Source organism: Anopheles coustani (assembly GCF_943734705.1).
Source record: "Anopheles coustani chromosome X unlocalized genomic scaffold, idAnoCousDA_361_x.2 X_unloc_3, whole genome shotgun sequence".
Taxonomy (NCBI): domain Eukaryota; kingdom Metazoa; phylum Arthropoda; class Insecta; order Diptera; family Culicidae; genus Anopheles; species Anopheles coustani.
Window position 1 is genome coordinate 180,084 of NW_026525137.1, and position 144,179 is coordinate 324,262.

The window sequence follows — 144,179 nt, forward strand, 5'->3', positions numbered from 1 at the left end:
AAAAGAAAGGAAATTCAATTTTAGTCAAACAAGTGAAGACAGATTAAAAATCGTACGAACGAAAAAAAAGTTATGAGCGTTCAAAGATAGGCATTTTATAGGACGAAACAACGAAAATGCTCTTGTTCTGAAAAAACTTCCAACTTTAAACGTAAATATCTCGAAAACTAGAAGAGCTAAAAATACGCCCAGGGTACCAAAAGAAAGGAAATTCAATTTTAGACAAACAAATGAAAACAGATTAAAAATCGTACGAACGAAAAAAAAGTCATGAGCGTTCAAAGATAGGCATTTTATAGGACGAAACAACGAAAATGCTCTTTTTCTGAAAAAACTTCCAACTTTAAACGTGAATATCTCGAAAACTAGAAGAGCTAAAAATACGCCCAGGAAACCAAAAGAAAGGAAATTCAATTTAAGACAAACAAGTGAAGACAGATTGAAAATCGTACAAACGAAAAAAAAGTTATGAGCGTTCAAAGATAGGCATTTTATAGGACGAAACAACGAAAATGCTCTTTTTCTGAAAAAACTTCCAACTTTAAACGTAAATATCTCGAAAACTAGAAGAGCTAAAAATACGCCCAGGGTACCAAAAGAAAGTAAATTCAATTTAAGTCAATCAAAAAAACAGATTAAAAATCGTACGAACGAAAAAAAGTTGTGAGCGTTCAAAGATAGGCATTTTATAGGACGAAACAATGAAAATGCTCTTTTTCTGAAAAAACTTCCAACTTTAAACGTGAATATCTCGAAAACTAGAACTGCTAAAAATACGCCCAGCGTACCAAAAGAAAGGAAATTCAATTTTAGTCAAACAAGTGAAGACAGATTAAAAATCGTAAGAACGAAAAAAAAGTTGTGAGCGTTTACAGATAGGCATTTTATAGGACGAAACAACGAAAATGCTCTTTTTCTGAAAAAACTTCCAACTTTAAACGTGAATATCTCCAAAACTAGAAGAGCTAAAAATACGCCCAGGGTACCAAAAGAAAGGAAATTCAATTTTACACAAACAAGTGAAGACAGATTAAAAGTCGTACGAACGAAAAAAAAGTTATGAGCGTTCAAAGATAGGCATTTTATAGGACGAAACAACGAAAATGCTCTTTTTCTGAAAAAACTTCCAACTTTAAACGTGAATATCTCGAAAACTAGAAGAGCTAAAAATACGCCCAGGGTACCAAAAGAAAGGAAATTCAATTTTACACAAACAAGTGAAGACAGATTAAAAGTCGTACGAACGAAAAAAAAGTTATGAGCGTTCAAAGATAGGCATTTTATAGGACGAAACAACGAAAATGCTCTTTTTCTGAAAAAACTTCCAACTTTAAACGTGAATATCTCGAAAACTAGAAGAGCTAAAAATACGCCCAGGGTACCAAAAGAAAGGAAATTCAATCTAAGACAAACAAATGAAGACAGATTAAAAATCGTACGAACGAAAAAAAAGTTATGAGCGTTCAAAGATAGGCATTTTATAGGACGAAACAACGAAAATGCTCTTTTTCTGAAAAAACTTCCAACTTTAAACGTGAATATCTCGAAAACTAGAAGAGCTAAAAATACGGCCAGGGTACCAAAAGAAAGGAAATTCAATTTTAGTCAATTAAATGAAGACAAATTCAAAATCGTACGAACGAAAAAAAAGTTATGAGCGTTCAAAGATAGGCATTTTATAGGACGAAACAACGAAAATGCTCTTTTTCTGAAAAAACTTCCAACTTTAACCGTGAATATCGCGAAAACTAGAAGAGCTAAAACTACGCCCAGGGTACCAAAAGAAAGGAAATTCAATTTTAGTCAAACAAGTGAAGACAGATTGAAAATCGTACGAACGACAAAAAAGTTATGAGCGTTCAAAAATAGGCATTTTATAGGACGAAACAACGAAAATGCTCTTTTTCTGAAAAAACTTCCAACTTTAAACGTGAATATCTCGAAAACTAGAAGAGCTAAAAATACGCCCAGGGTACCAAAAGAAAGGAAATTCAATTTTAGTCAAACAAGTGAAGACAGATTAAAAATCGTACGAACGAAAAAGAAGTTATGAGCGTTCCAAGATAGGCATTTTATAGGACGAAACAACGAAAATGCTCTTTTTCTGAAAAAACTTCCAACTTTAAACGTGAATATCTCGAAAACTAGAAGAGCTAAAAATACGCCCAGGGAACCAAAAGAAAAGAAATTCAATTTTAGTCAAACAAGTGAAGACAGATGAAAAATCGTAAGAACGAAAAAAAAGTTATGAGCGTTCAAAGATAGGCATTTTATAGGACGAAACAACGAAAATGCTCTTTTTCTGAAAAAACTTCCAACTTTAAACGTGAATATCTCGAAAACTAGAAGAGCTAAAAATACGCCCAGGGTACCAAAAGAAAGGAAATTCAATTTTAGTCAAACAAGTGAATACAGATTAAAAATCGTACAATCGGCAAAAAAGTTATAAGTGTTCAAAGATAGGCATTTTATAGGACGAAACAACGAAAATGTTCTTTTTCTGAAAAAACTTCCAACTTTAAACGTGAATATCTCGAAAACTAGAAAAGCTAAAAATATGCCCAGGGTACCAAAAGAAAGGAAATTCAATTTTAGACAAACAAGTGAAGAAAGATTTAAAATCGTACGAACGAAAAAAAAGTTATGAGCGTTCAAAGATAGGCATTTTATAGGACGAAACAACGAAAATGCTCTTTTTCTGAAAAAACTTCCAGCTTTAAACGTGAATATCTCGAAAACTAGAAGAGCTAAAACTACGTCCAGGGTACCAAAAGAAAGGAAATTCAATTTTAGTCAAACAAGTGAAGACAGATTAAAAATCGTACGAACGAAAACAAAGTTATGAGTGTTCAAAGATAGGCATTTTATAGGACGAAACAACGAAAATGCTCTTTTTCTGAAAAAACTTCCAACTTTAAACGTGAATATCTCGAAAACTAGAAGAGCTAAAAATACGCCCAGGGTACCAAAAGAAAGGAAATTCAATTTAAGACAAATAAATGGAGACAGATTAAAAATCGTAAGAACGAAAAAAAAGTTATGAGCGTTCAAAGATAGGCATTTTATAGGACGAAACAACGAAAATGCTCTTTTTCTGAAAAAACTTCCAACTTTAAACGTGAATATCTCGAAAACTAGAAGAGCTAAAAATACGCCCAGGGTACTAAAAAATGGAAATTCAATTTTAGTCAAACAAATGAAGACAGATTAAAAATCGTACGAACGAAAAAAAAGTTATGAGCGTTCAAAGATAGGCATTTTATAGGACGAAACAACGAAAATCCTCTTTTTCTGAAAAAACTTCCAACTTTAAACGTGAATATCTCGAAAACTAGAAGAGCTAAAAATACGCCCAGGGAACCAAAAGAAAAGAAATTCAATTTTAGTCAAACAAGTGAAGACAGATTAAAAATCGTAAGAACGAAAAAAAAGTTATGAGCGTTCAAAGATAGGCATTTTATATGACGAAACAACGCAAATGCTCTTTTTCTGAAAAAATTTCCAACTTTAAACGTGAATATCTCGAAAACTAGAAGAGCTAAAAATACGCCCAGGGAACCAAAAGAAAGGAAATTCAATTTTAGTCAAACAAGTGAATACAGATTAAAAATCGTACAATCGGCAAAAAAGTTATAAGTGTTCAAAGATAGGCATTTTATAGGACGAAACAACGAAAATGCTCTTTTTCTGAAAAAACTTCCAAATTTAAACGTAAATATCTGGAAAACTAGAAGAGCTAAAAATACGCCCAGGGTACCAAAAGAAAGGAAATTCAATTTTAGTCAAACAAGTGAAGGCAGATTAAAAATCGTACGAACGAAAAAAAAGTTATGAGCGTTCAAAGATAGGCATTTTATAGGACGAAACAACGAAAATGCTCTTTTTCTGAAAAAACTTCCAACTTTAAACGTGAATATCTCGAAAACTAGAAGAGCTAAAAATACGCCCAGGGTACCAAAAGAAAGGAAATTCAATTTTAGTCAAACAAAAAGGCGACAGATTAAAAATCGTACGAACGACAAAAAAGTCATGAGCGTTCTAAGATAGGCATTTTATAGGACGAAACAACGAAAATGCTCTTTTTCTGAAAAAACTTCCAACTTTAAACGTGAATATCTCGAAAACTAGAAGAGCTAAAAATGCGCCCAGGGTACCAAAAGAAAGGAAATTCAATTTTAGTCAAACAAAAAGGCGACAGATTAAAAATCGTACGAACGAAAAAAAAGTTATGAGCGTTCAAAGATACGCATTTTATAGGACGAAACAACGAAAATGCTCTTTTTCTGAAAAAACTTCCAACTTTAAACGTCAATATCTCGAAAACTAGAAGAGCTAAAAATACGCCAAGGGTACCAAAAGAAAGGAAATTCAATTTTAGACAAACAAGTGAAGACAGATTTTAAATCGTACGAACGAAAAACAAGTTATGAGCGTTCAAAGATAGGCATTTTATAGGACGAAACAACGAAAATGCCCTTTTTCTGAAAAAACTTCCAACTTTAAACGTAAATATCTCGAAAACTAGAAGAGCTAAAAATACGCCCAGGGTACCAAAAGAAGGGAAATTCAATTTTAGACAAACAAAAAGGCGACAGATTAAAAATCGTACGAACGACAAAAAAGTTATGAGCGTTCAAAGATAGGCATTTTATACAAAGGACGAAACAACGAAAATGCCCTTTTTCTGAAAAAACTTCCAACTTTAAACGTAAATATCTCGAAAACTAGAAGAGCTAAAAATATGCCCAGGGTACCAAAAGAAAGGAAATTCAATTTTAGTCAAACAAGTGAAGACAGATTAAAAATCGTAAGAACGAAAAAAAAGTTATGAGCGTTCTAAGATAGGCATTTTATAGGACGAAACAACGAAAATGCTCTTTTTCTGAAAAAACTTCCAACTTTAAACGTGAATATCTCGAAAACTAGAAGTGCTAAAAATACGCCCAGGGAACCAAAAGAAAGGAAATTCAATTTAAGTCAAACAAATGAAGACAGATTAAAAATCGTAAGAACGAAAAAAAAGTTATGAGCGTTCAAAGATACGCATTTTATAGGACGAAACAACGAAAATGCTCTTTTTCTGAAAAAACTTCCAACTTTAAACGTAAATATCTCGAAAACTAGAAGAGCTAAAAATACGCCCAGGGTACCAAAAGAAAGGAAATTCAATTTTAGTAAAACAAGTGAAGACAGATTTAAAATCGTACGAACGAAAAAAAAGTTATGAGCGTTCAAAGATAGGAATTTTATAGGACGAAACAACGAAAATGCTCTTTTTCTGAAAAAACTTTAAAATTTAAACGTGAACATCTCAAAAACTAGAAGAGCTAAAAATACGCCCAGGGTACCAAAAGAAAGGAAATTCAATTTTAGTCAAACAAGTGAAGACAGATTAAAAATCGTACGAACGACAAAAAAGTTATGAGCGTTCAAAGATAGGCATTTTATAGGACGAAACAACGAAAATGCTCTTTTTCTGAAAAAACTTCCAACTTTAAACGTGAATATCTCAAAAACTAGAAGAGCTTAAAATACGCCCAGGATACCAAAAGAAAGGAAATACAATTTAAGTCAAACAAGTGAAGACAGATTAAAAATCGTACGAACGAAAAAAAAGTTATGAGCGTTCAAAGATAGGCATTTTATAGGACGAAACAACGAAAATGCTCTTGTTACAAAGTAACACTGGCCGACGACTTTTAAACTAGATTGGTATCCACGCGGTAGTGGAATCGAGAAGTAAACAATAGTGACAGGCAGTGACAGGCAGGGTTTATAGAGTAAGAGAGGTCAAAGAAACACTCCTTAACTGCTTACCTTGGTTGGGCGAAATTTCGCCCGATCAAGATGCGCGCATGATGGCCCCGATGGGCATTTTGAAAATGAACCGGCCATCGCGAAACGGCCATCGCGATACGGAGAGTATAAATATAAGATACGAAGGGAAGCGGTCCCTTTTCCTGATTCGACTGTGAAGATAGCCCGAATAAACACCGCGTTTTTTAAAACGCTTGCAACACAAAGTAGCGTTGTTAATATACGGTTGGGGGCATCGTTCACATTTTTTAAAAAACGCGCGTAGTGGTTCCCGTTGAACGGGATAAGTAATAAGTGAACCCGCGAGTGTTTTCCGCCGAACGAGAGGTGATAAGTTCACGCGATTGAGTCGCGACTGCACCCAGGAACATTCGCCGTTCGAGGTAAACGCGATTGAGTCGCATAGTGACCAGAAGGATCATTCGCGGATCGAGTTACGAACCTACGTGATAAGTGATGTTCCGTCCAGTGGCCCCGCGCACCGAGGAGCTCGGTGGTACAGGGCAGGAGCAGCATCCGCCCGCCACCGAGAGGCCACCAAGCAGGAGAAGTGTGCAGCCGGCCACTTCGGACCCGTTGGCCAGCTCAACGATCATGCGGCCCGCCACGGAAAGGCCAACGTCAAGAGGGTCATCCGTGAGCGAAGTGGACGAGTTAGTGCGGAGAGCTCGGTACGCCAAGCGTGAGCTAACGGCCGTGATGAAGGAGCTTGGCGACATCGTCATTGACTCAGCGTCGTCTATCGCAGATGAGCTCGACGACGAATACAGAGCGATGGACGTTGAATGTGAAGATGCGCGCGCGCGAAGCGCGCCAGGCGAGCATGGCGGCATACTAGAGAAAGTGCGCCATCACGAACAGATCCGCCATCGCGGTTTAAGTGCTCCAGCCGCACACTCCGATGCAGTGCTGGAAGCGGAATTTAAACGGATCGACGAGCAGTACGAGCAACGAATGCTCGAAGAAAAACTGCGCGTCATTGAGGAGTGCGAAAAGCGTCGGCAGGAGGAAAAACGACGCCTACTTCACGCCTCACTCCGGCAGCCTACACGCGTCACTGCGAGGCAGCCGGAACCAGCAGTGAACGGAAGCCACTCCGAAAGCTTCGAGCTGCTGAACCAAAGCCAACTTTCGGCAAGACAGTGCACGAGCCGAGAGTTGCCAACGTTCTCCGGGGACCCGCAGGAGTGGTCGGTGTTTATCGCCAATTATAAGCACTCTACGGCCATCTGCGGGTACACCAATGAAGAGAACCTGCTTCGCCTTCAACGGTGCCTTAAAGGGAAGGCACGGGACGCCGTGGAAAGTTGCCTCTACCATCCGTCAAGCGTACCGGATGCAATCGACATCCTGACAGAGTGCTATGGCCGCCCGGAGCTCATTGTGGAGTCGTTGATGACCAAAATTCGACGGATGCCACCACCAAAGGACGACCGATTTGACACCCTGGTCGATTACGGTGTCGCGGTCAGGAACCTGTGTGCGGCGATGAAGAGCTGCGGTCTACAGGAGTATCTCAGCGGAGGATCGCTGTTGAACGAGTTGGTGGAGAAGCTGCCACCGACGGTGAGGCTGAACTGGTTTTACCAACGGAACATCAACGGGGGGGCAACACTGTTGGCCTTCAACGATTGGATGAAGGAGCTAGTCAGCGCAGCTTGCCAGGGTGTTAAGCCAATCTCCCGGGACTTACAACGCGAAGGCGGTGGTCGCTCAGGCCACCCGCGTAAGTACGCTAACGTGAACGTCCATATCTCAGGTCAGTCTGCAGAGCCCGTCACCGTGAATCATGGGGAACCCTGTTCCGTGTGTTCAGGGAAGTGTTCCAGTCTGGCAGAGTGCGGCAAATTTCTCGGCATGGACGTCAATTCGAGATGGCGGTACATCAAGACCCACGCCGTGTGCAGAACCTGTCTGAAGAAACATCCGCGTTTTTGTCGTGTGGATGTGTTGTGCGGTGTGAACGGGTGTAACCGACGGCACAACAAGCTGCTCCACGACGAGGATTTTGTACGACAACGCCAGTCAGGAAGAGCCGCCGAGAAAACGATGAGCTGCAACCTCCACGTTGGTCCGTATGATGGTGTGCTCCTCAAATACATCCCGGTGACGCTGCACGGAAAGGGCAGAACCATCAATACGCTCGCACTGTTGGATGACGGTTCGACGGCGACCTTTATGGACCACTCGTTGGTGGAAGAGCTGGGTCTTGTCGGACAACCCCGTCCGCTCTGTATCTCCTGGACGGGAAACCAAGGACGTCGAGAGGAGCAATCGGTTGAAGTGTCACTGAAAATCTCCGGAGTTGAAAGTTCCGCAATTTTCGACCTTCACTCAGTACACACCGTTGCCAGCTTAAGTCTGAGGAAGCAGTCGGTTGCGCCCTCGGTCATAAGCGAGGAGTACGAGTACCTCAAGGGACTTCCGCTGCGTGGGTACACCGCCAAGGCTCCACGAATCCTTATTGGGGTCGACAACATTTTCGTTGGACAGGCGCTGAGAACCGTGGAACGAGAGCCGAACGAACCAGCCGCTTCAAAAACTCGTCTCGGTTGGGTGTTGTATGGGCCATACAAACAGCCCGCCTCTAAAGATGTAAAGATGGCATCGGTAAATGCCCACATCTGTCCGTGCAACAAAGAAAGAGATGATATAATAAACATGGCATTGAAACACTACTTTACGCTAGAGTCACTTGGGATATATCGACCGACTACAAGTTTACGTTCGCGGGATGAGGAACGCGCGCTGATGTTGCTTGGAACCAGCGTTCACTTAAAGGATAATCGCTATGAGGCTGGTCTGCTGTGGAAGAACGAGGATGTTAAGTTGCCTGATAGCCGAGCAATGGCCCTAAAGCGACACGAGTGTCTCGAAAGAAAATTGCGAAGAGATCCCGACCTGGCTAAAGCAATGCACAACAAGATCGTGGAGTACGAGCAGAAAGGGTACGTCAGAAAGCTCACTCCCGAGGAGCAGGTTACTCGAACGCCAAACGACTGGTACCTGCCGATCTTCCCGGTGACCAATCCGAATAAGCCTGGGAAGATTCGAGTAGTGTTCGATGCGGCGGCAAAGGCGAACTGAGTAAGCCTAAACTCCATGCTACTCACCGGCCCGGACCAATTGGTGAGTCTACTCATGGTCCTGTTTAAGTTCAGAGAGTACAAGGTGGCAGTGACGGGAAATATCCGCGAGATGTTCTTCCAGGTAGACATGAACCCTCGCGACCAGCGCAGCCAAATGTTCTTATGGAACGACGGGAAACTCGGTAGCGACCCACAGCATTACGTACTAAAAGTGATGACATTCGGTGCCGCGTGTTCACCCAGCACCGCACATTACGTCAAGAACATAAATGCGGAAAGGTTCGAGGCTACACTACCCAAAGCTGTGGAGTGTATAAAGTACGAGCATTACGTGGACGACATGCTCGCGAGCGTAGAAACAGAGCAAGAAGCCATAAATCTAGCCCGTGACGTCCAGTATATACACTCCCAAGGCGGGTTTGAGATACGGAATTGGCTGTCCAATTCCACCACGGTGAAAATGTTGTTGAATGGCAACGAGAACAACGGAGTGGACATTCCTGTCGAGAGCGAAATGTCGACGGAAAAGGTCCTTGGAATGTGGTGGAACACAGCGACGGACGTGTTCACGTTTAAAATATCCCCGAGGTACGATCCACGAGTGCTGCTTGGTGAGCGAGCACCTACGAAGAGGATAGTACTAAAAACGCTTATGGCAATTTATGATCCCTTGAGGCTAATAGGAAACTTCCTCATGTATCTGAAGATACTTCTACAGGAGTTTTGGCGCGCTAAGAGCCCATGGGATGACGAGGTTATCGGACACCTCGCCGTTAAGTGGCAAATCTGGGTAACCGCGTTGCCCAATGTTCAAAGAGTCAGCGTCCCAAGGTGTTATCGGAGTAAGACGACGGCCAACGCAGAAAGAGTAGAGCTCCACATGTTCTGCGACGCCAGTGAAAATGGGGCATCAGCCGTCGCCTACCTACGATTCGAGGAAAACGGTGTGATCGAGTGCGCCCTAGTAGGCTCAAAGACGAAGGTGGCCCCTATTACGTTCGTTTCCATCCCACGACTCGAACTTCAGGCCGCAGTCATAGGTGCCCGCTTAGCAGAGACGATACAGTTATCCCACCGAATTGCTATAACTCACCGATTCCTCTGGACGGATTCGCGCACCGTTATGAGTTGGTTGCTATCCGACCATCGCCGATACAGCCAGTTCGTGGCAGTTAGGGTCAGTGAGCTACTAGATACTACAAACCCGGAAAAGTGGAACTGGCTATCTACACGGCTCAACGTAGCGGATGAAGGAACAAAATGGCAAAAGCCACCAGACCTCAGCCCCTCGAGTAGGTGGTTCCGTGGGCCTGATTTCCTATGGGAACCAAAGGATCAGTGGCCCATAGTCGAACAAAAACCCGGAGAGACAAGCGAGGAGATTCGACATAGCCTGCTACATCACACGGTCACGACGCCAAATATCGAGTTCACCAGATTCTCAAAGTGGCAACGGCTACTAAGGGCGGTAGCTTATGTATACCGCTTTTTGGGAAATTGCAGGAAGGGCATAGCCAAAGAGCATAAGCAACTTGATAGCCTGACGCATGAAGAGCTGGAGCGTGCAGAAAACGCAATTTATCGAGATGTACAAAGATCTGAGTATGCCGACGAGATACATGTACTCAGCAGTAAAGAATGTGTGAAGCATCCTTGGAAGCGACCACTGCAGAAATCGAGCCCGCTGTATAAGCTAAGCCCGATGCTGGATGTGAATGGAGTGCTACGCATCAAAGGCAGGATCGAGAAATGTGTATGGGTCGGCGAGGATACCAAGCGCCCCATAATTCTCCCCCGACGGCACTACGTCACTGAACTGCTGATTAACAGTTACCACAGCAAGTACAAGCACGCCAATCACCAAACAGTCGTCAATGAGGTCCGCCTTAAGTATCACATCCCGCAGCTCAAGGCCACGTACAACCAGGTAAGGCACCGATGCCAATACTGCAAGGTAAAGTGTGCGCTCCCTCAAAACCCCGCAATGGGAAATCTGCCGCCCCAGCGACTAGCAGCATTTCAGCGACCGTTCTCGTACACCGGAATTGACTACTTCGGTCCGATGCTAGTCGCAGTGGGGAGAAGAGCTGAAAAACGGTGGGGAGTCATATTTACGTGCCTGACAACGCGAGGGATCCACATCGAAATCGCACATAGCCTCTCCACAGATTCCTGCATATTTGCGATCCGCAACTTTATCACGAGGAAGGGAATGCCTCTCGAGTTCATCAGTGATCGAGGCACAAACTTCGTAGGAGCCTCACGTGAGCTACGGGAAGCGATGGCAGCAGTGGATCAAGAGCGCCTGATGACAGAATTCGTCCAACCTACAACGAAATGGATTTTAAATCCACCTGCTGCGCCACATTTCGGAGGATCATGGGAACGACTGGTACAATCAATTAAGAAAACGCTTACCAAACTGGCCCTTCCACATAACCCGTCCGACGAGCTGCTACGAGCTAGTTTGAGTGAAGTGGAGTTGATTGTAAACTCGCGACCGTTGACAGACGTACCAGTTGAAGATGAAGCCGAAGCCCCACTAACTCCCAATCACTTCATTTTAGGGAGTTCCAACGGTAGTAAACCAGCAGTGCCATTTGACGACTCGCCGCCGTCGCTCCGGAGGTCATGGAAGTCAGCACAACAGTTCGCAGATCTTTTCTGGAAAAGATGGGTTACCGAGTACTTACCCCATCTGACGAGGAGGACTAAATGGCACAAATCCACTAAACCAATTGAGGAGGGAGACTTAGTCCTCGTAGCGGATACAAACAACCCTCGGAACTGCTGGCCACGGGGGCACGTGATAAAAACATACCGATCCGCGGATGGGCAAGTACGACGCGTGCAAGTTAAAACTTTGAGCGGAATAATCGAACGGCCGGCCGTAAATATCGCTGTGTTAGATGTCGGCCAGAAACAGGGGTAGGCCACTTCACGTAGCATACCGGTGGGGAGAATGTTACAAAGTAACACTGGCCGACGACTTTTAAACTAGATTGGTATCCACGCGGTAGTGGAATCGAGAAGTAAACAATAGTGACAGGCAGTGACAGGCAGGGCTTATAGAGTAAGAGAGGTCAAAGAAACACTCCTTAACTGCTTACCTTGGTTGGGCGAAATTTCGCCCGATCAAGATGCGCGCATGATGGCCCCGATGGGCATTTTGAAAATGAACCGGCCATCGCGAAACGGCCATCGCGATACGGAGAGTATAAATATAAGATACGAAGGGAAGCGGTCCCTTTTCTTGATTCGACTGTGAAGATAGCCCGAATAAACACCGCTTTTTTTAAAACGCTTGCAACACAAAGTAGCGTTGTTAATATACGGTTGGGGGCATCGTTCACAGCTCTTTTTCTGAAAAAACTTCCAACTTTAAACGTGAATATCTCAAAAACTAGAAGAGCTAAAAATACGCCCAGGATACCAAAAGAAAGGAAATACAATTTAAGTCAAACAAGTGAAGACAGATTAAAAATCGTACGAACGAAAAAAAAGTTATGAGCGTTCAAAGATAGGCATTTTATAGGACGAAACAACGAAAATGCTCTTTTTCTGAAAAAACTTCCAACTTTAAACGTGAATATCTCGAAAACTAGAAAGGCTAAAAAATACGCCAAGGGTACCAAAAGAAAGGAAATTCAATTTTAAACAAACAAGTGAAGACAGATTTTAAATCGTACGAACAAAAAACAAGTTATGAGCGTTCAAAGATAGGCATTTTATAGGACGAAACAACGAAAATGCCCTTTTTCTGAAAAAACTTCCAACTTTAAACGTGAATATCTAAAAAACTAGAAGAGCTAAAAATACGCCCAGGATACCAAAAGAAAGGAAATACAATTTAAGTCAAACAAGTGAAGACAGATTAAAAATCGTACGAACGAAAAAAAAGTCATGGGCGTTCAAAGATAGGCATTTTATAGGACGAAACAACGAAAATGCTCTTTTTCTGAAAAAATTTCCAACTTTAAACGTAAATATCTCGAAAACTAGAAGTGCTAAAAATACGCTCAGGGTACCAAAAGAAAGGAAATTCAATTTTAGACAAACAAATGAAGTCAGATTAAAAATCGTACGAACGACAAAAAAGTTATGAGCGTTCAAAGATAGGCATTTTATAGGACGAAACAACGAAAATGCTCTTTTTCTGAAAAAACTTCCAACTTTAAACGTGAATATCTCGAAAACTAGAAGAGCTAAAAATACGCCCAGGGTACCAAAAGAAAGGAAATTCAATTTTAGTCAATCTAATGAAAACAGATTAAAAATCGTACGAACGAAAAAAAGTTGTGAGCGTTCAAAGATAGGCATTTTATAGGACGAAACAATGAAAATGCTCTTTTTCTGAAAAAACTTCCAACTTTAAACGTGGATATCTCGAAAACTAGAACTGCTAAAAATACGCCCAGGGTACCAAAAGAAAGGAAATTCAATTTTAGTCAAACAAGTGAAGACAGATTAAAAATCGTACGAACGAAAAAAAAGTTATGAGCGTTCTAAGATGGGCATTTTATAGGACGAAACAACGAAAATGCTCTTTTTCTGAAAAAAACTTCCAACTTTAAACGTAAATATCTCGAAAACTAGAAGAGCTAAAAATACGCCCAGGGTACCAAAAGAAAGGAAATTCAATTTTAGACAAACAAAAGAAAACAGATTAAAAATCGTACGAACGAAAACAAAGTTATGAGCGTTCTAAGATAGGAATTTTATAGGACGAAACAACGAAAATGCTCTTTTTCTGAAAAAACTTCCAACTTTAAACGTGAATATCTCAAAAAATAGAAGAGCTAAAAATACGCCCAGGATACCAAAAGAAAGGAAATACAATTTAAGTCAAACAAGTGAAGACAGATTAAAAATCGTACGAACGAAAAAAAAGTTGTGAGCGTTCAAAGATAGGCATTTTATAGGACGAAACAATGAAAATGCTCTTTTTCTGAAAAAACTTCCAACTTTAAACGTGAATATCTCGAAAACTAGAAGTGCTAAAAATACGCCCAGGGTACCAAAGGAAAGGAAATTCAATTTTAGTCAAACAAAAAGGCGACAGATTAAAAATCGTACGAACGACAAAAAAGCTATGAGCGTTCTAAGATAGGCATTTTATAGGACGAAACAACGAAAATGTTCTTTTTCTGAAAAAACTTCCAACTTTAAACGTGAATATCTCGAAAACTAGAAGTGCTAAAAATACGCCCAGGGTACCAAAAGAAAGGAAATTCAATTTAAGTCAAACAAATGAAGACAGATTAAAAATCGTACGAACGAAAAAAAAGTCATGAGTGTTCAAAGATAGGCATTTTATAGGACGAAACAACGAAAATGCTCTTTTTCTGAAAAAACTTCCAACTTTAAACGTGAATATCTCGAAAACTAGAAGAGCTAAAAATACGCCCAGGGTACCAAAAGAAAGGAAATTCAATTTTTGTCAAACAAGTGAAGACAGATTAAAAATCGTACGAACGACAAGAAAGTTATAAGTATTCAAAGATAGGCATTTTATAGGACGAAACAACGAAAATGCTCTTTTTCTGAAAAAACTTCCAACTTTAAACGTGAATATCTCGAAAACTAGAACTGCTAAAAATACGCCCAGGGTACCAAAAGAAAGGAAATTCAATTTTAGTCAAACAAGTGAAGACAGATTAAAAATCGTACGAACGGAAAAAAAGTTATGAGCGTTCTAAGATGGGCATTTTATAGGACGAAACAACGAAAATGCTCTTTTTCTGAAAAAACTTCCAACTTTAAACGTGAATATCTCGAAAACTAGAAGAGCTAAAAATACGCCCAGGGTACCAAAAGAAAGGAAATTCAATTTTAGACAAACAAAAGAAAACAGATTAAAAATCGTACGAACGAAAACAAAGTTATGAGCGTTCTAAGATAGGAATTTTATAGGACGAAACAACGAAAATGCTCTTTTTCTGAAAAAACTTCCAACTTTAAACGTGAATATCTCAAAAACTAGAAGAGCTAAAAATACGCCCAGGATACCAAAAGAAAGGAAATACAATTTAAGTCAAACAAGTGAAGACAGATTAAAAATCGTACGAACGAAAAAAAAGTTGTGAGCGTTCAAAGATAGGCATTTTATAGGACGAAACAATGAAAATGCTCTTTTTCTGTAAAAACTTCCAACTTTAAACGTGAATATCTCGAAAACTAGAAGTGCTAAAAATACGCCCAGGGTACCAAAGGAAAGGAAATTCAATTTTAGTCAAACAAAAAGGCGACAGATTAAAAATCGTACGAACGACAAAAAAGCTATGAGCGTTCTAAGATAGGCATTTTATAGGACGAAACAACGAAAATGTTCTTTTTCTGAAAAAACTTCCAACTTTAAACGTGAATATCTCGAAAACTAGAAGTGCTAAAAATACGCCCAGGGTACCAAAAGAAAGGAAATTCAATTGAAGTCACACAAATGAAGACAGATTAAAAATCGTACGAACGACAAAAAAGTTGTGAGCGTTCAAAGATAGGCATTTTATAGGACGAAACAACGAAAATGCTCTTTTTCTGAAAAAACTTCCAACTTTAAACGTGAAGATCTCGAAAACTAGAAGAGCTAAAAATACGCCCAGGGTACCAAAAGAAAGGAAATTCAATTTTAGTCAATCTAATGAAAACAGATTAAAAATCGTACGAACGAAAAAAAGTTGTGAGCGTTCAAAGATAGGCATTTTATAGGACGAAACAATGAAAATGCTCTTTTTCTGAAAAAACTTCCAACTTTAAACGTGAATATCTCGAAAACTAGAACTGCTAAAAATACGCCCAGGGTACCAAAAGAAAGGAAATTCAATTTTAGTCAAACAAGTGAAGACAGATTAAAAATCGTACGAACGAAAAAAAAGTTATGAGCGTTCTAAGATGGGCATTTTATAGGACGAAACAACGAAAATGCTCTTTTTCTGAAAAAACTTCCAACTTTAAACGTGAATATCTCGAAAACTAGAAGAGCTAAAAATACGCCCAGGGTACCAAAAGAAAGGAAATTCAATTTTAGACAAACAAAAGAAAACAGATTAAAAATCGTACGAACGAAAACAAAGTTATGAGCGTTCAAAGATAGGAATTTTATAGGACGAAATAACGAAAATGCTCTTTTTCTGAAAAAACTTCCAACTTTAAACGTGAATATCTCGAAAATTAGAAGTGCTAAAAATACGCCCAGGGTACCAAAAGAAAGGAAATTCAATTTTAGACAAACAAGTGAAGACAGATTTTAAATCGTACGAACGAAAAACAAGTTATGATCGTTCAAAGATAGGCATTTTATAGGACGAAACAACGAAAATGCCCTTTTTCTGAAAAAACTTCCAAATTTAAACGTGAACATCTCAAAAACTAGAAGAGCTAAAAATACGCCCAGGGTACCAAAAGAAAGGAAATTCAATTTTAGTCAAACAAGTGAAGACAGATTAAAAATCGTACGAACGACAAAAAAGTTATGAGCGTTCAAAGATAGGCATTTTATAGGACGAAACAACGAAAATGCTCTTTTTCTGAAAAAACTTCCAACTTTAAACGTGAATATCTCAAAAACTAGAAGAGCTAAAAATACGCCCAGGATACCAAAAGAAAGGAAATTCAATTTTACACAAACAAGTGAAGACAGATTAAAAATCGTACGAACGAAAAAAAAGTTATGAGCGTTCAAAGATAGGCATTTTATAGGACGAAACAACGAAAATGCTCTTTTTCTGAAAAAACTTCCAACTTTAAACGTGAATATCTCGAAAACTAGAAGAGCTAAAAATACGCCAAGGGTACCAAAAGAAAGGATTTTCAATTTTAGACAAACAAGTGAAGACAGATTTTAAATCGTACGAACGAAAAACAAGTTATGATCGTTCAAAGATAGGCATTTTATAGGACGAAACAACGAAAATGCCCTTTTTCTGAAAAAACTTCCAACTTTAAACGTAAATATCTCGAAAACTAGAAGAGCTAAAAATACGCCCAGGGTACCAAAAGAAAGGAAATTCAATTTTAGACAAACAAAAGAAAACAGATTAAAAATCGTACGAACGAAAAAAAAGTCATGAGTGTTCAAAGATAGGCATTTTATAGGACGAAACAACGAAAATGCTCTTTTTCTGAAAAAATTTCCAACTTTAAACGTGAATATCTCGAAAACTAGAAGTGCTAAAAATACGCTCAGGGTACCAAAAGAAAGGAAATTCAATTTTAGACAAACAAATGAAGTCAGATTAAAAATCGTATGAACGACAAAAAAGTTATGAGCGTTCAAAGATAGGCATTTTATAGGACGAAACAACGAAAATGCTCTTTTTCTGAAAAAACTTCCAACTTTAATCGTGAATATCTCGAAAACTAGAAGTGCCAAAAATACGCCCAGGGTACCAAAAGAAAGGAAATTCAATTTTAGTCAAACAAGTGAAGACAGATTAAAAATCGTACGAACGACAAAAAAGTTATGAGCGTTCAAAAATAGGCATTTTATAGGACGAAACAACGAAAATGCTCTTTTTCTGAAAAAACTTTCAACTTTAAACGTGAATATCTCGAAAACTAGAAGAGCTAAACATACGCCCAGGGTACCAAAAGAAAGGAAATTCAATTTTAGTCAAACAAAAGAAGACAGATTAAAAATCGTAAGAACGAAAACAAAGTTATGAGCGTTCAAAGATAGGCATTTTATAGGACGAAACAACGAAAATGCTCTTTTTCTGAAAAAACTTCCAACTTTAATCGTGAATATCTCGAAAACTAGAAGTGCCAAAAATACGCCCAGGGTACCAAAAGAAAGGAAATTCAATTTTAGTCAAACGAGTGAAGACAGATTAAAAATCGTACGAACGACAAAAAAGTTATGAGCGTTCAAAAATAGGCATTTTATAGGACGAAACAACGAAAATGCTCTTTTTCTGAAAAAACTTCCAACTTTAACCGTGAATATCGCGAAAACTAGAAGAGCTAAAACTACGCCCAGGGTACCAAAAGAAAGGAAATTCAATTTTAGTCAAACAAGTGAAGACAGATTAAAAATCGTAAGAACGAAAACAAAGTTATGAGCGTTCAAAGATAGGCCTTTATAGGACGAAACAACGAAAATGCTCTTTTTCTGAAAAAACTTCCAACTTTAAACGTGAATATCTCGAAAACTAGAAGAGCTAAAAATATGCCCAGGGTACCAAAAGAAAGGAAATTCAATTTTAGTCAAACAAAAAGGCGACAGATTTAAAATCGTACGAACGAAAAAAAAGTTATGAGCGTTCAAAGATAGGCATTTTATAGGACGAAACAACGAAAATGCTCTTTTTCTGAAAAAACTTCCAGCTTTAAACGTGAATATCTCGAAAACCAGAAGAGCTAAAACTACGTCCAGGCTACCAAAAGAAAGGAAATTCAATTTTAGTCAAACAAGTGAAAACAGATTAAAAATCGTACGAACGAAAACAAAGTTATGAGTGTTCAAAGATAGGCATTTTATAGGACGAAACAACGAAAATGCTCTTTTTCTGAAAAAACTTCCAACTTTAAACGTGAATATCTCGAAAACTAGAAGTGCTAAAAATACGCCCAGGGTACCAAAAGAAAGGAAATTCAATTTTAGTCAATCTAATGAAAACAGATTAAAAATCGTACGAACGAAAAAAAGTTGTGAGCGTTCAAAGATAGGCATTTTATAGGACGGAACAACGAAAATGCTCTTTTTCTGAAAAAATTTCCAACTTTAAACGTGAATATCTCGAAAACTAGAAGAGCTAAAAATATGCCCAGGGTACCAAAAGAAAGGAAATTCAATTTTAGTCAAACAAAAAGGCGACAGATTTAAAATCGTACGAACGAAAAAAAAGTTATGAGCGTTCAAAGATAGGCATTTTATAGGACGAAACAACGAAAATGCTCTTTTTCTGAAAAAACTTCCAGCTTTAAACGTGAATATCTCGAAAACCAGAAGAGCTAAAACTACGCCCAGGGTACCAAAAGAAAGGAAATTCAATTTTAGTCAAACAAGTGAAGACAGATTTTAAATCGTACGAACGAAAAGTAAGTTATGAGCGTTCAAAGATAGGCATTTTATAGGACGAAACAACGAAAATGCCCTTTTTCTGAAAAAACTTCCAACTTTAAACGTAAATATCTCGAAAACTAGAAGAGCTAAAAATACGCCCAGGGTACCAAAAGAAAGGAAATTCAATTTTAGACAAACAAAAGAAAACAGATTAAAAATCGTACGAACGAAAAAAAAGTCATGAGCGTTCAAAGATAGGCATTTTATAGGACGGAACAACGAAAATGCTCTTTTTCTGAAAAAATTTCCAACTTTAAACGTGAATATCTCGAAAACTAGAAGTGCTAAAAATACGCTCAGGGTACCAAAAGAAAGGAAATTCAATTTTGAACAAACAAATGAAGTCAGATTAAAAATCGTACGAACGACAAAAAAGTTACGAGCGTTCAAAGATAGGCATTTTATAGGACGAAACAACGAAAATGCTCTTTTTCTGAAAAAACTTCCAACTTTAAACGTGAATATCTCGAAAACTAGAAGAGCTAAAAATACGCCCAGGGTACCAAAAGAAAGGAAATTCAATTTTAGTCAATCTAATGAAAACAGATTAAAAATCGTACGAACGAAAAAAAGTTGTGAGCGTTCAAAGATAGGCATTTTATAGGACGAAACAATGAAAATGCTCTTTTTCTGAAAAAACTTCCAACTTTAAACGTGAATATCTCGAAAACTAGAACTGCTAAAAATACGCCCAGCGTACCAAAAGAAAGGAAATTCAATTTTAGTCAAACAAGTGAAGACAGATTAAAAATCGTACGAACGAAAAAAAAGTTGTGAGCGTTCACAGATAGGCATTTTATAGGACGAAACAACGAAAATGCTCTTTTTCTGAAAAAACTTCCAACTTTAAACGTGAATATCTCGAAAACTAGAAGAGCTAAAAATACGCCCAGGGTACCAAAAGAAAGGAAATTCAATTCTTGTCAAACATGTGAAGACAGATTATAAATCGTACGAACGAAAAAAAAGTTATGAGCGTTCAAAGATAGGCATTTTATAGGACGAAACAACGAAAATGCTCTTTTTCTGAAAAAACTTCCAACTTTAAACGTGAATATCTCGAAAACTAGAAGAGCTAAAAATACGCCTAGGGTACCAAAAGAAAGGAAATTCAATTTTAGTCAAACAAATGAAGACAGATTAAAAATCGTACGAACGAAAAAAAAGTTATGAGCGTTCAAAGATAGGCATTTTATAGGACGAAACAACGAAAATGCACTTTTTCTGAAAAAACTTCCAACTTTAAACGTGAATATCTCGAAAACTAGAAGAGCTAAAAATACGCCCAGGGTACCAAAAGAAAGGAAATTCAATTTTAGTCAATTAAGTGAAGACAAATTAAAAATCGTACGAACGAAAAAAAAGTTATGAGCGTTCAAAGATAGGCATTTTATAGGACGAAACAACGAAAATGCTCTTTTTCTGAAAAAACTTCCAACTTTAACCGTGAATATCGCGAAAACTAGAAGAGCTAAAACTACGCCCAGGGTACCAAAAGAAAGGAAATTCAATTTTAGTCAAACAAGTGAAGACAGATTAAAAATCGTACGAACGACAAAAAAGTTATGAGCGTTCAAAAATAGGCATTTTATAGGACGAAACAACGAAAATGCTCTTTTCTGAAAAAACTTCCAGCTTTAAACGTGAATATCTCGAAAACTAGAAGAGCTAAAACTACGTCCAGGGTACCAAAAGTAAGGAAATTCAATTTTAGTGAAACAAGTGAAAACAGATTTAAAATCGTACGAACGAAAACAAAGTTATGAGTGTTCAAAGATAGGCATTTTATAGGACGAAACAACGAAAATGCTCTTTTTCTGAAAAAACTTCCAACTTTAAACGTGAATATCTCGAAAACTAGAAGAGCTAAAAATACGCCCAGGGTACCAAAAGAAAGGAAATTCAATTCTTGTCAAACATGTGAAGACAGATTAAAAATCGTACGAACGAAAAACAAGTTATGAGCGTTCAAAGATAGGCATTTTATAGGACGAAACAACGAAAATGCTCTTTTTCTGAAAAAACTTCCAACTTTAAACGTGAATATCTCGAAAACTAGAAGAGCTAAACATACGCCCAGGGTACCAAAAGAAAGGAAATTCAATTTTAGTCAAACAAGAGAAGACAGATTAAAAATCGTAAGAACGAAAACAAAGTTATGAGCGTTCAAAGATAGGCCTTCATAGGACGAAACAACGAAAATGCTCTTTTTCTGAAAAAACTTCCAACTTTAAACGTGAATATCTCGAAAACTAGAAGAGCTAAAAATACGCCCAGGGTACCAAAAGAAACGAAATTCAATTTTAGTCAAACAAGTGAAGACAGATTAAAAATCGTACAAACGGCAAAAAAGTTATAAGTGTTCAAAGATAGGCATTTTATAGGACGAAACAACGAAAATGCTCTTTTTCTGAAAAAACTTCCAACTTTAAACGTGAATATCTCGAAAACTAGAAGAGCTAAAAATACGCCCAGGGTACCAAAAGAAAGAAAATTCAATTTTAGTCAAACAATTGAGGACAGATTAAAAATCGTACGAACGACAAAAAAGTTATGAGCGTTCTAAGATAGGCATTTTATAGGACGAAACAACGAAAATGCTCTTTTTCTGAAAAAACTTCCAACTTTAAACGTGAATATCTCGAAAACTAGAAGTGCTAAAAATACGCCCAGGGTACCAAAAGAAAGGAAATTCAATTTTAGTCAAACAAAAAGGCAACAGATTAAAAATCGTACGAACGAAAAAAAAGTTATGAGCGTTCAAAGATAGGCATTTTATAGGACGAAACAACGAAAATGCTCTTTTTCTGAAAAAACTTCCAACTTTAAACGTGAATATCTCGAAAACTAGAAGTGCTAAAAATACGCCCAGGGAACCAAAAGAAAGGAAATTCAATTTTAGTCAAACAAATGAAGACAGATTAAAAATCGTAAGAACGAAAAAAAAGTTATGAGCGTTCAAAGATAGGCATTTTATAGGACGAAACAACGAAAATGCTCTTTTTCTGAAAAAACTTCCAAATTTAAACGTGAACATCTCGAAAACTAGAAGAGCTAAAAATACGCCCAGAGTACCAAAAGAAAGGAAATTCAATTTTAGTCAAACAAGTGAAGACAGATTAAAAATCGTACGAACGACAAAAAAGTTATGAGCGTTCAAAGATAGGCATTTTATAGGACGAAACAACGAAAATGCTCTTTTTCTGAAAAAACTTCCAACTTTAAACGTGAATATCTCAAAAACTAGAAGAGCTAAAAATACGCCCAGGATACCAAAAGAAAGGAAATACAATTTAAGTCAAACAAGTGAAGACAGATTAAAAATCGTACGAACGAAAAAAAAGTTATGAGCGTTCAAAGATAGGCATTTTATAGGACGAAACAACGAAAATGCTCTTTTTCTGAAAAAACTTCCAACTTTAAACGTGAATATCTCGAAAACTAGAAGAGCTAAAAATACGCCCAGGGTACCAAAAGAAAGGAAATTCAATTTTAAACAAACAAGTGAAGACAGATTTAAAATCGTACGAACGACAAAAAAGTTATGAGCGTTCAAAGATAGGCATTTTATAGGACGAAACAACGAAAATGCTCTTTTTCTGAAAAAACTTCCAACTTTAAACGTAAATATCTCGAAAACTAGAAGAGCTAAAAATACGCCCAGGGTACCAAAAGAAAGGAAATTCAATTTTAGTCAAACAAGTGAAGACAGATTAAAAATCGTACGAACGACAAAAAAGTTATGAGCGTTCAAAGATAGGCATTTTATAGGACGAAACAACGAAAATGCTCTTTTTCTGAAAAAACTTCCAACTTTAAACGTGAATATCTCAAAAACTAGAAGAGCTAAAAATACGCCCAGGATACCAAAAGAAAGGAAATACAATTTAAGTCAAACAAGTGAAGACAGATTAAAAATCGTACGAACGAAAAAAAAGTTAAGAGCGTTCAAAGATAGGCATTTTATAGGACGAAACAACGAAAATGCTCTTTTTCTGAAAAAACTTCCAACTTTAAACGTGAATATCTCGAAAACTAGAAGAGCTAAAAATACGCCCAGGGTACCAAAAGAAAGGAAATTCAATTCTAGTCAAACAAGTGAAGACAGATTAAAAATCGTAGGAGCGAAAAAAAAGTTATGAGCGTTCAAAGATAGGCATTTTATAGGACGAAACAACGAAAATGCTCTTTTTCTGAAAAAACTTCCAACTTTAAACGTGAATATCTCGAAAACTAGAACTGCTAAAAATACGCCCAGCGTACCAAAAGAAAGGAAATTCAATTTTAGTCAAACAAGTGAAGACAGATTAAAAATCGTACGAACGAAAAAAAAGTTATGAGCGTTCAAAGATAGGCATTTTATAGGACGAAACAACGAAAATGCTCTTTTTCTGAAAAAACTTCCAACTTTAAACGTGAATATCTCGAAAACTAGAAGAGCTAAAAATACGCCCAGGGTACCAAAAGAAAGGAAATTCAATTCTAGTCAAACAAGTGAAGACAGATTAAAAATCGTACGAACGAAAAAAAAGTTGTGAGAGTTCACAGATAGGCATTTTATAGGACGAAACAACGAAAATGCTCTTTTTCTGAAAAAACTTCCAACTTTAAACGTGAATATCTCGAAAACTAGAAGAGCTAAAAATACGCCCAGGGTACCAAAAGAAAGGAAATTCAATTCTAGTCAAACAAGTGAAGACAGATTAAAAATCGTACGAACGAAAAAAAAGTTATGAGCGTTCAAAGATAGGCATTTTATAGGACGAAACAACGAAAATGCTCTTTTTCTGAAAAAACTTCCAACTTTAAACGTGAATATCTCGAAAACTAGAAGAGCTAAAAATACGCCCAGGGTACCAAAACAAAGGAAATTCAATTCTAGTCAAACAAGTGAAGACAGATTAAAAATCGTACGAACGAAAAAAAAGTTATGAGCGTTCAAAGATAGGCATTTTATAGGACGAAACAACGAAAATGCTCTTTTTCTGAAAAAACTTCCAACTTTAAACGTGAATATCTCGAAAACTAGAAGTGCTAAAAATACGCCCAGGGTACCAAAAGAAAGGAAATTCAATTCTAGTCAAACAAGTGAAGACAGATTAAAAACCGTACGAACGAAAAAAAAGTTATGAGCGTTCAAAGATAGGCATTTTATAGGACGAAACAACGAAAATGCTCTTTTTCTGAAAAAACTTCCAACTTTAAACGTGAATATCTCGAAAACTAGAACTGCTAAAAATACGCCCAGCGTACCAAAAGAAAGGAAATTCAATTTTAAACAAACAAATGAAGAAAGATTAAAAATCGTACGAACGAAAAAAAAGTTATGAGCGTTCAAAGATAGGCATTTTATAGGACGAAACAACGAAAATGCTCTTTTTCTGAAAAAACTTCCAACTTTAAACGTGAATATCTCGAAAACTAGAAGAGCTAAAAATACGCCCAGGGTACCAGAAGAAAGGAAATTCAATTTTAGTCAATTAGGTGAAGACAAATTAAAAATCGTACGAACGACAAAAAAGTTATGAGCGTTCAAAGATAGGCATTTTATAGGACGAAACAACGAAAATGCTCTTTTTCTGAAAAAACTTTCAACTTTAAACGTGAATATCTCGAAAACTAGAAGAGCTAAAAATACGATCAGGGTACCAAAAAATGGAAATTCAATTTTAGTCAAACAAATGAAGACAGATTAAAAATCGTAAGAACGAAAAAAAAGTTATGAGCGTTCAAAGATAGGCATTTTACAGCGTTTTACATCTCACCTAGCAACCGGGGCAGTATATGTAGAACATCAAGAATGATAGCCTACTGCAGAGTATTTGATGTAGAATAGCAAAACCCACAAGTGGCAACACAAACCGGTAAGTAGAATATCCATCACTTTCTAGGATCTACCAGGATGAAAGTTGTCGCGTGGATGTTCGAAGTAGGCACGACCAGTCGAGGGGTGCAGGTAAAAGTAGGGGAAAATCGCTTTCCGGTCGAAAACATACTTTTGCGAGGATTGTTGTGATTCGCGCTCGTTTTCTGATGCGAAAAAGCGATCATAGCCTACCTTATCCTGTACCTTTCAACTGGTCGTCTCTACTTCGAACATCCATGAGACAACTTTCATTCTGGTAGATCCTAGAAAGTGATGGATATTCTACTTACCGGTTTATGTTGCCACTTGTGGGTTTTGCTATTCTACATCAAATACTCTGCAGTAGGCTATCATTCTTGATGTTCTACATATACTGCCCCGGTTGCTAGGTGAGATGTAAAACGCTGTATAGGACGAAACAACGAAAATGCTCTTTTTCTGAAAAAACTTCCAACTTTAAACGTGAATATCTCGAAAACTAGAAGTGCTAAAAATACGCCCAGGGTACCAAAAGAAAGAAAATTCAATTTTAGTCAACCAAGTGAAGACAGATTTTAAATCGTACGAACGAAAAAAAAGTTATGAGCGTTCAAAGATAGGCATTTTATAGGACGAAACAACGAAAATGCTCTTTTTCTGAAAAAACTTCCAACTTTAAACGTGAATATCTCGAAAACTAGAAGAGCTAAAAATACGCCCAGGGTACCAAAAGAAAGGAAATTCAATTTTAGTCAAACAAGTGAAGACAGATTAAAAATCGTACGAACGAAAAAAAAGTTATGAGCGTTCAAAGATAGGCATTTTATCGGACGAAACAACGAAAATGCTCTTTTTCTGAAAAAACTTCCAACTTTAAACGTGAATATCTCGAAAACTAGAAGAGCTAAAACTACGCCCAGGGTACCAAAAGAAAGGAAATTCAATGTTAGTCAAACAAGTGAAGACAGATTAAAAATCGTACGAACGAAAAAAAAGTTATGAGCGTTCAAAGATAGGCATTTTATCGGACGAAACAACGAAAATGCTCTTTTTCTGAAAAAACTTCCAACTTTAAACGTGAATATCTCGAAAACTAGAAGAGCTAAAACTACGCCCAGGGTACCAAAAGAAAGGAAATTCAATGTTAGTCAAACAAGTCAAGACAGATTTAAAATCGTACGAACGACAAAAAAGTTATGAGCGTTCAAAGATAGGCATTTTATAGGACGAAACAACGAAAATGCACTTTTTCTGAAAAAACTTCCAACTTTAGACGTGAATATCTCGAAAACTAGAAGAGCTAAAAATACGCCCAGGATACCAAAAGAAAGGAAGTACAATTTTAGTCAAACAAGTGAAGACAGATTTAAAATCGTACGAACGACAAAAAAGTTATGAGCGTTCAAAGATAGGCATTTTATAGGACGAAACAACGAAAATGCTCTTTTTCTGAAAAAACTTCCAACTTTAAACGAGAATATCTCGAAAACTAGAAGTGCTAAAAATACGCCTAGGGTACCAAAAGAAAGGAAATTCAATTTAAGACAAACAAGTGAAGACTGATTTAAAATCGTACTAACGAAAAAAAAGTTATGAGCGTTCAAAGATAGGCATTTTATAGGACGAAACAACGAAAATGCTCTTTTTCTGAAAAAACTTCCAACTTTAAACGTGAATATCTCGGAAACCAGAAGTGCTAAAAATACGCCCAGGGTACCAAAAGAAAGGAAATTCAATTTTAGTCAAACAAGTGAAGACAGATTAAAAATCGTACGAACCACAAAAAAGTTATAAGTGTTCAAAGATAGGCATTTTATAGGACGAAACAACGAAAATGCTCTTTTTCTGAAAAAACTTCCAACTTTAAACGTGAATATCTCGAAAACTAGAAGAGCTAAAACTACGCCCAGGGTACCAAAAGAAAGGAAATTCAATTTTAGTCAAACAAGTGAAGACAGATTAAAAATCGTAGGAACGAAAAAAAAGTTATGAGCGTTCAAAGATAGGCATTTTATAGGACGAAACAACGAAAATGCTCTTTTTCTGAAAAAACTTCCAACTTTAAACGTGAATATCTCAAAAACTAGAAGAGCTAAAAATACGCCCAGGATACCAAAAGAAAGGAAGTACAATTTTAGTCAAACAAGTGAAGACAGATTTAAAATCGTACGAACGAAAAAAAAGTTATGAGCGTTCAAAGATAGGCATTTTATAGGACGAAACAACGAAAATGCTCTTTTTCTGAAAAAACTTCCAACTTTAAACGAGAATATCTCGAAAACTAGAAGAGCTAAAAATACGCCTAGGGTACCAAAAGAAAGGAAATTCAATTTAAGACAAACAAGTGAAGACAGATTTAAAATCGTACTAACGAAAAAAAAGTTATGAGCGTTCAAAGATAGGCATTTTATAGGACGAAACAACGAAAATGCTCTTTTTCTGAAAAAACTTCCAACTTTAAACGTGAATATCTCGGAAACCAGAAGTGCTAAAAATACGCCCAGGGTACCAAAAGAAAGGAAATTCAATTTTAGTCAAACAAGTGAAGACAGATTAAAAATCATACGAACGAAAAAAAAGTTATGAGCGTTCAAAGATAGACATTTTATAGGACGAAACAACGAAAATGCTCTTTTTCTGAAAAAACTTCCAACTTTAAACGTGAATATCTCGAAAACTAGAAGAGCTAAAAATACGCCCAGGGTACCAAAAGAAAGGAAATTCAATGTTAGTCAAACAAATGGAGACAGATTAAAAATCGTACGAACGACAAAAAAGTTATGAGCGTTCAAAGATAGGCATTTTATAGGACGAAACAACGAAAATGCTCTTTTTCTGAAAAAACTTCCAACTTTAAACGTGAATATCTCGAAAACTAGAAGAGCTAAAAATACGCCCAGGGAACCAAAAGAAAGGAAATTCAATTTTAGTCAAACAAATGAAGACAGATTAAAAATCGTAAGAACGAAAAAAAAGTTATGAGCGTTCAAAGATAGGCATTTTATAGGACGAAACAACGAAAATGCTCTTTTTCTGAAAAAACTTCCAACTTTAAACATGAATATCTCGAAAACTAGAAGAGCTAAAAATACGCCCAGGATACCAAAAGAAAGGAAATACAATTTTAGTCAAACAAGTGAAGACAGATTTAAAATCGTACGAACGAAAAAAAAGTTATGAGCGTTCAAAGATAGGCATTTTATAGGACGAAACAACGAAAATGCTCTTTTTCTGAAAAAACTTCCAACTTTAAACGTGAATATCTCGAAAACTAGAAGAGCTAAAAATACGCCTAGGGTACCAAAAGAAAGGAAATTCAATTAAAGACAAATAAGTGAAGACAGATTTAAAATCGTACAAACGAAAAAAAAGTTATGAGCGTTCAAAGATAGGCATTTTATAGGACGAAACAACGAAAATGCTCTTTTTCTGAAAAAACTTCCAACTTTAAACGTGAATATCTCGAAAACTAGAAGTGCTAAAAATACGCCCAGGGTACCAAAAGAAAGGAAATTCAATTTTAGTCAAACAAGTGAAGACAGATTAAAAATCATACGAACGAAAAAAAAGTTATGAGCGTTCAAAGATAGGCATTTTATAGGACGAAACAACGAAAATGCTCTTTTTCTGAAAAAACTTCCAACTTTAAACGTGAATATCTCGAAAACTAGAAGAGCTAAAAATACGCCCAGGGTACCAAAAGAAAGGAAATTCAATTTAAGTCAAACAAGTGAAGACAGATTAAAATTCGTACGAACGAAAAAAAAGTTATGAGCGCTCAAAGATAGGCATTTTATAAGACGAAACAACGAAAATGCTCTTTTTCTGAAAAAACTTCCAACTTTAAACGTGAATATCTCGAAAACTAGAAGAGCTAAAACTACGCCCAGGGTACCAAAAGAAAGGAAATTCAATGTTAGTCAAACAAGTGAAGACAGATTAAAAATCGTAGGAACGAAAAAAAAGTTATGAGCGTTCAAAGATAGGCATTTTATAGGACGAAACAACGAAAATGCTCTTTTTCTGAAAAAACTTCCAACTTTAAACGTGAATATCTCAAAAACTAGAAGAGCTAAAAATACGCCCAGGATACCAAAAGAAAGGAAATTCAATTTTAGTCAAACAAGTGAAGACAGATTAAAAACCATACGAACGAAAACAAAGTTATGAGCGTTCAAAGATAGGCATTTTATAGGACGAAACAACGAAAATGCTCTTTTTCTGAAAAAACTTCCAACTTTAAACGTGAATATCTCGAAAACTAGAAGAGCTAAAAATACGCCCAGGGTACCAAAAGAAAGGAAATTCAATGTTAGTCAAACAAGTCAAGATAGATTAAAAATCGTACGAACGACAAAAAAGTTATGAGCGTTCAAAGATAGGCATTTTATAGGACGAAACAACGAAAATGCTCTTTTTCTGAAAAAACTTTCAACTTTAAACGTGAATATCTCGAAAACTAGAAGAGCTAAAAATACGCCCAGGGAACCAAAAGAAAGGAAATTCAATTTTAGTCAAACAAATGAAGACAGTGTAGCATACGCTACGCACATCACACAATTCCCACGTATCCTTATCATATCACACACTATATTTCAAACCCACATCTCATCACACTTATCACACTTTGTAACAACACAACACAACACGCTAGAACCACACAACGTTCTTAATCCACACTTTGTAACACAATGTACAGTCAGGAAAGTTATGACGAAAACCAGAACCCAGAACCCAAAAACACAAACCATGTAACTGTTACAATGTTGCAGTCACCAACCACTTGTAACCCATAGAAGGAAGAACCTTGACTTAGGTTACAATGTTGCATAACATGCAACGAAAGTCAATGTCAACCCACTCTTAAGCTAATGAGTCATAAATTAGAAAGAACACAACGCCGACCTTCGAGGCGCTAACGGAGCATAGGCGTGTGTCATACGACACCTAGGGAAAGCGTGAGAACCGCGCGTCGAACCGCGCGCATGACGAAGTGACTCAAAGCGGAACCAGGAAAAAGGTCTTTCTCCAGGCAAACCAGGAAAACTCAGGAAAGGATAACATTAAACAGATGCAGGTTAAACTAAGCACAAATGTAACAAAGAAAGTTTGACTATAAAATAAAGATGAGGCTGAACGAAAGGAGTTCAGTTCCTGCCGAATCGTCGAGAAGACACATATCAAAGGAAGTCCTTTTATTTCGACGTTGAAGTTTCATCCGAAGGATCGTTCTACGTTTTTAACAATACATGGCGACCGTGACAGGACCAGAGGAACACGGAGTATACATACCCAACTATGGGTATATCCCGAGTGAGGCAGACATAGAGTCCCGAGTGAGGCAGACATACCGTCAGAAGCATCGAGAACCTGGCCAAGGAAATTGGCGACCAAGCAAAGGAAATCCTGAACACATCAGAAGAAACATATGCCAGGTATCAAACGGGATACATGAAGGCGAAGATGGCATACGCCATAATAGTAGATCTAAATTATACCGTCAGAAGCATCGAGAACCTGGCCAAGGAAATTGGCGACCAAGCAAAGGAAATCCTGAACACATCAGAAGAAACATATGCCAGGTATCAAACGGGATACATGAAGGCGAAGATGGCATACGCCATAATAGTAGATCTAAATTATGATCTACTGAGAATGAAGTATCCATAAATAAAACACTACTGAAAATGTGAAAAAAAAAAAAAAAAAAAACCCCGCTAAATTTATGATATATATCTGATCCGAAAGAAATGAAAGGTGATTGAAAGAAAAACATTGGAAAAAGCATTGAAGGGTGAAAATCAAAATTTTAAAGGGAAGAAAAGCTATCCAAAAAGTGGTGATATAAAAGTGAAATCCGAAAAGGAAAGAAAGTGATATCCGAAAATTTTTTTTACAAACATTGAAAGAAAAGTGTTACAGTAAGTGATTCGAAACAATTACACAGTGAATCCGAAAGAAAATTTAAGACTTTTCAGCAAAGTGATATCCGAAGAAAAAAAAAAAAAGAGAGTTTATGTGAACATTTAACAAACGAGCAACATCTACAGAAAACAGATAAGTGTTAAATCAGCAGTGATATCGAAATTTTTTTTTTCTCACAAAAAAAAAAACAAGTGACCGGGAAACAAAGGTGTACGTGAATAAAAGAAACCGCGTAAAAATCACAAGAAAACAATTCTACTAATTTATTTAGACATCCGAAAACGTATATAGAATCGAAAATTGTTTAAGTGAAAGAAAACAAAATGGGCTGGTTCACTAAGGAAAAAACCACCGAAATAAAGGGGGATCACGCCCTTACTATAATTCAGAACCAGGACGCCCACAGTGAACAGCATATCACCCAGGAATGGAAGATGAATGTGCTGCTAGTTTTGATCACACTATTGGTGATCCAAAAACTCTTAAAATATGTGTATAAACTAGTGATGAAGAAGGCGACGAAAAAAGTGATCAAATCGTGCGAACTACCCAAGTGAACAAACGCACATCGCAAAAACTATTAAACACTGTGAACGAACGACCGAAGTGCATAGGGTGACCGAAGACGACCTTCACCCACATGAAGACAAATGCAGACTACGAAGAAACGATGACCGAGTGATGGCCGCAACCACCCCCGCAGAGAAGGAAGCGCAGGCAGCGACAAGGAAAGAACGTCAACGTCAGCAGAATGACACCGTAAGAGTGAGCAGTACGGCACATCGAGACGACCCATGCATCGAGGCGGAAAACAACACAAATATAACCCTTGGAGGCGCTGCTATTTAACCCTTGGAAGGGTAATGAAAGATAAGTGAACAAATTTTTTTTTAAATAGATTATGATGAGCTACGTATATAAAGTTAAGAAAATGATTAAACACTTGGTATGGACAAGTTTTTCGTATTACAATTAGAAAGATTAGATAAAATCGGATTAAATTTAAAGAAAACACCATATAGAAGGTATAGACCCCAAACAATAATTAATAAGCTCATTGAAGCTAAGGCAATTTATAACGAAACAATTACGCACTTTAATGATGAGTTTGCAAATGAGAAGAAATTGAAAGAAAAGTTATTGGTATTGAGAACGAAATATTTCGACATAAAAAGATTATTGGAAGAAAGACTCGGGGAACCAAAGTTGTTCTCGTTAAAAAGCATATCTATTGTCATTATTGTCCTATTGAAACTAAGAAAAACAATAATAACAGCCAAAATGACTAGCATTTTAGAAGCAATTAAGACAGCATCGTCTGTGATGCCAAGATTCGACGGAGACGAAAAGAAACTGGACGGAGTAATAAGTTCCATCGAAGTATTAAATGCAATTGTGGATGATAATAACAAAGCTGTTATCATCAAGAGCATTTTATCGAAGCTTGAAGGGATTGCGAAGGTAGCGGTTGGAAACGCTCCTACAAGTTTGGAAGAAATAATAACCAAACTGAAAGAAAAATGCAGGAAGAAGAGAACACCAGAAATGGTGGTAGCACAGCTCAGCGCAGCCAAACAGAAAGGATCCGTAGAAGAATTTGGCAATGAAATAGAGAAACTCACAAATATGCTCGAAGCAGCATATATTTCAGAGGAAATTTCGAAGCCATTAGCTCTCAAAAAGGCTACGAAAACAGGGCTTAAAGCATTTGCTGATGGAATGATCGACAGCGAAACACGTTGTGTCATTCGAGCAAGACAATTCGAAAAGATCGCTGACGCGATTGAGGCAGCCGTCGAATTGGACAATGGGAAGTCGAGCACGCATGTTTTGGCAGCTCGCCAACAACACCCACAAAATAGACGATCAGATTACAACAACTCAGGCACAGGGAACAGAGAAAATTGGTATCAACCAAGATATCAATCTAACTATCGGCCAAGAGGTTATAGTAACAATTACAATGACAGAAGAGGATTCAGGCAAAACGGATACGGTAACGCAAGAAACAATTGGCGTCCGTCAAACAGAGACCAAAATAATGGTCGAAACAACTATGATCGTAGAGGTGGGCGTGGTGGTAACCAACAAAATAATTACGGATATAACGACAACCGTAATAATTCGACAAGGCAAGGAGGTAACCAGAACAGAGAGTACAACAGAAACCCCAATCAGCAGCAGGCCAACAGCAACGACCAGAGAAATAACAACTCTGGTAGGCAAAATGCACCTTGGCAAAATAATAATACACAACCCAATGGAAGAGTGTATGCAACTCAAGAAGCCGAACAACAACAGAACAATGATTTTTAGGCGACAATCGGCAGTCCAACGATTGCCAATTCTCACAATAAATTTGTCAGCCCATAATTTCATAATCATTCAAACTGATATGGCTAATAATGCAACGTCAACGCTCATTCTAGACACAGGCGCTGATATTTCATTATTCAAGGCAAATAAAATCAAACAGAATCATCATGTTAACAGACAAAACACAATAAATCTAACAGGCATCTCAAGTAACACAGTCCAAACATTAGGATCAACTAGTGCAAACATCACAATAGGAAACCAAGTAATCAGGCATGAATTTCAACTACTACCAAATAACATCGATATTGAAGCAGATGGTATTTTAGGCAGAGATTTTTTCATAAAACATCGACGCATCATCGACTATGAACTATGGTTGTTGAAATTCGATATACATGGAATCGATATTTCTCATCCAATTGAAGACAAGGTCAACAACGGAATTGTTATTCCTATGAGAAGTGAAGTAGTACGAAAAATCAGCATCCCAAATCTGAAGGAAGATACAGTTGTATTTGCAAAAGAGTTGCAACCAGGAATCTTTTGTGGTAACACAATAATTTCCAAGGAAAACCAATTCATAAAGATCGTTAACACAACCGACAAAAATGTTCACATTGACCTAGGTCAATTCAAGCAACATTCCGAACCATTGAATAATTATTTTGTTCTGCATACAAAGCAAGAAAGTAACAACACAGAGAGAGGCAAAATAATATTGAGCAAAGTAAGCATGCAAAATCCAACGAAAGACTTACAGGAAAAACTGAGAGATTTGGTAACAAATTACTCAGACATCTTTTGCATTAATGATGATCCGATCACAACCAACAATTTTTACGAACAAGAAATCTTGTTAAAAGATCAAAACCCTAGTTACATCCCAAATTACAAACAAATTCACTCACAGAGAGATGAAATAAACAATCAGGTAGATAAGATGATCCAGAACAACATTATAGAACATTCTGTTTCATCATATAATTCACCAATTCTATTGGTTCCGAAAAAATCGTTAGACGACAAAAAGAAATGGAGATTGGTAGTCGATTTCAGACAATTAAACAAGAAAATCCTACCAGATCAATTTCCTTTACCACGGATTGACACAATATTGGATCAATTGGGAAGAGCAAAGTACTTCAGTACTTTAGACTTAATGTCAGGATTCCACCAGATCCCACTCGAAAAAGAATGTAGGAAATACACAGCTTTTTCAACACCAACAGGTCATTATCAATTCACAAGAATGCCGTTTGGATTAAACATAAGTCCAAACAGTTTTCAGAGAATGATGGCAATAGCCATGGCAGGCTTAACATCTGAAGTTTCATTCGTGTACATAGATGACATAATTGTCACAGGATGTAGTGTAGATCATCATCCTAAGAACTTAATTAAGGTATTTGATAGACTTAGGAAATATAATCTCAAGCTTAATCCCGAAAAATGCAAATTTTTTGAGTCAGAAGTAGTTTATCTAGGTCATAGGATTACAGATAAGGGAATTTTACCAGACGAATCGAAGTTTGATACTGTTAGAAAATTTCCAGTACCAAACAATGCTGATGAAGTAAGAAGATTCGTAGCATTTTGCAATTACTATCGTAAGTTTGTAAAGAACTTTGCTAAGATGGCAAAACCATTAAACAATTTAATCAAGAAAGATGTACCATTTGTATGGACAAAGGAATGTCAACATGCTTTTGACAGCCTTAAACATAGCTTAATATCACCTACTATACTAAAGTACCCAGATTTTACTAAACAATTTATAATAACAACCGATGCTTCAGACATAGCATGCGGTGCGGTACTTTCACAAATAACGGAAGGCAAAGATTATCCAGTAGCATTTGCCAGTAAAAGTTTCACACCAGGTGAAAAGAACAAGCCAATTATAGAGAAGGAATTGACAGCGATACATTGGGCAATTAATTATTTTAAACCATACATATACGGCAGAAAGTTTTTGGTCCGAACAGACCATCGCCCACTAGTATATTTGTTTGGAATGAAAAATCCAACATCGAAACTAACGAGAATGAGACTAGATTTGGAAGAATTCGATTTCGAAATAGAATTTTTAGCCGGCAAAGCAAACGTAACAGCTGACGCACTGTCAAGAATTATAATTGATTCAGATCAATTAAAAGCGTCTATACCTAAAACGAAATCAGAAGTAACGAAGCCAATATTAATGGTCAATACAAGAACCATGACGAGAAAGAATAAAGTTTCAGAGCAGACGAAACCAAATAAGCAAACAGGGATTGATCACCCCACAGTTTGGGAAACGGATAGGCCATCCGAGGTTAGAAAACTCTTGAAATTGAAGACAACGATAATAAGAAACAGAATTGAGCTCACAGTGTACAATCACAATTACAATAAAGCGCTAGGAAAAGAAGAAATATCAATGAATAATACTGCGAAGCCAAGCCAAACACTAGAGTTTGCGCTGCATAATGTATGCCTAATCGCAAGGAAATATAACAGAAAAAGAATTGCATTATCAAGTGAAGACAGATTATTTGAATATTATTCCCTGCAGACAATCAAAGAAGTAGCTAACAAAACTATTTCCGATTCTGAAATTGTCATATTTACTCCAACTAGATGGATTAAAGGTCAGGATGAAAGAGAAAAGATAATAAGAGATTACCATGTAACCCCTTCGGGAGGACACATAGGTCAGTACAGATTATACGCAAAATTGCGAGAGAGGTACCAATGGAAACATATGAAGACGGATATCCGCAATTTCATCAGAAATTGTAAAGCATGCATTACTAATAAGACTTTAGTTCATACTAAGGAGAAGACAGTCGTGACGACGACACCTTCAAAACCGTTTAGCATTATTTCAATAGATACCGTAGGACCCCTACCCAAAACCAACAATGACAACAGATACGCAGTAACCATACAATGCGATTTAACGAAATACGTCGTAATCATACCAATTTACAACAAAGAAGCAAACACAATTGCTAGAGCATTAGTCGAAAATTTCATACTTACCTTTGGAACATTTTTAGAATTAAAATCAGATCAAGGCTTAGAATACAATAACGAAATATTGCAGAAAATATCAGAAATCTTTCAAATAAAACAAACATTTGCAACAGCTTACCATCCACAAACAATCGGAGCATTAGAAAGAAATCATAGATGCTTGAACGAATACTTACGAAGCTATACAAACGAACACCATAACGATTGGGACCAATGGACCAAATTTTACGAATTTGTATACAATACCACAATGCACGCAACAACAGGATACACACCATATGAACTAGTTTTTGGAAGACAAGCAAACTTACAACAAGAAATATACAAAACAAAGGTAGAACCAGTCTACAATATAGAGCAGTATTACAACGAAATGAAATTCAAGCTGCAAAAATCAAACGAAATAGCAAGGAAAAATCTTATCGAATCGAAATTTAAAACACAAGCGAAATTGAATGAAAACGCAAAGCCAGTACAAATAGAAGTAGGAGATACAGTTTATATTACCAACGAAAACAGAAAGAAATTGGATCCGGTATACATTGGACCATTCACAATAATAGATATTCAGGATACAAATTGCGTTATAAAACACGATATTACAAACAAAATCTCAACCATACACAAAAACAGATTGAAATTGAGAGGTTGAAGAATAATGTTCCTCATTTCAATCGTAACATTATTCTCATTAGGAGGGGAGGTGTAGCATACGCTACGCACATCACACAATTCCCACGTATCCTTATCATATCACACACTATATTTCAAACCCACATCTCATCACACTTATCACACTTTGTAACAACACAACACAACACGCTAGAACCACACAACGTTCTTAATCCACACTTTGTAACACAATGTACAGTCAGGAAAGTTATGACGAAAACCAGAACCCAGAACCCAAAAACACAAACCATGTAACTGTTACAATGTTGCAGTCACCAACCACTTGTAACCCATAGAAGGAAGAACCTTGACTTAGGTTACAATGTTGCATAACATGCAACGAAAGTCAATGTCAACCCACTCTTAAGCTAATGAGTCATAAATTAGAAAGAACACAACGCCGACCTTCGAGGCGCTAACGGAGCATAGGCGTGTGTCATACGACACCTAGGGAAAGCGTGAGAACCGCGCGTCGAACCGCGCGCATGACGAAGTGACTCAAAGCGGAACCAGGAAAAAGGTCTTTCTCCAGGCAAACCAGGAAAACTCAGGAAAGGATAACATTAAACAGATGCAGGTTAAACTAAGCACAAATGTAACAAAGAAAGTTTGACTATAAAATAAAGATGAGGCTGAACGAAAGGAGTTCAGTTCCTGCCGAATCGTCGAGAAAACACATATCAAAGGAAGTCCTTTTATTTCGACGTTGAAGTTTCATCCGAAGGATCGTTCTACGTTTTTAACAATACAACAGATTAAAAATCGTAAGAACGAAAAAAAAGTTATGAGCATTCAAAGATAGGCATTTTATAGGACGAAACAACGAAAATGCTCTTTTTCTGAAAAAACTTCCAACTTTAAACGTGAATATCTCAAAAACTAGAAGAGCTAAAAATACGCCCAGGATACCAAAAGAAAGGAAATACAATTTTAGTCAAACAAGTGAAGACAGATTTAAAATCGTACGAACGAAAAAAAAGTTATGAATGTTCAAAGATAGGCATTTTATAGGACGAAACAACGAAAATGCTCTTTTTCTGAAAAAACTTCCAACTTTAAACGTGAATATCTCGAAAACTAGAAGAGCTAAAAATACGCCTAGGGTACCAAAAGAAAGGAAATTCAATTTAAGACAGACAAGTGAAGACAGATTTAAAATCGTACTAACGAAAAAAAAGTTATGAGCGTTCAAAGATAGCCATTTTATAGGACGAAACAACGAAAATGCTCTTTTTCTGAAAAAACTTCCAACTTTAAACGTGAATATCTCGAAAACTAGAAGTGCTAAAAATACGCCCAGGGTACCAAAAGAAAGGAAATTCAATTTTAGTCAAACAAGTGAAGACAGATTAAAAATCATTCGAACGAAAAAAAAGTTATGAGCGTTCAAAGATAGGCATTTTATAGGACGAAACAACGAAAATGCTCTTTTTCTGAAAAAACTTTCAACTTTAAACTTAAATATCTCGAAAACTAGAAGAGCTAAAAATACGCCCAGGGTACCAAAAGAAAGGAAATTCAATTTTAGTCAAACAATCGAAGACAGATTAAAAATCGTACGAACGAAAAAAAAGTTATGAGCGTTCAAAGATAGGCATTTTATAGGACGAAACAACGAAAATGCTCTTTTTCTGAAAAAACTTCCAACTTTAAACGTGAATATCTCGAAAACTAGAAGTGCTAAAAATACGCCCAGGGTACCAAAAGAAAGGAAATTCAATTTTAGTCAACCGAGTGAAGACAGATTTAAAATCGTACGAACGAAAAAAAAAGTTATGAGCGTTCAAAGATAGGCATTTTATAGGACGAAACAACGAAAATGCTCTTTTTCTGAAAAAACTTCCAACTTTAAACGTGAATATCTCGAAAACTAGAAGAGCTAAAAATACGCCCAGGGTACCAAAAGAAAGGAAATTCAATTTTAGTCAAACAAGTGAAGACAGATTAAAAATCATACGAACGAAAAAAAAGTTATGAGCGTTCAAAGATAGGCAGTTTATAGGACGAAACAACGAAAATGCTCTTTTTCTGAAAAAACTTCCAACTTTAAACGTGAATATCTCGAAAACTAGAAAAGCTAAAAATACGCCCAGGGTACCAAAAGAAAGGAAATTCAATTTTAGTCAAACAAGTGAAGACAGATTAAAAATCGTACGAACGAAAAAAAAGTTATGAGCGTTCAAAGATAGGCATTTTATAGGACGAAACAACGAAAATGCTCTTTTTCTGAAAAAACTTCCAACTTTAAACGTGAATATCTCGAAAACTAGAAGAGCTAAAAATACGCCCAGGGTACCAAAAGAAAGGAAATTCAATTTTAGTCAAACAAGTGAAGACAGATTAAAAATCGTAAGAACGAAAAAAAAGTTATGAGCGTTCAAAGATAGGCATTTTATAGGACGAAACAACGAAAATGCTCTTTTTCTGAAAAACCTTCCAACTTTAAACGTGAATATCTCGAAAACTAGAAGAGCTAAAAATACGCCCAGGGTACCAAAAGAAAGGAAATTCAATTTTAGTCAAACAAGTGAAGACAGATTAAACATCGTACGAACGAAAAAAAAGTTATGAGCGTTCAAAGATAGGCATTTTATAGGACGAAACAACGAAAATGCTCTTTTTCTGAAAAAACTTCCAACTTTAAACGTGAATATCTCGAAAACTAGAAGAGCTAAAATGACGCCCAGGGTACCAAAAGAAAGGAAATTCAATTTTAGTCAAACAAATGAAGACAGATTAAAAATCGTAAGAACGAAAAAAAAGTTATGAGCGTTCAAAGATAGGCATTTTATAGGACGAAACAACGAAAATGCTCTTTTTCTGAAAAAACTTCCAACTTTAAACGTGAATATCTCGAAAACTAGACGAGCTAAAAATACGCCCAGGGTACAAAAAGAAAGGAAATTCAATTTTAGTCAAACAGAAGAAGACAGATTAAAAATCGTACGAACGAAAAAAAAGTTATGAGCGTTCAAAGATAGGCATTTTATAGGACGAAACAACAAAAATGCTCTTTTTTTGAAAAAACTTAGAACTTTAAACGTGAATATCTCGAAAACTAGAAGAGCTAAAAATACGCCCAGGGTACCAAAAGAAAGGAAATTCAATTTAAGTCAAACAAGTGAAGACAGATTAAAAATCGTACGAACGAAAAAAAAGTTATGAGCGTTCACAGATAGGCATTTTATAGGACGAAACAACGAAAATGCTCTTTTTCTGAAAAAACTTCCAACTTTAAACGTGAATATCTCGAAAACTAGAAGAGCTAAAAATACGCCCAGGGTACCAAAAGAAAGGAAATTCAATTTTAGTCAAACAAGTCAAGACAGATTAAAAATCGTAAGAACGAAAAAAAAGTTATGAGTGTTCAAAGATAGGCATTTTATAGGACGAAACAACGAAAATGCTCTTTTTCTGAAAAAACTTCTAACTTTAAACGTGAATATCTCGAAAACTAGAAGAGCTAAAAATACGCCCAGGGTACCAAAAGAAAGGAAATTCAATTTTAGTCAAACAAGTGAAGACAGATTAAAAATCATACGAACGAAAAAAAAGTTATGAGCGTTCAAAGATAGGCAGTTTATAGGACGAAACAACGAAAATGCTCTTTTTCTGAAAAAACTTCCAACTTTAAACGTGAATATCTCGAAAACTAGAAAAGCTAAAAATACGCCCAGGGTACCAAAAGAAAGGAAATTCAATTTTAGTCAAACAAGTGAAGACAGATTAAAAATCGTACGAACGAAAAAAAAGTTATGAGCGTTCAAAGATAGGCATTTTATAGGACGAAACAACGAAAATGCTCTTTTTCTGAAAAAACTTCCAACTTTAAACGTGAATATCTCGAAAACTAGAAGAGCTAAAAATACGCCCAGGGTACCAAAAGAAAGGAAATTCAATTTTAGTCAAACAAGTGAAGACAGATTAAAAATCGTAAGAACGAAAAAAAAGTTATGAGCGTTCAAAGATAGGCATTTTATAGGACGAAACAACGAAAATGCTCTTTTTCTGAAAAACCTTCCAACTTTAAACGTGAATATCTCGAAAACTAGAAGAGCTAAAAATACGCCCAGGGTACCAAAAGAAAGGAAATTTAATTTTAGTCAAACAAAGGAAGACAGATTAAACATCGTACGAACGAAAAAAAAGTTATGAGCGTTCAAAGATAGGCATTTTATAGGACGAAACAACGAAAATGCTCTTTTTCTGAAAAAACTTCCAACTTTAAACGTGAATATCTCGAAAACTAGAAGAGCTAAAATGACGCCCAGGGTACCAAAAGAAAGGAAATTCAATTTTAGTCAAACAAATGAAGACAGATTCAAAATCGTAAGAACGAAAAAAAAGTTATGAGCGTTCAAAGATAGGCATTTTATAGGACGAAACAACGAAAATGCTCTTTTTCTGAAAAAACTTCCAACTTTAAACGTGAATATCTCGAAAACTAGACGAGCTAAAAATACGCCCAGGGTACAAAAAGAAAGTAAATTCAATTTTAGTCAAACAGAAGAAGACAGATTAAAAATCGTACGAACGAAAAAAAAGTTATGAGCGTTCAAAGATAGGCATTTTATAGGACGAAACAACAAAAATGCTCTTTTTTTGAAAAAACTTAGAACTTTAAACGTGAATATCTCGAAAACTAGAAGAGCTAAAAATACGCCCAGGGTACCAAAAGAAAGGAAATTCAATTTTAGTCAAACAAGTGAAGACAGATTAAAAATCGTACGAACGAAAAAAAAGTTATGAGCGTTCACAGATAGGCATTTTATAGGACGAAACAACGAAAATGCTCTTTTTCTGAAAAAACTTCCAACTTTAAACGTGAATATCTCGAAAACTAGAAGAGCTAAAAATACGCCCAGGGTACCAAAAGAAAGGAAATTCAATTTTAGTCAAACAAGTCAAGACAGATTAAAAATCGTAAGAACGAAAAAAAAGTTATGAGTGTTCAAAGATAGGCATTTTATAGGACGAAACAACGAAAATGCTCTTTTTCTGAAAAAACTTCTAACTTTAAACGTGAATATCTCGAAAACTAGAAGAGCTAAAAATACGCCCAGGGTACCAAAAGAAAGGAAATTCAATTTTAGACAAACAAGTGAAGACAGAATAAAAATCGTAAGAACGAAAAAAAAGTTATGAGCGTTCAAAGATAGGCATTTTATAGGACGAAACAACGAAAATGCTCTTTTTCTGAAAAAACTTCCAACTTTAAACGTGAATATCTCGAAAACTAGAAGAGCTAAAAATACGCCCAGGAAACCAAAAGAAAGAAAGTTCAATTTTAGTCAAACAAGTGAAGACAGATTAAAAATCGTACGAACGAAAAAAAGTTATGAGCGTTCAAAGATAGGCATTTTATAGGACGAAACAACGAAAATGCTCTTTTTCTGAAAAAACTTCCAACTTTAAACGTGAATATCTCGAAAACTAGAAGTGCTAAAAATACGCCCAGGGTACCAAAAGAAAGGAAATTCAATTTTAGTCAAACAAATCAAGACAGATAAAAAATCGTAAGAACGAAAAAAAAGTTATGAGTGTTCATCGATAGGCATTTTATAGGACGAAACAACGAAAATGCTCTTTTTCTGAAAAAAACTTCCAACTTTAAACGTGAATATCTCGAAAACTAGAAGTGCAAAAATGACGCCCAGGGTACCAAAAGAAAGGAAATTCAATTTTAGTCAAACAAGTTAACACAGATTAAAAATCGTACGAACGAAAAAAAAGTTATGAGCGTTCAAAGATAGGCATTTTATAGGACGAAACAACGAAAATGCTCTTTTTCTGAAAAAACTTCCAACTTTAAACGTAAATATCTCGAAAACTAGAAGAGCTAAAAATACGCCCAGGAAACCAAAAGAAAGAAAGTTCAATTTTAGTCAAACAAGTGAAGACAGATTAAAAATCGTACGAACGAAAAAAAGTTATGAGCGTTCAAAGATAGGCATTTTATAGGACGAAACAACGAAAATGCTCTTTTTCTGAAAAAACTTCCAACTTTAAACGTGAATATCTCGAAAACTAGAAGTGCTAAAAATACGCCCAGGGTACCAAAAGAAAGGAAATTCAATTTTAGTCAAACAAATTAAGACAGATAAAAAATCGTAAGAACGAAAAAAAAGTTATGAGTGTTCAAAGATAGGCATTTTATAGGACGAAACAACGAAAATGCTCTTTTTCTGAAAAAACTTCCAACTTTAAACGTGAATATCTCGAAAACTAGAAGTGCAAAAATGACGCCCAGGGTACCAAAAGAAAGGAAATTCAATTTTAGTCAAACAAGTTAACACAGATTAAAAATCGTACGAACGAAAAAAAAGTTATGAGCGTTCAAAGATAGGCATTTTATAGGACGAAACAACGAAAATGCTCTTTTTCTGAAAAAACTTCCAACTTTAAACGTGAATATCTCGAAAACTAGAAGAGCTAAAAATACGCCCAGGGTACCAAAAGAAAGGAAATTAATTTTTAGTCAAATGAGTGAAGACAAATTAAAAATCGTACGAACGAAAAAAAAGTTATGAGCGTTCAAAGATAGGCATTTTATAGGACGAAACAACGAAAATGCTCTTTTTCTGAAAAAACTTCCAACTTTAAACGTGAATATCTCGAAAACTAGAAGAGCTAAAAATACGCCCAGGGTACCAAAAGAAAGGAAATTCAATTTAAGTCTAAGTAGTGAAGACAGATTAAAAATCGTAAGAACGAAAAAAAAGTTATGAGCGTTCAAAGATAGGCATTTTATAGGACGAAACAACGAAAATGCTCTTTTTCTGAAAAAACTTCCAACTTTAAACGTGAATATCTCGAAAACTAGAAGAGCTAAAAATACGCCCAGGGTACCAAAAGAAAGGAAATTCAATTTTAGTCAAACAAGTGAAGACAGATTAAAAATCGTACGAACGAAAAAAAAGTTATGAGCGTTCAAAGATAGGCATTTTATAGGACGAAACAACGAGAATGCTCTTTTTCTGAAAAAACTTTCAACTTTAAACGTGAATATTTCGAAAACTAGAAGAGCTAAAAATACGCCCAGGGTACCAAAAGAAAGGAAATTCAATTTTAGTCAAACAAGTGAAGACAGATTAAAAGTCGTAAGAACGAAAAAAAAGTTATGAGCGTTCAAAGATAGGCATTTTATAGGACGAAACAACGAAAATGCTCTTTTTCTGAAAAAACTTCCAACTTTAAACGTGAATATCTCGAAAACTAGAAGTGCTAAAAATACGCCCAGGGTACCAAAACAAAGGAAATTCAATTTTAGACAAACAAATGAAGACAGATTAAAAATCGTAAGAACGAAAAAAAAGTTATAAGCGTTCAAAGATAGGCATTTTATAGGACGAAACAACGAAAATGCTCTTTTTCTGAAAAAACTTCCAACTTTAAACGTGAATATCTCGAAAACTAGAAGAGCTAAAAATACGCCCATCCAAAAGAAAGGAAATTAAATTTTAGTCAAACAAATGAAGTCAGATTAAAAATCGTACGAACGAAAAACAAGTAATGAGCGTTCAAAGATAGGCATTTTATAGGACGAAACAACGAAAATGCTCTTTTTCTGAAAAAACTTCCAACTTTAAACGTGAAAATCTCGAAAACTAGAAGAGCTAAAAATACGCCCAGGGTACAAAAAGAAAGGAAATTCAATTTTAGTCAAACAAGTGAAGACAGATTTAAAATCGTAAGAACGAAAAAAAAGTTATGAGCGTTCAAAGATAGGCATTTTATAGGACGAAACAACGAAAATGCTCTTTTTCTGAAAAAACTTCCAACTTTAAACGTTAATATCTCGAAAACTAGAAGAGCTAAAAATACGCCCAGGGTACCAAAAGAAAGGAAATTCAATTTAAATCAAACAAGTGAAGACAGATTAAAAATCGTAAGAACGAAAAAAAAGTTATGAGCGTTCAAAGATAGGCATTTTATAGGACGAAACAACGAAAATGCTCTTTTTCTGAAAAAACTTCCAACTTTAAACGTGAATATCTCGAAAACTAGAAGTGCTAAAAATACGCCCAGGGTACCAAAAGCAAGGAAATTCAATTTAAATCAAACAAGTGAAGACAGATTGAAAATCGTAAGAACGAAAAATAAGTTATGAGCGTTCAAAGATAGGCATTTTATAGGACGAAACAACGAAAATGCTCTTTTTCTGAAAAAACTTCCAACTTTAAACGTGAATATCTCGATAACTAGAAGAGCTAAAAATACGCCCAGGGTACCAAAAGAAAGGAAATTCAATTTAAGTCAAACAAGTGAAGACAGATTAAAAATCGTACGAACGAAAAAAAAGTTATGAGCGTTCAAAGATAGGCATTTTATAGGACGAAACAACGAAAATGCTCTTTTTCTGAAAAAACTTCCAACTTTAAACGTGAATATCTCGAAAACTAGAAAAGCTAAAAATACGCCCAGGGTACCAAAAGAAAGGAAATTCAATTTTAGTCAAACAAGTGAAGACAGATTAAAAATCGTACGAACGAAAAAAAAGTTATGAGCGTTCAAAGATAGGCATTTTATAGGACGAAACAACGAAAATGCTCTTTTTCTGAAAAAACTTCCAACTTTAAACGTGAATATCTCGAAAACTAGAAGTGCTAAAAATACGCCCAGGATACCAAAAAAAAGGAAATTCAATTTTAGACAAACAAATGAAGACAGATTAAAAATCGTAAGAACGGAAAAAAAGTTATGAGCGTTCAAAGATAGGCATTTTATAGGACGAAACAACGGAAATGCTCTTTTTCTGAAAAAACTTCCAACTTTAAACGTGAATATCTCGAAAACTAGAAGTGCTAAAAATACGCCCAGGGTACCAAAAGCAAGGAAATTCAATTTTAGTCAAACAAGTGAAGACAGATTAAAAATCGTAAGAACGAAAAAAAAGTTATGAGCGTTCAAAGATAGGCATTTTATAGGACGAAACAACGAAAATGCTCTTTTTCTGAAAAAACTTCCAACTTTAAACGTGAATATCTCGAAAACTAGAAGAGCTAAAAATACGCCCAGGGTACAAAAAGAAAGGAAATTCAATTCTAGTCAAACAAGTGAAGACAGATTAAAAATCGTAAGAACGAAAAAAAAGTTATGAGCGTTCAAAGATAGGCATTTTATAGGACGAAACAACGAAAATGCTCTTTTTCTGAAAAAACTTCCAACTTTAAACGTTAATATCTCGAAAACTAGAAGAGCTAAAAATACGCCCAGGGTACCAAAAGAAAGGAAATTCAATTTAAATCAAACAAGTGAAGACAGATTAAAAATCGTAAGAACGAAAAAAAAGTTATGAGCGTTCAAAGATAGGCATTTTATAGGACGAAACAACGAAAATGCTCTTTTTCTGAAAAAACTTCCAACTTTAAACGTGAATATCTCGAAAACTAGAAGTGCTAAAAATACGCCCAGGGTACCAAAAGCAAGGAAATTCAAATTAAGTCAAACAAGTGAAGACAGATTGAAAATCGTAAGAACGAAAAAAAAGTTATGAGCGTTCAAAGATAGGCATTTTATAGGACGAAACAACGAAAATGCTCTTTTTCTGAAAAAACTTCCAACTTTAAACGTGAATATCTCGATAACTAGAAGAGCTAAAAATACGCCCAGGGTACCAAAAGAAAGGAAATTCAATTTAAGTCAAACAAGTGAAGACAGATTAAAAATCGTACGAACGAAAAAAAAGTTATGAGCGTTCAAAGATAGGCATTTTATAGGACGAAACAACGAAAATGCTCTTTTTCTGAAAAAACTTCCAACTTTAAACGTGAATATCTCGAAAACTAGAAAAGCTAAAAATACGCCCAGGGTACCAAAAGAAAGGAAATTCAATTTTAGTCAAACAAGTGAAGACAGATTAAAAATCGTACGAACGAAAAAAAAGTTATGAGCGTTCAAAGATAGGCATTTTATAGGACGAAACAACGAAAATGCTCTTTTTCTGAAAAAACTTCCAACTTTAAACGTGAATATCTCGAAAACTAGAAGTGCTAAAAATACGCCCAGGATACCAAAAAAAAGGAAATTCAATTTTAGACAAACAAATGAAGACAGATTAAAAATCGTAAGAACGGAAAAAAAGTTATGAGCGTTCAAAGATAGGCATTTTATAGGACGAAACAACGGAAATGCTCTTTTTCTGAAAAAACTTCCAACTTTAAACGTGAATATCTCGAAAACTAGAAGTGCTAAAAATACGCCCAGGGTACCAAAAGCAAGGAAATTCAATTTTAGTCAAACAAGTGAAGACAGATTAAAAATCGTAAGAACGAAAAAAAAGTTATGAGCGTTCAAAGATAGGCATTTTATAGGACGAAACAACGAAAATGCTCTTTTTCTGAAAAAACTTCCAACTTTAAACGTGAATATCTCGAAAACTAGAAGAGCTAAAAATACGCCCAGGGTACAAAAAGAAAGGAAATTCAATTCTAGTCAAACAAGTGAAGACAGATTAAAAATCGTAAGAACGAAAAAAAAGTTATGAGCGTTCAAAGATAGGCATTTTATAGGACGAAACAACGAAAATGCTCTTTTTCTGAAAAAACTTCCAACTTTAAACGTGAATATCTCGAAAACTAGAAGAGCTAAAAATACGCCCAGGGAACCGAAAGAAAGGAAATTCAATTTTAGTCAAACAAGTGAAGACAAATTAAAAATCGTACGAACGAAAAAAAAGTTATGAGCGTTCAAAGATAGGCATTTTATAGGACGAAACAACGAAAATGCTCTTTTTCTGAAAAAACTTCCAACTTTAAACGTGAATATCTCGAAAACAAGAAGAGCTAAAAATACGCCCAGGGTACCAAAAGAAAGGAAATTCAATTTTAGTCAAACTAGTGAAGACAGATTAAAAATCGTACGAACGAAAAAAAAGTTATGAGCGTTCAAAGATAGGCATTTTATAGGACGAAACAACGAGAATGCTCTTTTTCTGAAAAAACTTTCAACTTTAAACGTGAAAATCTCGAAAACTAGAAGAGCTAAAAATACGCCCAAGGTACCAAAAGAAAGGAAATTCAATTTGAGTCAAACAAGTGAAGACAGATTAAAAATCGTAAGAACGAAAAAAAAGTTATGAGCGTTCAAAGATAGGCATTTTATAGGACGAAACAACGAAAATGCTCTTTTTCTGAAAAAACTTCCAACTTTAAACGTTAATATCTCGAAAACTAGAAGAGCTAAAAATACGCCCAGGGTACCAAAAGAAAGGAAATTCAATTTAAATCAAACAAGTGAAGACAGATTAAAAATCGTAAGAACGAAAAAAAAGTTATGAGCGTTCAAAGATAGGCATTTTATAGGACGAAACAACGAAAATGCTCTTTTTCTGAAAAAACTTCCAACTTTAAACGTGAATATCTCGAAAACTAGAAGTGCTAAAAATACGCCCAGGGTACCAAAAGCAAGGAAATTCAAATTAAGTCAAACAAGTGAAGACAGATTGAAAATCGTAAGAACGAAAAAAAAGTTATGAGCGTTCAAAGATAGGCATTTTATAGGACGAAACAACGAAAATGCTCTTTTTCTGAAAAAACTTCCAACTTTAAACGTGAATATCTCGAAAACTAGAAGAGCTAAAAATACGCCCATCCAAAAGAAAGGAAATTAAATTTTAGTCAAACAAATGAAGTCAGATTAAAAATCGTACGAACGAAAAACAAGTAATGAGCGTTCAAAGATAGGCATTTTATAGGACGAAACAACGAAAATGCTCTTTTTCTGAAAAAACTTCCAACTTTAAACGTGAAAATCTCGAAAACTAGAAGAGCTAAAAATACGCCCAGGGTACAAAAAGAAAGGAAATTCAATTTTAGTCAAACAAGTGAAGACAGATTTAAAATCGTAAGAACGAAAAAAAAGTTATGAGCGTTCAAAGATAGGCATTTTATAGGACGAAACAACGAAAATGCTCTTTTTCTGAAAAAACTTCCAACTTTAAACGTTAATATCTCGAAAACTAGAAGAGCTAAAAATACGCCCAGGGTACCAAAAGAAAGGAAATTCAATTTAAATCAAACAAGTGAAGACAGATTAAAAATCGTAAGAACGAAAAAAAAGTTATGAGCGTTCAAAGATAGGCATTTTATAGGACGAAACAACGAAAATGCTCTTTTTCTGAAAAAACTTCCAACTTTAAACGTGAATATCTCGAAAACTAGAAGTGCTAAAAATACGCCCAGGGTACCAAAACAAAGGAAATTCAATTTTAGACAAACAAATGAAGACAGATTAAAAATCGTACGAACGAAAAAAAAGTTATAAGCGTTCAAAGATAGGCATTTTATAGGACGAAACAACGAAAATGCTCTTTTTCTGAAAAAACTTCCAACTTTAAACGTGAATATCTCGAAAACTAGAAGAGCTAAAAATACGCCCATCCAAAAGAAAGGAAATTAAATTTTAGTCAAACAAATGAAGTCAGATTAAAAATCGTACGAACGAAAAACAAGTAATGAGCGTTCAAAGATAGGCATTTTATAGGACGAAACAACGAAAATGCTCTTTTTCTGAAAAAACTTCCAACTTTAAACGTGAAAATCTCGAAAACTAGAAGAGCTAAAAATACGCCCAGGGTACAAAAAGAAAGGAAATTCAATTTTAGTCAAACAAGTGAAGACAGATTTAAAATCGTAAGAACGAAAAAAAAGTTATGAGCGTTCAAAGATAGGCATTTTATAGGACGAAACAACGAAAATGCTCTTTTTCTGAAAAAACTTCCAACTTTAAACGTTAATATCTCGAAAACTAGAAGAGCTAAAAATACGCCCAGGGTACCAAAAGAAAGGAAATTCAATTTAAATCAAACAAGTGAAGACAGATTAAAAATCGTAAGAACGAAAAAAAAGTTATGAGCGTTCAAAGATAGGCATTTTATAGGACGAAACAACGAAAATGCTCTTTTTCTGAAAAAACTTCCAACTTTAAACGTGAATATCTCGAAAACTAGAAGTGCTAAAAATACGCCCAGGGTACCAAAAGCAAGGAAATTCAAATTAAGTCAAACAAGTGAAGACAGATTGAAAATCGTAAGAACGAAAAAAAAGTTATGAGCGTTCAAAGATAGGCATTTTATAGGACGAAACAACGAAAATGCTCTTTTTCTGAAAAAACTTCCAACTTTAAACGTGAATATCTCGATAACTAGAAGAGCTAAAAATACGCCCAGGGTACCAAAAGAAAGGAAATTCAATTTAAGTCAAACAAGTGAAGACAGATTAAAAATCGTACGAACGAAAAAAAAGTTATGAGCGTTCAAAGATAGGCATTTTATAGGACGAAACAACGAAAATGCTCTTTTTCTGAAAAAACTTCCAACTTTAAACGTGAATATCTCGAAAACTAGAAAAGCTAAAAATACGCCCAGGGTACCAAAAGAAAGGAAATTCAATTTTAGTCAAACAAGTGAAGACAGATTAAAAATCGTACGAACGAAAAAAAAGTTATGAGCGTTCAAAGATAGGCATTTTATAGGACGAAACAACGAAAATGCTCTTTTTCTGAAAAAACTTCCAACTTTAAACGTGAATATCTCGAAAACTAGAAGTGCTAAAAATACGCCCAGGATACCAAAAAAAAGGAAATTCAATTTTAGACAAACAAATGAAGACAGATTAAAAAGCGTAAGAACGGAAAAAAAGTTATGAGCGTTCAAAGATAGGCATTTTATAGGACGAAACAACGAAAATGCTCTTTTTCTGAAAAAACTTCCAACTTTAAACGTGAATATCTCGAAAACTAGAAGTGCTAAAAATACGCCCAGGGTACCAAAAGCAAGGAAATTCAATTTTAGTCAAACAAGTGAAGACAGATTAAAAATCGTAAGAACGAAAAAAAAGTTATGAGCGTTCAAAGATAGGCATTTTATAGGACGAAACAACGAAAATGCTCTTTTTCTGAAAAAACTTCCAACTTTAAACGTGAATATCTCGAAAACTAGAAGAGCTAAAAATACGCCCAGGGTACAAAAAGAAAGGAAATTCAATTCTAGTCAAACAAGTGAAGACAGATTAAAAATCGTACGAACGAAAAAAAAGTTATGAGCGTTCAAAGATAGGCATTTTATAGGACGAAACAACGAAAATGCTCTTTTTCTGAAAAAACTTCCAACTTTAAACGTGAATATCTCGAAAACTAGAAGAGCTAAAAATACGCCCAGGGAACCGAAAGAAAGGAAATTCAATTTTAGTCAAACAAGTGAAGACAAATTAAAAATCGTACGAACGAAAAAAAAGTTATGAGCGTTCAAAGATAGGCATTTTATAGGACGAAACAACGAAAATGCTCTTTTTCTGAAAAAACTTCCAACTTTAAACGTGAATATCTCGAAAACAAGAAGAGCTAAAAATACGCCCAGGGTACCAAAAGAAAGGAAATTCAATTTTAGTCAAACTAGTGAAGACAGATTAAAAATCGTACGAACGAAAAAAAAGTTATGAGCGTTCAAAGATAGGCATTTTATAGGACGAAACAACGAGAATGCTCTTTTTCTGAAAAAACTTTCAACTTTAAACGTGAAAATCTCGAAAACTAGAAGAGCTAAAAATACGCCCAAGGTACCAAAAGAAAGGAAATTCAATTTGAGTCAAACAAGTGAAGACAGATTAAAAATCGTAAGAACGAAAAAAAAGTTATGAGCGTTCAAAGATAGGCATTTTATAGGACGAAACAACGAAAATGCTCTTTTTCTGAAAAAACTTCTAACTTTAAACGTGAATATCTCGAAAACTAGAAGTGCTAAAAATACGCCCAGGGTACCAAAAGAAAGGAAATTCAATTTTAGACAAACAAATGAAGACAGATTAAAAATCGTACGAACGAAAAAAAAGTTATGAGCGTTCAAAGATAGCCATTTTATAGGACGAAACAACGAAAATGCTCTTTTTCTGAAAAAACTTCCAACTTTAAACGTGAATATCTCGAAAACTAGAAGAGCTGAAAATACGCCCAGGGTACCAAAAGAAAGGAAATTCAATTTTACACAAACAAATGAAGACAGATTAAAAATCGTACGAACGAAAAAAAAGTTATGAGCGTTCAAAGATAGGCATTTTATAGGACGAAACAACGAAAATGCTCTTTTTCTGAAAAAACTTCCAACTTTAAACGTGAAAATCTCGAAAACTAGAAGAGCTAAAAATACGCCCAGGGTACAAAAAGAAAGGAAATTCAATTTTAGTCAAACAAGTGAAGACAGATTAAAAATCGTAAGAACGAAAAAAAAGTTATGAGCGTTCAAAGATAGGCATTTTATAGGACGAAACAACGAAAATGCTCTTTTTCTGAAAAAACTTCCAACTTTAAACGTTAATATCTCGAAAACTAGAAGAGCTAAAAATACGCCCAGGGTACCAAAATAAAGGAAATTCAATTTTAGTCAAACAAGTGAAGACAGATTAAAAATCGTAAGAACGAAAAAAAAGTTATGAGCGTTCAAAGATAGGCATTTTATAGGACGAAACAACGAAAATGCTCTTTTTCTGAAAAAACTTCCAACTTTAAACGTGAATATCTCGAAAACTAGAAGTGCTAAAACTACGCCCAGGGTACCAAAAGCAAGGAAATTCAACTTAAGTCAAACAAGTGAAGACAGATTGAAAATCGTAAGAACGAAAAAAAAAGTTATGAGCGTTCAAAGATAGGCATTTTATAGGACGAAACAACGAAAATGCTCTTTTTCTGAAAAACCTTCCAACTTTAAACGTGAATATCTCGATAACTAGAAGAGCTAAAAATACGCCCAGGGTACCAAAAGAAAGGAAATTCAATTCTAGTCAAAAAAATGAAGACAGATTAAAAATCGTACGAACGACAAAAAAGTTATGAGCGTTCAAAGATAGGCATTTTATAGGACGAAACAACGAAAATGCTCTTTTTCTGAAAAAACTTCCAACTTTAAACGTGAATATCTCGAAAATTAGAAGAGCTAAAAATACGCCCAGGGTACCAAAAGAAAGGAAATTCAATTTTAGTCAAACAAGTGAAGACAGATTTAAAATCGTACGAACGAAAAAAAAGTTATGAGCGTTCAAAGATAGGCATTTTATAGGACGAAACAACGAAAATGCTCTTTTTCTGAAAAAACTTCCAACTTTAAACGTGAATATCTCGAAAACTAGAAGTGCTAAAAATACGCCCAGGATACCAAAAGAAAGGAAATTCAATTTTAGTCAAACAAATGAAGACATATTAAAAATCGTAAGAACGGAAAAAAAGTTATGAGCGTTCAAAGATAGGCATTTTATAGGACGAAACAACGAAAATGCTCTTTTTCTGAAAAAACTTCCAACTTTAAACGTGAATATCTCGAAAACTAGAAGTGCTAAAAATACGCCCAGGTTACCAAAAGCAAGGAAATTCAATTTTAGTCAAACAAGTGAAGACAGATTTAAAATCGTAAGAACGAAAAAAAAGTTATGAGCGTTCAAAGATAGGCATTTTATAGGACGAAACAACGAAAATGCTCTTTTTCTGAAAAAACTTCCAACTTTAAACGTGAATATCTCGAAAACTAGAAGAGCTAAAAATACGCCCAGGGTACCAAAAGAAAGGAAATTCAATTTTAGTCAAACAAGTGAAGACAGATTAAAAATCGTACGAACGAAAAAAAAGTTATGAGCGTTCAAAGATAGGCATTTTATAGGACGAAACAACGAAAATGCTCTTTTTCTGAAAAAACTTCCAACTTTAAACGTGAATATCTCGAAAACTAGAAGAGCTAAAAATACGCCCAGGGAACCAAAAGAAAGGAAATTCAATTTAAGTCAAACAAGTCAAGACAAATTAAAAATCGTACGAACGAAAAAAAAGTTATGAGCGTTCAAAGATAGGCATTTTATAGGACGAAACAACGAAAATGCTCTTTTTCTGAAAAAACTTCCAACTTTAAACGTGAATATCTCGAAAACTAGAAGAGCTAAAAATACGCCCAGGGTACCAAAAGAAAGGAAATTCAATTTTAGTCAAACAAGTGAAGACAGATTAAAAATCGTACGAACGAAAAAAAAGTTATGAGCGTTCAAAGATAGGCATTTTATAGGACGAAACAACGAAAATGCTCTTTTTCTGAAAAAACTTCCAACTTTAAACGTGAATATCTCGAAAACTAGAAGAGCTAAAAATACGCCCAGGGTACCAAAAGAAAGGAAATTCAATTTTAGTCAAACAAGTGAAGACAGATTAAAAATCGTACGAACGAAAAAAAAGTTATGAGCGTTCAAAGATAGGCATTTTATAGGACGAAACAACGAAAATGCTCTTTTTCTGAAAAAACTTCCAACTTTAAACGTGAATATCTCGAAAACTAGAAGAGCTAAAAATACGCCCAGGGAACCAAAAGAAAGGAAATTCAATTTAAGTCAAACAAGTGAAGACAAATTAAAAATCGTACGAACGAAAAAAAAGTTATGAGCGTTCAAAGATAGGCATTTTATAGGACGAAACAACGAAAATGCTCTTTTTCTGAAAAAACTTCCAACTTTAAACGTGAATATCTCGAAAACTAGAAGTGCTAAAAATACGCCCAGGGTACCAAAAGCAAGGAAATTCAATTTTAGTCAAACAAGTGAAGACATATTAAAAATCGTACGAACGAAAAAAAAGTTATGAGCGTTCAAAGATAGGCATTTTATAGGACGAAACAACGAAAATGCTCTTTTTCTGAAAAAACTTCCAACTTTAAACGTGAATATCTCGAAAACTAGAAGAGCTAAAAATATGCCCAGGGTACCAAAAGCAAGGAAATTCAATTTTAGTCAAACGAGTGAAGACAAATTAAAAATCGTACGAACGAAAAAAAAGTTATGAGCGTTCAAAGATAGGCATTTTATAGGACGAAACAACGAAAATGCTCTTTTTCTGAAAAAACTTCCAACTTTAAACGTGAATATCTCGAAAACTAGAAGAGCTAAAAATACGCCCAGGGTACCAAAAGAAAGGAAATTCAATTTTAGTCAAACAAGTGAAGACAGATTAAAAATCGTACGAACGAAAAAAAAGTTATGAGCGCTCAAAGATAGGCATTTTATAGGACGAAACAACGAAAATGCTCTTTTTCTGAAAAAATTTCCAACTTTAAACGTGAATATCTCGAAAACTAGAAGAGCTAAAAATACGCCCAGGGAACCAAAAGAAAGGAAATTCAATTTTAGTCAAACAAGTGAAGACAGATTAAAAATCGTACGAACGAAAAAAAAGTTATGAGCGTTCAAAGATAGGCATTTTATAGGACGAAACAACGAAAATGCTCTTTTTCTGAAAAAACTTCCAACTTTAAACGTGAATATCTCGAAAACTAGAAGAGCTAAAAATACGCCCAGGGTACCAAAAGAAAGGAAATTCAATTTAAGTCAAACAAGTGAAGACAAATTAAAAATCGTACGAACGAAAAAAAAGTTATGAGCGTTCAAAGATAGGCATTTTATAGGACGAAACAACGAAAATGCTCTTTTTCTGAAAAAACTTCCAACTTTAAACGTGAATATCTCGAAAACTAGAAGAGCTAAAAATACGCCCAGGGTACCAAAAGAAAGGAAATTCAATTTTAGTCAAACAAGTGAAGACAGATTAAAAATCGTACGAACGAAAAAAAAGTTATGAGCGTTCAAAGATAGGCATTTTATAGGACGAAACAACGAAAATGCTCTTTTTCTGAAAAAACTTCCAACTTTAAACGTGAATATCTCGAAAACTAGAAGAGCTAAAAATACGCCCAGGGAACCAAAAGAAAGGAAATTCAAATTTAGTCAAACAAGTGAAGACAGATTAAAAATCGTAAGAACGAAAAAAAAATTTTGAGCGTTCAAAGATAGGCATTTTATAGGACGAAACAACGAAAATGCTCTTTTTCTGAAAAAACTTCCAACTTTAAACGTGAATATCTCGAAAACTAGAAGAGCTAAAAATACGCCCAGGGAACCAAAAGAAAGGAAATTCAATTTAAGTCAAACAAGTGAAGACAAATTAAAAATCGTACGAACGAAAAAAAAGTTATGAGCGTTCAAAGATAGGCATTTTATAGGACGAAACAACGAAAATGCTCTTTTTCTGAAAAAACTTCCAACTTTAAACGTGAATATCTCGAAAACTAGAAGTGCTAAAAATACGCCCAGGGTACCAAAAGCAAGGAAATTCAATTTTAGTCAAACAAGTGAAGACATATTAAAAATCGTAAGAACGAAAAAAAAGTTATGAGCGTTCAAAGATAGGCATTTTATAGGACGAAACAACGAAAATGCTCTTTTCTGAAAAAACTTCCAACTTTAAACGTGAATATCTCGAAAACTAGAAGAGCTAAAAATACGCCCAGGGTATCAAAAGAAAGGAAATTCAATTTTAGTCAAATAAGTGAAGACAGATTAAAAATCGTACGAACGGAAAAAAAGTTATGAGCGTTCAAAGATAGGCATTTTATAGGACGAAACAACGAAAATGCTCTTTTTCTGAAAAAACTTCCAGCTTTAAACGTGAATATCTCGAAAACTAGAAGAGCTAAAACTACGCCCAGGGTACCAAAAGAAAGGAAATTCAATTTTAGTCAAACAAATGAAGACAGATTAAAAATCGTAAGAACGAAAAAAAAGTTATGAGCGTTCAAAGATAGGCATTTTATAGGACGAAACAACGAAAATGCTCTTTTTCTGAAAAGAACTTCCAACTTTAAACGTGAATATCTCGAAAACTAGAAGTGCTAAAAATACGCCCAGGGTACCAAAAGCAAGGAAATTCAATTTTAGTCAAACAAGTGAAGACAGATTAAAAATCGTACGAACGAAAAAAAAGTTATGAGCGTTCAAAGATAGGCATTTTATAGGACGAAACAACGAAAATGCTCTTTTTCTGAAAAAACTTCCAACTTTAAACGTGAATATCTCGAAAACTAGAAGAGCTAAAAATACGCCCAGGGTACCAAAAGAAAGGAAATTCAATTATAGTCAAACAAGTGAAGACAGATTAAAAATCGTACGAACGAAAAAAAAGTTATGAGCGTTCAAAGATAGGCATTTTATAGGACGAAACAACGAAAATGCTCTTTTTCTGAAAAAACTTCTAACTTTAAACGTGAATATCTCGAAAACTAGAAGAGCTAAAAATACGCCCAGGGTACCAAAAGAAAGGAAATTCAATTTTAGTCAAACAAGTGAAGACAGATTAAAAATCATACGAACGAAAAAAAAGTTATGAGCGTTCAAAGATAGGCAATTGATAGGACGAAACAACGAAAATGCTCTTTTTCTGAAAAAACTTCCAACTTTAAACGTGAATATTTCGAAAACTAGAAGTGCTAAACATACGCCCAGGATACCAAAAGAAAGGAAATTCAATTTTAGTCAAACAAATGAAGACAGATTAAAAATCGTAAGAACGAAAAAAAAGTTATGAGCGTTCAAAGATAGGCATTTTATAGGACGAAACAACGAAAATGCTCTTTTTCTGAAAAAACTTCCAACTTTAAACGTGAATATCTCGAAAACTAGAAGTGCTAAAAATACGCCCAGGGTACCAAAAGCAAGGAAATTCAATTTTAGTCAAACAAGTGAAGACAGATTAAAAATCGTACGAACGAAAAAAAAGTTATGAGCGTTCAAAGATAGGCATTTTATAGGACGAAACAACGAAAATGCTCTTTTTCTGAAAAAACTTTCAAATTTAAACGTGAATATCTCGAAACCTAGAAGAGCTAAAAATACGCCCAGGGTATCAAAAGAAACGAAATTCAATTTAAGTCTAACAAGTGAAGACAAATTTAAAATCGTACGAACGAAAAAAAAGTTATGAGCGTTCAAAGATAGGCATTTTATAGGACGAAACAACGAAAATGCTCTTTTTCTGAAAAAACTTCCAGCTTTAAACGTGAATATCTCGAAAACTAGAAGAGCTAAAACTACGCCCAGGGTACCAAAAGAAAGGAAATTCAATTTTAGTCAAACAAGTGAAGACATATTAAAAATCGTAAGAACGAAAAAAAAGTTATGAGCGTTCAAAGATAGGCATTTTATAGGACGAAACAACGAAAATGCTCTTTTTCTGAAAAAACTTCCAACTTTAAACGTGAATATCTCGAAAACTAGAAGTGCTAAAAATACGCCCAGGGTATCAAAAGAAAGGAAATTCAATTTTAGTCAAATAAGTGAAGACAGATTAAAAATCGTACGAACGGAAAAAAAGTTATGAGCGTTCAAAGATAGGCATTTTATAGGACGAAACAACGAAAATGCTCTTTTTCTGAAAAAACTTCCAGCTTTAAACGTGAATATCTCGAAAACTAGAAGAGCTAAAACTACGCCCAGGGTACCAAAAGAAAGGAAATTCAATTTTAGTCAAACAAATGAAGACAGATTAAAAATCGTAAGAACGAAAAAAAAGTTATGAGCGTTCAAAGATAGGCATTTTATAGGACGAAACAACGAAAATGCTCTTTTTCTGAAAAGAACTTCCAACTTTAAACGTGAATATCTCGAAAACTAGAAGTGCTAAAAATACGCCCAGGGTACCAAAAGCAAGGAAATTCAATTTTAGTCAAACAAGTGAAGACAGATTAAAAATCGTACGAACGAAAAAAAAGTTATGAGCGTTCAAAGATAGGCATTTTATAGGACGAAACAACGAAAATGCTCTTTTTCTGAAAAAACTTCCAACTTTAAACGTGAATATCTCGAAAACTAGAAGAGCTAAAAATACGCCCAGGGTACCAAAAGAAAGGAAATTCAATTATAGTCAAACAAGTGAAGACAGATTAAAAATCGTACGAACGAAAAAAAAGTTATGAGCGTTCAAAGATAGGCATTTTATAGGACGAAACAACGAAAATGCTCTTTTTCTGAAAAAACTTCTAACTTTAAACGTGAATATCTCGAAAACTAGAAGAGCTAAAAATACGCCCAGGGTACCAAAAGAAAGGAAATTCAATTTTAGTCAAACAAGGGAAGACAGATTAAAAATCGTACGAACGAAAAAAAAGTTATGAGCGTTCAAAGATAGGCAATTGATAGGACGAAACAACGAAAATGCTCTTTTTCTGAAAAAACTTCCAACTTTAAACGTGAATATCTCGAAAACTAGAAGTGCTAAACATACGCCCAGGATACCAAAAGAAAGGAAATTCAATTTTAGTCAAACAAATGAAGACAGATTAAAAATCGTAAGAACGAAAAAAAAGTTATGAGCGTTCAAAGATAGGCATTTTATAGGACGAAACAACGAAAATGCTCTTTTTCTGAAAAAACTTCCAACTTTAAACGTGAATATCTCGAAAACTAGAAGTGCTAAAAATACGCCCAGGGTACCAAAAGCAAGGAAATTCAATTTTAGTCAAACAAGTGAAGACAGATTAAAAATCGTACGAACGAAAAAAAAGTTATGAGCGTTCAAAGATAGGCATTTTATAGGACGAAACAACGAAAATGCTCTTTTTCTGAAAAAACTTTCAAATTTAAACGTGAATATCTCGAAACCTAGAAGAGCTAAAAATACGCCCAGGGTATCAAAAGAAAGGAAATTCAATTTAAGTCTAACAAGTGAAGACAAATTTAAAATCGTACGAACGAAAAAAAAGTTATGAGCGTTCAAAGATAGGCATTTTATAGGACGAAACAACGAAAATGCTCTTTTTCTGAAAAAACTTCCAACTTTAAACGTGAATATCTCGAAAACTAGAAGTGCTAAAACTACGCCCAGGATACCAAAAGAAAGGAAATTCAATTTTAGTCAAACAAATTAAGTCAGATTAAAAATCGTAAGAACGAAAAAAAAGTTATGAGCGTTCAAAGATAGGCATTTTATAGGACGAAACAACGAAAATGCTCTTTTTCTGAAAAGAACTTCCAACTTTAAACGTGAATATCTCGAAAACTAGAAGAGCTAAAAATACGCCCAGGGTACCAAAAGAAAGGAAATTCAATTTTAGACAAACAAGTGAAGACAGATTAAAAATCGTACGAATGACAAAAAAGTTATGAGCGTTCAAAGATAGGCATTTTATAGGACGAAACAACGAAAATGCTCTTTTTCTGAAAAAACTTCCAACTTTAAACGTGAATATCTCGAAAACTAGAAGTGCTAAAAATACGCCCAGGGTACCAAAAGAAAGGAAATTCAATTTTAGTCTAACAAGTGAAGACAGATTTAAAATCGTAAGAACGAAAAAAAAGTTATGAGCGTTCAAAGATAGGCATTTTATAGGACGAAACAACGAAAATGCTCTTTTTCTGAAAAAACTTCCAACTTTAAACGTGAATGTCTCGAAAACTAGAAGAGCTAAAAATACGCCCAGGGTACCAAAAGAAAGGAAATTCAATTTTAATGAAACAACTGAAGACAGATTAAAAATCGTACGAACGAAAAAAAAGTTATGAGCGTTCAAAGATAGGCATTTTATAGGACGAAACAACGAAAATGCTCTTTTTCTGAAAAAACTTCCAACTTTAAACGTGAATATCTCGAAAACTAGAAGAGCTAAAAATACGCCCAGGGTACCAAAAGAGAGGAAATTCAATTTTACTCTAACAAGTGAAGACAGATTTAAAATCGTAAGAACGAAAAAAAAGTTATGAGCGTTCAAAGATAGGCATTTTATAGGACGAAACAACGAAAATGCTCTTTTTCTGAAAAAACTTCCAACTTTAAACGTGAATATCTCGAAAACTAGAAGAGCTAAAAATACGCCCAGGGTACCAAAAGAAAGGAAATTCAATTTTAATGAAACAACTGAAGACAGATTAAAAATCGTACGAACGAAAAAAAAGTTATGAGCGTTCAAAGATAGGCATTTGATAGGACGAAACAACGAAAATGCTCTTTTTCTGAAAAAACTTCCAACTTTAAACGTGAATATCTCGAAAACTAGAAGTGCTAAACATACGCCCAGGATACCAAAAGAAAGGAAATTCAATTTTAGTCAAACAAATGAAGACAGATTAAAAATCGTAAGAACGAAAAAAAAGTTATGAGCGTTCAAAGATAGGCATTTTATAGGACGAAACAACGAAAATGCTCTTTTTCTGAAAAAACTTCCAACTTTAAACGTGAATATCTCGAAAACTAGAAGAGCTAAAAATACGTTCAGGGTACCAAAAGAAAGGAAATTCAATTTTAGACAAACAAGTGAAGACAGATTTAAAATCGTAAGAACGAAAAAAAAGTTATGAGCGTTCAAAGATAGGCATTTTATAGGACGAAACAACGAAAATGCTCTTTTTCTGAAAAAACTTTCAACTTTAAACGTGAATATCTCGAAACCTAGAAGAGCTAAAAATACGCTCAGGGTATCAAAAGAAAGGAAATTCAATTTAAGTCTATCAAGTGAAGACAGATTTAAAATCGTACGAACGAAAAAAAAGTTATGAGCGTTCAAAGATAGGCATTTTATAGGACGAAACAACGAAAATGCTCTTTTTCTGAAAAAACTTCCAACTTTAAACGTGAATATCTCGAAAACTAGAAGTGCTAAAACTACGCCCAGGGTACCAAAAGAAAGGAAATTCAATTTTAGTCAAACAAATTTAGACAGATTAAAAATCGTAAGAACGAAAAAAAAGTTATGAGCGTTCAAAGATAGGCATTTTATAGGACGAAACAACGAAAATGCTCTTTTTCTGAAAAAACTTCCAACTTTAAACGTGAATATCTCGAAAACTAGAAGAGCTAAAAATACGTTCAGGGTACCAAAAGAAAGGAAATTCAATTTTAGACAAACAAGTGAAGACAGATTTAAAATCGTAAGAACGAAAAAAAAGTTATGAGCGTTCAAAGATAGGCATTTTATAGGACGAAACAACGAAAATGCTCTTTTTCTGAAAAAACTTCCAACTTTAAACGTGAATATCTCGAAAACTAGAAGTGCTAAAAATACGCCCAGGGTACCAAAAGAAAGGAAATTCAATTTTAGTCCAACAAATAAAGACAGATTAAAAATCGTACGAACGAAAAAAAAGTTATGAGCGTTCAAAGATAGGCATTTTATAGGACGAAACAACGAAAATGCTCTTTTTCTGAAAAAACTTTCAACTTTAAACGTGAATATCTCGAAACCTAGAAGAGCTAAAAATACGCTCAGGGTATCAAAAGAAAGGAAATTCAATTTAAGTTTATCAAGTGAAGACAGATTTAAAATCGTACGAACGAAAAAAAAGTTATGAGCGTTCAAAGATAGGCATTTTATAGGACGAAACAACGAAAATGCTCTTTTTCTGAAAAAACTTCCAACTTTAAACGTGAATATCTCGAAAACTAGAAGTGCTAAAACTACGCCCAGGGTACCAAAAGAAAGGAAATTCAATTTTAGTCAAACAAATTCAGACAGATTAAAAATCGTACGAACGAAAAAAAAGTTATGAGCGTTCAAAGATAGGCATTTTATAGGACGAAACAACGAAAATGCTCTTTTTCTGAAAAAACTTCCAACTTTAAACGTGAATATCTCGAAAACTAGAAGAGCTAAAAATACGCCCAGGGTACCAAAAGAAAGGAAATTCAATTTTAGACAAACAAGTGAAGACAGATTAAAAATCGTACGAATGACAAAAAAGTTATGAGCGTTCAAAGATAGGCATTTTATAGGACGAAACAACGAAAATGCTCTTTTTCTGAAAAAACTTCCAACTTTAAACGTGAATATCTCGAAAACTAGAAGTGCTAGAAATACGCCCAGGGTACCAAAAGAAAGGAAATTCAATTTTAGTCAAACAAGTGAAGACAGATTTAAAATCGTAAGAACGAAAAAAAAGTTATGAGCGTTCAAAAATAGGCATTTTATAGGACGAAACAACGAAAATGCTCTTTTTCTGAAAAAACTTCCAACTTTAAACGTGAATATCTCGAAAACTAGAAGAGCTAAAAATACGCCCAGGGTACCAAAAGAAAGGAAATTCAATTTTAATGAAACAACTGAAGACAGATTAAAAATCGTACGAACGAAAAAAAAGTTATGAGCGTTCAAAGATAGGCATTTTATAGGACGAAACAACGAAAATGCTCTTTTTCTGAAAAAACTTCCAACTTTAAACGTGAATATCTCGAAAACTAGAAGAGCTAAAAATACGCCCAGGGTACCAAAAGAAAGGAATTTCAATTTTAGTCTAACAAGTGAAGACAGATTTAAATTCGTAAGAACGAAAAAAAAGTTATGAGCGTTCAAAGATAGGCATTTTATAGGACGAAACAACGAAAATGCTCTTTTTCTGAAAAAACTTCCAACTTTAAACGTGAATATCTCGAAAACTAGAAGAGCTAAAAATACGCCCAGGGTACCAAAAGAAAGGAAATTCAATTTAAATGAAACAACTGAAGACAGATTAAAAATCGTACGAACGAAAAAAAAGTTATGAGCGTTCAAAGATAGGCATTTTATAGGACGAAACAACGAAAATGCTCTTTTTCTGAAAAAACTTCCAACTTTAAACGTGAATATCTCGAAAACTAGAAGTGCTAAAAATACGCCCAGGGTACCAAAAGAAAGGAAATTCAATTTTAGTCAAACAAATGAAGACAGATTAAAAATCGTACGAACGAAAAAAAAGTTAAAAGCGTTCAAAGATAGGCAGTTTATAGGACGAAACAACGAAAATGCTCTTTTTCTGAAAAAACTTCCAACTTTAAACGTGAATATCTCGAAAACTAGAAGAGCTAAAAATACGCCCAGGGTACCAAAAGAAAGGAAATTCAATTCTAGTCAAACAAGTGAAGACAGATTAAAAATCGTACGAACGACAAAAAAGTTATGAGCGTTCAAAGATAGGCATTTTATAGGACGAAACAACGAAAATGCTCTTTTTCTGAAAAAACTTCCAACTTTAAACGTGAATATCTCGAAAACTAGAAGTGCTAAAACTACGCCCAGGGTACCAAAAGAAAGGAAATTCAATTTTAGTCAAACAAATTAAGACAGATTAAAAATCGTAAGAACGAAAAAAAAAGTTAGGAGCGTTCAAAGATAGGCATTTTATAGGACGAAACAACGAAAATGCTCTTTTTCTGAAAAAACTTCCAACTTTAAACGTGAATATCTCGAAAACTAGAAGAGCTAAAAATACGCCCAGGGTACCAAAAGAAAGGAAATTCAATTTTAATGAAACAACTGAAGACAGATTAAAAATCGTACGAACGAAAAAAAAGTTATGAGCGTTCAAAGATAGGCATTTTATAGGACGAAACAACGAAAATGCTCTTTTTCTGAAAAAACTTCCAACTTTAAACGTGAATATCTCGAAAACTAGAAGTGCTAAAAATACGCCCAGGGTACCAAAAGAAAGGAAATTCAATTTAAGTCAAACAAGAAAACACAGATTAAAAATCGTACGAACGAAAAAAAAGTTAAAAGCGTTCAAAGATAGGCAGTTTATAGGACGAAACAACGAAAATGCTCTTTTTCTGAAAAAACTTCCAACTTTAAACTTGAATATCTCGAAAACTAGAAGAGCTAAAAATACGCCCAGGGTACCAAAAGAAAGGAAATTCAATTCTAGTCAAACAAGTGAAGACAGATTAAAAATCGTACGAACGACAAAAAAGTTATGAGCGTTCAAAGATAGGCATTTTATAGGACGAAACAACGAAAATGCTCTTTTTCTGAAAAAACTTCCAACTTTAAACGTGAATATCTCGAAAACTAGAAGTGCTAAAACTACGCCCAGGGTACCAAAAGAAAGGAAATTCAATTTTAGTCAAACAAATTAAGACAGATTAAAAATCGTAAGAACGAAAAAAAAGTTATGAGCGTTCAAAGATAGGCATTTTATAGGACGAAACAACGAAAATGCTCTTTTTCTGGAAAAACTTCCAACTTTAAACGTGAATATCTCGAAAACTAGAAGAGCTAAAAATACGCCCAGGGTACCAAAAGAAAGGAAATTCAATTTTAGACAAACAAGTGAAGACAGATTAAAAATCGTACGAATGACAAAAAAGTTATGAGCGTTCAAAGATAGGCATTTTATAGGACGAAACAACGAAAATGCTCTTTTTCTGAAAAAACTTCCAACTTTAAACGTGAATATCTCGAAAACTAGAAGTGCAAAAAATACGCCCAGGGTACCAAAAGAAAGGAAATTCAATTTTAGTCTAACAAGTGAAGACAGATTTAAAATCGTAAGAACGAAAAAAAAGTTATGAGCGTTCAAAGATAGGCATTTTATAGGACGAAACAACGAAAATGCTCTTTTTCTGAAAAAACTTCCAACTTTAAACGTGAATATCTCGAAAACTAGAAGAGCTAAAAATACGCCCAGGGTACCAAAAGAAAGGAAATTCAATTTTAGTCTAACAAGTGAAGACAGATTTAAAATCGTAAGAACGAAAAAAAAGTTATGAGCGTTCAAAGATAGGCATTTTATAGGACGAAACAACGAAAATGCTCTTTTTCTGAAAAAACTTCCAACTTTAAACGTGAATATCTCGAAAACTAGAAGAGCTAAAAATACGCCCAGGGTACCAAAAGAAAGGAAATTCAATTTTACTCAAACAAGTGAAGACAGATTTAAAATCGTAAGAACGAAAAAAAAGTTATGAGCGTTCAAAGATAGGCATTTTATAGGACGAAACAACGAAAATGCTCTTTTTCTGAAAAAACTTCCAACTTTAAACGTGAATATCTCGAAAACTAGAAGAGCTAAAAATACGCCCAGGGTACCAAAAGAAAGGAAATTCAATTTTACTCAAACAAGTGAAGACAGATTTAAAATCGTAAGAACGAAAAAAAAGTTATGAGCGTTCAAAGATAGGCATTTTATAGGACGAAACAACGAAAATGCTCTTTTTCTGAAAAAACTTCCAACTTTAAACGTGAATATCTCGAAAACTAGAAGAGCTAAAAATACGCCCAGGGTACCAAAAGAAAGGAAATTCAATTTTAGACAAACAAATGAAGACAGATTAAAAATCGTACGAACGAAAAAAAAGTTATGAGCGTTCAAAGATAGGCATTTTATAGGACGAAACAACGAAAATGCTCTTTTTCTGAAAAAACTTCCAGCTTTAAACGTGAATATCTCGAAAACTAGAAGAGCTAAAAATACGCCCAGGGTACCAAAAGAAAGGAAATTCAATTTTAGTCAAACAAGTGAAGACAGAATAAAAATCGTACGAACGAAAAAAAAGTTATGAGCGTTCAAAGATAGGCATTTTATAGGACGAAACAACGAAAATGCTCTTTTTCTGAAAAAACTTCCAACTTTAAACGTGAATATCTCGAAAACTAGAAAAGCTAAAAATACGCCCAGGGTACCAAAAGCAAGGAAATTCAATTTTAGTCAAACAAGTGAAGACATATTAAAAATCGTAAGAACGAAAAAAAAGTTATGAGCGTTCAAAGATAGGCATTTTACAGGACGAAACAACGAAAATGCTCTTTTTCTGAAAAAACTTCCAACTTTAAACGTGAATATCTCGAAAACTAGAAGAGCTAAAAATACGCCCAGGGTATCAAAAGAAAGGAAATTCAATTTTAGTCAAATAAGTGAAGACAGATTAAAAATCGTACGAACGGAAAAAAAGTTATGAGCTTTCAAAGATAGGCATTTTATAGGACGAAACAACGAAAATGCTCTTTTTCTGAAAAAACTTCCAGCTTTAAACGTGAATATCTCGAAAACTAGAAGAGCTAAAACTGCGCCCAGGGTACCAAAAGAAAGGAAATTCAATTTTAGTCAAACAAATGAAGACAGATTAAAAATCGTAAGAACGAAAAAAAAGTTATGAGCGTTCAAAGATAAGCATTTTATAGGACGAAACAACGAAAATGCTCTTTTTCTGAAAAGAACTTCCAACTTTAAACGTGAATATCTCGAAAACTAGAAGTGCTAAAAATACGCCCAGGGTACCAAAAGCAAGGAAATTCAATTTTAGTCAAACAAGTGAAGACAGATTAAAAATCGTACGAACGAAAAAAAAGTTATGAGCGTTCAAAGATAGGCATTTTATAGGACGAAACAACGAAAATGCTCTTTTTCTGAAAAAACTTTCAACTTTAAACGTGAATATCTCGAAACCTAGAAGAGCTAAAAATACGCCCAGGGTACCAAAAGAAAGGAAATTCAATTTTAGTCAAACAAATGAAGACAGATTAAAAATCGTAAGAACGAAAAAAAAGTTATGAGCGTTCAAAGATAGGCATTTTATAGGACGAAACAACGAAAATGCTCTTTTTCTGAAAAAACTTCCAACTTTAAACGTGAATATCTCGAAAACTAGAAGTGCTAAAAATACGCCCAGGGTACCAAAAGCAAGGAAATTTAATTTTAGTCAAACAAGTGAAGACAGAATAAAAATCGTACGAACGAAAAAAAAGTTATGAGCGTTCAAAGATAGGCATTTTATAGGACGAAACAACGAAAATGCTCTTTTTCTGAAAAAACTTTCAACTTTAAACGTGAATATCTCGAAACCTAGAAGAGCTAAAAATACGCCCAGGGTATCAAAAGAAAGGAAATTCAATTTAAGTCTAACAAAAGAAGACCAATTTAAAATCGTACGAACGAAAAAAAAGTTATGAGCGTTCAAAGATAGGCATTTTATAGGACGAAACAACGAAAATGCTCTTTTTCTGAAAAAACTTCCGACTTTAAACGTGAATATCTCGAAAACTAGAAGTGCTAAAACTACGCCCAGGGTACCAAAAGAAAGGAAATTCAATTTTAGTCAAACAAATTAAGACAGATTAAAAATCGTAAGAACGAAAAAAAAGTTATGAGCGTTCAAAGATAGGCATTTTATAGGACGAAACAACGAAAATGCTCTTTTTCTGAAAAAACTTCCAACTTTAAACGTGAATATCTCGAAAACTAGAAGAGCTAAAAATACGCCCAGGGTACCAAAAGAAAGGATATTCAATTTTAGACAAACAAGTGAAGACAGATTAAAAATCGTACGAATGACAAAAAAGTTATGAGCGTTCAAAGATAGGCATTTTATAGGACGAAACAACGAAAATGCTCTTTTTCTGAAAAAACTTCCAACTTTAAACGTGAATATCTCGAAAACTAGAAGTGCTAAAAATACGCCCAGGGTACCAAAAGAAAGGAAATTCAATTTTAGTCTAACAAGTGAAGACAGATTTAAAATCGTAAGAACGAAAAAAAAGTTATGAGCGTTCAAAGATAGGCATTTTATAGGACGAAACAACGAAAATGCTCTTTTTCTGAAAAAACTTCCAACTTTAAACGTGAATATCTCGAAAACTAGAAGAGCTAAAAATACGCCCAGGGTACCAAAAGAAAGGAAATTCAATTTTAATGAAACAACTGAAGACAGATTAAAAATCGTACGAACGAAAAAAAAGTTATGAGCGTTCAAAGATAGGCATTTTATAGGACGAAACAACGAAAATGCTCTTTTTCTGAAAAAACTTCCAACTTTAAACGTGAATATCTCGAAAACTAGAAGAGCTAAAAATACGCCCAGGGTACCAAAAGAAAGGAAATTCAATTTTACTCTAACAAGTGAAGACAGATTAAAAATCGTAAGAACGAAAAAAAAGTTATGAGCGTTCAAAGATAGGCATTTTATAGGACGAAACAACGAAAATGCTCTTTTTCTGAAAAAACTTCCAACTTTAAACGTGAATATCTCGAAAACTAGAAGAGCTAAAAATACGCCCAGGGTACCAAAAGAAAGGAAATTCAATTTAAATGAAACAACTGAAGACAGATTAAAAATCGTACGAACGAAAAAAAAGTTATGAGCGTTCAAAGATAGGCATTTGATAGGACGAAACAACGAAAATGCTCTTTTTCTGAAAAAACTTCCAACTTTAAACGTGAATATCTCGAAAACTAGAAGTGCTAAACATACGCCCAGGATACCAAAAGAAAGGAAATTCAATTTTAGTCAAATAAGTGAAGACAGATTAAAAATCGTACGAACGGAAAAAAAGTTATGAGCGTTCAAAGATAGGCATTTTATAGGACGAAACAACGAAAATGCTCTTTTTCTGAAAAAACTTCCAGCTTTAAACGTGAATATCTCGAAAACTAGAAGAGCTAAAACTACGCCCAGGGTACCAAAAGAAAGGAAATTCAATTTTAGTCAAACAAATGAAGACAGATTAAAAATCGTAAGAACGAAAAAAAAGTTATGAGCGTTCAAAGATAGGCATTTTATAGGACGAAACAACGAAAATGCTCTTTTTCTGAAAAGAACTTCCAACTTTAAACGTGAATATCTCGAAAACTAGAAGAGCTAAAAATACGCCCAGGGTACCAAAAGCAAGGAAATTCAATTTTAGTCAAACAGGTGAAGACAGATTAAAAATCGTAAGAACGAAAAAAAAGTTATGAGCGTTCAAAGATAGGCATTTTATAGGACGAAACAACGAAAATGCTCTTTTTCTGAAAAGAACTTCCAACTTTAAACGTGAATATCTCGAAAACTAGAAGAGCTAAAAATACACCCAGGGTACCAAAAGCAAGGAAATTCAATTTAAGTCAAACAAATGAAGACAGATTAAAAATCGTAAGAACGAAAAAAAAGTTATGAGCGTTCAAAGATAGGCATTTTATAGGACGAAACAACGAAAATGCTCTTTTTCTGAAAAGAACTTCCAACTTTAAACGTGAATATCTCGAAAACTAGAAGAGCTAAAAATACGCCCAGGGTACCAAAAGAAAGGAAATTCAATTTTAGTCTAACAAGTGAAGACAGATTTAAAATCGTAAGAACGAAAAAAAAGTTATGAGCGTTCAAAGATAGGCATTTTATAGGACGAAACAACGAAAATGCTCTTTTTCTGAAAAAACTTCCAACTTTAAACGTGAATATCTCGAAAACTAGAAGAGCTAAAAATACGCCCAGGGTACCAAAAGAAAGGAAATTCAATTTTAATGAAACAACTGAAGACAGATTAAAAATCGTACGAACGAAAAAAAAGTTATGAGCGTTCAAAGATAGGCATTTGATAGGACGAAACAACGAAAATGCTCTTTTTCTGAAAAAACTTCCAACTTTAAACGTGAATATCTCGAAAACTAGAAGAGCTAAAAATACGCCCAGGGTACCAAAAGAAAGGAAATTCAATTTTAGTCAAACAAGTGAAGACAGATTAAAAATCGTACGAACGAAAAAAAAGTAATGAGCGTTCAAAGATAGGCATTTGATAGGACGAAACAACGAAAATGCTCTTTTTCTGAAAAAACTTCCAACTTTAAACGTGAATATCTCGAAAACTAGAAGTGCTAAACATACGCCCAGGATACCAAAAGAAAGGAAATTCAATTTTAGTCAAACAAATGAAGACAGATTAAAAATCGTAAGAACGAAAAAAAAGTTATGAGCGTTCAAAGATAGGCATTTTATAGGACGAAACAACGAAAATGCTCTTTTTCTGAAAAAACTTCCAACTTTAAACGTGAATATCTCGAAAACTAGAAGAGCTAAAAATACACCCAGGGTACCAAAAGCAAGGAAATTCAATTTAAGTCAAACAAATGAAGACAGATTAAAAATCGTAAGAACGAAAAAAAAGTTATGAGCGTTCAAAGATAGGCATTTTATAGGACGAAACAACGAAAATGCTCTTTTTCTGAAAAGAACTTCCAACTTTAAACGTGAATATCTCGAAAACTAGAAGAGCTAAAAATACGCCCAGGGTACCAAAAGAAAGGAAATTCAATTATAGTCAAACAAGTGAAGACAGATTAAAAATCGTACGAACGAAAAAAAAGTTATGAGCGTTCAAAGATAGGCATTTTATAGGACGAAACAACGAAAATGCTCTTTTTCTGAAAAAACTTCAAACTTTAAACGTGAATATCTCGAAAACTAGAAGAGCTAAAAATACGCCCAGGGTACCAAAAGACAGGAAATTCAATTTTAGTCAAACACGTGAAGACAGATTAAAAATCGTACGAACGAAAAAAAAGTTATGAGCGTTCAAAGATAGGCATTTGATAGGACGAAACAACGAAAATGCTCTTTTTCTGAAAAAACTTCCAACTTTAAACGTGAATATCTCGAAAACTAGAAGTGCTAAACATACGCCCAGGATACCAAAAGAAAGGAAATTCAATTTTAGTCAAACAAATGAAGACAGATTAAAAATCGTACGAACGAAAAAAAAGTTATGAGCGTTCAAAGATAGGCATTTTATAGGACGAAACAACGAAAATGCTCTTTTTCTGAAAAAACTTCCAACTTTAAACGTGAATATCTCGAAAACTAGAAGTGCTAAAAATACGCCCAGGGTACCAAAAGCAAGGAAATTCAATTTTAGTCAAACAAGTGAAGACAGATTAAAAATCGTACGAACGAAAAAAAAGTTATGAGCGTTCAAAGATAGGCATTTTATAGGACGAAACAACGAAAATGCTCTTTTTCTGAAAAAACTTTCAACTTTAAACGTGAATATCTCGAAACCTAGAAGAGCTAAAAATACGCCCAGGGTATCAAAAGAAAGGAAATTCAATTTAAGTCTAACAAGTGAAGACAAATTTAAAATCGTACGAACGAAAAAAAAGTTATGAGCGTTCAAAGATAGGCATTTTATAGGACGAAACAACGAAAATGCTCTTTTTCTGAAAAAACTTCCAACTTTAAACGTGAATATCTCGAAAACTAGAAGTGCTAAAACTACGCCCAGGGTACCAAAAGAAAGGAAATTCAATTTTAGTCAAACAAATTAAGACAGATTAAAAATCGTAAGAACGAAAAAAAAAGTTATGAGCGTTCAAAGATAGGCATTTTATAGGACGAAACAACGAAAATGCTCTTTTTCTGAAAAAACTTCCAACTTTAAACGTGAATATCTCGAAAACTAGAAGAGCTAAAAATACGCCCAGGGTACCAAAAGAAAGGAAATTCAATTTTAGACAAACAAGTGAAGACAGATTAAAAATCATACGAATGACAAAAAAGTTATGAGCGTTCAAAGATAGGCATTTTATAGGACGAAACAACGAAAATGCTCTTTTTCTGAAAAAACTTCCAACTTTAAACGTGAATATCTCGAAAACTAGAAGTGCTAAAAATACGCCCAGGGTACCAAAAGAAAGGAAATTCAATTTTAGTCTAACAAGTGAAGACAGATTTAAAATCGTAAGAACGAAAAAAAAGTTATGAGCGTTCAAAGATAGGCATTTTATAGGACGAAACAACGAAAATGCTCTTTTTCTGAAAAAACTTCCAACTTTAAACGTGAATATCTCGAAAACTAGAAGAGCTAAAAATACGCCCAGGGTACCAAAAGTAAGGAAATTCAATTTTAGTCAAACAAGTGAAGACAGATTAAAAATCGTAAGAACGAAAAAAAAGTTATGAGCGTTCAAAGATAGGCATTTTATAGGACGAAACAACGAAAATGCTCTTTTTCTGAAAAAACTTTCAACTTTAAACGTGAATATCTCGAAACCTAGAAGAGCTAAAAATACGCCCAGGGTATCAAAAGAAAGGAAATTCAATTTAAGTCTAACAAGTGAAGACAAATTTAAAATCGTACGAACGAAAAAAAAGTTATGAGCGTTCAAAGATAGGCATTTTATAGGACGAAACAACGAAAATGCTCTTTTTCTGAAAAAATTTCCAACTTTAAACGTGAATATCTCGAAAACTAGAAGTGCTAAAACTACGCCCAGGGTACCAAAAGAAAGGAAATTCAATTTTAGTCAAACAAATTAAGACAGATTAAAAATCGTAAGAACGAAAAAAAAAGTTATGAGCGTTCAAAGATAGGCATTTTATAGGACGAAACAACGAAAATGCTCTTTTTCTGAAAAAACTTCCAACTTTAAACGTGAATATCTCGAAAACTAGAAGAGCTAAAAATACGCCCAGGGTACCAAAAGAAAGGAAATTCAATTTTAGACAAACAAGTGAAGACAGATTAAAAATCATACGAATGACAAAAAAGTTATGAGCGTTCAAAGATAGGCATTTTATAGGACGAAACAACGAAAATGCTCTTTTTCTGAAAAAACTTCCAACTTTAAACGTGAATATCTCGAAAACTAGAAGAGCTAAAAATACACCCAGGGTACCAAAAGCAAGGAAATTCAATTTAAGTCAAACAAATGAAGACAGATTAAAAATCGTAAGAACGAAAAAAAAGTTATGAGCGTTCAAAGATAGGCATTTTATAGGACGAAACAACGAAAATGCTCTTTTTCTGAAAAAACTTCCAACTTTAAACGTGAATATCTCGAAAACTAGAAGTGCTAAACATACGCCCAGGATACCAAAAGAAAGGAAATTCAATTTTAGTCAAACAAATGAAGACAGATTAAAAATCGTAAGAACGAAAAAAAAGTTATGAGCGTTCAAAGATAGGCATTTTATAGGACGAAACAACGAAAATGCTCTTTTTCTGAAAAAACTTCAAACTTTAAACGTGAATATCTCGAAAACTAGAAGAGCTAAAAATACGCCCAGGGTACCAAAAGACAGGAAATTCAATTTTAGTCAAACAAGTGAAGACAGATTAAAAATCGTACGAACGAAAAAAAAGTTATGAGCGTTCAAAGATAGGCATTTGATAGGACGAAACAACGAAAATGCTCTTTTTCTGAAAAAACTTCCAACTTTAAACGTGAATATCTCGAAAACTAGAAGTGCTAAACATACGCCCAGGATACCAAAAGAAAGGAAATTCAATTTTAGTCAAACAAATGAAGACAGATTAAAAATCGTACGAACGAAAAAAAAGTTATGAGCGTTCAAAGATAGGCATTTTATAGGACGAAACAACGAAAATGCTCTTTTTCTGAAAAAACTTCCAACTTTAAACGTGAATATCTCGAAAACTAGAAGTGCTAAAAATACGCCCAGGGTACCAAAAGCAAGGAAATTCAATTTTAGTCAAACAAGTGAAGACAGATTAAAAATCGTACGAACGAAAAAAAAGTTATGAGCGTTCAAAGATAGGCATTTTATAGGACGAAACAACGAAAATGCTCTTTTTCTGAAAAAACTTTCAACTTTAAACGTGAATATCTCGAAACCTAGAAGAGCTAAAAATACGCCCAGGGTATCAAAAGAAAGGAAATTCAATTTAAGTCTAACAAGTGAAGACAAATTTAAAATCGTACGAACGAAAAAAAAGTTATGAGCGTTCAAAGATAGGCATTTTATAGGACGAAACAACGAAAATGCTCTTTTTCTGAAAAAACTTCCAACTTTAAACGTGAATATCTCGAAAACTAGAAGTGCTAAAACTACGCCCAGGGTACCAAAAGAAAGGAAATTCAATTTTAGTCAAACAAATTAAGACAGATTAAAAATCGTAAGAACGAAAAAAAAAGTTATGAGCGTTCAAAGATAGGCATTTTATAGGACGAAACAACGAAAATGCTCTTTTTCTGAAAAAACTTCCAACTTTAAACGTGAATATCTCGAAAACTAGAAGTGCTAAAAATACGCCCAGGGTACCAAAAGAAAGGAAATTCAATTTTAGTCTAACAAGTGAAGACAGATTTAAAATCGTAAGAACGAAAAAAAAGTTATGAGCGTTCAAAGATAGGCATTTTATAGGACGAAACAACGAAAATGCTCTTTTTCTGAAAAAACTTCCAACTTTAAACGTGAATATCTCGAAAACTAGAAGAGCTAAAAATACGCCCAGGGTACCAAAAGAAAGGAAATTCAATTTTAATGAAACAACTGAAGACAGATTAAAAATCGTACGAACGAAAAAAAAGTTATGAGCGTTCAAAGATAGGCATTTTATAGGACGTAACAACGAAAATGCTCTTTTTCTGAAAAAACTTCCAACTTTAAACGTGAATATCTCGAAAACTAGAAAAGCTAAAAATACGCCCAGGGTACCAAAAGAAAGGAAATTCACTTTTATTCTAACAAGTGAAGACAGATTTAAAATCGTAAGAACGAAAAAAAAGTTATGAGCGTTCAAAGATAGGCATTTTATAGGACGAAACAACGAAAATGCTCTTTTTCTGAAAAAACTTCCAACTTTAAACGTGAATATCTCGAAAACTAGAAGAGCTAAAAATACGCCCAGGGTACCAAAAGAAAGGAAATTCAATTTAAATGAAACAACTGAAGACAGATTAAAAATCGTACGAACGAAAAAAAAGTTATGAGCGTTCAAAGATAGGCATTTGATAGGACGAAACAACGAAAATGCTCTTTTTCTGAAAAAACTTCCAACTTTAAACGTAAATATCTCGAAAACTAGAAGTGCTAAACATACGCCCAGGATACCAAAAGAAAGGAAATTCAATTTTAGTCAAACAAATGAAGACAGATTAAAAATCGTAAGAACGAAAAAAAAGTTATGAGCGTTCAAAGATAGGCATTTTATAGGACGAAACAACGAAAATGCTCTTTTTCTGAAAAAACTTCCAACTTTAAACGTGAATATCTCGAAAACTAGAAGAGCTAAAAATACGCCCAGGGTACCAAAAGTAAGGAAATTCAATTTTAGTCAAACAAGTGAAGACAGATTAAAAATCGTAAGAACGAAAAAAAAGTTATGAGCGTTCAAAGATAGGCATTTTATAGGACGAAACAACGAAAATGCTCTTTTTCTGAAAAAACTTCCAACTTTAAACGTGAATATCTCGAAAACTAGAAGAGCTAAAAATACGCCCAAGGTACCAAAAGAAAGGAAATTCAATTTTAGTCAAACAAATGAAGACGAATTAAAAATCGTACGAACGAAAAAAAAGTTGTGAGCGTTCAAAGATAGGCATTTTATAGGACGAAACAACGAAAATGCTCTTTTTCTGAAAAAACTTCCAACTTTAAACGTGACTATCTCGAAAACTAGAAGAGCTAAAAATACGCCCAGGGTACCAAAAGAAAGGAAATTCAATTTAAGTCAAACAAGTGAAGACAGATAAAAAATCGTAAGAACGAAAAAAAAGTTATGAGCGTTCAAAGATAGGCATTTTATAGGACGAAACAACGAAAATGCTCTTTGTCTGAAAAAACTTCAAACTTTAAACGTGAATATCTCGAAAACTAGAAGAGCTAAAAATACGCCCAGGGTACCAAAAGAAAGGAAATTCAATTTTAGTCAAACAAATGAAAACAGATTAAAAATCGTACGAACGAAAAAAAAGTTATGAGCGTTCCAATATAGGCATTTTATAGGACGAAACAACGAAAATGCTCTTTTTCTGAAAAAACTTCCAACTTTAAACGTGAATATCTCGAAAACTAGAAGAGCTAAAAATACGCCCAGGGTACCAAAAGAAAGGAAATTCAATTTAAGACAAACAAGTGAAGACAGATTAAAAATCGTACGAACGAAAAAAAAGTTATGAGCGTTCAAAGATAGGCATTTTATAGGACGAAACAACGAAAATGCTCTTTTTCTGAAAAAACTTCCAACTTTAAACGTGAATATCTCGAAAACTAGAAGAGCTAAAAATACGTCCAGGGTACCAAAAGAAAGGAAATTCAATTTTAGTCAAACAAGTGAAAACAGATTAAAAATCGTACCAACGAAAAAAAAGTTATGAGCGTTCAAAGATAGGCATTTTATAGGACGAAACAACGAAAATGCTCTTTTTCTGAAAAAACTTCCAACTTTAAACGTGAATATCTCGAAAACTAGAAGTGCTTAAAATACGCCCAGGGTACCAAAAGAAAGGAAATTCAATTTTAGTCAAACAAGTGAAGACAGATTAAAAATCGTAAGAACGAAAAAAAAGTTATGAGCGTTCAAAGATAGGCATTTTATAGGACGAAACAACGAAAATGCTCTTTTTCTGAAAAAACTTCCAACTTTAAACGTGAATATCTCGAAAACTAGAAGTGCTAAAACTACGCCCAGGGTACCAAAAGAAAGGAAATTCAATTTTAGTCAAACAAATTATGACAGATTAAAAATCGTACGAACGAAAAAAAAGTTATGAGCGTTCAAAGATAGGCATTTTATAGGACGAAACAACGAAAATGCTCTTTTTCTGAAAAAACTTTCAACTTTAAACGTGAATATCTCGAAACCTAGAAGAGCTAAAAATACGCCCAGGGTATCAAAAGAAAGGAAATTCAATTTTAGACAAACAAGTGAAGACAGATTAAAAATCGTACGAGTGACAAAAAAGTTATGAGCGTTCAAAGATAGGCATTTTATAGGACGAAACAACGAAAATGCTATTTTTCTGAAAAAACTTCCAACTTTAAATTTGAATATCTCGAAAACTAAAAGTGCTAAAAATACGCCCAGGGTACCAAAAGAAAGGAAATTCAATTTTAGTCAAACAAGTGAAGACAGATTTAAAATCGTAAGAACGAAAAAAAAGTTATGAGCGTTCAAAGATAGGCATTTTATAGGACGAAACAACGAAAATGCTCTTTTTCTGAAAAAACTTCCAACTTTAAACGTGAATAGCTCGAAAACTAGAAGAGCTAAAAATACGCCCAGGGTACCAAAAGAAAGGAAATTCAATTTAAATGAAACAACTGAAGACAGATTAAAAATCGTACGAACGAAAAAAAAGTTATGAGCGTTCAAAGATAGGCATTTTATAGGACGAAACAACGAAAATGCTCTTTTTCTGAAAAAACTTCCAACTTTAAACGTGAATATCTCGAAAACTAGAAGAGCTAAAAATACGCCCAGGGTACCAAAAGAAAGGAAATTCAATTTTAGTCTAACAAGTGAAGACAGATTAAAAATCGTAAGAACGAAAAAAAAGTTATGAGCGTTCAAAGATAGGCATTTTATAGGACGAAACAACGAAAATGCTCTTTTTCTGAAAAAACTTCCAACTTTAAACGTGAATATCTCGAAAACTAGAAGAGCTAAAAATACGCCCAGGGTACCAAAAGAAAAGAAATTCAATTTAAATGAAACAACTGAAGACAGATTAAAAATCGTACGAACGAAAAAAAAGTTATGAGCGTTCGAAGATAGGCATTTGATAGGACGAAACAACGAAAATGCTCTTTTTCTGAAAAAACTTCCAACTTTAAACGTGAATATCTCGAAAACTAGAAGAGCTAAAAATACGCCCAGGGTACCAAAAGAAAGGAAATTCAATTTAAGTCAAACAAGTAAACACAGATTAAAAATCGTACGAACGAAAAAAAAGTTAAAAGCGTTCAAAGATAGGCAGTTTATAGGACGAAACAACGAAAATGCTCTTTTTCTGAAAAAACTTCCAACTTTAAACGTGAATATCTCGAAAACTAGAAGAGCTAAAAATACGCCCAGGGTACCAATAGATAGGAAATTCAATTCTAGTCAAACGAGTGAAGACAGATTAAAAATCGTACGAACGAAAAAAAAGTTATGAGCGTTCAAAGATAGGCATTTTATAGGACGAAACAACGAAAATGCTCTTTTTCTGAAAAAACTTCCAACTTTAAACGTGAATATCTCGAAAACTAGAAGAGCTAAAAATACGCCCAGGGTACCAAAAGAAAGGAAATTCAATTTTACACAAACAAATGAAGACAGATTAAAAGTCGTACGAACGAAAAAAAAGTTATGAGCGTTCAAAGATAGGCATTTTATAGGACGAAACAACGAAAATGCTCTTTTTCTGAAAAAACTTCCAACTTTAAACGTGAATATCTCGAAAACTAGAAAGGCTAAAAATACGCCCAGGGTACCAAAAGAAAGGAAATTCAATTTTAGTCTAACAAGTGAAGACAGATTAAAAATCGTAAGAACGAAAAAAAAGTTATGAGCGTTCAAAGATAGGCATTTTATAGGACGAAACAACGAAAATGCTCTTTTTCTGAAAAAACTTCCAACTTCAAACGTGAATATCTCGAAAACCAGAAGAGCTAAAAATACGCCCAGGGTACCAAAAGAAAGGAAATTCAATTTTAGTCAAACAAGTAAACACAGATTAAAAATCGTACGAACGAAAAAAAAGTTATGAGCGTTCAAAGATAGGCATTTTATAGGACGAAACAACGAAAATGCTCTTTTTCTGAAAAAACTTCCAACTTTAAACGTGAATATCTCGAAAACTAGAAGAGCTAAAAATACGCCCAGGGTACCAAAAGTAAGGAAATTCAATTTTAGTCAAACAAGTGAAGACAGATTAAAAATCGTAAGAACGAAAAAAAAGTTATGAGCGTTCAAAGATAGGCATTTTATAGGACGAAACAACGAAAATGCTCTTTTTCTGAAAAAACTTCCAACTTTAAACGTGAATATCTCGAAAACTAGAAGAGCTAAAAATACGCCCAGGGTACCAAAAGAAAGGAAATTCAATTTAAGTCAAACAAGTGAAGACAGATTTAAAATCGTACGAACGAAAAAAAAGTAATGAGGGTTCAAAGAAAGGCATTTTATAGGACGAAACAACGAAAATGCTCTTTTTCTGAAAAAACTTTCAACTTTAAACGTGAATATCTCGAAAACTAGAAGAGCTAAAAATACGCCCAGGGTACCAAAAGAAAGGAAATTCAATTTTAGTCAAACAAATGAAGACAGATTAAAAATCGTTAGAACCAAAAAAAAGTTATGAGCGTTCAAAGATAGGCATTTTATAGGACGAAACAACGAAAATGCTCTTTTTCTGAAAAAACTTCCAACTTTAAACGTAAATTTCTCTTGATAACTAGAAGTGCTAAAAATACGCCCAGGGTACTAAAAGAAAGGAAATTCAATTTTAGACAAACAAGTGAAGACAGATTAAAAATCGTACGAACGAAAAAAAAGTTATGAGCGTTCAAAGATAGGCATTTCATAGGACGAAACAACGAAAATGCTCTTTTTCTGAAAAAACTTCCAACTTTAAACGTGAATATCTCGAAAACTAGAAGAGCTAAAAATACGCCCAGGGTACCAAAAGAAAGGAAATTCAATTTTAGTCAAACAAATGAAGACAGATTAAAAATCGTTCGAACGAAAAAAAAATTGTGAGCGTTCAAAGATAGGCATTTTATAGGACGAAACAACGAAAATGCTCTTTTTCTGAAAAAACTTCCAACTTTAAACGTGAATATCTCAAAAACTAGAAGAGCTAAAAATACGCCCAGGGTACCAAAAGAAAGGAAATTCAATTTTAGTCAAACAAGTGAAGACAGATTAAAAATCGTAAGAACGAAAAAAAAAGTTATGAGCGTTCAAAGATAGGCATTTTATAGGACGAAACAACGAAAATGCTCTTTTTCTGAAAAAACTTCCAACTTTAAACGTGAATATCTCGAAAACTAGAAGAGCTAAAAATACGCCCAGGGTACCAAAAGAAAGGAAATTTAATTTAAGTCAAACAAGTAAAGACAGCTTAAAAATCGTAAGAACGAAAAAAAAGTTATGAGCGTTCAAAGAAAGGCATTTTATAGGACGAAACAACGAAAATGCTCTTTGTCTGAAAAAACTTCAAACTTTAAACGTGAATATCTCGAAAACTAGAAGAGCTAAAAATACGCCCAGGGTACCAAAAGAAAGGAAATTCAATTTTAGTCAAACAAGTGAAAACAGATTAAAAATCGTACGAACGACAAAAAAGTTATGAGCGTTCAAAAATAGGCATTTTATAGGACGAAACAACGAAAATGCTCTTTTTCTGAAAAAACTTCCAACTTTAAACGTGAATATCTCGAAAACTAGAAGAGCTAAAAATACGCCCAGGGTACCAAAAGAAAGGAAATTCAATTTAAGACAAACAAGTGAAGACAGATTAAAAATCGTACGAACGAAAAAAAAGTTATGAGCGTTCAAAGATAGGCATTTTATAGGACGAAACAACGAAAATGCTCTTTTTCTGAAAAAACTTCCAACTTTAAACGTGAATATCTCGAAAACTAGAAGAGCTAAAAATACGCCCAGGGTACCAAAAGAAAGGAAATTCAATTTTAGTCAAACAAGTGAAAACAGATTAAAAATCGTACGAACGAAAAAAAAGTTATGAGCGTTCAAAGATAGGCATTTTATAGGACGAAACAACGAAAATGCTCTTTTTCTGAAAAAACTTCCAACTTTAAACGTGAATATCTCGAAAACTAGAAGTGCTTAAAATACGCCCAGGGTACCAAAAGAAAGGAAATTCAATTTTAGTCAAACAAGTGAAGACAGATTAAAAATCGTAAGAACGAAAAAAAAAGTTATGAGCGTTCAAAGATAGGCATTTTATAGGACGAAACAACGAAAATGCTCTTTTTCTGAAAAAACTTCCAACTTTAAACGTGAATATCTCGAAAACTAGAAGAGCTAAAAATACGCCCAAAGTACCAAAAGAAAGGAAATTCAATTTTAGACAAACAAATGAAGACAGATTAAAAATCGTACGAACGAAAAAAAAGTTGTGAGCGTTCAAAGATAGGCATTTTATAGGACGAAACAACGAAAATGCTCTTTTTCTGAAAAAACTTCCAACTTTAAACGTGACTATCTCGAAAACTAGAAGAGCTAAAAATACGCCCAGGGTACCAAAAGAAAGGAAATTCAATTTTAGTCAAACAAGTGAAGACAGATAAAAAATCGTAAGAACGAAAAAAAAGTTATGAGCGTTCAAAGATAGGCATTTTATAGGACGAAACAACGAAAATGCTCTTTGTCTGAAAAAACTTCAAACTTTAAACGTGAATATCTCGAAAACTAGAAGAGCTAAAAATACGCCCAGGGTACCAAAAGAAAGGAAATTCAATTTTAGTCAAACAAGTGAAAACAGATTAAAAATCGTACGAACGAAAAAAAAGTTATGAGCGTTCAAATATAGGCATTTTATAGGACGAAACAACGAAAATGCTCTTTTTCTGAAAAAACTTCCAACTTTAAACGTGAATATCTCGAAAACTAGAAGAGCTAAAAATACGCCCAGGGTACCAAAAGAAAGGAAATTCAATTTAAGTCAAACAAGTGAAGACAGATTAAACATCGTACGAACGAAAAAAAAGTTATGAGCGTTCAAAGATAGGCATTTTATAGGACGAAACAACGAAAATGCTCTTTTTCTGAAAAAACTTCCAACTTTAAACGTGAATATCTCGAAAACTAGAAGAGCTAAAAATACGCCCAGGGTACCAAAAGAAAGGAAATTCAATTTTAGTCAAACAACAGAAAACAGATTAAAAATCGTACCAACGAAAAAAAAGTTATGAGCGTTCAAAGATAGGCATTTTATAGGACGAAACAACGAAAATGCTCTTTTTCTGAAAAAACTTCCAACTTTAAACGTGAATATCTCGAAAACTAGAAGTGCTTAAAATACGCCCAGGGTACCAAAAGAAAGGAAATTCAATTTTAGTCAAACAAGTGAAGACAGATTAAAAATCGTAAGAACGAAAAAAAAGTTATGAGCGTTCAAAGATAGGCATTTTATAGGACGAAACAACGAAAATGCTCTTTTTCTGAAAAAACTTCCAACTTTAAACGTGAATATCTCGAAAACTAGAAGAGCTAAAAATACGCCCAGGGTACCAAAAGAAAGGAAATTCAATTTTAGTCAAACAAGTAAACACAGATTAAAAATCGTACGAACGAAAAAAAAGTTATGAGCGTTCAAAGATAGGCATTTTCTAGGACGAAACAACGAAAATGCTATTTTTCTGAAAAAACTTCCAACTTTAATCGTGAAATTCTCGAAAACTAGAAGTGCTAAAAATACGCCCAGGGTACCAAAAGAAAGGAAATTCAATTTTAGTCAAACAAGTGAAGACAGATTAAAAATCGTAAGAACGAAAAAAAAGTTATGAGCGTTCAAAGATAGGCATTTTATAGGACGAAACAACGAAAATGCTCTTTTTCTGAAAAAACTACCAAATTTAAACGAGAATATCTCGAAAACTAGAAGTGCTAAAAATACGCCCAGGGTACCAAAAGAAAGAAAATTCAATTTTAGACAAACAAGTGAAGACAGATTCAAAATCGTAAGAACGAAAAAAAAGTTATGAGCGTTCAAAGATAGGCATTTTGTAGGACGAAACAACGAAAATGCTCTTTTTCTGAAAAAACTTCCAACTTTAAACGTGAATATCTCGAAAACTAGAAGAGCTAAAAATACGCCCAGGGTACCAAAAGAAAGGAAATTCAATTTTAGTCAAACAAGTGAAGACAGATTAAAAATCGTACGAACGAAAAAAAAGTTATGAGCGTTCAAAGATAGGCATTTTATAGGACGAAACAACGAAAATGCTCTTTTTCTGAAAAAACTTCCAACTTTAAACGTGAATATCTCGAAAACTAGAAGTGCTAAAAATACGCCCAGGGTACCAAAAGAAAGGAAATTCAATTTTAGTCAAACATGTGAAGACAGATTAAAAATCGTAAGAACGAAAAAAAAAGTTATGAGCGTTCAAAGATAGGCATTTTATAGGACGAAACAACGAAAATGCTCTTTTTCTGAAAAAACTTCCAACTTTAAACGTGAATATCTCGAAAACTAGAAGAGCTAAAAATACGCCCAGGGTACCAAAAGAAAGGAAATTCAATTTTAGTCAAACAAGTGAAGACAGATTAAAAATCGTACGAACGAAAAAAAAGTTATGAGCGTTCAAAGATAGGCATTTTATAGGACGAAACAACGAAAATGCTCTTTTTCTGAAAAAACTTCCAACTTTAAACGTGAATATCTCGAAAACTAGAAGTGCTAAAAATACGCCCAGGGTACCAAAAGAAAGGAAATTCAATTTAAGTCAAACAAGTGAAGACAGATTAAATATCGTAAGAACGAAAAAAAAGTTATGAGCGTTCAAAGATAGGCATTTTATAGGACGAAACAACGAAAATGCTCTTTTTCTGAAAAAACTTCCAAATTTAAACGTGAATATCTCGAAAACTAGAAGAGCTAAAAATACGCCCAGGGTACCAAAAGAAAGGAAATTCAATTTTAGTCAAACAAGTGAAGACAGATTAAAAATCGTACGAACGACAAAAAAGTTATAAGCGTTCAAAGATAGGCATTTTATAGGACGAAACAACGAAAATGCTCTTTTTCTGAAAAAACTTCCAACTTTAAACGTGAATATCTCGAAAACTAGAAGAGCTAAAATTACGCCCAGGGTACCAAAAGAAAGGAAATTCAATTTAAGTCAAACAAGTGAAGACAGATTAAAAATCGTACGAACGACAAAAAGTTATGAGCGTTCAAAGATAGGCATTTTATAGGACGAAACAACGAAAATGCTCTTTTTCTGAAAAAACTTCCAACTTTAAACGTGAATATCTCAAAAACTAGAAGAGCTAAAAATACGCCCAGGGTACCAAAAGAAAGGAAATTCAATTTAAGTCAAACAAGTGAAGACAGATTAAATATCGTACGAACGAAAAAAAAGTTATGAGCGTTCAAAGATAGGCATTTTATAGGACGAAACAACGAAAATGCTCTTTTTCTGAAAAAACTTCCAAATTTAAACGTGAATATCTCGAAAACTAGAAGAGCTAAAAATACGCCCAGGGTACCAAAAGAAAGGAAATTCAATTTTAGTCAAACAAATGAAGACAGATTAAAAATCGTACGAACGGAAAAAAAGTTATGAGCGTTCAAAGATAGGCATTTTATAGGACGAAACAACGAAAATGCTCTTTTTCTGAAAAAACTTCCAACTTTAAACGTGAATATCTCGAAAACTAGAAGAGCTAAAACTACGCCCAGGGTACCAAAAGAAAGGAAATTCAATTTTAGTCAAACAAGTGAAGACAGATTTAAAATCGTACGAACGAAAAAAAAGTTATGAGCGTTCAAAGATAGGCATTTTATAGGACGAAACAACGAAAATGCTCTTTTTCTGAAAAAACTTCCAACTTTAAACGTGAATATCTCGAAAACTAGAAGAGCTAAAAATACGCCCAGGGTACCAAAAGAAAGGAAATTCAATTTTAGTCAAACAAGTGAAGACAGATTAAAAATCGTACGAACGAAAAAAAAGTTATGAGCGTTCAAAGATAGGCATTTTATAGGACGAAACAACGAAAATGCTCTTTTTCTGAAAAAACTTCCAACTTTAAACGTGAATATCTCGAAAACTAGAAGAGCTAAAAATACGCCCAGGGTACCAAAAGAAAGGAAATTCAATTTAAGTCAAACAAGTGAAGACAGATGCAAAATCGTACGAACGACAAAAAAGTTATGAGCGTTCAAAGATAGGCATTTTATAGGACGAAACAACGAAAATGCTCTTTTTCTGAAAAAACTTCCAAATTTAAACGTGAATATCTCGAAAACTAGAAGAGCTAAAAATACGCCCAGGGTACCAAAAGAAAGGAAATTCAATTTTAGTCAAACAAGTGAAGACAGATTAAAAATCGTACGAACGAAAAAAAAGTTATGAGCGTTCAAAGATAGGCATTTTATAGGACGAAACAACGAAAATGCTCTTTTTCTGAAAAAACTTCCAACTTTAAACGTGAATATCTCGAAAACTAGAAGAGCTAAAAATACGCCCAGGGTACCAAAAGAAAGGAAATTCAATTTTAGTCAAACAAATGAAGACAGATAAAAAATCGTACGAACGAAAAAAAAGTTGTGAGCGTTCAAAGAAAGGCATTTTATAGGACGAAACAACGAAAATGCTCTTTTTCTGAAAAAACTTCCAACTTTAAACGTGAATATCTCGAAAACTAGAAGAGCTAAAAATACGCCCAGGGTACCAAAAGAAAGGAAATTCAATTTTAGTCAAACAAATGAAGAGAGATTAAAAATCGTAAGAACGTAAAAAAAGTTATGAGCGTTCAAAGATAGGCATTTTATAGGACGAAACAACGAAAATGCTCTTTTTCTGAAAAAACTTCCAACTTTAAACGTGAATATCTCGAAACCTAGAAGAGCTAAAAATACGCCCAGGGTATCAAAAGAAAGGAAATTCAATTTAAGTCTAACAAGTGAAGACAGATTAAATATCGTAAGAACGAAAAAAAAGTTATGAGCGTTCAAATATAGGCATTTTATAGGACGAAACAACGAAAATGCTCTTTTTCTGAAAAAACTTCCAACTTTAAACGTGAATATCTCGAAAACTAGAAGAGCTAAACATACGCCCAGGATACCAAAAGAAAGGAAATTCAATTTTAGTCAAACAAATGAAGACAGATTTAAAATCGTAAGAACGAAAAAAAAGTTATGAGCGTTCAAAGATAGGCATTTTATAGGACGAAACAACGAAAATGCTCTTTTTCTGAAAAAACTTCCAACTTTAAACGTGAATATCTCGAAAACTAGAAGTGCTAAAAATACGCCCAGGGTACCAAAAGAAAGGAAATTCAATTTTAGTCCAACAAATGAAGACAGATTAAAAATCGTACGAACGAAAAAAAAGTTATGAGCGTTCAAAGATAGGCATTTTATAGGACGAAACAACGAAAATGCTCTTTTTCTGAAAAAACTTTCAACTTTAAACGTGAATATCTCGAAACCTAGAAGAGCTAAAAATACGCCCAGGGTATCAAAAGAAAGGAAATTCAATTTAAGTCTAACAAGTGAAGACAGATTTAAAATCGTACGAACGAAAAAAAAGTTATGAGCGTTCAAAGATAGGCATTTTATAGGACGAATCAACGAAAATGCTCTTTTTCTGAAAAAACTTCCAACTTTAAACGTGAATATCTCGAAAACTAGAAGAGCTAAAAATACGCCCAGGGTACCAAAAGAAAGGAAATTCAATTTTAGTCTAACAAGTGAAGACAGATTAAAAATCGTAAGAACAAAAAAAAATTTATGAGCGTTCAAAGATAGGCATTTTATAGGACGAAACAACGAAAATGATCTTTTTCTGAAAAAACTTCCAACTTCAAACGTGAATATCTCGAAAACCAGAAGAGCTAAAAATACGCCCAGGGTACCAAAAGAAAGGAAATTCAATTTTAGTCAAACAAGTAAACACAGATTAAAAATCGTACGAACGAAAAAAAAGTTATGAGCGTTCAAAGATAGGCATTTTATAGGACGAAACAACGAAAATGCTCTTTTTCTGAAAAAACTTCCAACTTTAAACGTGAATATCTCGAAAACTAGAAGAGCAAAAAATACGCCCAGGGTACCAAAAGTAAGGAAATTCAATTTTAGTCAAACAAGTGAAGACAGATTAAAAATCGTAAGAACGAAAAAAAAGTTATGAGCGTTCAAAGATAGGCATTTTATAGGACGAAACAACGAAAATGCTCTTTTTCTGAAAAAACTTCCAACTATAAACGTGAATATCTCGAAAACTAGAAGAGCTAAAAATACGCCCAGGGTACCAAAAGAAAGGAAATTCAATTTAAGTCAAACAAGTGAAGACAGATTTAAAATCGTACGAACGAAAAAAAAGTAATGAGGGTTCAAAGAAAGGCATTTTATAGGACGAAACAACGAAAATGCTCTTTTTCTGAAAAAACTTCCAACTTTAAACGTGAATATCTCAAAAACTAGAAGAGCTAAAAATACGCCCAGGGTACCAAAAGAAAGGAAATTCAATTTTAGTCAAACAAGTAAACACAGATTAAAAATCGTACGAACGAAAAAAAAGTTATGAGCGTTCAAAGATAGGCATTTTCTAGGACGAAACAACGAAAATGCTCTTTTTCTGAAAAAACTTCCAACTTTAAACGTGAATATCTCGAAAACTAGAAGAGCTAAAAATACGCCCAGGGTACCAAAAGAAAGGAAATTCAATTTTAGTCAAACAAGTAAACACAGATTAAAAATCGTACGAACGAAAAAAAAGTTATGAGCGTTCAAAGATAGGCATTTTCTAGGACGAAACAACGAAAATGCTATTTTTCTGAAAAAACTTCCAACTTTAATCGTGAAATTCTCGAAAACTAGAAGTGCTAAAAATACGCCCAGGGTACCAAAAGAAAGGAAATTCAATTTTAGTCAAACAAGTGAAGACAGATTAAAAATCGTAAGAACGAAAAAAAAGTTATGAGCGTTCAAAGATAGGCATTTTATAGGACGAAACAACGAAAATGCTCTTTTTCTTAAAAAACTTCCAACTTTAAACGTAAATATCTCAAAAACTAGAAGAGCTAAAAATAAACCCAGGATACCAAAAGAAAGGAAATTTAATTTTAGTCAAACAAGTGAAGACAGATTAAAAATCGTACGAACGAAAAAAAAGTTATGAGCGTTCAAAGATAGGCATTTCATAGGACGAAACAACGAAAATGCTCTTTTTCTGAAAAAACTTCCAACTTTAAACGTGAATATCTCGAAAACTAGAAGAGCTAAAAATACGCCCAGGGTACCAAAAGAAAGGAAATTCAATTTTAGTCAAACAAATTAAGACAGATTAAAAATCGTTCGAACGAAAAAAAAATTGTGAGCGTTCAAAGATAGGCATTTTATAGGACGAAACAACGAAAATGCTCTTTTTCTGAAAAAACTTCCAACTATAAACGTGAATATCTCAAAAACTAGAAGAGCTAAAAATACGCCCAGGGTACCAAAAGAAAGGAAATTCAATTTTAGTCAAACAAGTGAAGACAGATTAAAAATCGTAAGAACGAAAAAAAAGTTATGAGCGTTCAAAGATAGGCATTTTATAGGACGAAACAACGAAAATGCTCTTTTTCTGAAAAAACTTCCAACTTTAAACGTGAATATCTCGAAAACTAGAAGAGCTAAAAATACGCCCAGGGTACCAAAAGAAAGGAAATTCAATTTTAGTCAAACAAGTAAACACAGATTAAAAATCGTACGAACGAAAAAAAAGTTATGAGCGTTCAAAGATAGGCATTTTCTAGGACGAAACAACGAAAATGCTATTTTTCTGAAAAAACTTCCAACTTTAATCGTGAAATTCTCGAAAACTAGAAGTGCTAAAAATACGCCCAGGGTACCAAAAGAAAGGAAATTCAATTTTAGTCAAACAAGTGAAGACAGATTAAAAATCGTAAGAACGAAAAAAAAGTTATGAGCGTTCAAAGATAGGCATTTTATAGGACGAAACAACGAAAATGCTCTTTTTCTGAAAAAACTTCCAACTTTAAACGTGAATATCTCGAAAACTAGAAGAGCTAAAAATACGCCCAGGGTACCAAAAGAAAGGAAATTCAATTTTAGTCAAAAAAAAGAAGACAGATTAAAAATCGTAAGAACGAAAAAAAAGTTATGAGCGTTCAAAGATAGGCATTTTATAGGACGAAACAACGAAAATGCTCTTTTTCTGAAAAAACTTCCAACTTTAAACGTGAATATCTCGAAAACTAGAAGAGCTAAAAATACGCTTAGGGTACCAAAAGAAAGGAAATTCAATTTTAGTCAAACAAGTGAAGACAGATTAAAAATCGTACGAACGAAAAAAAAGTTATAAGTGTTTAAAGATAGGCATTTTATAGGACGAAACAACGAAAATGCTCTTTTTCTGAAAAAACTTCCAACTTTAAACGTGAATATCTCGAAAACTAGAAGTGCTAAAAATACGCCCAGGGTACCAAAAGAAAGGAAATTCAATTTTAGTCAAACATGTGAAGACAGATTAAAAATCGTAAGAACGAAAAAAAAAGTTATGAGCGTTCAAAGATAGGCATTTTATAGGACGAAACAACGAAAATGCTCTTTTTCTGAAAAAACTTCCAACTTTAAACGTGAATATCTCGAAAACTAGAAGAGCAAAAAATACGCCCAGGGTACCAAAAGAAAGGAAATTCAATTTTAGTCAAACAAGTGAAGACAGATTGAAAATCGTACGAACGAAAAAAAAGTTATGAGCGTTCAAAGATAGGCATTTTATAGGACGAAACAACGAAAATGCTCTTTTTCTGAAAAAACTTCCAACTTTAAACGTGAATATCTCGAAAACTAGAAGTGCTAAAAATACGCCCAGGGTACCAAAAGAAAGGAAATTCAATTTAAGTCAAACAAGTGAAGACAGATTAAATATCGTAAGAACGAAAAAAAAGTTATGAGCGTTCAAAGATAGGCATTTTATAGGACGAAACAACGAAAATGCTCTTTTTCTGAAAAAACTTCCAAATTTAAACGTGAATATCTCGAAAACTAGAAGAGCTAAAAATACGCCCAGGGTACCAAAAGAAAGGAAATTCAATTTTAGTCAAACAAGTGAAGACAGATTAAAAATCGTACGAACGAAAAAAAAGTTATGAGCGTTCAAAGATAGGCATTTTATAGGACGAAACAACGAAAATGCTCTTTTTCTGAAAAAACTTCCAACTTTAAACGTGAATATCTCGAAAACTAGAAGTGCTAAAAATACGCCCAGGGTACCAAAATAAAGGAAATTCAATTTAAGTCAAACAAGTGAAGACAGATTAAAAATCGTACGAACGAAAAAAAAGTTATGAGCGTTCAAAGATAGGCATTTTATAGGACGAAACAACGAAAATGCTCTTTTTCTGAAAAAACTTCCAACTTTAAACGTGAATATCTCGAAAACTAGAAGAGCTAAAAATACGCCCAGGGTACCAAAAGAAAGGAAATTCAATTTAAGTCAAACAAGTGAAGACAGATTAAACATCGTACGAACGAAAAAAAAGTTATGAGCGTTCAAAGATAGGCATTTTATAGGACGAAACAACGAAAATGCTCTTTTTCTGAAAAAACTTCCAAATTTAAACGTGAATATCTCGAAAACTAGAAGAGCTAAAAATACGCCCAGGGTACCAAAAGAAAGGAAATTCAATTTTAGTCAAACAAATGAAGACAGATTAAAAATCGTACGAACGGAAAAAAAGTTATGAGCGTTCAAAGATAGGCATTTTATAGGACGAAACAACGAAAATGCTCTTTTTCTGAAAAAACTTCCAACTTTAAACGTGAATATCTCGAAAACTAGAAGAGCTAAAACTACGCCCAGGGTACCAAAAGAAAGGAAATTCAATTTTAGTCAAACAAGTGAAGACAGATTTAAAATCGTACGAACGAAAAAAAAGTTATGAGCGTTCAAAGATAGGCATTTTATAGGACGAAACAACGAAAATGCTCTTTTTCTGAAAAAACTTCCAACTTTAAACGTGAATATCTCGAAAACTAGAAGAGCTAAAAATACGCCCAGGGTACCAAAAGAAAGGAAATTCAATTTTAGTCAAACAAGTGAAGACAGATAAAAAATCGTACGAACGAAAAAAAAGTTGTGAGCGTTCAAAGATAGGCATTTTATAGGACGAAACAACGAAAATGCTCTTTTTCTGAAAAAACTTCCAACTTTAAACGTGAATATCTCGAAAACTAGAAGAGCTAAAAATACGCCCAGGGTACCAAAAAAAGGAAATTCAATTTTAGTCAAACAAATGAAGACAGATTAAAAATCGTAAGAACGTAAAAAAAGTTATGAGCGTTCAAAGATAGGCGTTTTATAGGACGAAACAACGAAAATGCTCTTTTTCTGAAAAAACTTCCAACTTTAAACGTGAATATCTCGAAACCTAGAAGAGCTAAAAATACGCCCAGGGTATCAAAAGAAAGGAAATTCAATTTAAGTCTAACAAGTGAAGACAGATTAAATATCGTAAGAACGAAAAAAAAGTTATGAGCGTTCAAATATAGGCATTTTATAGGACGAAACAACGAAAATGCTCTTTTTCTGAAAAAACTTCCAACTTTAAACGTGAATATCTCGAAAACTAGAAGTGCTAAACATACGCCCAGGATACCAAAAGAAAGGAAATTCAATTTTAGTCAAACAAATGAAGACAGATTTAAAATCGTAAGAACGAAAAAAAAGTTATGAGCGTTCAAAGATAGGCATTTTATAGGACGAAACAACGAAAATGCTCTTTTTCTGAAAAAACTTCCAACTTTAAACGTGAATATCTCGAAAACTAGAAGTGCTAAAAATACGCCCAGGGTACCAAAAGAAAGGAAATTCAATTTTAGTCCAACAAATGAAGACAGATTAAAAATCGTACGAACGAAAAAAAAGTTATGAGCGTTCAAAGATAGGCATTTTATAGGACGAAACAACGAAAATGCTCTTTTTCTGAAAAAACTTTCAACTTTAAACGTGAATATCTCGAAACCTAGAAGAGCTAAAAATACGCCCAGGGTATCAAAAGAAAGGAAATTCAATTTAAGTCTAACAAGTGAAGACAGATTTAAAATCGTACGAACGAAAAAAAAGTTATGAGCGTTCAAAGATAGGCATTTTATAGGACGAAACAACGAAAATGCTCTTTTTCTGAAAAAACTTCCAACTTTAAACGTGAATATCTCGAAAACTAGAAGAGCTAAAAATACGCCCAGGGTACCAAAAGAAAGGAAATTCAATTTTAGTCTAACAAGTGAAGACAGATTAAAAATCGTAAGAACAAAAAAAAATTTATGAGCGTTCAAAGATAGGCATTTTATAGGACGAAACAACGAAAATGATCTTTTTCTGAAAAAACTTCCAACTTCAAACGTGAATATCTCGAAAACCAGAAGAGCTTAAAATACGCCCAGGGTACCAAAAGAAAGGAAATTCAATTTTAGTCAAACAAGTAAACACAGATTAAAAATCGTACGAACGAAAAAAAAGTTATGAGCGTTCAAAGATAGGCATTTTATAGGACGAAACAACGAAAATGCTCTTTTTCTGAAAAAACTTCCAACTTTAAACGTGAATATCTCGAAAACTAGAAGAGCAAAAAATACGCCCAGGGTACCAAAAGCAAGGAAATTCAATTTTAGTCAAACAAGTGAAGACAGATTAAAAATCGTAAGAACGAAAAAAAAGTTATGAGCGTTCAAAGATAGGCATTTTATAGGACGAAACAACGAAAATGCTCTTTTTCTGAAAAAACTTCCAACTTTAAACGTAAATATCTCGAAAACTAGAAGTGCTAAAAATACGCCCAGGGTACCAAAAGAAAGGAAATTCAATTTTAGTCAAACAAATGAAGACAGATTAAAAATCGTAAGAACGAAAAAAAAGTTATGAGCGTTCAAAGATAGGCATTTTATAGGACGAAACAACGAAAATGCTCTTTTTCTGAAAAAACTTTCAACTTTAAACGTGAATATCTCGAAAACTAGAAGAGCTAAAAATACGCCCAGGGTACCAAAAGAAAGGAAATTCAATTTTAGTCAAACAAATGAAGACAGATTAAAAATCGTTAGAACCAAAAAAAAGTTATGAGCGTTCAAAGATAGGCATTTTATAGGACGAAACAACGAAAATGCTCTTTTTCTGAAAAAACTTCCAACTTTAAACGTAAATATCTCGAAAACTAGAAGTGCTAAAAATACGCCCAGGGTACCAAAAGAAAGGAAATTCAATTTTAGTCAAACAAGTGAAGACAGATTAAAAATCGTACGAACGAAAAAAAAGTTATGAGCGTTCAAAGATAGGCATTTTATAGGACGAAACAACAAAAATGCTCTTTTTCTGAAAAAACTTCCAACTTTAAACGTGAATATCTCGAAAACTAGAAGTGCTAAAAATACGCCCAGGGTACCAAAAGAAAGGAAATTCAATTTAAGTCAAACAAGTGAAGACAGATTAAATATCGTAAGAACGAAAAAAAAGTTATGAGCGTTCAAATATAGGCATTTTATAGGACGAAACAACGAAAATGCTCTTTTTCTGAAAAAACTTCCAAATTTAAACGTGAATATCTCAAAAACTAGAAGAGCTAAAAATACGCCCAGGGTACCAAAAGAAAGGAAATTCAATTTTAGTCAAACAAGTGAAAACAGTTTAAAAATCGTACGAACGAAAAAAAAGTTATGAGCGTTCAAAGATAGGCATTTTATAGGACGAAACAACGAAAATGCTCTTTTTCTGAAAAAACTTCCAACTTTAAACGTGAATATCTCGAAAACTAGAAGTGCTTAAAATACGCCCAGGGTACCAAAAGAAAGGAAATTCAATTTTAGTCAAACAAGTGAAGACAGATTAAAAATCGTAAGAACGAAAAAAAAGTTATGAGCGTTCAAAGATAGGCATTTTATAGGACGAAACAACGAAAATGCTCTTTTTCTGAAAAAACTTCCAACTTTAAACGGGAATATCTCGAAAACTAGAAGAGCTAAAAATACGCCCAGGGTACCAAAAGAAAGGAAATTCAATTTTAGTCAAACAAGTAAACACAGATTAAAAATCGTACGAACGAAAAAAAAGTTATGAGCGTTCAAAGATAGGCATTTTCTAGGACGAAACAACGAAAATGCTCTTTTTCTGAAAAAACTTCCAACTTTAATCGTGAATATCTCGAAAACTAGAAGTGCTAAAAATACGCCCCGGGTACCAAAAGAAAGGAAATTCAATTTTAGTCAAACAAGTGAAGACAGATTAAAAATCGTAAGAACGAAAAAAAAGTTATGAGCGTTCAAAGATAGGCATTTTATAGGACGAAACAACGAAAATGCTCTTTTTCTGAAAAAACTTCCAACTTTAAACGTGAATATCTCGAAAACTAGAAGAGCTAAAAATACGCCCAGGGTACCAAAAGAAAGGAAATTCAATTTTAGTCAAAAAAAAAGAAGACAGATTAAAAATCGTAAGAACGAAAAAAAAGTTATGAGCGTTCAAAGATAGGCATTTTATAGGACGAAACAACGAAAATGCTCTTTTTCTGAAAAAACTTCCAACTTTAAACGTGAATATCTCGAAAACTAGAAGAGCTAAAAATACGCCCAGGGTACCAAAAGAAAGGAAATTCAATTTTAGTCAAACAAGTGAAGACAGATTAAAAATCGTACGAACGAAAAAAAAGTTATGAGCGTTCAAAGATAGGCATTTTATAGGACGAAACAACGAAAATGCTCTTTTTCTGAAAAAACTTCCAACTTTAAACGTGAATATCTCGAAAACTAGAAGTGCTAAAAATACGCCCAGGGTACCAAAAGAAAGGAAATTCAATTTTAGTCAAACATGTGAAGACAGATTAAAAATCGTAAGAACGAAAAAAAAAGTTATGAGCGTTCAAAGATAGGCATTTTATAGGACGAAACAACGAAAATGCTCTTTTTCTGAAAAAACTTCCAACTTTAAACGTGAATATCTCGAAAACTAGAAGTGCTAAGATTACGCCCAGGGTACCAAAAGAAAGGAAATTCAATTTTAGTCAAACAAGTGAAGACAGATTAAAAATCGTACGAACGAAAAAAAAGTTATGAGCGTTCAAAGATAGGCATTTTATAGGACGAAACAACAAAAATGCTCTTTTTCTGAAAAAACTTCCAACTTTAAACGTGAATATCTCGAAAACTAGAAGTGCTAAAAATACGCCCAGGGTACCAAAAGAAAGGAAATTCAATTTAAGTCAAACAAGTGAAGACAGATTAAATATCGTAAGAACGAAAAAAAAGTTATGAGCGTTCAAATATAGGCATTTTATAGGACGAAACAACGAAAATGCTCTTTTTCTGAAAAAACTTCCAAATTTAAACGTGAATATCTCGAAAACTAGAAGAGATAAAAATACGCCCAGGGTACCAAAAGAAAGGAAATTCAATTTTAGTCAAACAAATGAAGACAGATTAAAAATCGTACGAACGGAAAAAAAGTTATGAGCGTTCAAAGATAGGCATTTTATAGGACGAAACAACGAAAATGCTCTTTTTCTGAAAAAACTTCCAACTTTAAACGTGAATATCTCGAAAACTAGAAGAGCTAAAAATACGCCCAGGGTACCAAAAGAAAGGAAATTCAATTTTAGTCAAACAAGTGAAGACAGATTAAAAATCGTACGAACGAAAAAAAAGTTATGAGCGTTCAAAGATAGGCATTTTATAGGACGAAACAACGAAAATGCTCTTTTTCTGAAAAAACTTCCAACTTTAAACGTGAATATCTCGAAAACTAGAAGAGCTAAAAATACGCCCAGGGTACCAAAAGAAAGGAAATTCAATTTTAGTCAAACAAATGAAGACAGATTAAAAATCGTACGAACGAAAAAAAAGTTGTGAACGTTCAAAGATAGGCATTTTATAGGACGAAACAACGAAAATGCTCTTTTTCTGAAAAAACTTCCAACTTTAAACGTGAATATCTCGAAAACTAGAAGAGCTAAAAATACGCCCAGGGTACCAAAAAAAGGAAATTCAATTTTAGTCAAACAAATGAAGACAGATTAAAAATCGTAAGAACGTAAAAAAAGTTATGAGCGTTCAAAGATAGGCGTTTTATAGGACGAAACAACGAAAATGCTCTTTTTCTGAAAAAACTTCCAACTTTACTTAGCATATTTAGTTTTTATCTGCTTTTGCTATTTGTTATGCCCTCTATCGATGATTCATTCAACCAACATTCGATAAAGCTGACATGTAAAGAGTGAAAGCATGCCTGGTGCTTGCAGTTCACAGCGAAGACAATACCTACCAAAGTGAAGACTCAATTCAATAGTTATAGGATAACTTTCCTTTCGGATTTTTTAAAAAATGAACTATTTATTTTTCGATGTTGGTCCGAGCTTGGACGACTAAAGACTGAAGACTGCTTTATTGAAAATAGTACGGCTACGTTGGCTGCGCCGATTGCGCTGACGAAGCGTCTGGCTGCTGGTGTCCGGAGGCGTCAGTTAACGCACTGCTGCGGGTGTTTGAGTTTTAAAAAAACTTAAACTTTATTTCCTACAACATATGTGCGGGTTAATACCCAACTATCGTGTTCGGATGCTGGATACCAACTGATGATCGGTTCGCGATCTGGATCGTTGGTTCACGGTCTTCTGATTCTTGGTGGTCCGCGTCGCTGCGGGAATCTGCAATCTCAGCATAATGCGGGCGGTCCGCGTTGCTATGGGAAGCTGCAACTCAGCATAATGTTGTGGTCCGGGGGCCGCGTCGCGATGATCGAATGTTGACTCACAATGTATGCTCTGGCGATGTGCACAATGTATGCGATGGCGTTGTCCACAATGTATACGCTGGCGTTGTCTTGACTCCTCCCTTCTTAAATGACTTTGTCCTCAAAGTCTTGTTGCTGCGTGGAATGATGTTGGTCAGCTTACGAATGTTTCTCCGCGTTGCGGTTCTTGGTTTGTGTTTACTTTTACCATTCTCCTTCTATTAAAAAATAAGCAGATTACGGTTGCGCATATGAATAGTAACATGAAAGTTCCTCCGAATGCATGAATTTTCCATTTGATGGAGTTGTTCTGTAGATTTATACTTTGTAGTGTTTCTCGATGTTGCAACGTAAGATTGTTTAGATATTCTATCGGTGGTCTGTCTTCAATTTCGCTTATGTTGACTTTTATTCCCGCTGTCGAGTAGTATGGTTTACCGGGAATGATGGCTTCATTGTTTGAATAAATTTCTCCGTTGATGATTATGTTGCAATTTTCAAATTGTATCAAGTATGACCCGTTCAATACTTGGTTTGCATTACTGCAATTTGACGATATTTCTGCGATTGCATCATTAATGAGAATATTGGCGTCATTAATGCGTTTCACCAATCCTTTCGAGTAAATTTTTTCGTATTGACATTCAGCGTCTTCTCGTTTCACGAGTTTTTCTATGCATTTGGTGGGTTGTTGCAAATTTACTTGTTGGCATATGTAGAAATCTTCCTGCTTTTGGCATCTTTCCGTAATTTCGAATACATGCGTTCGATTTCGTATTATGAAATTTTGTTTTACGATAATCCGTCTCTCGTGCTGGATTATGGAGTCAATGTATTCGTATTCGTACATTTGTGTGGTTACTTTGGGGAACTTTAGTATGTAGATAATATGCGTTTGGTTTACAGCAACTTGCGCAGTTGATTGCCCTAGCAATTCCTCTGGAGTACGGTAAGTAATGTTGTTACTCTCTAGGAATTGGGCTATGGAGTTTAGATCATCTAGGGATAGTAGCTTGCTGCTTGGAATCCCGTGTTTCGCGAGTATGATGGCATCTTCAATTACTTCTAATTTTTCTTGTAGCATGTTCATGTTTGATAACAGGATTAATTGACGAATCTCTGTCTGGTGCGTTTCGTATCGTTGATTTTCAATGTTGATAACCGTGTTGGCGACTTCTGTTATTTGTTGGAGTCGTTCATTTAAACCTTGGTTGATAACTACTTGTTTGTTGTTTTCAGCAATTAGGGAGTTTATCGTTGAGTTAATAATGTGTAGGTCGTCGGCGTCTGGATTTCCTGCGATCCATTTCCAAACTTTTCCGATCGTGTCCCATCGTTTTTCTCTGTTTGTAAACGGTCTAATCTTTCTAAAGGTTTCCTGTAGCGTTCTAGCTTTTATATTAATCAAACTTTCAATTGATGCCGTATAGATTCCATTTGGAATTTCTTCTAACGTTTTCTCTACTGCTTCTTCTATGTTTGATAAATCGATTGGATGTATCGTCCTTACATATCCGATTTGAATTTTAGCTTTAGTTATTGGTATTATAGCTAACGGATTATTACTTAGATCATATATGCCTATATCTGCTACAATAAGCTTGATCAACAGGGTTGTGATCACTCTGTAACGATAGTTAAAAGAATTTCAAAGAGTGTATTAATATTTCTTCCTTATTTTCTTAGATTCATTTTATGAATTTTTCGATTATTCGAATCAATTATATAAGTTGGATGATTCTCCTTTACTTTTATTATATTAAAACGACTTTCGCGTTTATTATTTGTTTTCTTCCTTTCATATACGTATTCATTTTCTTCATAGTCTTTATATCTTTCATCTTTGATTTTTTCATCATTCTTTTTGAATATTTCGAGTATTCTTTCATTTGTAGCTTCTCTTATTCTTGCTCTTTCTTGTGGATCATCTGATCGTTCTCCTACGTACACATTTCTTGGTGTATCCTTTATAAATGAGTAAATAGTATGATTATATTTATAAACGGCTTGTTGCACTAATGTTATGATACTCATTTCTGGATTGAGTTTTTTCGTACATCTCGCTATTTCTCTAATAGTCGAATGACATCTCTCTACTTGACCATTCGTTTCTGAACGATTAACTGGAGTTTTGAAGATTTTGACTCCTAGATTTAATATTGATTGTTCGATTACATTCGATACAAAAGTACATTCGTTGTCTATAACAATTTGGGCTGGCAAGTCCCAGTCATATAAAAGTTGTAGTAATACTTCTTTTATGTCAGCGATTGATTTCGATTTTATCGGTCGTATTTTAACGTACTTTGAAAATTTATCGATTGACGTGATAAATAAAAAGTTTGCGTTGTATGCAAATATATCAATATGAATTATCTCTCCAGGATATGTCGGTATTGGTGTTTTTACTGGTATAAATACTTGTGGTTTTCTATCGTATTTTTCGGTTTTGCATATCTCACAATTTTTAACAATATTTTGAATACTTTTTCTCATTCCGGGGAAGTAGAATTTTTTTATAAATTGCAATGAATTTTCCTTAGCGTTTCTGTGTGCAAAATTATGGATATTTTTAATCTCTTCGATTTGTTTTTCTACGTCGCAAAGATCTTCAACTTGAATTTGAGAAAATCTAGCTTTAACTGTTTTTGGATTGTAAAGATTTTTATAAACTTCTTGGATAATTCCCATTGTTTGTTCATCTGTATGAATTCCATTAATTACGTTTGGATTAATAATTTTTTTGAATTTATCTTTGATAAAATCAGTAGTAAAATTTGGTTCAATGAAAATATGCCTTTTAAATTTCGGGAAAGGGCTTATTAGTTCGGAAGAGGAATTAGTTCCGATTTTAAATATTAGTTGGTTGCGGAAAACATTAATAGGTGCTTCTGTTGAAGGGATATATGAATTATCGTCTTCATCAGCTGAGTGCTGGGTTGGTGTTAGTGAGTTAATTTGTATTCTGGAAAGGGCGTCGGCTACGACGTTCGATCTTCCTGGTTTGTAGCATAACTGGTAATCATGTTCCTCTATGAATGATTTCCATCTTTTCAGCTTTGCGTTGTTGTTCTGCGGTGATAAAGCAAATGTTAATGGTTGATGATCAGTATGGATATTAATTTTTGCTCCGTATATGAAATTTCTCAGTGTATGTAGTGCCCACACGATGGCAAGCATCTCCTTTTCGTTTGTTGCATAATTTTCCTCAGTTTGGGAAAGAGTTCGGGAAATGAAGGTTATTGGTCTATCTCCGTCGTGGCATTTTTGTGAAAGCACAGCTCCTAGTGCTTTATCTGATGCATCTGTTGTCAGTTCAAATGGCTTCTGGAAATCTGGAAAAACTAAAACATCATTAGAAGATATTATGTCTTTCAAGGTTTGGAATGCGTTCTTTGCATTTTGATCAAATTTAATAGGAACATTTTTTGATTCGTTTTTTGAAATTTGGCGATGGCCATCCTCCCCTCTTAGGAGTTTTGTGATGGGTTTTGCCAAGTGTGCATAGTTTTTAATAAACCTGCGGTAATATCCTGACAGTCCTAAGAATCTTCTCAGTTCTTTGAGGTTCTGTGGTTCTGGGAATTTTTTTATGGCTTCAACTTTTTTTATGTTTGGCTTAAGTCCTTCACTTGAGACAATGAATCCGAGGAATTCTACTTCTGTTTTTAAGAATTCGGATTTGTCTGGCTGTATTTTGAAATTTGCGGCTCGCAATGTGTCTAAGACAATTTTCAAGTTTTGCAGATGTTCTTCAACTGTTTCACTAAAAATGATAATGTCATCGATGTAAACGTGACATATTTTTCCGATATGTTCTCTCAAAGTGTCGTCCATGACGCGTTGGAATATGGAGGGTGCATTTTTTAATCCAAAGGGCATGCGTACGAATTCATATTTTCCATTGTTTATCGAAAATGCAGTTTTTTCGATGTCGTTCTCCGACATGGGAACTTGATGAAATCCTGATGCTAGATCAAGGGTAGTGAAAAATTTATTTGAGCCTAGATTGGCTAAAACAGTAGAAGGATCCGGAATAGGATATTTGTCACTTATTGTTTGAGTATTTAATTTTCTGTAGTCTATGACAAGTCTATATTTTTTTTCATTGGCAGCGTCCAGTTTTTTTGGAACAATCCACACTGGTGCATTGTATGGGGATTTTGAAGGTCTGATGATTCCATCATTTAGTAGTTTTTCAATTTGCCTGTTAACTTCACCTTTAAGTGCTTGGGGATAAGGATAAGTTTTACTGTAGATTGGGGATTCAGTTTTTGTCCTTATGGTAGCTTTTACTTGTGAGGTAAAAGGTAATTTAGAATCAGGTGGTTGGAAAAGATCCTGATATTCCTGTAATAGGTTATGTAGCTGTATTTTTTCGTTTTGGTTAAGATGACTATCGCGGATGTTTATTTTATTTACTTCCTGTAGTTCGTTTTGTTGTAGGGGTATTACATTTGTGCCGTCAATGATTAATTCATCATTGGCTGTATCAATAACTGCTTTGATTTCTTTCAGTGAATCGTGCCCTATTATGGCATCGAATGATTTCAAGTTTTCAAGATGATAAAATTTTAACATTTTATCTGAAAATGGTTTGAATAGTCGAGCTTGTGAATAAGCTTCGATTTTTATGTCTCCTGCTACTGAAGATACATAAAATGGTTTTATCAATTTTGTGGGAAATTTTAGCATGTTTCGGGTGGATATAGTTTTTATTAGAACCGGTATCAATGAGCATTTTTAATGGCTCCGAGGCGTTACCATAAAAAAGAAAGTAAGGCAACGCCGAGTTTAGTCTAAAAAATTAAGTTCTGCGACTTCGACAGTGTCACTGAAGTTGCATCCTTCTTGTTTTTCAATGGTTCGGAGGTATCTCTCGAACGATTGTAATGTGTTGTTATCTATTGTGTTGTTCGCGGGATTACCGTTTTCGAATTGTTGTGGTGGATTGGCATCCGTTATGTGGTTCACCGTATTTGAGTGTCCTGGCTGTGTTTGGATATTATTGATCCTGGGACGTTTTGGGGGTCGAACGTTGTTTGAGTTAGGGCGGTTTCCATAGTTCACTTGTTGTGTTCTGATGGAATGGTCAACTTCCATAGGCTCTGGTGGCGGTTGACGTTGAAAATTGTTAAATGGTTTTTGTTGGTAATGTTGGTTGTTCTTTTGGGCGAAATTATTAAAATTTCTATTTCCCGTGAACGGTTTGGGATGGTAAGGCCTTGGTGGCGGATGTGGATTTGTATATCTTATGGGCGTTGGTGGCGGTAAGGGAATCATATTCCTTGGTGCCGTTGGTGGGATATATGGCCTTGGTTTGGTTAGCATTTTTCTACACTCAATATTTTGAAATGAAATGCAGTAGCTGTACGCTCCTGCAAGGGATGTCGGTTCATAATTTCTAATGAATTTATAAACGTCTCCATCTAGTCCTCTCATGAAAGCATCGATTGCTTTTTTGTTGTACATTTCGATTAAAGCTCTTGAGGCTTCGGGGTGTGTGAATCTTTCGTCAGTGTTTATTTGATTTGCTATAAGCGAGAGCAATCTATTTACTTCGTCGTAGTATACTTCCAATGAGCGGTTCTTCTGCTGCACGCTCATAAGTTGGAAGTCTAATGTTTCCAAATCTCTCTTTTCACCGTAATTCGTGACCAATGTTTTTTTGATCAGGTTCCAATTTATGCCTACGTTTGAAGCAACGAGTGAATCGTTCGCTTCACCGCGGATTTTTCTGCGAATGAATTTGCAGATCATATGGTATTTGTTTTGGCGTTCAAGTGTGTCTGTACTTTTAGTTTGGTACAGTTTTACCAAGCTGTCTACGTCACTCAACCAGCTATTCAGTTCGCTGGGATCCCCAGTGAAATTTGGTAGATCCTTTACCAAATCAGGGATTTTTTCAAAACTTTCGGGATTTACACTTGTTCCATCTGGCTTTGTAAAGTAAAGCGGTGGATCGGAATAATCGATCTGAGCGGGGGCGACATTGCACGCTTCGAGTGCGGCAATGCGGTTAATAATTTGGTCAAGGTCTGGTCTCGACATTTTGAAGGAAAAAGATTGTAATGAATTTATAAGATCCTCCAGGATTTTTTGTTTGTTTTAACACGTTTTTCACTTCACTAGGTAATTTTACTTAATATTTGTTAATCGCGTTTTTGTAATCACTTGATTTTTGTTTCACAATTTTGTGTTTGTTTCACAATTTTTACTTACTGTTTTTTTGTTACTTACAGTACCATACGCATCCTGTATCGGGCGATGGTTTTATGATTTATGATGCTCCTCTGACGGGCGTTGTGTTTTACTGCTCCTCTAGCGGGCGTAGTTTAGTTTCTGGAAAACCGGCTGTGAATGACTTCCTTCTCGGTGTAATGGATGGCTCCTTTTTGTCCTGTGTGAGCTGCTAACTGCACAGGTGACTCGGGATCCTTTTTACACGGCTGCACTCGGCGATCAGGAAAGTCTTTTTAAGTTTGGGATTCGGTGGTAACTATCACTCTAGCGTGGTTACTTTCACTTTCACTTGTACTTAATTTCACATAGCGCGGTCCCTATTCGGGCGCCAGTTAACGCACTGCTGCGGGTGTTTGAGTTTTAAAAAAACTTAAACTTTATTTCCTACAACATATGTGCGGGTTAATACCCAACTATCGTGTTCGGATGCTGGATACCAACTGATGATCGGTTCGCGATCTGGATCGTTGGTTCACGGTCTTCTGATTCTTGGTGGTCCGCGTCGCTGCGGGAATCTGCAATCTCAGCATAATGCGGGCGGTCCGCGTTGCTATGGGAAGCTGCAACTCAGCATAATGTTGTGGTCCGGGGGCCGCGTCGCGATGATCGAATGTTGACTCACAATGTATGCTCTGGCGATGTGCACAATGTATGCGATGGCGTTGTCCACAATGTATACGCTGGCGTTGTCTTGACTCGTCCGTTCCCACGATTCCATGCTGGTGTCCGGTTGCTCGCGCGTGTGACCGCTGGCTTGCGCGTGTGACCGCTGGCTCGCGCGTGGCGTTGTGGCCGCTACTTCACGCGTGACGCTAAGTCCTCTTGTGTTTCACATAACTTCCCCCCCCTTAAGATTGGAGCGCCTCGATCCAATTGATGGGAATTTTTCCTGTTCTTCCAGAATGTGGTACACGAGTATGCCAAAATTGCAGCTAACAGCAAAATTGCACTTGTTGCTGTTATGATTGTGTGTTTCTGGTTTTTGTAGAAGTGTTGCTCAGCCAGTTTCTCTAGGTTATTTATTTTAATCAACACAACGTCTTCTTCGGATTCCGCTGCTTTCTCCGGGTATTTTCCGTAGGTTGGGATTAGGTATTCGTGTGTGATTATTTCTCTGCTGTTGAATGTGAGGTTCTTTAGCTGAATTGTGCAGTTCTCCGCTTCTATGATTGTTGGTGTGCTGATATTCTTTGCAACACCACATGAGTCGTATACCGTTATTGGCCTCTGTGTATCCAGTAAAATTATCCCTGGAAGGATTTCTTTGGCTGCCCACTTTTGAAGTGCAGTTTTTATAGGGCATATTGGGGTTTTGTGAACTAGGATGTTGAAGATACATTGGTCTTCAACTGGCCAAGTTGGTTCGCATATTTCGCATATGTTATTTTGTATGAATATGCGGTTAGCGTTCTTTGCAACATATTGGACATGTGTGTCGATTTTACTTCCATTTCTGTTCAGAGTATGGAGTTCTAGGAGTTCGAACGTTTCTTTTTCAAGCATGGGTATCTTGACTAACATGACGGCTTGATTATTGGAGAAGGCGATGTTCCCGCTGCAGTATTTGAAGACTTCGTCAAGCTGGTTCATGCTGATCATCTGATTTTTTAACAAATTGTACAATTTTTCTTTTTCTCCTAGAGTAAAGAGGTCCTTGTGAACAATGTTTAATTTTGCAAATTCGATCTGTTCTCCTATTATTCTTAGTATTTGAATAATTTCATCTATTTCGAAAATCATGCTAACAACTTCCAAATCACTTGGTGTTTTCGAAGCTTGTAGAATATTTTGCGTGACTTTATGTAGTGTTTTTGTTATGTTGTTTAATTTTTCCTCAAAAATTGAGTTTATTTTATACTGTCTATTACTGTTGGTTATGAGTCCATTTTCTTTTTGTTCAATAAGGAAAAGATGTTCCTGAATATTTTTCAAATCATCACTGTCTGGATTTCCTGCTATGAATTTAATAGCTGTTCCTAGTGCGTCTATAAGACCTCTTTTCTGTCTTATTGGCTTAAGACCACTTAGTTGGTTTCTTGCATGTTGCAGTTTGTATTTAAGTGTTCTACCTAGATGATGTTCGATTGGCTTTATAGAATTAGCTGTTGTTTCTATGTAATCAAGATTTGTTTCAATTATTTTCAAATCAATTTTATGTATTAATCGAGTGTATCCAGCTCGAATCCTTACTAAACCTAACTTAGTAACGATTATTCCGTTATCGTTGGTAATTTCTTTATAGTTAGTAGCTTTTAGCTTGCTTATTGCTAATAAGAAAAAAATAAAAAAATTTATCATAATGTTTAGATGCTGTAAAGAAAGAAAATTTGAAAGTATTTTTTATTTTTTTCGTTTTCTTTTTAGCTTCGTTTTGTGGAGCTTTCTCTGGTTTTGATCGATGATATTTGTTTCCTTATTTTCTTTAACCTTTGTTTCTTTGTACCGTTCTTGGTGTTTCAAGTTATTACGTTTCTTTTCATAAACTGTATCGTTTTCTTCGAATATTTCATATTCTTCTCTGTTTTTGTTTAGCCTGTTGAGGGTTTGTTGTTTTGTTCCTATGGATTTTTGTTATATTTCATTGTAGAGTTTTTCTTTTTGAGCAATTCTCTCTTCGATGTTTTCTGAGATTGGTGTATCATATTTTATTCCATAGAATAACTCTCTAGGAGTCATATTGATCTGGGAGTGAATCGAATCGTTATAAATGGCTACGGCTAGATTCATTTTGGTAGATTCTGGATAATTTTTAGTTGTTTCCTTATTGGAGAGAATGTTATGAAGTTCTCTAAGCGTTCTATGCACTATTTCAACAGTTCCGTTTGAAGAAGATTGTCCTACACTTGTGTAATGGTATTCTATCGTGTTTTCTTCTAAAAATGAACGTATCACTGTTGAAGTGAATGTTGGTTCGTTATCCATTACTAAGAGATTCGGTTTTCCAAGAGCTGCTATAAACCTTGTGAGTGATTTCAAAATATGTACCGTGTTACGTGTTTTAGTTGGTATAGCCATTGCTAATCTAGAAAACTTGTCGCAAAAAGTTAAATAATTTTTATCATGTATGATGAAAATGTCCATATGCACTATTTGCAATGGTTTTGTGGGAGTTTCCGTGAATTTATATTTTTGTTTATATGGATGTCGTTCATATTTTGACCTCAAGCACAATTTACACAAGTTAATGAATTTGGTCACTTTGGACTTGATATTAGGGAAAAAATACGATCTTGCAATGTGTTTTGATGTTTCAACGATGCCTCGATGGTTTGCTTCATGTTGCACTTGAATGATTTGATTCTGCTCTATTTCGTCGGTAATATCAGTGATCGTTTTTGGGGTCCAAAATATTCTGAATGATTTCACTCTTGAGAAATAGTTTTTGTACACAATCTGTAGAGTCGCTAATATTTTTTCTGAGCAATTGATTCCATTTGCACATCTAGTGGATGTATATTCTTTCAGGATGTTTATTAGGATTGCTGGGGTAAAAACGTGTCGTTTAATAACTACTCGATGATAGTTTGTGAAAAGTGTAGAGGCTGTCGTACTGTCCTCGTTGCTTGTCTCAAGAATTATTTGGTTTTTGAATACATTTAATGGTCTTTCAGATGCAGGAATGTACTCATTATCGTCAGTGTCAGCCGAATGCTGAGTCATGTCATTGCTATTAGTGTTAGCGTTAATTTCGATTCTTGATAGGGCATCTGCATTATTGTTAAGGGTTCCTTTTTTATATTTTATATCAAATTCAAATGCTTCTAGTTCGAGTTTCCATCGCAGTAATTTACTGTTCAAATCTTTTTTTTGTCTCAACCAAACCAGTGGTTTATGATCTGTACGAATTTCAAATTTTTTTCCAAATAGGTATGGTCTGAAGTGTTTGATTGCAAAAATTATTGCGAGTAACTCTTTTTCTGTAGCCGAATACTTACATTCAGTGTCGTTTAATGTACGAGATGCGTAGGCTATTGGGTGCTCTTTGTTATCTTCAAACTTTTGAGAGAGTACTGCGCCTAATGCAAAGTCGCTGGCGTCTGTTTCCAGTATAAATTTGTTGTTGAAGTCCGGATATTTCAGTATCGGGTCGGATGTAAGAAGCTGCTTGCATTCACTAAAACATGAAATAAATTCTTCGGTATGAATTATTTTAGCATCTTTTTTTAAACATTTTGTTAGTGGTTTTGTTAGTTTGGCAAAATCTTTAATGAACTTACGGTAGTATCCGAGAATTCCAAGAAATCCTTTTATTTGTTTGGTGGTTTTTGGGATTGGCCAATCTAATATTTTTTCTATTTTGTTAGGATTAGGTTTGATACCGTCTTGGGTTACGATGTGACCCAAAAATTCACAATCCTTTTTTAAAAATTCACATTTGTCAAGTTGAATTTTTAAATTGGCTTTTGCGAGTTTTGTCAAGACTTTGTTAAGGTTTTCCATGTGTTGCTGTAATGAACTTCCGAAAATTATGATGTCGTCTAGATAAACAAGACAGCATTTACCAATGAGCTCGTTCAGAATACTATTCATTGCTCTTTGGAAGGTAGATGGAGCATTTTTTAAGCCAAATGGCAATCGAATAAACTCGAAATGACCTTTTTCTGTGCTAAAAGCTGTTTTTGGACGATCTTTTGGTTCTACTTCGATCTGATGGAAGCCTGATTTTAGATCAAGAGTTGTAAAATAACAACTACGGCCAAGTCTATCCAAAATTTCTTCTATATTTGGAATAGGGTATTTGTCATCTATGGTTTTGTCATTTAATTTGCGGTAATCAATTACAATCCGCCATTTTTGTTTTTTGCTAGCATCTGATTTTTTTGGAACTATCCAAATTGGGGATGTCCAAGGAGAAATTGAGTGTTGAATTATTCCTTGGGCAAGCATTTCGTTGATTTGTTTCTCAACTTCTTGCCTATGAACGTAGGGATATCTGTATGTTTTTGTGTGGATAGGGATTTCATCTGTTGTGTTAATACAATGTTTAATAGAGGATGTGCATGAAAGTTTATTTTTTTCATTGTGTATTATTTGACAGTTTTTCTGCAAAATCTGTAAAAGTTTGGTTTTTTCCTCCGAATTTAGATGTTCTGTGCGAATCAGTGTTTCTATTGTTTTAATAGGAATCGAACATGTTTCGGTTTCGTTTGAAATGCTACAATTTAATTCGATTGTGTCTGAAATTGGTTGAACTTCAGCAGGACGTGTCCATACAAATTTGACTTCATTGCCAAAATTGGTTACAAGTGCTGTAATAAATCCGTTTTTAGATTTATAAAGACCAGGTGAAATTTCAGAGTCTAGGATTTTGATCTTTTTTTCCAGGAAGACGTCACCGTTTTTATGAGTTACCGGAATTTTGACTTTTTGTACGGTATGAGCGTTCAGAGTTACATCTGGAAGTCCTAAATGTTTTATAGATAATGGTACTGTATTGTTTGGAAAGATTAGTTTGTGTTCACGTGTGTCAATGTGACATTGCAAACTTGATAGAGTTTCGTATCCGAGGATTCCATCGAAGAACTTATGAAACTTAAAAACGTAAAATTTCACATTCTTTTTACCAAATATGTCAGAGTAGTAACATTCGTTGATTTTATGCTTTCCTTTGCTGTTTGTAACTGTGGTTATTGGGCACTTTTTTCTTAAGGTCGATGGCACAAGTTCTGGAGATATGAAATTTTTGTTTGAACCACTGTCAATAAGGATTTTTGCAGTTTTTCCTTCTATTGTTTGGCAAAGATAGGGTAAGCCATTTGTCGCTAAATCGGAAAGTTTTCGTGACTTAAGATTTGAAAATTTACTTCCTCCTGTTCTGGGGTTTCTTGTTCGACTTCCTCAGCTGAATCTGAGTCTTCATCGTTATTGGTTGTGTGTGCGAAAATTTTGTTTCTATTGCTTACCCTGAGGGTAGGGTCAATATCCATGGGGGTTGGCTTTTGTCTATCTGATTGCGGTTTTGGAGAGTATGAATTAAATTTTTTCTCCGAAGTTTTGTCTTTTTTGTTATTGAATGCTTTTCCGGATTGGTTTTGTTCAAATACGGCCTGAGTTTGGGTTTTTGTTTTTTCAGCGTTTTGGAATCTGCACAAAAATGCATATGCTGATTCCAAGTCGTTTGGTTGTGCGGTTTGTGCATAACCAAAGTAGGGCTTGCTCAGTCCATTAATGAATGCGGCTAAGCATTCCTGTTCAAGGAAGTGATTTATAGCCTGCCAATGTTTGGCATATAAGTCGTTCTCTCTTGCGACCGACTTCATGCTAATCATAATTTCCTTTACTTTTTTATAATGAATGTTCAGCGACTCGTTCATCTTCATAGACCAGAGTTGCGTTTGGTAAGTGGCAATGGTGTTCCTATCGCCATACACTGACTGTAAAATTTCAGCCGCCTCCTCAAAGGTTGAGGGATTCCCGTTCACACAAATTGTGTCACGTGCCCTGCCTTCGATTTTGTTGATTATTGTTTGCTCGTAAATAGCAAGCAATTCAGGTGGGGTTGTATTGTTCGTAAATAGGCTCAGTGTCCTACGAACAGTAGTTAACCATGCTGTCAACTGTTTTTTGTTACCATCAAATGAAGGTATGATCCTAATTGGATCGGGAATGCGAAAGAGCGAGCTAGCCGATTGGCTTTGGCTCTGCAACTTCAGCGCGTTGTTTTCCGATTGGAGAGCACTAATGCGTGCTTCCAATTGTCGGATGGAGTCACATACCGCTTGGTAATTGTGTTCCTCCATAGTAGTAAAGGTGCGTGCTTTCACTTTTGGAAAAGGGGAAAATTTTGGCATAGGCAACTTTTTTCCACACGATTGTCACGCGTTGGACAATACGTATTTTTCTTCTTTTTCACTAGTTATGCACTTGTATGTTTAAGCGTTTTGTGATAGAGTTTCAATCACTTCACTCACTACACTTAAAACTTACTAACTCACCTTTCGTGTTTAATCGAAAATTCGATTGGTACCTGGGTTCCACGTGTTGGGTTGAGTCCAGTCGATGTCCAGCTTCGGTTGGTAATTTTGAAGAGTAGATCTGAGTCCTTTTCTCTGAATTGATATTCAAACGTCGGGAACCGCCACTAATCGTCCTCGTGTCGGGAGATGGTGTTTAACCGGATGATTCCACAGCGAAAAGGCCCGTACGGCTGCGCCAGTTATAGGATAACTTTCCTTTCGGATTTTTTAAAAAATGAACTATTTATTTTTCGATGTTGGTCCGAGCTTGGACGACTAAAGACTGAAGACTGCTTTATTGAAAATAGTACGGCTACGTTGGCTGCGCCGATTGCGCTGACGAAGCGTCTGGCTGCTGGTGTCCGGAGGCGTCCGTTCCCACGATTCCATGCTGGTGTCCGGTTGCTCGCGCGTGTGACCGCTGGCTTGCGCGTGTGACCGCTGGCTCGCGCGTGGCGTTGTGGCCGCTACTTCGCGCGTGACGCTAAGTCCTCTTGTGTTTCACATAACTCAATAGCAGACGCACATCAAACGTCTGAGAATCAAAGACATAAACATTCACAGTAAATATCTCACTTCTCTTACTAAGTCTACTTTCTGTTTTCAATTCCCTCTAGCAACATTTTGAAGGTTCATCTCCCATTTCTATTTAATGTTCCCACTTTCGATAGTTCATTTAAAAAGTATTATAAAAGCTGACAAGTAGGGAGCAAATCACTCACAGTGCTTACGTTTTACAACGAAAACTAGTCCTACTATAGCAAAACCTCAACAGAAAAGTAAAGACGAAACAAACCTGTAACAATCAAAAACATAAACCTTCAAGATGATTATCTTATTTCTTAAAATCATTCTCCTTGCTACTTCGATTGCCTCTAGCAGCATATTTATCCTTTCTTGCTTTTGCTATTTGTTATGCCCTCTATCGATGATTCATTCAACCAACATTCGATTAAGCTGACATGTAAAGAGTGAAAGCAAGCCTGGTGCTTGTAGTTCACAGCGAAGACAAGACCTACCAAAGTGAAGACTCAATTCAATAGCAGACGCACAACAAACGTTTGAGAATCAAAGACATAAACATTCACAGTAAATATCTCACTTCTCTTACTCAGTCTTCTTTCTGTTTTCAATGCCCTCTAACATCATTTTGATGGTTCATCTCCCATTTCTATTTAATGTGCCCACTTTCGATAGTTCATTTAAAAAGTATTATAAAAGCTGACAAGTAGGGAGCAAATCACTCACAGTGCTTACGTTTTACAACGAAAACTAGTCCTACTATAGCAAAAACTCAACAGAAAAGTAAAAACGTAGCAAAACTGCAACAATCACAAACATAAACCTTCAAAATTATTATCTTATTTCTTCAAATCATTCTCCTTGCTACTTCGATTGCCTCTAGCAGCATATTTATCCTTTCTTGCTTTTGCTATTTGTTATGCCCTCTATCGATGATTCATTCAACCAACATTCGATTAAGCTGACATGTAAAGAGTGAAAGCAAGCCTGGAGCTTGTAGTTCACAGCGAAGACAAGACCTACCAAAGTGAAGACAAAATTCAATAGGAGACGCACTTCAAACGTTTGAGAATCAAAAACATAAACATTCACAGTAAATATCTCACTTCTCTTACTCAGTCTTCTTTCTGTTTTCAAATCCCTCTAGCAACATTTTGATGTTTCATCTCCCATTTCTATTTAATGTGCCCACTTTCGATAGTTCATTTAAAAAGTATTATAAAAGCTGACAAGTAGGGAGCAAATCACTCACAGTTCTTACGTTTTACAATGAAAACTAGTCCTACTATAGCAAAAACTCAACAGAAAAGTAGAGACGAGACAAACCTGTAACAATCACAAACATAAACCTTCAAAATGATTATCTTATTTCTCCAAATCATTCTCCTTGCTACTTCGATTGCCTCTAGCAGCATATTTATCCTTTCTTGCTTTTGCTATTTGTTATGCCCTCTATCGATGATTCATTCAACCAACATTCGATTAAGCTGACATGTAAAGAGTGAAAGCAAGCCTTGTGCTTGTAGTTCACAGCGAAGACAAGACCTACCAAAGTGAAGACTCAATTCAATAGTAGACGCACTTCAAACTAGTGATGAGAAATTTGAATCCCTGTAGGGATTCGAATCTTTCGAATCGAATCCCTACAGGGATTCGAATCTCCGAAACCGAATCCCAATCCGTCACATGTCATCAGTCCGAGCAAAATTCCAAGGTAGATAAATTAGATCTATATTTATTCACCTTGGCAAAATACCACTTTTCTGTAAAAAACAGACGGTTGTGAGGGTTATCCGAATAATGCAGCAATACTCGCAACTGTATGTTCTTCAACTGGAAAAGTGAGTTGTAAGTTTATTTGCAAGCATTTTCATATTGTCTGTATTCACATCCAACCTTCCGATGTTTGTGATGAATAATTAGTACCTCTAGAAGACGAGAATACAAATACTGTACTTTCATTCCCACACTGTCAGAGTGATTATATTGCAGTCAATCAACGGTTTTTTTTATATTGCTGTGAATCAACGGTTTTTTGCACTGTTAGTTGTCAAAAGTTCGTTTTTTATTTCTGCAAAGACCCTTCCGGCAATCGAGCAACCAAGTCTTTCGGTTGCTCGATTGTCTGAAGAGGATAAGGTATATTTTGGCTCACGACCGTGCTTAAACTACTTATGATTAGTCACACAGTGATATTTTTTCTTTCCTGGGTTTTGCGTTATATGTAATTAACAAATCAAATACTTCAAATTGGTCTCTTTGTGTGAAACAGTTGTATTTTTAATTTATTATCATAATTTCATTATTCAAACGATTTACATAAGTTCACGTATAATGTGGGCCAAATCAAGAATCCTCCTCTAGACTTAAATTATGTTGTAGAAATAAAATTTCATTTAACTTTTTTGGCTCGAGCCTGTTTCTTCGTTCTGTGTAAATTTGGCCCGCCTTCGAGAAAATTCGTTCGCAAGGAACAGAGGTTGCGGGAATAGTTAATCTGTTTTGAGCCAATGTATATATTTTGGGATACCTCATATGCTCCTTCTTCCACCACTCTAAAGGATTTTCATTAAAGTTTAACGGAGTTGCCTTGATATACTGATCAAACTCATTTATTGCTGCTGCCTTTGGATTTACTATGTCTCGTGATTCATTAACTTCTTTTACAAAATCGGCAAATATTGATGTTGAAGGAGGTGGTTGCTCTGGACAAGGTACTATGTCAGTAATTGAATTATTGCTTTCCTGTTGATATATGTATGCCATTTTACTTATAACCGTTTGTTTGAGCATTCTATAACCAATTTCATCGTTTTTAAACGGAATATTTTTTATGCGAGGATCTAGTAGCATCGCTTCCTTGTAAATTTCGTTGCTACGAGTCGCTTGAAATCTTTCGTCTATTCCTTTCTTAAGGCCACTAACCAGCAGTTTACATTCTTCTGTAAAATCTTGATTATTCATTGAAGACATTTTATCTTTTAAAATTTTTACAAGAAGGCCGGCTTTAGATAGAGATACTGATTTTTCTGCAGAAACTGTAACTGTTGCTTCATTAAAATGGCTAAGGATTGAAACAGATTGTTCGATTGTAGTCCAATTTTCATTTTGTAGCTTATTTTTAATTTTTAAAGCATCTATGCATACCATCAAAGCCACTTTATTTTTAGAAAACCTATTGAGCATGTCAAATGTTGAATTCCAACGTGTTGACACGTCTTGTTTCAACTTGAGTATCTCCATGTTATAGCTTTTTTGTACTTCTAATAATTTTCCTGTAGCAGCAGAACTTTTTTTGAAATGCATCACTATTTGTTTAACTTCTTCAACTGTTGGTTTAATGCTATTTTGTATGGCTCCCTGAACAACAAGATTTAGTGTGTGAGCAAAACAAGCAAAATGTGGAATGTTTAATTTAGTTGCAACTGGTTTCATATTTGCAGCGTTATCGGTTGTTAGACCCTTAATTTTGTTTCCTATTTCAAATTTATCTAAAACTGTTTTAAGCCACTCGGCTATGTTTTCTGCCGTATGTTGTAATTTAAATTCTTCACATTGCAACAAATATGATGACAATTCAAAGTTGTCATTAATGAAATGAGCAGTTACGGCGTAAAATGAGGTCATATTAATATTAACCCATCCGTCTGAAGTTAACGCAATTGCCTTAGCAGAAGCCAACTTATTTTTTACTTCAGTTACAGTTTCGTTATAAAGTGTAGGTAGAAGACTATTTGAGACGGTTTTACGGCTTGGTAGACAATAGTTAGGATTTAGTTTTTTTAATAATTGTTTAAATGTTTTGGCTTCTACGAGAGAAAATGGTAAATATTCACGACATATCATTGTTAAAACTATTTTGTCTATTTCTTGCTTTGCGCTTACTGAAATTGGTGCATTTGTTGAAAAAAATTGGTTAATTCGAGGTTGAGTAATATTTCTTGAAGAAGATTGACCCTCAACTATTTCTGTAGTAGGTTCTAACTGTTGATTATTACTAGTATGATTTGTTTTTTTTGGAAGGCATTCGAAGTGACAGTTTTTAATGTGTCGCCACATGTTTGAAAGTACCGAGTTCGCTATTTTTTTTTTACAATATTTACATAATGCATGTTTTTCGTCGGCCGTGAAATGGTTCCAAATCTCCGAATTAGTTCGAGGCATTTTTATAATTGTAGAACACTCTATAATTCAGAAAGAAATATACGTTCCGCATCAAAATGAGTTATAATCAAAGTACCGAAATAAAATATATAAACAAATAAAAAAGGTAATACTCACTCTAAATGTAGGATTGAACAGTATCAAGTTGCTGCTACAAACGATACGGCAATGTCTTGTTTCGATGCACTACGATGAAATAAGTTCGATCTCACCAAACGATACTGATCCACTATTGGCTGTAACGTCCAAATCACATATATTTTATCTTTTTTATTATTTCACATATATAACGCTCGAAGTACCTTAAAAACTGTTCGACACGAAAAGGTATTCTATCGATGCAGCACGATATAATAGGTTCGATCTTAAAAATCTATGCCACTTTGATCGATACGTAAATGTATTTCAACGATGGACCGTTTCAATTTTCCAATGAGAACTTGTGCTATACTCAATTTCAAACATTTCAACACATCACTTGAAGCAGAGAATAAGTCGTTTTTAACTTAAATTTTTCGCTTATATGTATATTATGCTTTTTTCAATCACCAAGAAGTACATATTCCGATTTAATCTCAACCCTGCGAACTAGTTGAGTGGAGTACAAACAGCTTGTCCGTGAACTTTATGACACTAATCGATACACCAATGTATGCTGACGATACACCATTTCAATTTTCAAATACGAGATTTTACTTAATTTGAAACACTTGACGAAATGTATCAACACAACCGCTTCAGGTGGAATCGACTTCGAAACTAAAATTGGTCTTCAATTTTTCACTTATATTTATACTACCCGTTCTTGAACTGGAAGCAACGAATTCGTTTTTACATAGAACGCTGCTTCATATTCGGATGAATTCTAATGCTCCGGAAACGGAGCGAAAGCGCTTTGAACGGAATTTAAACAGCTTTTTCCATGAAGGTTTTGAAGCGTACATCGTTTGCTACCGAGTATTCAAATTCTGCCAGTTGGACAATCCCGGCCGCATACGGCCCGCGGGCCGTAGTTTGGAGACCCCAGGCTTAAACCAATTAATTCTTCCCTGAAACTGTTGACCTGTTACGATGAAAATGATGCGTTTTTAACACTCTGCTCTATGTAGATGCTCAATAATAATGTACAGTGAATTTTTCATCATGCGCAAGTTGCACTGGTTTCCGTTCTGCCGGCGAATCGTAGAAACGACGGCCTACCTAACGGGCTCTGTCGGTTCGAGCGGACCGATGCCGGCATACGGGAAAGAACGCTGCTGGTCCCACGTGTCCAACGTAATGCTTAATATGATAACTGGAAAATCGATTGCTTTCCTTGGTTTGACTTTATAGAAATTTTGAAATAATTTAGATCGCAAACAACCTTCGTTATGCAGAAGCCAAAATATGATAAACGGTGCAGGAGGACAAAATGAAGAAGAAAGAGAAACACTTGAATCGTTCCATATTTAATATATAAGAGGAAAACATGCAACATCAGACAGATTACAATGCTGCCTCCCACCCTTATTTAGGTCGTACTTCCCTGCAGGCCAAGCCATTTTCCATAGATTGGAATCCGGTACCATTTTTCATAGAACGATCTGGCTATCAAAAATTATAGCCATGGCCTCCAAGGAAACATCACTGTTTACCAAAATAAAAAAAAGTAAAACGATAAATATATCAAAAATAAATAGAAATTAAAAACAGACTTTTTATATTGAAAAACAACGTTAAAAACGAAATACATGTTTATTGCTGACATGTTATTAATTAATTAATATTTAATTCGGACACCCCGACTTGTCGAGACCTCTGTGTACGGTAGGGAGAATTTTGAGAATTTTTGTTTTTATTAGATAGTAGCAACTAAAGAAAATAGTCCAGTATAGATGATGGGAGCAACACTCCCTGAAGAAAAGGAGTTAATAATGCATGTGGTTAAAAGATAAACATATTTGCTAGTTTTGAATTAATTTTTTAAAACAAAAATGTTCAAATAATTTTTCCTCATTTTTTTTATTCACGTTATTCTGCGACACACACGTGCTCGAGTCCTAAGATACAGCGCGCGAAAAACTCAGTACAATTTATCGAATCAAGTCCCAAGCAAATCAAATTTGATTCGAGTCCCAAACAAATCAAATAAGATTCGAGTCCCAAACAAATCAAAATAGATTCGAGTCCTAAACAAATCAAATCAGATTCGAATCCCAAACAAATCAAAACAGATTCGAATCCCAAACAAATCAAAACAGATTCGAATCCCAAACAAATCAAATCTGATTCGAATCCCAAACCAATCAAATCTGTTTCGAGTCCCAATCGAATCAAATCTTTGGAATCCGTCAAATGGGATTCGAATCTTAAGAATCCGTCAAATGGGATTCGAATCCGTCAAATGGGATTCGAATCTTTAGAATCCCTCTAGGGATCGAATCTTCGAATCTTCCGAGTTCCGATTCTGCCAACACTACTTCAAACGTTTGAGAATCAAAAACATAAACATTCACAGTAAATATCTCACTTCTCTTACTCAGTCTTCTTTCTGTTTTCAAATCCCTCTAGCAACATTTTGATGTTTCATCTCCCATTTCTATTTCATGTGTCCACTTTCGATAGTTCATTTAAAAAGTATTATAAAAGCTGACAAGTAGGGAGCAAATCACTCACAGTGCTTACGTTTTACAACGAAAACTAGTCCTACTGTAGCAAAAACTCAACAGAAAAGTAAAGACGTAGCAAAACTGCAACAATCACAAACATAAACCTTCAAAATGATTATCTTATTTCTCCAACTCATTCTCCTTGCTACTTCGATTGCCTCTAACAGCAAATTTATCTTTTATCTGCTTTTGCTATTTGTTATGCCCTCTATCGATGATTCATTCAACCAACATTCGATTAAGCTGACATGTGAAGAGTGAAAGCAAGCCTGGTGCTTGTAGTTCACAGCGAAGACAAGACCTACCAAAGTGAAGACTCAATTCAATAGTAGACGCACATCAAACGTTTGAGAATCAAAGACATAAACATTCACAGTAAATATCTCACTTCTCTTACTCAGTCTTCTTTCTGTTTTCAAATCCCTCTAGCAACATTTTGATGTTTCATCTCCCATTTCTATTTCATGTGCCCACTTTCGATAGTTCATTTAAAAAGTATTATAAAAGCTGACAAGTAGGGAGCAAATCACACACAGTGCTTACGTTTTACAACGAAAACTAGTCCTACTATAGCAAAAACTCAACAGAAAAGTCAAGACGAAACAAACCTGTAACAATCACAAACATAAACCTTCAAGATGATTATCTTATTTCTCCAAATCATTCTCCTTGCTATTTTGATTTCCTCTAGCAGCATATTTATCCTTTCTTGCTTTTGCTATTTGTTATGCCCTCTATCGATGATTCATTCAACCAACATTCGATTAAGCTGACATGTAAAGAGTGAAAGCAAGCCTGGTGCTTGTAGTTCACAGCGAAGACAAGACCTACCAAAGTGATGACTCAATTCATTAGCAGACGCACATCGAACGTTTGAGAATCAAAGACATAAACATTCACAGTAAATATCTCACTTCTCTGACTCAGTCTTCTTTCTGTTTTCAAATCCCTCTAGCAACATTTTGATGTTTCATCTCCCATTTCAATTTCATGTGCCCATTTTCGATAGTTCATTTAAAAAGTATTATAAAAGCTGACAAGTAGGGAGCAAATCACTCACAGTGCTTACGTTTTACAACGAAAACTAGTCCTAGGATAGCAAAAACTCAACAGAAAAGTAAAGACGTAGCAAAACTGCAACAATCACAAACATAAACCTTCAAGATGATTATCTTATTTCTCCAACTCATTCTCCTTGCTACTTCGATTGCCTCTAGCAGCAAATTTATCCTTTCTTGCTTTTGCTATTTGTAATGCCCTCTATCGATGATTCATTCAACCAACATTCGATTAAGCTGACATGTAAAGAGTGAAAGTAAGCCTGGTGCTTGCAGTTCACAGCGAAGACAAGACCTACCAAAGTGATGACTCAATTCATTATATGACACTAGATTTCTTTTCTCACGATCACTACTTTTTATTATACACTTTCGTTGTTCGTCACAGTTTCTTTTGCACGTCCGTTCTCCTCGGCTATCCGTGATCGAATCCCTTGCCTCGTGGTCTGGGGACCCTTCTGTCAACCTCCATCCTGACAGCCGCTCATCTCCTTCCGGCAGCTGTCAAGGACCCCCAGCCATCTAACTCTCCTTATCTTGGCCATACAGGGTCTGGCCCGCTAATTCAAACGCTACACACCCTCACACAAGGCGAAAGTTTTTTGTGAGCACTTAGCTCACAAAAAACTTTACCCTTATTTCCTTATGGAAGCGGCGGAGAGCTCGAAATCCTCTTCGGGAATCACGTCTAGCTTATTACATCACTAGAACCTTATGCCCACTCTCCTACTTTCTACATGGCTCTGACGACAGCTACTCCTGCCCTCTAACCATTCTCTAAACGGCAGCGACTCCTGCCAAATCCTGCTCCTCCAACCTTTCACTAAACGGCAGCAACTCCTGCCAAATCCTGCTCCTCCAACCTTTCACTAAACGGCAGCAACTCCTGCCAAATTTCTTTACCTAAAGACAGCGATTCCTGTCAAATCTTCATTACATAACGGCAGCGACTCCTGCCAAATTTAGACGTCTTCCCTTCCGAGACCTTCCCTGACTTCGTTTCCGCTCTCCGCTAACCCCCGCTGTGACGGCCTAAGCTCAACCAAAAGTGAATCTGACCTGGCTTGATCACCAAGCCAGGAGATCTCTCAAACCAAATATCATAATTCTATTGCTATACAAATTACCCATAACCTACCATATTGTTTAAAAGAACTATTCCTAACCATCACCATAAATGTACAGCTATATTACAACCTATTTACACTCCTGCCGATATCACCATGGTTTGACCATGTGTTTTGTTTTCTCTTGGTTCTTGTTAACAGCCGCTGCTGTCTCCATAGCTTGTTAGTCTCCTTTCATGTCTTTTGCGTGGTACCGCCCCCGCTTACCACTCACCACGTCCTCCAACGTATATAAATTTGTGCCATTAACCTCTTTGACGATCGCGGGAATAAACTTCGAATCGAGTTTCTGGTTAAAGTTATTCACTTTCGATGAACGGGAAAACGCCCTTCGCCATACCAAGTCTCCTGGCTTGAAAGCTACCGTTCTCGTCCGCAAGTTATAGCGTTCCTTCGCCCGTTGGTGATTCCTGTTGATTCGGCCTACGATGAATTGCTGTATGCGCCGAATCGTCGAGAGCCGCATATCCTGGGCCACTTTTGGGTCGTCCGCTATATTCAGGTCCTGTTGTGCGTAGAGGTCCGTATGCAGCAGCAGTTCCCGCCCGAAGTTTGCGAAATGCGGCGAGACCCCCGTGACGTCGTGCCGCGCGCTGTTTATCGCCGCTGCAACTGCTTGCAGGTTGTCGTCCCACCCTCGATGATCGCCATCGAGAAGTGCCCGTATGCTCGTGATCAGCACTCTGTTTACGCGCTCGGCGTTGTTTACCATGGGGCAGTAGAAAGCTGTCTTCATGTGGATGATGTTGTGCTTCGCTAGCAACGCATTGAACGTGCTCGATGTGAACTGCTTGCCATTGTCTGATAGCAGGATTCTAGGACGGGAGAATTTCAGAAAGATGTGCTTTTCTAGGAAGTCCACCATCTTCCCAGAGTCTGCCGATCGCATTGGGTGCACGACAACATACTTGGTCACCCAATCCACCACTACCAGCATCACCGTATTCCCGCTCCGCGAGCGCGTGAAGGGACCCACGAAGTCTACGGAAATTAGTTCCCATGGGACTCGAGCCGGCTTCTGATTCCCCATGTCCGGCATCATTGTGGTGTTCGCCGCTTTGCTGGCCTTGCATGTGTTACAGCTCCTCACATAGCAAGCCACCTCCTCCATCATCTTGGGCCAGTAAAAGTGTTTCTGTACCTTTTGCCATGTTTTGCGGAACCCCAGATGGGCGGCTGTTGGGCCGTCATGGAATCGCTCGATAACCGCTCTTCTCTCCTCCGACGGTACCACCTTCTTCCATTGATGCTCGGTGAGACCTCCCTCGTCCTTTGACTTGCAGTTTTTGTACAGCTCGTCGTTAACGATCCTAAAATCGGGGTACTTGTCGGAATCGTTCTGTACATTTTCCCGCAGTCGAAGGTACCAGCTGTCTTGGACCTTGCTTGTTGTTAGCACCGTGGACGCCACGATGCGTGATAAAGCGTCTGGAACAGTGTTTTTACAACCCTTGCGGTATTGAATGTCGAAGTCAAATGCGTTCAGACGGAGTATCCAGCGACTCATCAGCGCTGTGGGATTTTTCATAGAGCGTAGATACGTCAGCGCTGAATGATCGCAATGGACTGTAAACCGCACTCCTTCGATGTATCCTCGGAACTTCTCGATCGCACGTATAACTGCCAGGCACTCCCGTTCGGTGACCGAGTACTTCCTCTCCGATGACGAAAGTTTTTGGGAGAAATAACAGATGGGATGTTCTTCTCCGTCCACTTCCTGTGTCAGTACTGCTCCTATTGCTACGTCGCTTGCGTCGCATGCCACCACGAAAGGCTTGGTGTAGTCTGGCATGGCGAGAACTGGTGCTGAAACCAACGCCCCCTTGAGTTTCAGGAAAGCCTCTTCAGCAGCTTTGGTCCACTTGTACTTTCCTCTTGTCTTCGTAAGATCCGTTAAGGGCGCTGCGAGCCTTGCAAAGTCCGCTATAAATCGTCGGTGCCAGTTACAAAGGCCTAAAAATCGTTGTAGCTCTTTTCTATTGTTGGGCACTGGAAACTGTACGATGCAAGCGGTTTTCTCTTCGTCCACCATCCAGCCTTTTTCATTCAGCACATATCCCAGGTACTTTATTTCCCTCCTGCAAAACTGCGACTTTTGCTCAGATATTGTCAAGTTTGCTTTACACAAACGTTTCGCGACTTCTTCAAGCAGCTGCAGGTGTTCGTCGAAGCTTTCAGAGCAGATAATGATGTCGTCCAAATAATGAAATACCTTTGGTTCCATGTCAGCAAAAAGATGCGTCATTAGTCTCGCCAAGGCTTGACTAGCTGTGCATAAACCAAAAGGTACCACCTTGAATTGGTAATGGCCTCGAGACGGCACAGTAAACGCCGTCAGCGGTCGCGAATTCTTTTCTAGAGGGAGCTGCCAGAATGCATCCTTGAGGTCGATGGAAGAGATGTATGCGCATCCACTTAGATGGTTCATGATCGTCGCCATTTGCGGTATTGGAAACCCCTCATTCACCATGATGGAATTCAAGTGCCGCGCGTCTAAACAAATCCGGCATTGCCCTGTCTTCTTCTTTGCGACGACGAGTGGATTGTTCCACGGTGAAAACTGAGCTTCCTCTATAACGTCGAGCTTCAGCATTCGGTCCACTTCTTCATTGACTGCTTGCAACACGTAATGCGACATGGGATAATGCCGTTGTTTCCGTGGAGGATTGTTCCCCACATCTATCCGGTGTTCGTAAAGCTGAGTTCTACCAATTGCCTGGGGTGACGACCTTGGGAAACTTCTTATCGTTTCTTCTAACTGTCGAGCCTGCTCCTCGGTCAGTTGCTTAATTGCTGTCGTTTTCTTTGCATCTACCTTTCTATTATCAGCCTCCATCGCACAGCACACTGCCTTGACGCCGAACTTGTTCCAAAAGTTCATCCCCAATATTACACAATCTGGAAGACTAGGAACCAGTAGTGTTGGCAATGTCTCGTTCCTCTGGTTGTATACTATCGGCAACGTCACGTAGAATTCGATAGGGTGTCGCGTTCCGTCCGCCGTTTTTATGCCTCCTTCCACCTTTTCTTTCCTCAAACCAAGTTGCTCCACCAAGTTGACATTTTTTCCTCCAAGCAAGGAACAATTTGCTCCGCTGTCCAGAAGCGCCCACAGGTCTTTTCCTAGAACACATATCATTGCGTGAGGCCTGTTATCTCCTTTCGTATCAATTATGATCGAGTTAATATTCGGGATATCTGAGGATCGTTCGTTTAGTGGCGGAAAGACCAACCCCTCACTTACTGGCCTTCCGCTTGGCTGTTTCCCTGATCCTGGTTGCAAGTCGGACAGCTACGTAGCGAAAATCCTCTCTCCCCACAAAGGTAACAGAACATCACTGCTTGCTGTTTTTTGCAATCCATGAAGCGATGGCCTTCTTCCTCGCAGTTCCAGCATGACCTTGATGGAGCCTGCTGTCGATGTGGTTGAGTTTGCGGCCCTCGATTCTGTCCTGAGCTGCTGGATTGCCTGGAACTCTGCTCTCCTCCATCTAAACGTGCTCTCAGCGCGTTCACTTGCTCGGTCAACCTCCAAACTGCGTCCTGCTGTTCCTCATTTTCGGATTTGTGCTCCAGTGCCGGTCGATTAAATAGCTGGTCATTTTCTTCCTCCAACACGCTTACCCTTCCCATGTGTTGTCGCGGATTTGTCGTCCTAGAAATTCGTGTCCCGAATCCGCTGCTGGGTCGACCTAGGTCCTGCACTGGTTTTGGGCTTACCTCACCCCGATGTAGTTGCTTCAGCTCGTCGTATTCCTTACACGCTTGCACTAATTTCGCCATGTCTTCCGTCTGCTGGGCCGCCACAATCGGTGCATACGCCCCGTTCATATTCTTTTTCAGGACGAAAAGCTTTTCTGTCTCGCTCATCGCTGGCTGTGCATTACGGAAGAGCGTAGACATTTCCTGGTAAAAAATACCGAAAGGCTCATTTTCGCGTTGCGCGCGGTGGTAAGCCTCGACCCGAAGCGCGAACGCGTAACTCGCCGGCAAAAACTCCTGGCGTATCAGCGTCTTAAATTTGTGCCACGAGTTTAGTTTGCCACTTAAGTATGTGTTGGTGTACCACGTTAGCGCGTCATCGGTCAGCAAGTGCTTCACGTTTTTTAATAACGTGCTATCTTCCACGTCCTCCGATTTCGCGAACACTTCTGTCCTTTCTAAAAAGGTGTTTAGCACCGCCGCATTTCTCTCTCCTTTGTATCGGCACGGCCAGTTGTGGATCGCCTTGGGTGCTCTGGTGTGTTCGGCCGTATCTCGGTTTTGAAGCACTCTTATCAGTTGCATCAGCTCGCTTTCATTGTTTTTGTTCTCTGCGATCCCGTGCGGTGTCCTGTATGCTGGTGGTGCTTCCGATACACAGAACGGTGCGGCTGCCTCGTTGACTCTCTCCACTACGGTTGCTTGTATGGGTCGCAGCTGGCTTTCGAAGTGCGTTGATGACAAGCCTTCCGTGTAGCTCATATCGTTGAGCGGATTCCCTTCTGCCCCCGATGACGCCGGCCCCTCCTCACTGACACCACTCGCTACCATCTCGTTGCTGCTTCTCCTTCGCTTGCACGCCACGTCATCGATGTCCTCTATGGCGTATTGCACCTGCAGGGACATTGCCGCATGATTTTGTTGTTGATCTGGCGGAGGTTCGATCGATGCCAATCGGTCCCTGTAGTGGAACAAACGAGCGCGTGCCTCCACAAGTACCGTTTTGTCACCTTTTCTGCACGCTTCTTCGATGCGTGGGCATAACTTTTCTAAGTTGTGGTGACACACCTCCAAATCGATCGCCGGATCCACGAAATGGCTCGCACTTTCGTACACCCGACCCTTTTCTGCATCGTCTTTTATTATCGCTCTCAAGCGCACCGCTCTGGCCCTTCGTGGGAGGCTTTTGAGGTCCGGCACGCCTCGGAGCGCCAGCTCGTACTCAATTTCCTCGTCGGTCAACCACGTGGGATCCATGTGCTTTTACGTTATTGTTTTTTTTCCACTATCTTTGTCCCACTGATTCACGTTAGTTGTCCAGACTTTGTTGCCCCACGTTGGGCGCCAATATGACACTAGATTTCTTTTCTCACGATCACTACTTTTTATTATACACTTTCGTTGTTCGTCACAGTTTCTTTTGCACGTCCGTTCTCCTCGGCTATCCGTGATCGAATCCCTTGCCTCGTGGTCTGGGGACCCTTCTGTCAACCTCCATCCTGACAGCCGCTCATCTCCTTCCGGCAGCTGTCAAGGACCCCCAGCCATCTAACTCTCCTTATCTTGGCCATACAGGGTCTGGCCCGCTAATTCAAACGCTACAATTAGCAGACGCACATCGAACGTTTGAGAATCAAAGACATAAACATTCACAGTAAATATCTCACTTCTCTTACTCACTCTTCTTTCTGTTTTCAAATCCCTCTAGCAACATTTTGATGTTTCATCTCCCATTTCAATTTCATGTGCCCATTTTCGATAGTTCATTTAAAAAGTATTATAAAAGCTGACAAGTAGGGAGCAAATCACTCACAGTGCTTACGTTTTACAACGAAAACTAGTCCTAGGATAGCAAAAACTCAACAGAAAAGTAAAGACGTAGCAAAACTGCAACAATCACAAACATAAACCTTCAAGATGATTATCTTATTTCTCCAACTCATTCTCCTTGCTACTTCGATTGCCTCTAGCAGCAAATTTATCCTTTCTTGCTTTTGCTATTTGTTATGCCCTCTATCGATGATTCATTCAACCAACATTCGATTAAGCTGACATGTAAAGAGTGAAAGTAAGCCTGGTGCTTGTAGTTCACAGCGAAGACAAGACCTACCAAAGTGAAGACTCAATTATTAGTAGACGCACATCAAACGTTTGAGAATCAAAGACATAAACATTCACAGTAAATATCTCACTTCTCTTACTCAGTCTTCTTTCTGTTTTCAAATCCCTCTAGCAACATTTTGATGTTTCATATCCCATTTCTATTTCATGTGTCCACTTTCGATAGTTCATTTAAAAAGTATTATAAAAGCTGACAAGTAGGGAGCAAATCACTCACAGTGCTTACGTTTTACAACGAAAACTAGTCCTAGGATAGCAAAAACTCAACAGAAAAGTAAAGACGTAGCAAAACTGCAACAATCACAAACATAAACCTTCAAAATTATTTTCTTATTTCTTCAAATCATTCTCCTTGCTATTTCGATTGCCTCTAGCAGCATATTTATCCTTTCTTGCTTTTGCTATTTGTTATGCCCTCTATCGATGATTCATTCAACCAACATTCGATTAAGCTGACATGTAAAGAGTGAAAGCAAGCCTGGTGCTTGCAGTTCACAGCGAAGACAAGACCTACCAAAGTGAAGACTCAATTCAATAGTTGACGCACATCAAACGTTTGAGAATCAAAGACATAAACATTCACAGTAAATATCTCACTTCTCTTACTCAGTCTTCTTTCTGTTTTCAAATCCCTCTAGCAACATTTTGATGTTTCATCTCCCATTTCTATTTCATGTGCCCACTTTCGATAGTTCATTTAAAAAGTATTATAAAAGCTGACAAGTAGGGAGCAAATCACTCACAGTGCTTACGTTTTACAACGAAAACTAGTCCTACTATAGCAACAACTCAACAGAAAAGTAAAGACGAAACAAAACTGCAACAATCACGAACATAAACCTTCAAGATGATTATCTTATTTCTCCAACTCATTCTCCTTGCTACTTCGATTGCCTCTAACAGCAAATTTATCTTTTACCTGTTTTTGCTATTTGTTATGCCCTCTATCGATGATTCATTCAAACAACATTCGATAAAGCCGACATGTAAACAGTGAAAGCAAGCCTGGTGCTTGTAGTTCATAGCGAAGACAAGACCTACCAAAGTGAAGACAAAATTCAATAGTAGACGCACTTCAAACGTTTGAGAATCAAAAACATAAACATTCACAGTAAATATCTCACTTCTCTTACTCAGTCTTCTTTCTGTTTTCAATTCCCTCTAGCAACATATTGATGTTTCATCTCCCATTTCTATTTAATGTGCCCACTTTCGATAGTTCATTTAAAAAGTATTATAAAAGCTGACAAGTAGGGAGCAAATCACTCACAGTGCTTACGTTTTACAACGAAAGCACTTCGATTGCCTCTAGCAGCATATTTATCCTTTCTTGCTTTTGCTATTTGTTATGCCCTCTATCGATGATTCATTCAACCAACATTCGATTAAGCTGACATGTAAAGAGTGAAAGCAAGCCTGGAGCTTGTAGTTCACAGCGAAGACAAGACCTACCAAAGTGAAGACTCAATTCAATAGTAGACGCACATCAAACGTTTGAGAATCAAAAACATAAACATTCACAGTAAATATCTCACTTCTCTTACTCAGTCTTCTTTCTGTTTTCAAATCCCTCTAGCAACATTTTGATGTTTCATCTCCCATTTCTATTTAATGTGCCCACTTTCGATAGTTCATTTAAAAAGTATTATAAAAGCTGACAAGTAGGGAGCAAATCACACACAGTGCTTACGTTTTACAACGAAAACTAGTCCTACTATAGCAAAAACTCAACAGAAAAGTAGAGACGAGACAAACCTGTAACAATCACAAACATAAACCTTCAAAATTATTATCTTATTTCTCCAACTCATTCTCCTTGCTACTTCGATTGCCTCTAGCAGCATATTTATCCTTTCTTGCTTTTGCTATTTGTTATGCCCTCTATCGATGATTCATTCAACCAACATTCGATAAAGCTGACATGTAGAGAGTAAAAGCAAGCCTGGTGCTTGCAGTTCACAGCGAAGACAAGACCTACCAAAGTGAAGACTCAATTCAATAGTAGACGCACTTCAAACGTTTGAGAATCAAAAACATAAACATTCACAGTAAATATCTCACTTCTCTTACTCAGTCTTCTTTCTGTTTTCAAATCCCTCTAGCAACATTTGGATGTTTCATCTCCCATTTCTATTTCATGTGTCCACTTTCGATAGTTCATTTAAAAAGTATTATAAAAGCTGACAAGTAGGGAGCGAATCACTCACAGTGCTTACGTTTTACAACGAAAACTAGTCCTACTGTAGCAAAAACTCAACAGAAAAGTAAAGACGTAGCAAAACTGCAACAATCACAAACATAAACCTTCAAAATTATTTTCTTATTTCTTCAAATCATTCTCCTTGCTACTTCGATTGCCTCTAGCAGCATATTTATTCCCTCTTGCTTTTGCTATTTGTTATGCCCTCTATCGATGATTCATTCAACCAACATTCGATAAAGCTGACATGTAGAGAGTGAAAGTAAGCCTGGTGCTTGTAGTTCACAGCGAAGACAAGACCTACCAAAGTGAAGACTCAATTCAATAGTAGACGCACATCAAACGTTTGAGAATCAAAAACATAAACATTCACAGTAAATATCTCACTTCTCTTACTCAGTCTACTTTCTGTTTTCAAATCCCTCTAGCAACATTTTGATGTTTCATCTCCCATTTCTATTTAATGTGCCCACTTTCGATAGTTCATTTAAAAAGTATTATAAAAGCTGACAAGTAGGGAGCAAATCACACACAGTGCTTACGTTTTACAACGAAAACTAGTCCTACTATAGCAAAAACTCAACAGAAAAGTAGAGACGAGACAAACCTGTAATAATCACAAACATAAACCTTCAAAATTATTATCTTATTTCTCCAACTCATTCTCCTTGCTACTTCGATTGCCTCTAGCAGCATATTTATCCTTTCTTGCTTTTGCTATTTGTAATGCCCTCTATCGATGATTCATTCAACCAACATTCGATTAAGCTGACATGTAGAGAGTGAAAGCAAGCCTGGTGCTTGTAGTTCACAGCGAAGACAAGACCTACCAAAGTGAAGACTCAATTCAATAGTAGACGCACATCAAACGTTTGAGAATCAAAAACATAAACATTCACAGTAAATATCTCACTTCTCTTACTCAGTCTACTTTCTGTTTTCAAATCCCTCTAGCAACATTTTGATGTTTCATCTCCCATTTCTATTTAATGTGCCCACTTTCGATAGTTCATTTAAAAGTATTATAAAAGCTGACAAGTAGGGAGCGAATCACTCACAGTGCTTACGTTTTACAACGAAAACTAGTCCTACTATAGCAAAAACTCAACAGAAAAGTAAAGACGTAGCAAAACTGCAACAATCACAAACATAAACCTTCAAAATTATTTTCTTATTTCTTCAACTCATTCTCCTTGCTACTTCGATTGCCTCTAGCAGCATATTTTTCCTTTCTTGCTTTTGCTATTTGTTATGCCCTCTATCGATGATTCATTCAACCAACATTCGATTAAGCTGACATGTAAAGAGTGAAAGTAAGCCTGGTGCTTGTAGTTCACAGCGAAGACAAGACCTACCAAAGTGAAGACTCAATTCAATAGTAGACGCACATCAAACGTTTGAGAATCAAAGACATAAACATTCACAGTAAATATCTCACTTCTCTTACTCAGTCTTCTTTCTGTTTTCAATGCCCTCTAACATCATTTTGATTGTTCATCTCCCATTTCTATTTAATGTGCCCACTTTCGATAGTTCATTTAAAAAGTATTATAAAAGCTGACAAGTAGGGAGCACATCACTCACAGTGCTTACGTTTTACAACGAAAACTAGTCCTACTATAGCAACAACTCAACAGAAAAGTAAAGACGAAACAAAACTGCAACAATCACGAACATAAACCATCAAGATGATTATCTTATTTCTCCAACTCATTCTCCTTGCTACTTCGATTGCCTCTAGCAGCATATTTATCCTTTTTTGCTTTTGCTATTTGTTATGCCCTCTATCGATGATTCATTCAACCAACATTCGATAAAGCTGACATGTAAACAGTGAAAGCAAGCCTTGTGCTTGTAGTTCATAGCGAAAACAAGACCTACCAAAGTGAAGACAAAATTCAATAGCATACGCACATCAAACGTTTGAGAATCAAAAACATAAACATTCACAGTAAATATCTCACTTCTCTAACTCAGTCTTCTTTCTGTTTTAAATTCCTTCTAGCAACATTTTGATGTTTCATCTCCCATTTCTATTCATGTGCCCACTTTCGATAGTTCATTTAAAAGTATTATAAAAGCTGACAAGTAGGGAGCAAATCACTCACAGTGCTTAGGTTTTACAACGAAAACTAGTCCTACTATAGCAACAACTCAACAGAAAAGTAAAGACGAAACAAAACTGCAACAATCACGAACATAAACCTTCAAGATGATTATCTTATTTCTCCAACTCATTCTCCTTGCGGTAAAAGAGTAAATGAGGCCCCGGCCGCCATGTTTTCGATCGTGGCTACACCTCTTGTGGACGTTTAAACTGAATGTATGCAATTGGTGATACATTAATTCGTTAAATTCAACCTAAGAGTATTTGAACCGTAGTGTGTACCGTTAATTTCGGCTACGCAATCAACCTAGGGGTGCGGTATGAGGGGGGCCCACGGGCCCCCCTTATTTCTCAAAACTATAACAAACTCTCTTTTTCGGTAGACCTAGCGCAGTCCGCTCGCTTCGCTCGCTGCGGGCGCGCCGCCGTTTCCAAATCATTTCTTCGGCTAAACTCATTGTTTCATGCTGTCCATCATGTGTGGTATAGTTTAGTTACTAGTAACTTACAGTAACTTAACATGTAAAAGTGTATTGACCCGCATTCACCCTCCACTGCGTGATTAGTTTAAACCGTTATGTTCTTTTAAGCGAACCGTTAGCGATCAAATATTTGAAAAGTATGCATGCGTCGCGCTTTGCATAGCTTCAGGCGCTTAATGTGAACCAGTAGGAAGAGGAGAATCTAGCCCGGGGCCTCATTTACTCTTTTACCCTCCTTGCTACTTCGATTGCCATTAGAAGCATGTTTATCCTTTCTTGCTTTTGCTATTTGTTATGCCCTCTATCGATGATTCATTCAACCAACATTCGATTAAGCTGACATGTAGAGAGTGAAAGCAAGCCTGGTGCTTGCAGTTCACAGCGAAGACAAGACCTACCAAAGTGAAGACAAAATTCAATAGCAGACGCACATCAAACGTTTGAGAATCAAAGACATAAACATTCACAGTAAATATCTCACTTCTCTTACTCAGTCTTCTTTCTGTTTTCAATTCCCTCTAGCAACATTTTGATGGTTCATCTCCCATTTCTATTTAATGTGCCCACTTTCGATAGTTCATTTAAAAAGTATTATAAAAGCTGACAAGTAGGGAGCAAATCACTCACAGTGCTTACGTTTTACAACGAAAACTAGTCCTACTATAGCAAAAACTCAACAGAAAAGTAAAGACGTAGCAAAACTGCAACAATCACAAACATAAACCTTCAAAATTATTATCTTATTTCTCCAACTCATTCTCCTTGCTACTTCGATTGCCTCTAGCAGCATATTTATCCTTTCTTGCTTTTGCTATTTGTTATGCCCTCTATCGATGATTCATTCAACCAACATTCGATTAAGCTGACATGTAAAGAGTGAAAGCAAGCCTGGAGCTTGTAGTTCACAGCGAAGACAAGACCTACCAAAGTGAAGACAAAATTCAATAGTAGACGCACATCAATCGTTTGAGAATCAAAGACATAAACATTCACAGTAAATATCTCATTTCTCTTACTCAGTCTTCTTTCTGTTTTCAAATCCCTCTAGCAACATTTTGATGTTTCATCTCCCATTTCTATTTCATGTGCCCACTTTCGATAGTTCATTTAAAAAGTATTATAAAAGCTGACAAGTAGGGAGCAAATCACTTACAGTGCTTACGTTTTACAACGAAAACTAGTCCTACTATAGCAACAACTCAACAGAAAAGTAAAGACGTAGCAAAACTGCAACAATCACAAACATAAACCTTCAAAATTATTATCTTATTTCTTCAAATCATTCTCCTTGCTACTTCGATTGCCTTTAGCAGCATATTTATCCTTTCTTGCTTTTGCTATTTGTTATGCCCTCTATCGATGATTCATTCAACCAACATTCGATTAAGCTGACGGTAAAATCCCAAATGAAGCCCCCCCTGCCGAAATCGCTGTCGTGGCTACACCATTTGTGAGCGGATGTACCTAAAAGGTATGCAATGGGTGAAACAAATGCCGTTGTGTGAACCGTTAGAATTGAATGTCTCGTTAAATGAAAGATTATGGTTATACTGGAAAGGATATACAACATGAACTCCCTCATGCATTACTTGCATGATGAAAATTCGGCTACGCAATCAACCTAGGGGTGTGGTATGAGGGGGGCCCACGGGCCCCCCTTATTTCACAAGTTTATAACAAACTCCCTTTTTCGGTAGACCTAGCGCAGTCCGCTCGCTGCGCTCGCTGCGGGCGCGCCGCCGTTTCAAACTCATTTCTTCAGTCCAACTCATTGGATTATGATGTCCATCTTGCTCAGTTTAACCGATTAGTTCAAATAATTACAGCTTCTAACGGAAATTCAACGGTTCAAATATTCAAACTGAATTGATGTGCCACCTATTGCATAACTTTCAGGCGCAAACGTGGAAAAAATCATGACGATGCGGCGACTAGGGGGCTTCATTTGGGATTTTACCAAGCTGACATGTAAAGAGTGAAAGCAAGCCTGGAGCTTGTAGTTCACAGCGAAGACAAGACCTACCAAAGTGAAGACAAAATTCAATAGCAGACGCACATCAAACGTTTGAGAATCAAAGACATAAACATTCACAGTAAATATCTCATTTCTCTTACTCAGTCTTCTTTCTGTTTTCAAATCCCTCTAGCAACATTTTGATGTTTCATCTCCCATTTCTTTTTAATGTGCCCACTTTCGATAGTTCATTTAAAAAGTATTATAAAAGCTGACAAGTAGGGAGCAAATCACTCACAGTGCTTACGTTTTACAACGAAAACTAGTCCTACTATAGCAAAAACTCAACAGAAAAGTAAAGACGTAGCAAAACTGCAACAATCACAAACATAAACCTTCAAAATTATTATCTTATTTCTCCAAATCATTCTCCTTGCTACTTCGATTGCCTCTAGCAGCATATTTATCCTTTCTTGCTTTTGCTATTTGTTATGCCCTCTATCGATGATTCATTCAACCAACATTCGATTAAGCTGACATGTAAAGAGTGAAAGCAAGCCTGGAGCTTGTAGTTCACAGCGAAGACAAGACCTACCAAAGTGAAGACTCAATTCAATAGCAGACGCACATCAAACGTTTGAGAATCAAAGACATAAACATTCACAGTAAATATCTCATTTCTCTTACTCAGTCTTCTTTCTTTTTTAAATTCCCTCTAGCAACATTTTGATGTTTCATCTGTCATTTTTATTTCATGTGCCCACTTTCGATAGTTCATTTAAAAAGTATTATAAAAGCTGACAAGTAGGGAGCAAATCACTCACAGTGCTTACGTTTTACAACGAAAACTAGTCCTACTATAGCAAAAACTCAACAGAAAAGTAAAGACGTAGCAAAACTGCAACAATCACAAACATAAACCTTCAAAATGATTATCTTATTTCTCCAAATCATTCTCCTTGCTACTTCGATTGCCTCTAGCAGCATATTTATCCTTTCTTGCTTTTGCTATTTGTTATGCCCTCTATCGATGATTCATTCAACCAACATTCGATTAAGCTGACATGTAAAGAGTGAAAGCAAGCCTGGTGCTTGTAGTTCACAGCGAAGACAAGACCTACTAACGTGAAGACAAAATTCAATAGCATACGCACATCAAACGTTTGAGAATCAAAGACATAAACATTCACAGTAAATATCTCACTTCTCTTACTCAGTCTTCTTTCTGTTTTCAAATCCCTCTAGCAACATTTTGATGTTTCATCTCCCATTTCTATTTCATGTGCCCACTTTCGATAGTTCATTTAAAAAGTATTATAAAAGCTGACAAGTAGGGAGCATATCACTCACAGTGCTTACGTTTTACAACGAAAACTAGTCCTACTATAGCAAAAACTCAACAGAAAAGTAAAGAGGAAACAAACCTGTAACAATCAAAAACATAAACCTTCAAAATTATTATCTTATTTCTTCAAATCATTCTCCTTGCTACTTCGATTGCCTCTAGCAGCATATTTATCCTTTCTTGCTTTTGCTATTTGTTATGCCCTCTATCGATGATTCATTCAACCAACATTCGATTAAGCTGACATGTAAAGAGTGAAAGCAAGCCTGGTGCTTGTAGTTCACAGCGAAGACAAGACCTACCAAAGTGAAGACTCAATTCAATAGCAGACGCATATCAAACGTTTGAGAATCAAAAACATAAACATGCACAGTAAATATCTCACTTCTCTAACTCAGTCTTCTTTCTGTTTTAAATTCCCTCTAGCAACATTTTGATGTTTCATCTCCCATTTCTATTCATGTGCCCACTTTCGATAGTTCATTTAAAAAGTATTATAAAAGCTGACAAGTAGGGAGCATATCACTCACAGTGCTTACGTTTTACAACGAAAACTAGTCCTACTATAGCAAAAACTCAACAGAAAAGTAAAGAGGAAACAAACCTGTAACAATCAAAAACATAAACCTTCAAAATTATTATCTTATTTCTTCAAATCATTCTCCTTGCTACTTCGATTGCCTCTAGCAGCATATTTATCCTTTCTTGCTTTTGCTATTTGTTATGCCCTCTATCGATGATTCATTCAACCAACATTCGATAAAGCTGACATGTAAAGAGTGAAAGCAAGCCTGGTGCTTGTAGTTCACAGCGAAGACAAGACCTACCAAAGTGAAGACTCAATTCAATAGCAGACGCACATCAAACGTTTGAGAATCATAGACATATACATTCACAGTAAATATCTCATTTCTCTTTTTCAGTCTTCTTTCTGTTTTCATTGCCCTCTAACATCATTTTGATTGTTCATCTCCCATTTCTATTTAATGTGCCCATTTTCGATAGTTCATTTAAAAAGTATTATAAAAGCTGACAAGTAGGGAGCAAATCACTCACAGTGCTTACGTTTTACAATGAAAACTAGTCCTTCTATAGCAAAAACTCAACAGAAAAGTAAAGACGAGACAAACCTGTAACAATCACAAACATAAACCTTCAAAATTATTATCTTATTTCTTCAAATCATTCTGTGAGTGAGCAAATCACTCACAGTGCTTACGTTTTACAACGAAAACTAGTCCTACTATAGCAACAACTCAACAGAAAAGTAAAGACGAAACAAAACTGCAACAATCACGAACATAAACCTTCAAGATGATTATCTTATTTCTCCAACTCATTCTCCTTGCTACTTCGATTGCCATTAGAAGCATGTTTATCCTTTCTTGCTTTTGCTATTTGTTATGCCCTCTATCGATGATTCATTCAACCAACATTCGATTAAGCTGACATGTAGAGAGTGAAAGCAAGCCTGGTGCTTGCAGTTCACAGCGAAGACAAGACCTACCAAAGTGAAGACAAAATTCAATAGCAGACGCACATCAAACGTTTGAGAATCAAAGACATAAACATTCACAGTAAATATCTCACTTCTCTTACTCAGTCTTCTTTCTGTTTTCAATTCCCTCTAGCAACATTTTGATGGTTCATCTCCCATTTCTATTTAATGTGCCCACTTTCGATAGTTCATTTAAAAAGTATTATAAAAGCTGACAAGTAGGGAGCAAATCACTCACAGTGCTTACGTTTTACAACGAAAACTAGTCCTACTATAGCAAAAACTCAACAGAAAAGTAAAGACGTAGCAAAACTGCAACAATCACAAACATAAACCTTCAAAATTATTATCTTATTTCTCCAACTCATTCTCCTTGCTACTTCGATTGCCTCTAGCAGCATATTTATCCTTTCTTGCTTTTGCTATTTGTTATGCCCTCTATCGATGATTCATTCAACCAACATTCGATTAAGCTGACATGTAAAGAGTGAAAGCAAGCCTGGAGCTTGTAGTTCACAGCGAAGACAAGACCTACCAAAGTGAAGACAAAATTCAATAGTAGACGCACATCAATCGTTTGAGAATCAAAGACATAAACATTCACAGTAAATATCTCATTTCTCTTACTCAGTCTTCTTTCTGTTTTCAAATCCCTCTAGCAACATTTTGATGTTTCATCTCCCATTTCTATTTCATGTGCCCACTTTCGATAGTTCATTTAAAAAGTATTATAAAAGCTGACAAGTAGGGAGCAAATCACTTACAGTGCTTACGTTTTACAACGAAAACTAGTCCTACTATAGCAACAACTCAACAGAAAAGTAAAGACGTAGCAAAACTGCAACAATCACAAACATAAACCTTCAAAATTATTATCTTATTTCTTCAAATCATTCTCCTTGCTACTTCGATTGCCTTTAGCAGCATATTTATCCTTTCTTGCTTTTGCTATTTGTTATGCCCTCTATCGATGATTCATTCAACCAACATTCGATTAAGCTGACGGTAAAATCCCAAATGAAGCCCCCCCTGCCGAAATCGCTGTCGTGGCTACACCATTTGTGAGCGGATGTACCTAAAAGGTATGCAATGGGTGAAACAAATGCCGTTGTGTGAACCGTTAGAATTGAATGTCTCGTTAAATGAAAGATTATGGTTATACTGGAAAGGATATACAACATGAACTCCCTCATGCATTACTTGCATGATGAAAATTCGGCTACGCAATCAACCTAGGGGTGTGGTATGAGGGGGGCCCACGGGCCCCCCTTATTTCACAAGTTTATAACAAACTCCCTTTTTCGGTAGACCTAGCGCAGTCCGCTCGCTGCGCTCGCTGCGGGCGCGCCGCCGTTTCAAACTCATTTCTTCAGTCCAACTCATTGGATTATGATGTCCATCTTGCTCAGTTTAACCGATTAGTTCAAATAATTACAGCTTCTAACGGAAATTCAACGGTTCAAATATTCAAACTGAATTGATGTGCCACCTATTGCATAACTTTCAGGCGCAAACGTGGAAAAAATCATGACGATGCGGCGACTAGGGGGCTTCATTTGGGATTTTACCAAGCTGACATGTAAAGAGTGAAAGCAAGCCTGGAGCTTGTAGTTCACAGCGAAGACAAGACCTACCAAAGTGAAGACAAAATTCAATAGCAGACGCACATCAAACGTTTGAGAATCAAAGACATAAACATTCACAGTAAATATCTCATTTCTCTTACTCAGTCTTCTTTCTGTTTTCAAATCCCTCTAGCAACATTTTGATGTTTCATCTCCCATTTCTTTTTAATGTGCCCACTTTCGATAGTTCATTTAAAAAGTATTATAAAAGCTGACAAGTAGGGAGCAAATCACTCACAGTGCTTACGTTTTACAACGAAAACTAGTCCTACTATAGCAACAACTCAACAGAAAAGTAAAGACGTAGCAAAACTGCAACAATCACAAACATAAACCTTCAAAATTATTATCTTATTTCTCCAAATCATTCTCCTTGCTACTTCGATTGCCTCTAGCAGCATATTTATCCTTTCTTGCTTTTGCTATTTGTTATGCCCTCTATCGATGATTCATTCAACCAACATTCGATTAAGCTGACATGTAAAGAGTGAAAGCAAGCCTGGAGCTTGTAGTTCACAGCGAAGACAAGACCTACCAAAGTGAAGACTCAATTCAATAGCAGACGCACATCAAACGTTTGAGAATCAAAGACATAAACATTCACAGTAAATATCTCATTTCTCTTACTCAGTCTTCTTTCTTTTTTAAATTCCCTCTAGCAACATTTTGATGTTTCATCTGTCATTTTTATTTCATGTGCCCACTTTCGATAGTTCATTTAAAAAGTATTATAAAAGCTGACAAGTAGGGAGCAAATCACTCACAGTGCTTACGTTTTACAACGAAAACTAGTCCTACTATAGCAAAAACTCAACAGAAAAGTAAAGACGTAGCAAAACTGCAACAATCACAAACATAAACCTTCAAAATGATTATCTTATTTCTCCAAATCATTCTCCTTGCTACTTCGATTGCCTCTAGCAGCATATTTATCCTTTCTTGCTTTTGCTATTTGTTATGCCCTCTATCGATGATTCATTCAACCAACATTCGATTAAGCTGACATGTAAAGAGTGAAAGCAAGCCTGGTGCTTGTAGTTCACAGCGAAGACAAGACCTACTAAAGTGAAGACAAAATTCAATAGCATACGCACATCAAACGTTTGAGAATCAAAGACATAAACATTCACAGTAAATATCTCACTTCTCTTACTCAGTCTTCTTTCTGTTTTCAAATCCCTCTAGCAACATTTTGATGTTTCATCTCCCATTTCTATTTCATGTGCCCACTTTCGATAGTTCATTTAAAAAGTATTATAAAAGCTGACAAGTAGGGAGCAAATCACTCACAGTGCTTACGTTTTACAACGAAAACTAGTCCTACTATAGCAACAACTCAACAGAAAAGTAAAGACGAAACAAAACTGCAACAATCACGAACATAAACCTTCAAGATGATTATCTTATTTCTTAAAATCATTCTCCTTGCTACTTCGATTGCCTCTAGCAGCATATTTATCCTTTCTTGCTTTTGCTATTTGTTATGCCCTCTATCGATGATTCATTCAACCAACATTCGATTAAGCTGACATGTAAAGAGTGAAAGCAAGCCTGGTGCTTGTAGTTCACAGCGAAGACAAGACCTACCAAAGTGAAGACTCAATTCAATAGCAGACGCATATCAAACGTTTGAGAATCAAAAACATAAACATGCACAGTAAATATCTCACTTCTCTAACTCAGTCTTCTTTCTGTTTTAAATTCCCTCTAGCAACATTTTGATGTTTCATCTCCCATTTCTATTCATGTGCCCACTTTCGATAGTTCATTTAAAAAGTATTATAAAAGCTGACAAGTAGGGAGCATATCACTCACAGTGCTTACGTTTTACAACGAAAACTAGTCCTACTATAGCAAAAACTCAACAGAAAAGTAAAGAGGAAACAAACCTGTAACAATCAAAAACATAAACCTTCAAAATTATTATCTTATTTCTTCAAATCATTCTCCTTGCTACTTCGATTGCCTCTAGCAGCATATTTATCCTTTCTTGCTTTTGCTATTTGTTATGCCCTCTATCGATGATTCATTCAACCAACATTCGATAAAGCTGACATGTAAAGAGTGAAAGCAAGCCTGGTGCTTGTAGTTCACAGCGAAGACAAGACCTACCAAAGTGAAGACTCAATTCAATAGCAGACGCACATCAAACGTTTGAGAATCATAGACATATACATTCACAGTAAATATCTCATTTCTCTTTTTCAGTCTTCTTTCTGTTTTCATTGCCCTCTAACATCATTTTGATTGTTCATCTCCCATTTCTATTTAATGTGCCCATTTTCGATAGTTCATTTAAAAAGTATTATAAAAGCTGACAAGTAGGGAGCAAATCACTCACAGTGCTTACGTTTTACAATGAAAACTAGTCCTTCTATAGCAAAAACTCAACAGAAAAGTAAAGACGAGACAAACCTGTAACAATCACAAACATAAACCTTCAAAATTATTATCTTATTTCTTCAAATCATTCTGTGAGTGAGCAAATCACTCACAGTGCTTACGTTTTACAACGAAAACTAGTCCTACTATAGCAACAACTCAACAGAAAAGTAAAGACGAAACAAAACTGCAACAATCACGAACATAAACCTTCAAGATGATTATCTTATTTCTCCAACTCATTCTCCTTGCTACTTCGATTGCCATTAGAAGCATGTTTATCCTTTCTTGCTTTTGCTATTTGTTATGCCCTCTATCGATGATTCATTCAACCAACATTCGATTAAGCTGACATGTAGAGAGTGAAAGCAAGCCTGGTGCTTGCAGTTCACAGCGAAGACAAGACCTACCAAAGTGAAGACAAAATTCAATAGCAGACGCACATCAAACGTTTGAGAATCAAAGACATAAACATTCACAGTAAATATCTCACTTCTCTTACTCAGTCTTCTTTCTGTTTTCAATTCCCTCTAGCAACATTTTGATGGTTCATCTCCCATTTCTATTTAATGTGCCCACTTTCGATAGTTCATTTAAAAAGTATTATAAAAGCTGACAAGTAGGGAGCAAATCACTCACAGTGCTTACGTTTTACAACGAAAACTAGTCCTACTATAGCAAAAACTCAACAGAAAAGTAAAGACGTAGCAAAACTGCAACAATCACAAACATAAACCTTCAAAATTATTATCTTATTTCTCCAACTCATTCTCCTTGCTACTTCGATTGCCTCTAGCAGCATATTTATCCTTTCTTGCTTTTGCTATTTGTTATGCCCTCTATCGATGATTCATTCAACCAACATTCGATTAAGCTGACATGTAAAGAGTGAAAGCAAGCCTGGAGCTTGTAGTTCACAGCGAAGACAAGACCTACCAAAGTGAAGACAAAATTCAATAGTAGACGCACATCAATCGTTTGAGAATCAAAGACATAAACATTCACAGTAAATATCTCATTTCTCTTACTCAGTCTTCTTTCTGTTTTCAAATCCCTCTAGCAACATTTTGATGTTTCATCTCCCATTTCTGTTTCATGTGCCCACTTTCGATAGTTCATTTAAAAAGTATTATAAAAGCTGACAAGTAGGGAGCAAATCACTTACAGTGCTTACGTTTTACAACGAAAACTAGTCCTACTATAGCAACAACTCAACAGAAAAGTAAAGACATAGCAAAACTGCAACAATCACAAACATAAACCTTCAAAATTATTATCTTATTTCTTCAAATCATTCTCCTTGCTACTTCGATTGCCTTTAGCAGCATATTTATCCTTTCTTGCTTTTGCTATTTGTTATGCCCTCTATCGATGATTCATTCAACCAACATTCGATTATGCTGACGGTAAAATCCCAAATGAAGCCCCGCCTGCCGAAATCGCTGTCGTGGCTACACCATTTGTGAGCGGATGTACCTAAAAGGTATGCAATGGGTGAAACAAATGCCGTTGTGTGAACCGTTAGAATTGAATGTCTCGTTAAATGAAAGATTATGGTTATACTGGAAAGGATATACAACATGAACTCCCTCATGCATTACTTGCATGATGAAAATTCGGCTACGCAATCAACCTAGGGGTGTGGTATGAGGGGGGCCCACGGGCCCCCCTTATTTCACAAGTTTATAACAAACTCCCTTTTTCGGTAGACCTAGCGCAGTCCGCTCGCTGCGCTCGCTGCGGGCGCGCCGCCGTTTCAAACTCATTTCTTCAGTCCAACTCATTGGATTATGATGTCCATCTTGCTCAGTTTAACCGATTAGTTCAAATAATTACAGCTTCTAACGGAAATTCAACGGTTCAAATATTCAAACTGAATTGATGTGCCACCTATTGCATAACTTTCAGGCGCAAACGTGGAAAAAATCATGACGATGCGGCGACTAGGGGGCTTCATTTGGGATTTTACCAAGCTGACATGTAAAGAGTGAAAGCAAGCCTGGAGCTTGTAGTTCACAGCGAAGACAAGACCTACCAAAGTGAAGACAAAATTCAATAGCAGACGCACATCAAACGTTTGAGAATCAAAGACATAAACATTCACAGTAAATATCTCATTTCTCTTACTCAGTCTTCTTTCTGTTTTCAAATCCCTCTAGCAACATTTTGATGTTTCATCTCCCATTTCTTTTTAATGTGCCCACTTTCGATAGTTCATTTAAAAAGTATTATAAAAGCTGACAAGTAGGGAGCAAATCACTCACAGTGCTTACGTTTTACAACGAAAACTAGTCCTACTATAGCAAAAACTCAACAGAAAAGTAAAGACGTAGCAAAACTGCAACAATCACAAACATAAACCTTCAAAATTATTATCTTATTTCTCCAAATCATTCTCCTTGCTACTTCGATTGCCTCTAGCAGCATATTTATCCTTTCTTGCTTTTGCTATTTGTTATGCCCTCTATCGATGATTCATTCAACCAACATTCGATTAAGCTGACATGTAAAGAGTGAAAGCAAGCCTGGAGCTTGTAGTTCACAGCGAAGACAAGACCTACCAAAGTGAAGACTCAATTCAATAGCAGACGCGCAACAAACGTTTGAGAATCAAAGACATAAACATTCACAGTAAATATCTCATTTCTCTTACTCAGTCTTCTTTCTGTTTTCAAATCCCTCTAGCAACATTTTGATGTTTCATCTCCCATTTCTATTTCATGTGCCCACTTTCGATAGTTCATTTAAAAGTATTATAAAAGCTGACAAGTAGGGAGCAAATCACTCACAGTGCTTACGTTTTACAACGAAAACTAGTCCTACTATAGCAAAAACTCAACAGAAAAGTAAAGACGTAGCAAAACTGCAACAATCACAAACATAAACCTTCAAAATTATTATCTTGTTTCTCCAACTCATTCTCCTTGCTACTTCGATTGCCTCTAGCAGCATATTTATCCTTTCTTGCTTTTGCTATTTGTTATGCCCTCTATCGATGATTCATTCAACCAACATTCGATTAAGCTGACATGTAAAGAGTGAAAGCAAGCCTGGTGCTTGTAGTTCACAGCGAAGACAAGACCTACCAAAGTGAAGACAAAATTCAATAGCATACGCACATCAAACGTTTGAGAATCAAAGACATAAACATTCACAGTAAATATCTCACTTCTCTTACTCAGTCTTCTTTCTGTTTTCAAATCCCTCTAGCAACATTTTGATGTTTCATCTCCCATTTCTATTTCATGTGCCCACTTTCGATAGTTCATTTAAAAAGTATTATAAAAGCTGACAAGTAGGGAGCAAATCACTCACAGTGCTTACGTTTTACAATGAAAACTAGTCCTTCTATAGCAAAAACTCAACAGAAAAAGTAATGACGTACTATAAACTGCAACAATCACAAACATAAACCTTCAAAATTGTTATCTTATTTCTTCAAATCATTCTCCTTGCTCCTTCGATTGCCTCTAGCAGCATATTTATCCTTTCTTGCTTTTGCTATTTGTTATGCCCTCTATCGATGATTCATTCAACCAACATTCGATTAAGCTGACATGTAAAGAGTGAAAGCAAGCCTGGTGCTTGTAGTTCACAGCGAAGACAAGACCTACCAAAGTGAAGACAAAATTCAATAGCAGACGCACATCAAACGTTTGAGAATCAAAAACATAAACATTCACAGTAAATATCTCACTTCTCTTACTCAGTCTTCTTTCTGTTTTAAATTCCCTCTAGCAACATTTTGATGTTTCATCTCCCATTTCTATTTCATGTGCCCACTTTCGATAGTTCATTTAAAAAGTATTATAAAAGCTGACATGTAGGGAGCAAATCACTCACAGTGCTTACGTTTTACAACGAAAACTAGTCCTACTATAGCAACAACTCAACAGAAAAGTAAAGACGAAACAAAACTGCAACAATCACGAACATAAACCTTCAAGATGATTATCTTATTTCTCCAACTCATTCTCCTTGCTACTTCGATTGCCTCTAGCAGCATATTTATCCTTTCTTGCTTTTGCTATTTGTTATGCCCTCTATCGATGATTCATTCAACCAACATTCGATTAAGCTGACATGTAAAGAGTGAAAGCAAGCCTGGTGCTTGTAGTTCACAGCGAAGACAAGACCTACCAAAGTGAAGACAAAATTCAATAGCATACGCACATCAAACGTTTGAGAATCAAAGACATAAACATTCACAGTAAATATCTCACTTCTCTTACTCAGTCTTCTTTCTGTTTTCAAATCCCTCTAGCAACATTTTGATGTTTCATCTCCCATTTCTATTCATGTGCCCACTTTCATTTAAGTTCATTTAAAAAGTATTATAAAAGCTGATAGTTCATTTAAAAAGTATTATAAAAGCTGACAAGTAGGGAGCAAATCACTCACAGTGCTTACGTTTTACAACGAAAACTAGTCCTACTATAGCAAAAACTCAACAGAAAAGTAAAGACGAAACAAACTTGTAACAATCAAAAACATAAACCTTCAAAATTATTATCTTATTTCTTCAAATCATTCTCCTTGCTACTTCGATTGCCTCTAGCAGCATATTTATCCTTTCTTGCTTTTGCTATTTGTTATGCCCTCTATCGATGATTCATTCAACCAACAATCGATTAAACTGACATGTAGAGAGTGAAAGTAAGCCTGGTGCTTGCAGTTCACAGCGAAGACAAGACCTACCAAAGTGAAGACTCAATTCAATAGCATACGCACATCAAACGTTTGAGAATCAAAAACATAAACATTCACAGTAAATATCTCACTTCTCTTACTCAGTCTTCTTTCTGTTTTCAAATCCCTCTAGCAACATTTTGATGTTTCATCTCCCATTTCTATTTAATGTGGCCACTTTCGATAGTTCATTTAAAAAGTATTATAAAAGCTGACAAGTAGGGAGCAAATCACTCACAGTGCTTACGTTTTACAACGAAAACTAGTCCTACTATAGCAACAACTCAACAGAAAAGTAAAGACGAAACAAAACTGCAACAATCACGAACATAAACCTTCAAGATGATTATCTTATTTCTCCAACTCATTCTCCTTGCTACTTCGATTGCCTCTAGCAGCAAATTTATCTTTTATCTGCTTTTGCTATTTGTTATGCCCTCTATCGATGATTCATTCAACCAACATTCGATTAAGCTGACATGTAGAGAGTGAAAGCAAGCCTGGTGCTTGTAGTTCACAGCGAAGACAAGACCTACCAAAGTGAAGACAAAATTCAATAGCAGACGCACTTCAAACGTTTGAGAATCAAAGACATAAACATTCACAGTAAATATCTCACTTCTCTTACTCAGTCTTCTTTCTGTTTTCAAATCCCTCTAGCAACATTTTGATGTTTCATCTCCCATTTCTATTTCATGTGCCCACTTTCGATAGTTCATTTAAAAAGTATTATAAAAGCTGACAAGTAGGGAGCAAATCACTCACAGTGCTTACGTTTTACAACGAAAACTAGTCCTACTATAGCAACAACTCAACAGAAAAGTAAAGATGTAGCAAAACAGCAACAATCACAAACATAAACCTTCAAAATTATTATCTTATTTCTCCAACTCATTCTCCTTGCTACTTCGATTGCCTCTAGCAGCATATTTATCCTTTCTTGCTTTTGCTATTTGTTATGCCCTCTATCGATGATTCATTCCACCAACATTCGATTAAGCTGACATGTAGAGAGTGAAAGCAAGCCTGGTGCTTTCAGTTCACAGCGAAGACAAGACCTACCAAAGTGAAGACAAAATTCAATAGCAGACGCACATCAAACGTTTGAGAATCAAAGACAT

The 144,179-nt window shown here is 35.7% G+C and overlaps 2 protein-coding genes across 2 annotated transcripts; both read left to right on the forward strand.

The window, feature by feature from the left end:
* The first annotated feature begins 6,273 nt into the window (after positions 1 to 6,273).
* LOC131270435 (uncharacterized) lies at positions 6,274 to 8,904 on the forward strand. The gene has a single exon (XM_058272425.1). The coding sequence runs from the start codon at positions 6,274 to 6,276 to the stop codon at positions 8,902 to 8,904; it is 2,631 nt and encodes an 876-aa protein (XP_058128408.1).
* Positions 8,905 to 8,958: 54 nt separating this feature from the next.
* LOC131270436 (uncharacterized) lies at positions 8,959 to 119,112 on the forward strand. Its single transcript, XM_058272426.1, has 2 exons — positions 8,959 to 10,833; positions 119,095 to 119,112. The coding sequence occupies exons 1-2, from the start codon at positions 8,959 to 8,961 to the stop codon at positions 119,110 to 119,112; spliced, it is 1,893 nt and encodes a 630-aa protein (XP_058128409.1).
* The last annotated feature ends 25,067 nt before the right edge of the window (positions 119,113 to 144,179 follow it).

Excerpts from the sequence above, each read along its gene's own strand:
- LOC131270435 (XM_058272425.1), top strand. The coding sequence starts at position 6,274 with ATGTTCCGTCCAGTGGCCCCGCGCACCGAGGAGCTCGGTGGTACAGGG.
- LOC131270436 (XM_058272426.1), top strand. The coding sequence starts at position 8,959 with ATGGTCCTGTTTAAGTTCAGAGAGTACAAGGTGGCAGTGACGGGAAAT.